The 121,896-nt window shown below is 38.8% G+C and overlaps 1 protein-coding gene across 8 annotated transcripts; it reads left to right on the forward strand.

Annotated features, from left to right (window-relative positions):
• The first annotated feature begins 13,603 nt into the window (after positions 1 to 13,603).
• Positions 13,604 to 104,209, forward strand: LOC122883488 (vitamin D3 receptor A). 8 transcript variants are annotated; one of them, XM_044212243.1, is made up of 11 exons: positions 13,604 to 13,749; positions 14,732 to 14,884; positions 35,381 to 35,487; positions 71,098 to 71,245; positions 72,258 to 72,388; positions 81,834 to 82,018; positions 83,857 to 83,956; positions 84,890 to 85,067; positions 87,867 to 88,018; positions 93,019 to 93,135; positions 95,137 to 104,209. In XM_044212243.1, the coding sequence occupies exons 4-11, from the start codon at positions 71,100 to 71,102 to the stop codon at positions 95,388 to 95,390; spliced, it is 1,263 nt and encodes a 420-aa protein (XP_044068178.1). In that variant the 5' UTR covers positions 13,604 to 13,749; positions 14,732 to 14,884; positions 35,381 to 35,487; positions 71,098 to 71,099; the 3' UTR covers positions 95,391 to 104,209. The 8 variants fall into 8 exon arrangements, with proteins under 8 accessions (XP_044068178.1, XP_044068179.1, XP_044068177.1 ...); XM_044212244.1 differs by lacking the exon at positions 35,381 to 35,487 and adding an exon at positions 50,201 to 50,249; XM_044212242.1 differs by lacking the exon at positions 35,381 to 35,487.
• The last annotated feature ends 17,687 nt before the right edge of the window (positions 104,210 to 121,896 follow it).

Here is a 121,896-nt window from a genome sequence, read left to right on the forward strand (position 1 = left end):
TCTTTGTTTTATTATCTTCTTTTTTTAGAGGGGCAACAGAGTTGAGTGTCGTTCGTAGTGAGCCTGCAGCACTATCAACAAGATGATCAATTTGGGAGTGACTGAAATTAGCATAGGAGTGATGGAATCACTTCTTTAAATTTAGCTATAGCACTATAAGATAGACATCTAGTGTAGGAGGTTTTGTCTAATGGCGTGTAGTCCAGTAATAGGAGTTCAATGCCATATACCAGAACAAGGTCAAGGGTGTGGTTAAAACAGTGAGTGGGTTTATGTACACTCTGACAGAAGCCAATCAAATCTAAAAATAGATAAACACGGTACTAAGGCTTTCATTATCAATGTCCACATGAATATTAAAATCACCTACAATAATTACTTTATCTGTTTTAAGGACTAAACTTGATAAAAACTCTGAGAATTCAGATAAATATTCAGAATAAGGACCAGGAACAAATAGAATTGGCTGTGTTTTCCAGGTTGGGTGTGAAAGACTTAGAACAAGGTTTTCAAATGAGTTATAATTTAGTTTAGGTTTAGGGTTGATTAATAGGCTTGAGACGAAGATGGCTTCAACTCCACCTCCTCGGCCGGTGCCTCGAGGAATGTGAGTATTAATATGACTGGGCGGAGTGGATTCCTTTCAGTAGACTGAGGTGGGACCATAGAAGAAGAAGAGGGGGTTTCTGGAAAGAGTGAGATTTAAACAAATGCTGGTGTAACAGTTCCTCCTGAGATTCCTCTTGTCTGATTGCCTTAGAAAGTCTTGGGCTGTAATCCATTCCAGGTTAGGGCAGGTTAAGTAGTTTGCCAACAGAAGAACAGTGTTAATGGTCTCATTTTAGCACTTTAAGAGTTGTGTGACCACACACTGGACTTCATGGTCTTGATTTGTAAGAGGTCCACCTACAAGTCTGTGGTGAATGAAAACCCCTGAGCAATGTCAGAATTTTAACCAAGATTAAAGATTTTCTATTTTTATGCCCCCAAATTACAAGAAGTCAGTGTTTCCTGCCGCGGTGGAAAAGCCTCAGGAGCAGCATGGAGACCATCATGCGACATTAACTTTTCCCTGAAACCCAGACTAATTAGGTTTCTTTGAGGTTGGGTGCTTCTTAAGACAGGGTGGGTGACCCCCTGCAACTATTCAAAGGAAGGGAAACTCTGGGAAACTAGATTACTAACTAATTACTAACTAGACTCTACGTCTTGTTTCACCATTTATAATAAAAATCACCATTGGTGGCTGCCAACACGGAATACACTTGTTATGTAAGCAAGTATATGTGTTTCAGGGTTTGGAACTCTTTTTGCTTGTGCCCCTTGCGACAGGTTCCATGTCTATGAGCTGTAAGCAGTGTAATGGTAGAGGGATTTCTTACCTTGTCAGATTGTTTAATTTAAAATGTTTTTAGAGGCCTGAAGAGGTAAAACTATACAGTATTTCACATCAAAAAACAAAGATTAGAAAAAAGAGAAAACAATTAAAAACACAGTTTGGTGTAGATGACCTGAGATTTCAACTTACAGTCAAAAGCAAACAGAAAATGTTTTGTTTTCTCAAGATTATTATTAATTACTTTATGTATATGTCTAACTGTATGTTTATGTGTCTGTGATTTATGTCTGACTGAGTGATTTCTTTCTTATTTTATTATTTTGCTATTTTTGCATTGTCTTGTACATTATTATATTCTTTGGTACATGTTACTTGTCACCTTATGCATTTCATATGTGCATATAAAGCACATTGAGTTTACTTGTAATGAAATTGCCTTGACTTGCCTTAGAGTCCAGGGAACCACTGCTGTAAATGATGTAGCTCCATGAGTAAGCATGCAAATTGGTTATTATGTCATCAAGAGGACTATTTCTGTTAAGACTTACTGTTAATCGTTAATAAGTGATTGCAGTAAGTCAGTAAATACACAAGCGACAAACTAAGAAAGCACAAAATTGATTAAGTGGGTAACTAGAGTATGTAGTTGAGTAAGTACATAATGTAAGTATAAAAATAAGTGAATGCAAACATGAGTACACAGTCACTGTAGTTAAGTGCATACTGTAAGTGATCAATACATTAAGTGCATAAGTAAGTAAATAAATACATAAAATAGTAAGTGTGTAGTGAGGTAGAGGTTAAGTACATGCAGGGGTGATTAAGAAAATAAGAAACCACATAAGTACCCCCCCCCAGTAAATAGGAGTGTATGCACAGTGTGTACAGCTATAGATGAAATAATTACACAGGAATCTGTGTAAAGTTCAGTTTAGGTTAATTCTGTGCGTGCTTGTCCCAGTGTCTGATTTCCTGGTGACATCAGTGTCTCCTCCCCCTCTCAGGCCTCCTCTGCACACTAGCGTGCAACAAATACAGCAAGCAGGGACACTCCTAGTCAAACATTTACCCAAGGCAGCTGAGGGAGCTAACAGCGCTGTCTAGGGGGCCCTTACTAGCCCTGTTTCTATTCTCTTGTGAAATGTTAAGATCATGCATTTAGAAGGTACGCTAAATTAGTCTGCATCAAACATTTACACGCAAGAGCTTATAGTTTTATTTCTTCTCAGCTCTTCGTTGCGTTTACCTAAACTTGACGATTTAAAGATGGCCATAAACATTCATTCACATTCACTGCCCTCCCTGTCACTCATGCATGCAAACACACACACACACACACACACACACACACACACACACACACACACACACACACACACACACACACATGTGAAAACAAACAAATCCCTTTTCCCCTCTTGCATGAAAGATTTTACCTGGGCATGTCAGGGAGCTTATTGCTTTGCCTGGAGAGTTCCAACAATACTACTTTTCCTCTTTAACCTCACAGCTTTTTAAAACTCAATGTTTAAAAAATTAAAAGCAAGTCGGCTTGCATTGCATAACAGTTGGGTGATTATGTAGCAGGAGCAGAACTTCATCTGCGGTGTAAATATGAAGTCAGGATGTAAAGGGCAAAGTGCTGCTCATACTGCTGCTCATCTGATTGTTTTTTGAAAAAGAAAGTCAAGGACATTGCATCAATGAGCGCTATGTTTTGGTGTGTGTGAACTATATGTTTTGTCATTTTATGTACTTGATTTTATCTAACGTATGCTTCTGTGTGGAGTATTTCTATGTTTGTGTGTATCTCTTTGTATCCTGGTATTGCAGGCTTGAGTCAGGAGGGGTTGGCACACCAGTGTGTAATTTTCTATGTATAACTCTGGCTCCGAGGCATTACGGTCAGGGTTGCCAGTTTATGTTTTTCTTCTTTTTTTCTTTGAAAATTAAATGAAAATTCTTTGAAAAAAAATCTAAACACACACCACACACAGCAGAAAAATACACAGGTTCCTGCAAACTGTAAACATATGGATACAAACATAAGTTCACGTGACCTCAGGGAACACATACATACAGTTTTCCATTTGGCTATGCAGCTAAAGAAAAACAACACTTTGAGTCTCCCATACCTCTTTTAATCCTCCATCTCTCTCCTTTTTCCTCTGGGGAAATTATGCAGGATAATGTAGAAAGCAGTTGAGCTTATACATATTTGCACCTGTTGTTTTGGAAGGACAACAACACATCTAAGAGAGCTTGTATTTTACTGGAGTATGAGCAAAAGGAGAGAGGAAATAACCTCAGCAATGAACAGCCACACACAGACACACATTCTTGTATACATACCCAAACACATGCAAACATGCATTTACGCATCCATCCATCTAAGTGTACTTATAGACATGCAGTTGCTATCTGTTTGCAGACACAGAGAGGTCAAGGACAAAAGAGGACAGTGTTTCAGAAGTCCAAAAGAAATCATAAGATACAATGAGTATTATTTATTTAGTTATTTATAGTATATATTATTGATTCATATATGGATTATTGTTTTGATTATTTGATTAATTGCATAAACATAACACCAGCAAATAGTGAAAAATACCAATTACAATTTTCCAGAGACCAAGGTGACTTCTTCAAATTGTTCATTTTTGTCCAATCAACAGTTCAATTCAATTGAACCTTAATGGCATAGAATCAAAAGCTATGTTACTTATATGCAAGACAGCCGCACTTAATATTCTTAATATTAACAGATGCTAGTAAGCAGTAAATATCAACAATATATCTTATATACACATTCAATAACAATCCATCTCATCACCCTTGTTTTCTTGTCCATATGTATGATCCTCCAGTCACATGCTCTGTGCTCTCTTTAACCCCTAGAGCTTAGCATGTGTTTCAGGATGTTGTGATCTGTGTCACATGCATCTGCTCATGAATGGACTAATGTTCATAATAGAAAACAGAGATGAACAGGGGAAAATCATGCACTGAAACATCCATGTGGTTGCAGTGAAACTGTCTCTTGTTGACAGCAAGAATAACTTGTTTGTGCACTCTTCTGAAAAGTGGCCTGTCCACAGTAAAATAGGGAAAAATTTCACAATTCTGCAGAAATCATCAAGGCTATCATTGCTTTGCATATGGGTGTTTCAGACTAGATCTTAGCAAATAGGGATCTGTAGTGTATTGTGTGTGCTTTGGGGTCCTCCAACAAAAACTAAAATGTGGAACTATGAAGTCAAGATGAGAAAAACAAATCATTGAAATATCATAAAATGCCCAATATTTCAATGTAAATTTAACATGAAGGGAGAAAAATGCTTAAATGTGGCAACTGTGAGTGATATGTGAGCATGACTGGTGATTCTTTTCAGTGCATTGCAGGCAAGAAAAATGACGAGAAAACAAGCACTATACAGAATGAATACGAAGAAAATGACACCACACAGCCTGCAGTGGAAGGAAATGCCAACCAACCTAAGCCACTATGTCAACAAAAAAATTAAATAACCAACAATGGTTGAAGATGGAATGGTTGAAGGGAGAATGGCACCGTCCTCTTTGAAACCTGCTGCCAGTTTCCAGCCGTGGGGAACAAGTGTGGGATGTGTGGCATATTTCATAAAAACAGAAATCTTAGTGGTAGGAAATTGCCAGTATGGACTGAAAGTGTATGATTTCATAGTCCACTGAAATTGAATCTAAAAGGGACAAAAAACAGCACGAAAAATCTAAAATAGGGGGCAAGAAATGCACTCAGAAAAAATGTCTTACCCTGCTGGGCAGCTGCTTGCTCTGTGTTATAAAAAGGCTATTCTCATCTTTTATACATGAAGTTTATATTATAGCAGCAGTTGTTGAGCTTGTTCTGGCTGGGGATCCTCATGAGAAAGTGTGTCGTGGACCTGGGCTTCTAACTAACACTGGCACTCCTGTCATGTGAGGATCCATTTTGAGTTCTGACGCAATGCTGGAGGAGCATTACATTACACTGTTACATGACACATGGAATTAACCCAGTGATGAGGGATGTTTTCAGAAGATTTAGGGGAAAACTGAGACTCTTAGTGCAGAAGAGTGCAGCAATTTGACTGGAATTTCAACTGCATTTTCAGAAGTCAAATAACTCTTATCTGTTTATTGTGGGAGGGGATCCTCAGTGTTTCCAAACAAAGAAGGATTCATTTGAAGCTTTCATTTGGGTTTCCTCTTCGCCACTCATGACGAATTCCACTAGGGCAGAGGTCATGAGGGACCAGAGGGAGAGGGAAGAGTGGCAGGAATGAAAACAGCAAACAATGAAAGGAGGGAGACCCTGCATTGTCATTTTTCTTTCTTCTTTCTTCTTAAGCAAATGAGAAAAAATGTGTAAAGTAAAATGTTCTGTTGCAAGATCAGACATGAGAGGACACACTGTAGACAACTGGAAACTATTTGAATATTCATGAAATGATCCATTTAATGTTTTTTCATAATTTTGTCCTTATTACCACCACATTGTAGCAGTTTCCATGTTTCTTGTTTTTGCTGCAGCAAGAATTACTTTTGCTGTGTGGATTGAGAAGAGCAAAAAAGAGAGACAACATGTGAGGCAGCAAGAAATGAAGCAAGAAAGGAAGACAAAAGGAGAGGGGGGTTTGGTGTTGTGCAACAGCTTGACATTGATCACGGTTGCCGAATGGTGACGCGGCAGCCTGTTGTCTCATTTGTCTGCAGTGTGCAGCCTCTCCCTCTCTTTTCTGTTTTTTCTCACTTTTCTTTTCCATTTGTCTATTGTCATATTTTAGATACAGAATCAATACAAATTCAAAACCATAGTGGCTGTTAAAGAAACATATGTCAGTAGTCTGTGTTATTATTGTAACAGCACAGACTTTAATTTCATTAAGACAGCTCTCAACTTACAGGAATTACACAAACTTTCTTTTCTTTCCTTCTTTACCCTTTCTTCTTTGCTCCTAATCAATTTACTATAGAGAACATTGATGCTGGTCTTGTATTTCTTTCTAGCATTTATATACTTAAGTGCATTTAACTGAGGGCATATCTCTGGTTGTACAGTATATAAAAAGTGTTCCACTGGGATGAATTAACTTGTTGATGTGTATAAACTAGTAAAAACAATTAAACACATTTCCATGCATACTCAGATCTAAATCTGTGGCATATTAAATAGGAAATGACAATTATAGACAACCTGTGCAGTATAGTAGTGTATTAGCAGTATAGTGTTTTCCACAATGAAGGAACACAATTCATTTTATTTATATAGCACCATTTCATAACAGAAGTTATCTCATTGCACTTATCCTAGAGAGCAGGTCTAGACCGTACTCTTTATTATATTATTTACAGAGACCCAACAAATCCCACCACGAGCAAGCATTTGGCGACAGTGGCAAGAAAAAACTTCCTTTAAGAGGCAGAAACCTTGGACAGAACCAGACTCAATAGTGGGCGGCCATTTGCCACTGCCATGTTAGGTTTTGAGAGCGAGAGAAAGAAAGAGAGAGGTTTTTTTGGGGGGGGGGTGCACAATGCAAATACAACCTAGAATTTTTAAAATAGTAATAATGTAATTGTAGTGGTAATATTAATAATAAATGAATAATAATAGGAATGACCGCTATAGGAAAAATAATGTCAGTATTAGTAACAGAGCCAATAATAACAAATGTAGTAGCAGTTGTCGAGCAGGAACACGGGGGCAGCAAGTGGCCCACATCCACAGATCCAGACTCTGCAGCTCCGGAGGCAGAAATACCTGCTGAAAGCGACAGAAGGAGAGAGGAGAGAAACGAGAAAGCACAAAACTGCTGGAGAGAGATGTCGAGTTAGTAACATGCAGTAATGCGTACAGATGGAGAGGGAGAGAAGGAGAGAGGAAAGAGGTACATCATGGGAAGTCTCCCGGCAGTCTAGGCCTATAGCAGCATAACTAAGGGATGGTTCAGGGCTCACCTGAGCCAGCCCTAACTATAAGCTTTATCAAAGAGGAAAGTCTTAAATGTGGAGATGGTGTCTGCCTCCACATTGGGACCTGATTCCAATATTCCTTTATTCCGAAAACTAAGAAAATCAGTCCATATTCTTCCAGTTCTTCTTTTCACAAAAAACTATTTTCGTCTTTTCAGTGCAAGGGACACTGCCACTTACTATACACAGGTGGTGTGTTATGATAGAGCTGATTTATGACTGTGTAGCTTTATGCAGTGGGCTGCATTCAGTCTGGCTGGAAGTGTCGGGAGGACATGGGTGTGTATCCTTTAGCCAAGCCACTTCACATTAAGCCCTTCCTGAAGAGCTGAAATGAGTGGAAATAATCCATCAAATATATTTCCCCCTGGACCAAGTGGATACAACACTACATGAATTGGTACTCAGATTTTATTTTGGATCAGCACAGCAGTAAAGGAAAAGTGGAATTCACTTAAATGCAAAAGCAAACATGTTTAATTGTTCAGAGGGTGCACAAATAAAATAAACTTTAGAGGCATGGAACACAAACATGGCTTAATGTGTATTCTTCCTGGCCCAAACATTCAAATCTTTGGTTTTGTGTTTATGTTCCATAAAGTGGACTGCAGAGTCAGTGGGATCTTGGTGGTCATAGGTTTTCGTTTTATTGTACCATTGGTCTTGGGATTTAGAACTTCCTTTATGTGGCTTGTAAGGATTCAAACAGAGCAGTGTCCACAAGGGAGGCAGATTGTTGAAGGTGGTTTGTGTGCAATGTGCAAGGGCAGTGATGGACTGCTGCATGCCAGTGTTTGACTGATGGAATGACAGTTTGTAGTAGGGTGCCTCTGTTTCTGTAAGGTGCTCTCTTATATGCTGTCAATGTTACATTCCTAACATATCCACATTCTTGAAGCCTGTCTAACACATTTTATCACTTTTTGATGTATTTCCTTTCTGCAGGAACACAAATAAGGCAGAAGAATGTGTACAAGGAATTTGGGATGGTGTGATGTAGACATGAGTAGTATGTTCTAGTTTTATTACAGAGCCACATAAATGTTATCCTGAATACATTTAATAAAAGATTAAATAAGAGAGAAAATGTATAATTTCATTTAGAATTTTGGCTCTATATTCTCCTAATTTTGTGAGGTCACATCCATATTGTTTTAGATATAAACTATTGTTTCCTGAATGGTTAAAGTTAAAACAACAAAAGGGATACAATCATGCAATCCACAATTTGTTATTTCATTTGGTTTTTCATAAATGTAATGTATTACAAAATGTACATGTAAACCATGGAACACTCCTCATAATATCACATCTAAACTGTCAGAGGGGACTATTTCAGCTAAAAACAGGGATTACTGTAGGTACAGCATGCAGTATTTGCTGACCCTATGTTCCAGTGTTGCTTAGCTATCAAATTCCCTCATGTCTGATCGGAAAGAATTCAGCTAATTTGTTGTGAATATGGGTTGAGTTTATTGATGTTGGAAGCTGATGATGACATTGTTGAGGAGTTGGAGAATGAGGCAGAGCTGAAGAGCATAACATTTAAAATGGGGACAGAGGAAAGGCCTGGTTGTTACTGAGACAACTCCCTCCCTGGACGGTGTGATCCTCTGTGTGGCCATAGCTGCCAAAATATCCCTATAAAACTTGTGGCAGAGAGGGTGACGCTGCTACCAATCCTCTCGCCAGACACAGCGAAGTTGATCAAAGAGTGTGTTTACCAATTGCTGCAGCATTCCTTTAAGTATGTGCAATGGCACTGCTCCTTGTGCTTTTTGACTGCAGCTGAAAAATCAGTGTGAGGACTGCATTCATCCAAGTAAAGGTCCAGTCATGTGTGAGAGCCAGGGCTCAGCCTGCCTGCGACTATTTGCTTTTCCAGCTGTTTCCTAGACTCACCCTGTGAGTGGGAGAGAAAGTGGTGTCTATGTACATGTGTGTGTTGGTTTGGAGGTGGGGAGTGGGGGCGTTGGAGTGAGATGGAGAGATTCTGAGTTCTAGGAAGGAAGATAGTGAGGAAGAGAGCTACAGAGAAAGTGCATGTCTGTGTGTACAATTTAACTGAGAGTGTCTCCTGTTCCTATTACGATAGTGTGTTTGCATAGTGGAAACATCCATAGACAACCCAGGTACCAGTATATGCTCTCTCTCTCATATTCACAAACAGAGGAAGATGAAGCCCTGTGTGCGCATGCCCCCCCACACAAACACGCCCATATGCCTGGCTGCCCCTCATATAGACTGATCCGCCTCTCAGACACAAAGCCACAAGGGATGGCCTAGATTCCAGCACATGCACACACAGGCAGGGTGCATGGAAAAATATCACGCACACATAGGCTACACATGTGAATGTCAAGTATTTAAACTGTACACATGCAGTTTCTTTTTGTATATTCAGTCTATAATAGAGTCAACACTGGTTTATGCTCAATTGTAAATTTTGAGTTTGATGTTTAACACAGGAGGCTTTGAACACAGAAAGAAGCTGTATAGAACTACACTTTTTTTTAAATGGGATTTATGCATTTATTGCCATTGCCAAGGTTTCTTGAAGCTATAACGGCTCTTATTCAAACCACATATTTACCATTGTATGACTAACATAATTGCCCATAACCATCTGGGTTTGACATTTATATTTAGGCACTTAGCGGACAGTCTTACAATATTAGCATCATAATGACTGCAGTAGTTGAATTAGCCTCAACGACGTTATGTTAGAACCAGAGAGTCCTGACAACACCCATTTAATGGAAGAACTGTAGAGGGACATAAAATAAAAAATTTTAAAAAGTAGAGAAAGGGTTGTTTCACTCAAATCACAGTCATCATTTCCCACTAGTGGTATCTAGCCCTGCAGATCATTTTAATTTTTATTTGCCAAGGGTTACCTGCCTCTTAGATTTCTGCCATCACAATACAACGGATATTTTTAGAATTGAGTGTGAGAAGGATTAAATATGTTTGATTATGATGATTTGGGCAAACTGACTAACAATCTACAACCTATCAGTAGTTATTATATTATAGTAAGTTATGTATAATATGGCATAGTAGGCTATAATAAAGGTATAGTATAGCATAAAATATAGTACTGTATAATAGTATATAGCATTGTATTGTTTTTAAACCACTGACCAGAAGCTTCGCCCCTGTGCCTTTTTCTCACGCAAACTCTACCCCACAGAAACGAACTACAACATTGGGAAACAAGAACTCCTGGTTGTCAAGCTGGCACTCGAGGAGTGGGGACACTGGTGGGGGGGTCAGGGCAGCCGTTTGTGGTATGGAAGAACCACAAGAACCTGGAGAACATCCGCGCTGCAAAACGGCTGAACTCCCAGCAGGCCAGGTGGGCTCTAACCGTTTCAACGTCTCTCCTTGTCTCACCTATTCCAAGCCTAGAACTCCCTCATTCAGCCTGAAGAGATCCTGCCTTCGTCATCGGTGTGGTATCCTGGGCCATCAAGGACAAGGTTAAACAGTCCCACTCTGAACATCCTGCTCCCAGTGCCTGTCCTACCTGCCTCTTTGTGCCATAAAGTCTGCGTTCCCAGGTCCTCCAGTGGGGTGGGGTCAGTCTTCTCGGTCGTCTCGTCACCCTGGAACAGCACACTCTGGCATGTTGTGTCAACGTTTTTGGTGGACGTCCATGGAACAGGACACCAAGGAGTTTGTCAGCACCAGCCAGACTTGCTCCATCGGATGGTAATATGATCATCCTCACTGTTGCTGTTGATCGCTTCCCCAAGCCTGCTCACTTTCAATTCCCTTGCCTAAGTTACCTACTGCCATGGAGACTGCTGAAATTATGCTTAATTATGTCTTCCGTCTGTCCCAGAATACAGGAAGCTGGTTCCTCAATTTGAGGGTCCGTTTCCAGTCTCCAAGGTCAATCCAGCAGTAGTTCGCCTTCATCTTCCCTGGGCCATGTGCATCCACCCCACCCTCCATATCTCCTGCCCTACACCGGTCAAAGAGAGTCTGCTTCACTAGTTCTCCACCAGATTCTTTAGTTTGCAGCTGCCCAAGCTTTCCAGCTGTGACCAAGTGGGTGAGAACACGCCATCTGCCCCCATTTTCACTGTCATTGCCATATTGCTTACTAATTTGACCAAGCTTGTTAATTGTTTGTTTTAGCCATAGTTCCATCATTAATCTGTAATTTGCAGACATATACTATCCTGGGTTTGTTGGTGTTTTGCATTGTGTTTGGTTACAGTTCATATACCATCAACATTTCTGGTCAAAGTAAAACAATGACCAGTATTGTTAAGTTTCGTTATTGTTTATTGGTTTAGGTCTGCATTCCATAAGTTAACCCTTTTCTTTCTTTGCTACTTACCATACCCACCATGTGTTCCAGAGACAAAAGGAGGTACCCAGCCACTTCCTGTATTTATACACTGGGTGACATCATCAGTGATGTCACTGGGTTAGACCAAGTATGGGGGAGGTAAATTAGTTTAAGTAAGTTATTTTGAAGTGAATATAAGTTGAGTTACTATGAGATGAGTTTTGTTCAGTTATACCAAGTTAACTGTTCATTTGTTAGGTTTTTTGTTTGTACATATTTTTGGTCACACATGTTGCATGGTGCCACTTTTTGTGATACCTGGACAAAGTTCGTCGCGTCTGCATCCCACCACCTTCATAGCCACTCTGGTCAGGCTTCCCCACACCAGCCTTGTTTATTTTGCCTGCCTGAACCTGCCTGCAAGAACCCCTGCCTGTTTCCCAGCTTGATGATTCTTCGCCTGCCCCCTGTCTGGTTTGCCTTTGCTGATTGCTCTCCTGATTTTGACCTTTGCCTGTCTCTGAAGTAAAGCTGATAAGAACTGTTACTCTACTGTCTGTGTGTCATGCTTTTGGGTTTGAGTCTGTTCTGTGCCACAGCCCTTACTAGTATAATTTAGCAGTATATAACAGTATAATGTATAGTATAGCACATGGTATAGTGCTGTTTAATAGTATAATGCATAGCATAGTATGGCACAGGGTATAGTGCTGTTTAACAGTATAATGCATACTACAGTATACTATAGAATAGTGTAGTACAGAATAGTATAACAGTATACCGTAATCTAGTCTAGTATAGTGAATCACAGATATTTAAAGAATGCAACATAATTAGTTTTGAACTCGTTAACACTGCCATTAGAAAGCTGAGAGTTGGACTTACATGATGACAGTTGTTTTTTAACATGTAATAACAATATGCCATATATCACATGATGACTAAGAACAATGGCTTTTTAAATGCCTCCCTTTGTACAGCTCAGAAAGCAAGCTTTGAAACATCCTAATCCTTTCACTGAGAACTCAAAGCCACCAATAAGCAGGCTTCAAGTTGCCTTGCTTCAGAAAGGGGTTAATGTTGCCTGTCTCATTTGTGTCATTGCCTGAAACGTATGGCAAGTTATGGATTAGACACTGGAATGTTGCCAACATGGATCTTCTTGATTGCCTAAAGTCCAATTGGTGTGCCCTTGATAAAAAAAGATGCCATAGTCCAACTCCTCCGGCTGGCACTGTGCACTGCATGGCCCATCCAGGGAAATGACAAGAGATGGATATAAGAAGAGAACAACTCCTAAATACAGAGTGGGTAATGTGGTGATTGAAGTGCTATAATAAAACCTCCCAGGGGTGACATATTATAACACCACAGGGCCCTATCATTCCCACTGAATTCTTCCACCAAGTAGACAAATTAGCTCTGCTGTGTCTATATATATACACTATGGACACAGATCAGTTGGTTACTCTTATGTTCTTGGTATGTGTATACTATCAATTTCCTCTAGTTTCCAGGACAGAGAGATCAGAAAGAGAGAGAAGAGTATGCTGGAACTTTCATATATTATGTATAGGTAAATCATAAGTAATTCATGTGTAAAAATGTGGAGTTACAAAGTACATTTAACACTGAAAATTCAACATTGCTAAAACACAAGTGTGCACACACAAATGTATAAAAACATGAGTCTTGTGACATTCCTCACCATCTCAGGCAAGCAAACGCCCTGAACGTGACAAGCTCCAGAATATACGTAGTTCTTGTCATTTTTTTCTGTTTAATCATATATTTTAATTTGTTTCATTTACTATTATTTTTGACCAAATTGTTTACTACCAATCAGATACGTCACGACACACCCCTATATGGTAAGAAGACAGCTGGGGATTCAGCCCGAGACTGATAAGCTTCTTGACCAATGGGTGCAGACACTACTTCAGAGTGGAGCACTGTGGTTGGACACTGGGGGGGATTATATATATGTATAGATATGCCTCACTGCTAAACCGTTGGGGCGGGACTATGGAGAAGTGCAGTCAATCTATGTTGATACAGATCTAAAAAAACTGGACTGGAGTGTATGCTTACGTTGTTCTTCGCATGGACTAATGTAAGTTATTTTGCGTTTTCCTGTACCTCTGGGAGTGTCCCGAGTAGTGAAAGGTGTTGTAACACTGTAAAAGCCTTGTAGTTTTACTCTTTCTCGTTTCGTTTTGCTGAGAAGTGCTTTCAGGCCGAGCGGCACACGCGCTTTTCAGGCCAGTAAAGTGAGCTGCTGTGAACGTAGCGTTAGCTGTTGTTATTGCTCTCTGCAATATTTTGACATGCCGCTGACAAAGAATGTAACGTTACTCAGTCAGCCTAGGCGTACTGTCATTGTAGAGAGGCCATTTCACAGCCGCTCCACTACAGTAACACAATAATATCCACGCTGCGTGAATTTTAAAGGATATTTTAGTATCATAACTGCTGGTAGGCTACTGCTGGCGTTTTTGTTAGCCAGTGTCCGAGCCCCGTCAACGTTCTGTCCGTTCATGTGCGGAGAAAGGGGGATCGGCGAAACCCCTTTAAAAAATGTGGCAATTGAATATGGCCGTGCGTGCTGGCACATATACGAACCTAGTAATATGACTTTCGACATATCATAAATGGTTAGGATCTACTCATTAATTCGATATAGAGCCTACCAGCAAGCAAGCGCTACTCTCACTAGATGTTTAAATTATTGTTCTGCTTTTAGTCCCACGTTTTCAGCAAAACACAAAATACGCATTACAATTACAAAACTTGAAAGTTTTGTTTGGATGAAGTGCTGCATCATGTGTAACTTGTGTGCCGAATGTCCCAGAAGTCCCGAAATGATTCGTTAATGGCTAACAGTCTTGTTCTCAGAGGTACCTCTGCTTGAACAAGGCAACTATTGAATTGCCAGATTTATTGAATGACGTTTGGCGTAACAGTGTGTTCATGCAAGAAATAACGGGACGTCATCGGGGCTCTAACGTTACCCAATTCCCTGCGCCCCCCCCTCCCCCCGGACTGACCGTTAGATAGCTTGTTCTCATCACTCCTCCTTTCTTCTCTGTTGACAGTTTTGTTTTATACGGAGGAAAAGTTTTTCAGCGTGGGGAAATTGTTAAAAAGCCGCCTTCAACTCAACTGGCTTGGAAAATTTGGCGACCTGGCTGCAACATTTGGGCCCCCCTCTGCTACTGCACAAAGTGAAGGTTGATATGCCACATCAGGTAAGATTGGTTTTTGTGACAAAAAGGCACCAAAGACTCGGTTAGAATGTAACGTTAATGTTATGAGCTAGCCGCTGCACATGAGCATAACAATATTTTCCCTTTGTTTTCCTCGCTATACGGCGTTTACGTGCATTGAGGCCACATGGCATTTCACATGGCGGATTAATTTCGCATTTCAGCACAACTATTACACTAGCCTTGTCCAGGTTATGTTTTGTGTAAGGTGTTATTGTTATAGGCGGGTGCTTCCCTCCACATTCCACATGTGTATGTCTGCCTGCCTGCTTGCCTGCAGCAAATCCCTGCAAATTACAACCGCCGAAAGGAAAATAAACCTAAATGGAGGTTATTATACTGCATTAAATTAACATGTATTTATGATTTCGTTTGTAAACTGACAGTCAGGTGGATGTTGTGATGTGGTGTTGCCTGCCTTCCTTCTTGGAGGTTGTCAGTCTGATGTGGATGAGGCTGCTCCTCTTTGCAGGCGGGGAAGACAAAAGGACAGATTAGCATTGAGCTGAGTGGAGTAGAATGGACCCGGATAGACTTCAGTTACTACAGTTAGAGAAAATGCTGTTGTGTGACTTGTGCTGGACAGTATGTTGAAAGTTTATTTTATTTTATTCTATATTGTATCCTACATGTGTATTACCAGATGATAGCAACTATCAAGTTATCAGAGTGCAACATCCAGTGTTAAGAAAAGGCATTCTATTCTGTTATATTGTTCATATAGCAGACTTAACTGTCCTGCTGTTGTGGAATTTGTGTTGGATATGCCATTCGTGATCTCAACTCATGTTTCTCCAAAAGTGTTACTTGTGTAGAGCTGGGTGTCGCCACTGATTCCCGAATCGATTCTGATTCACAAGGTTTCATTTCGATTTCCAATTTGATTCACTATCAATTTGGTTAGGGATATTTCAGCAACAATACCAATTTTGCTTGGATATGAAAGAGATTCTCAGAGAACTAATACTGTAAATTGTACAAGGAGCCCTCTAACCTGGTGCATTATTAAAAATATTAATGTTTACATTAAGAATTGACCTTTTAAATCACCTATAACAGAGCTGATATTTCCATTCAGACACCCCAGTGTCTATATTTATATAAATAAATATATAGATATTAAGAAAAACAACTTGACATTTAAGGTTGAAATAATGTCCCTTAATCATCAAGTATTGCATTTCTAAATGTTGTGCTGTTATTTCTGCATTAAAAGAACAAAAAAGATAGATTAGAAAGATTAGACATAGATTGTTTGACTGCTCACTCAGTCAGTCGGGTGAACCCGGGAACCTGTATACCTGAATTGCACATTTTCATTCGACTCACAAAACCTCCATGATACATGTAAGTTAGCATAATATGTTGTAGAATTTTAGTGTTTCACGCTTTAATACCGTGTGGTTATATATCAACATTTATAAGCATTGTTCGTTCGCTGCATCTATGTGCTGTTTTTAGCTCCGAGAAAGAGTTCATCAAGCTAGCAGCACAACATGTGAAAGCAGCCAAATCTGTAAAGTTTTCCCAAGTATTCCAGTATCGCTGCACTTCACGGCCAGAGAAAGCTTCTTCTGGAGAGGAGCAACTAATGGTACGTGTCCACAGGATCTGTCATTTCCACGCTTTCCATTCATTGTCTATGTAGAAAGCTCTGCAATGCATTCTGGTAGCGTAGCGTTGCCTTTCGAGGGAACGTTGGCCGTTTTTCATTTGCATAAAGTTGAATCTAGGCTACTTTATGCAAATCAGGGACGTCCAGCGTGGCTGTCTGCTGTCAATCATCTATTGTGACATCTAGTGGCACGCCTATCAAGCGTCCAATGCTGGGAAGCGGCGCGACCCCTCGCATCCAAAAACGCCCCTGTGAACACGTTCCATAACACTCGTGGCTGGGGTCCCACTGCAGCTCAGGGGAAACCTGCTACATCCCAGCCTCATACATCGAAAAAATACGGGTAGCTAGCTAATGTCAATCTGCTTGTCATAGAAACAAAACCCATGCACAGGGATTTCCTCTCTCTTGCTGCACAAGCGTTTCACTCCAGCGCTTCTCTGCCAGGAAAAAAAACCCACTAGACTACGTGGACACAAGCACTAACAGGATTAAAGCTTCACGCATCCACGGGAAAAGGCATATATTAAAAGATTGATCTCGGATTTTATGAATTAATATCGGATAATTCAAATGAAGATCAATTTGAATCAGAAAGTCAATTTTTTTTAATTTAAAAAACGTATTTTTTTAAATAAAATTCAGCTTATGCGTTTTACTTTGAGGCTCAAGTTTTAAACAAAACCATCAGTCCTGCTTTAAACGAGGATTGATAATTATTAAAATTTTATTGAAAGAGTAGTATTAATAATAATAATAATAATAATTAATTATCTTTAAGTATTGGCATAATGGATTTCTATGGATGTTTCCACTCAGACTGAGAGTAGTTCCCTTAGCTGAAGAGAAATTAAACTGCTTTTTGATTATACTTAAAATACATTTTATGTGTGATAAGATGATTTTTCTTTTTCCCACAATCTCTAGGATTTTTTATTTGGACTTTTTTAAAAAAAATTTTTTTTTTGCATAGTATGTAAAAAAAACATTATAGCTGTACTGTTGTGTTTGTAGTGCTGAGCTAGAATAACAGGGACTGTTCCAGTCTGGTTTTTTGTAGTGTTGACTCTGCTGAACATGATGAATGACAATGTACCTTTGGTAGATTTGATACACCAACAAACATGAGATTAGAAAGTTAATGTTTTATTCTTTGAAGAACATGTTGTGTTATTTTGCACAGGGTTTGCTTGTTTTCGCCTTGTTTTGACATATTGTGATTTTACTGGGTTGCTACTCTCCTACGTTGTGAGTAAACACACCACGCTACACCCTGCAATAACATGATTCACTGACCACTTACCTCCCACTGCTGTTGGACCAAAACCTTGTATCTTCAAGAGTACATAGTATTGTGTCTTTAGTAATATAGAGTTATGTCTCTCAGCATCACCCGCTCATGTAGCCAGCTAAGAGATATACATCATGCACTGAATCCATGGAGTCAATGTACAGTTTATCACAGTTGAATCTGGAAACTTTGAGGTTTTGCCATGAACGGGACAATCACTATGTCACTTTGCTGTGTTGATTCCTTCATCTAAAGGTTCCTCCCACCCACCTATTACCTCAGTGGGATACAAAGGGCCTTTTTCTGTAATGAGGTGCTTAGTGGAGCACATTGTGCTCAGGAGGTTTGTACTCTGCTGAGTTACAGGCAGGTTGTAAAATGATAACAGATGCATGGGGCCTCAAGGTGCAGCACACTATTTTGAAGCGTAAGCTAATTGTAAGCAATATGGAATGCATGTGTGCATATGTACGCTTACACACACACACACACACACACACACACACACACACACACACCGGATTTCACAAATACCTACAGGTCTACACACTCACACACTTTGGTGCTATGACTTAAATGTTTCCAAAGTCTGTGTTCAGTTCATGGAACTTAAAGTCAGTGCTGCTTCTTATTTGCTTTTAAAGTGATTTGTGCAGCGAAGTCTCATTACAACACAGATACAACAATTGTTAGACTGTTACAAGAGTTTCTAACATCTTTTGTGTTGAAAGGGATTTTAGGAGCAGACATTTAAAATAAGATGTGTTGTCATACACAAGATGAGTCTTTGTCCTCAAATGGATAGACAGTTTAGGTTTTGTAAACTGGTTCAATCAAAACCTGACTGAGCAATACGTGTAGGAGGATGCTTTGATAATGTCTGATAAGAGACTAATAAGGGTGCAACTAACAATTATTTTCAATATGGATTAATCTGGTAATTATTTTCTCAATTGATTGATTATTCGCTTAAAAAAAAGCTTGTTTTGTCCAACCAACAGTCAAAATCAGTTTACTATCACACACTAAGACAAAATGAAGCAGCAATTTGAGAGGTTTAACCAGAGAATCAAATCAATTGAGAAATTGTTAATGGGGAAAATAACCCCTCATAAATGTGTTTCTGGCTAATCTGGCAAATTAAATACCTGAAAAATCAAAGTTCTTGTTAACATTGATGCAAAAATCATACAACAATCAAATATAACCATAAAGCAATACTGCTCATTGATTTGCAACATTAACCACAATGAGCTAATATGGCAGAATTTTTGATGGCAGACCCCTAATACAGAATATGCTAGTTTTCATTGCTGGCCCTTACTACTGCTCAGCCTGTACTTTAAGCATCTGGTGCAGGATTTGGGGGTGGAGTGTTTACAGCCTTTCCATGAGATATAGAGTAAGTATTAACAAGTGCAGTGGTGGGTATTAGCTAGGTGTGGGCAGATGGATGATACTGTTGTCAGTCGACTGTTCAGCAACATTTAGTGATTGTTTGGGGGGTATAATGGTCAGTCAGTAATTTATTTAAATTTGGCAAGCTGTGATGCTGGTTTGGCTAGGTCTTGTCCTGAATCAACACTTTAGACAGGGGTTTTCAAAGTTCAGACAAATATTTGGATACTGATTCCAGTTTAATCTGCACTGCTCTCAGATTTAGATGATCCCTTGTCACAATCTCTTGTCATAGACAGAGGCTCAGGCTTAGCTGAAGGATGCTTTAAAACAGCTGGCAATGTGTAGGGATGTCAGGAGTTTTTGTCCCTGATTCTGATCAGAGTCATTTAATATTGGTCCGATCTGATACTTATTTTCACCTACATGTTGATTAAATATTTATCTGACACATTTAAATAACAACTATAGCTAGTAGATCTTCACAGTAGGTCTTTATTTTAGCCCATATGATCCATTAAAATATGTCCGGAGCGGCTCCGATACCGATCCCTAGGATCGGCACATCTCTAGTAATGTGGCTCACAGAACTCATCTCAACAGTGAGCAATATCATCATCTATCACGGATTTCTAACTTAACAGTGAAGATATGACCCATGCTTAGTACTGTGCCATACAATTACAGATACGTAGAGATACATTTGAAGTAGACTGACAGTAACGATTATCTCACTCAATTTTTTTTTTGTTTTTGTCTCCATCTTTTGTTGTAAGTGCTGATTGCTGCAGTGTTTCTGCTCTGGACTTCTGAGTTCTCCTGTCATTCAAACAGCTCAGTAGTCTGTTGTCTTTTCTCTTGAATTTTCCCTTTGTCTGTTAAACCATGGTGTTCACACTAACCCTGTTTCCCTTCTGCTTATTTCAAACAAAACACTTCACTCCCTGTGTGGTAGAGGTTTTTCCCCCAGGAAAGACCTATCAGACACCAGGTGTTTACAATGGCAAAATGTAAAAGCTTTCATGAGCTGACCAGAGGTTGAATCATTGTTGTGAAGCTAAATCAGCAACAGAGAGGAGAAAAACAGACATTTGTCTGCTTTTGTGACATTCACATGTAACGGATTACTCCTTTTTATTTTATTATTCCTTTATTCCTACAGCCACAGTTTCCTCCTCTCCTCCTCCCTCCTTAATGTGAACAGGGGCTAATGGATTCCTTATGAGGGGTAATTGTGTAGCTACACCATAAATGTAGTAGATACTCTGGTATTGTGGCTGGTGTGATTAGGTCTGGTTTGAAGCCCCTAAGGGGCTTGGCGAGATAAACGTCAATAGCGGCTCACCTCACAGTTTAAGGTCACAGGCTACCATACAAGTAGTGCTTATAGAATTGCAAGTTCTCAGGATTCCACATCTGAATGACTCTGTGTGGTAAACAATGGCATAGACCATAGAGATCACAGGGTTCGTACAGCGTGTTGTGGTCTGGGGTTGCTTAGCACAACATGAACACTGCCAGGGTTAGATGTTCAATTCCCACAGGGCGAAAATGTATTCACCATTGGAAATTTAAGGCTATTTGGATTATAGTATCTGTATCAACACTGTTGTTGTGTACACAGGCATGGTGTCTTGGGCAGTTTATTTCTTGCAGTTTATTTTCTTGAAATGTTTTTTTTAGAACAATTTTTATTAGTTTTCAAGAATGTGGGATTGGTTGAATATGGCATAAGCCTATGTGTAGTATTTATGCACTATAGCTTTGAACAATATGTTTAACACACATTAATTCTAGGATTGCATTTTATCCATGCTGTGTGCCCAGGGATAGTGAAATATATACATGGATTTCTTATTTCCCTACTCCTTCCCATAATCATTCCAGCCAAATCTATACAAACTGCCATCCCACCAGCCAGCCCTTCATGTAATGTTCATCAGCATCCATTTTACCTGTCAGGCTGACTTAAGATAAAGCACAGGCCCGCTTTTCTTTTAGCAGGGCCTTGCAGGGCTTAACGTGGCCAGAGAACAGCTTAAATACTTAACAAGAGTCTAAAATCACCATCGTCTTTGCAGAGGACAGCAGATCTGGATTGGCGTTCAAGTGACAGTAACATATGCCAAGTCCTAAAATAATAAATGGAACAGTAAAGACCTGATGCAAGAAACATCAGATGCTTCTTTACCTTTGTAAATACAGATAAGATGCCTGCTTCATAAGCTTTAGAGAACATGTTTAAAGTGGCCAAGAAAATAAGTTGTGGAATCATAAAACAGTTTCTAACCCTAACCTACAAAGTTTTTTGAAAAGATACAGTGGATCGCTGAAAGTAATTGTTATTATTATTATTATTATTTTTTTTTTCATGCAATGTTGGATTTTTTGCTGGCACAGGCCATTAGAGAATCAAGCCCCACATTGCCGGTTCCCTTGCCACCCCCAGTGCCACACAAATTACACTTTTAGATGTTAATTATTTGCATCACATTTTAAGGTTTGCATGCTGATGAGGCTGAAATATAAAGGCATGTATTTTGATTGAAATTGGAAAAACAGTCCATCAGCAATGGATTCAGCTGTCATTGATGTATTCATCCTATTGCCCAAGTGTACTCCAAGTGAAGTAAAAAAAAAAATAGATTTCTGAAAGGTTCTGTTAAAGTGAGTGTAGTTCATTCACCACCATTTTTGTCCCAACAAGAGAAGTGGAATGAAAAATTTGGCCTCAGGTTGGCAAAAACAACCCGGTCAAATTTTATTCATGAAACTTGTGCTGTATGACATGATGGAATAGTCATGGGAAAAAGCCTTGAAATTTTACTGTCAAAAACAAGCAGAAACCCCAGTGTTTCCCATGTCACACAAACTCAAGTAATCAAAGTCTGCCTGTGTTTCCTAAAATGCACAGCTCATTCATTGACTTTGATTTGGTTTAATTGGAATCAGACTACCAAACTCCATGCTCAAGATATTTCTCTAAGCTGCCAAAAGTCTATTGTAACCATCAGTGCCTTCTGTGTGGATGAATAGACTCAGTTTCCATTGATTTAAACTGAGGTCTTTTAATTAGACTGATGTGAGAGTTAACTTGAACGTGTTTTACTACCACACTAAAAGCACGACTGGCTCATTAGTGCAGTCACTCATTAAACCTGGGAGTGTGTGTGTGTGTTTGTGTGTGTGTGGATATGTATGAAGTGGTTTCCTATGGACTTGCAGCAGTGCAGGTATTTAAATGTCTCTGCTCTGTGGGCTATCTAAGAGAATAGAGAGTGAGAGTGACGGCCTGCCCTTAACTCCAAGTCTTCAGTCCAGTGAGAGAAGCACGGCCTGTGTGATACTGAGTTGCACAAAGTCCGCATTTTGCATCGTGATTATGACTTAAAGCTCCACTAATCAATATTTTTATGATAACATTGGATCAAATGATTACGTGTAACAGGAAAGGGGTTGCTTGTAGTGACAAATCCACAGAGAATTATCACCTGACTCCCTCTGGCCCACAACTGTAAGATTTTTGTTGACTTTGATATTTAAATTTGTGATGTGCTAATGGTTCATTCTTTGTCTTATCTCAAAATATTTTCGTTTTTATAAATACTAAACATTATTACTGTTTTTCCTTACCTACAATTCTGAGAAATATATTATTCACTACTCCGCCCAGTTACTGTACAGTCCAGCGCACCTGCAGAGCAACTGTCCCAGACTAAACTCCTACATAGCCTACATAGGTGTCATGCTTTTCCTGTAACGCTCACGTTTTAATACCTTTGTTCATCATCTGTGATATGAAAACATCAGATTTCCACACATATTCAGTGAAATAAAGTGCATGTCCTGGTCTTAGTTCAGTTAGAAAATCCTTGCACACCACAGAGCATCTATCCTATGTGACTGCTGACAGCACTGTCAGCCGAAGTCACTCACACTGGACGGCAGTAGAGGACGTTGTACCATCGTCCACTTTAGACGACTTTTCTGCATTCAGCACGAGAGCTGAGAGTGTCAGAGCAGCAAACTGAAATGAGTCGCGGTACTCTGCCTCACGCTGCCCTCCGTTTCCATCACCCCTCTCTGTTTTCATCACAGTTTTGTTGTTAGATACTTTTGAGACAAGACTCTGTTTGTAAAAGTTTAAAGCCTGCCATGCTGTTATCCTGCGTTACTTTATGTAAAATGACGCAGCGGAAAAAAGTGCAGTGATTTGACTGACAAGTCGACGTGGGGGCTTCTCAACTGATGATTCGAATCATAGATGTTTAGTGGGCAGCCTTATGTCTATATCTATATCTCATATGTGTCATCATTTGGAGAGCACATACATTCAATTTTAAGAATGGAACTCCTCCTAAAACTACAAAAATTGTCAAATCGTTTTTATGTTTCTGTTTATGTACGGATTAGACAAACAAGATACTTAAATTGAGAGCTTTAGAGGTGCATATGCAGGGAATTGCCCCAGAGTGAGGAGGAAACATGAAACACTCACAAATGAGATTTAGCTTCTGTCTCCTTCTTGCTCACTCTTTCTGTGTCTGTCTGTTGAGGCCCAGTGTAAGGGGCTTTCAGTGAGCCACTAACCCGCCTTCTCAACCTTTTTTCCCCCCCTCCATTCCTCATTTTCTCTTTCCTGATGTTACTGTAGCAAAGAGAGGGAGAGACAAGCCCACTGAGGGGGATTGGTTGTAACTCAACAGGCCCCCCACAGAATGCTCCGCCCATCCCATCCTGTTGTGGGACAATTAGTCATCTGAAAGTCATTCCTCACTGTCTTTTAGTCACATGTACATATACACCATGGATCCAGAGTAAATGCAGGACCAAGGCAGGCCAAAGCCAATAGAACAGGACGAAGCATGCTTTGGCTTAGAGCTATAACACTTTCACTCTCGCTCTCCCGCTTACACACACACACACACACACACACATTCACACTCACGCGTGCTCTCTTTCTCATGGTTATATTGTTAGCATGTAATATTATGATCTATACAGACTTTTTTAGAGTTGGTCTTAGTTGTTAATTAAGCAATATTTTTGTGGCTTTTTATAAAATCTGAAAGTCTTCAATACAAACATAAGTCCCATTTTCACCATGTAATCTCAGGTGTGTACTGCATATACCTTCCAGATAAGTCCAGAACAGAGTTACTTTTACATTCTGTATCCAGTCTGCTTTACTAAACACAGCAGGACTTCATGTCCCTTAACACAGGGCTCCAGACTATCAAGGCGCACCAGTACCAATGCGAGTACTTGGACTTCAGAATTGAAAAAAATAACAAAATTATATTTGACATTTACTTATTGTGCAAATGTCTCTTTTTTATCTCTTTGGCACTTTTAAACACTCAAAACTGTCTCTAAAATGGGTCAAAATATGACTAAAGGGTGGCAGTCTGGAGATCTGTTCACAACCTCTCGTCTTTTTTCTTATCCTGTTCGTTTATAGTTTCATTATGTACTGTAGACAAGCTAGATTTGACAGGTTTATGTCTGTTTCGGATTTATAATTGGTCTTAAAGTCAGGCCCCGGTAGAATTACAAATGTCTTGGAAAGTCTTAAAATTGGCTTCCTGAAACCTGGTTTCTTTATCCTCTCTGTAAATCTATTAAATAGGAGAAAGCTTGACTCAGTCTTTATGTCTCAATTTCTGATTTTATGTATTTTAGCTCTTCTGCTCTGCTGGACCTACCAGTTTGTCCATCATTACAAATAAATAACTCATTCATTAATCATAAAGACAATCAGATATTCTAAAGTTTCCAGAGATGCCAAATACTTGACGTGTGAATGAAATGATGCATCTGAAGATTTTATATTCTTGATGTCTTGGTATCATTCATTCAATGCCACGATGAAGCCATAAAAGTGGGATTTGAATTTCCACTCATTATATAGCTTAGGCTAAATGAAGTGCTAGAACAAGTGTATGATAATGTCAGATGATTGTCATAACTTGTCAAAGTCCTAATGCATTAATTGAATGTAATTTAAATTTTACACCTTTTCCTTTTTTTCCTTGAAGGTGAGGCTAAAGTTAGTAATATTGATTATATTGTAAGCCAATAAAATTGATTAGCTATACTGTTATGTCACACCAAAACAATAATTATATATATCTCGCCAAATGATGGTGACAATGACAATGGTGATTGAACCTATGGCCCACTGATGAAACTATTGCAGTATTTATATATTTGCAGTATTACAAAATGGGTGTCTGTGGTGACATTCCCGGGAAAAATGCTGTATTAAGTTACTGCTAATGCAAACCGAACATTTCCTACTACTAAAATCAGATCACGGTTGCTCACAGAATGATGGAGAAAGGCCAGTTATTGTCAGACTTCTTTATTAAAACGACAGTAGGTTGTTTTGCTGCCCCCAGAGTTCTGTGACCTGTAGTATTAAACCGTACGTGCTGTTACCACCAGTAACTAGGTGTCGCCAAATCAATCTTTAGGATTGCCACTTTAATGCAACACAGCTTTTCTAGTTTTTTTTTTGGTTAGGTTACTTAATTGGTCTTAATTTGCCTTAAAACATGCTCTGTCTTGTTCCTCCAGTATGTCTCTGGCTCATTTCCCTCTGTTGTTAGCCCTTGTTCTTCTCCTCCACAGCCAACATTTTACGCTTGTTATTGTCGTTCTTTGTTTCACTCTCTCCCCCTCTCTGTCTATTTTTTTCTTGTTATGGTTTTTCTGTGTTGCTCTATCCCATTCCCTTTTTTACTCCTGCTGTGTGCTGTATTATGGAGAGTTTAAGACTCTATTTGCTTTTGGCAGGAGCTGGAGTCTGCTTGGGTCAGATTTGTTTTAGTGCTACACTGATCATGGCTTGTAGTATATGCCCCAGAGTGCAGCAGAAGAAAAAACACTGATGCACACACATTCATACGTACTCTATCTCTCCCCAACATATGCCCACTGCAAGCTGCCTTGCCCTTCTTACTGAATAATTTGGTAAAATGACGCAACTTGAAAACCATAATTATGTAATAATTATCATTATGATAATCAAGTGCAACAATACAATGGATAACATTTTGATCAAATCATTTTAATCTTACAGAGCAATTAGCTTAAAAACATGTATTTTTTATGTCTCTTTTTCAGACATCTTATATGGACAAAAATTTATTTTAGAAATTATTCAAATTGTATACCTGTCACAGACACGCCAGGCTCCACCTCATCTCAGCCACACCGTTCCTCCTCACCAGAATACTAATCACCAGCACCTGTCATCCATCACACACCTGCACATAATCAACCACTCTACTCCCTACATAACCCAGCTCCTCACCTCAGTCAGTGTCCGGTCTCGTTCACTAAAAGAACAGAGCTACGCCTGCTACCTTCAGTGTACTACGGACTCTACTACGACGCTAGTCTACGTTTCCAGTCTCCTAAGATTCGCAAAACCTTCACTCGACTCCAGGCTCCTGTGGACAACAGTGTTCACCCGGCTCCGGAGTGTCTCCCGTCACCCGTGTGGTGAATCCAGTTCCCGTCGCCTCGTAGGCAGCTATCCAGCACCTGCACTTCACTCCAACCAGTGATCCAAGGGACGGTATCTTCTATGCTCTCATCAGTTCTCTTATTATCCCTGTAATAAATATACCTGCGAAATCACCTTACCTGTGTCTCCGGGTTGGTCTGTTCCGTAACAATACCCTGATCTTAGGTCATATAATTGGATATTTTCTTAGTTTTTTCCCCCTCATTTTCATTATGGAATCCAAAGATCAGAAATGCTCATTCCACAGGCTAGTGAATAACAAAAATAACCATACAATATATAAAAAAAAGAATTGCCAAAGGTTTGAAAAATACAAATGTTAGGCAAAAAAAATAAAATAAATAAATAAATCACTGGAATTGTTTGCTGCTCTAAACTATGGCTGCAGTGTTCACTCTGAGCATAAAGTGTGGGAGTTCCTCATTTAGGGGATTTACTGGAAGCAACTCACTTTTATTGAGGTTAACTTTGTATCCTGAGAGGTTGCCAAATTGATCCAGTATGCGCAACACGGCCAGAAGGGAGGACATTGGATTTGAAACGTAAAGAAGTACATCATCTGCATAAAACAACTATTTGTGGGTCAAGCCTAGACGGGAAATACCTTCAAACTCCTTCTCCTCGTGAAGCCAGATGGCTGAAGGCTCAAGTAGTGGTGATAGCGGGCAGCCTTGTCTGGTACCACGATGAAGGGGGAAAGGGGAAAAACGCCATAGGACCAGTGTAACGTAGCCTTATTCATGAAATATAATTAGCACTGAAGCCAAATTTGCCCAAAACATAAAGGTATGTAAGGAGTTTTCAGCATCGAGGGATACCACAACCTCCAGCATTTGTGAGGTGGTTGTGTTGAGTAAATTGAGAAGCCTTGTGGTGTTTAGATTAAGATTGTCTTCCAATCATAAATCTTGTTTGATCTGTGAAAATTATTTGGGTTACTACTGCTTAAGTCAAGAGGCTTGTCCCCCTCCTCAGAAATCGAGGGCAAGTCTAAGGTGTATAGTTTAGAATAGAATGCGGCAAACGTGTCATTGATATTAACTGGATCTAAGAGAACCTCTCCTGAAGGAGATTTAATTCTCGAGATTAATCTTGAAGCTGCAGCGGCTCTGGCTTGAAAGGCCAAGATTTTACCTGCCTTGTCACCTATTTCAAAAAAGCACTGCTTGGATTTAAGTAATTGAAGTTCTGCTTTATGTGTAGATAGGAGGTCAAGTTCAGCATGGAGTTGAAAGCATTTTTTTTTTATATCATTCAAGGTTGGGAGTAACTGCATACAGACTATCCAGGCAGTGGAGATCCCGAAGTATCTCCACTGACCTGGCCTTATCTGCTTTCTATATTTATATATGAAATAGATTGGCCCCATATATAGGCTTTAAAGGCTTCCCAGAGAGTTCCCCTTGTGACAATGGACATGTCATTGGTCTCAAAAAGGAACGCTATTTGTGTGTTAAAAATGAGTCCTCTGCCAGGAAAGAGGAAGTGAAACGCCGTCGCTTGAGGTAAGGGGTAGGATGATTAAGACTAAGTCAATATTATATTTAAAAGATTAAAAAAAAAAAAAGACTAACGTCGATAGAGGCAGGGCCGTGGTCCGAAATGGCAATGCTGTGATAGTCCTAGACATCTGGCCTACATGTCTAGTACCTTTGCTGAATTGGCTAGTACGAAAGGTTTGTCTGAGGACCTGTCGAGACTGGCATCATGGACCAAATAGAAATCTTCCCCTATGATTATAGGCTGGCTTTCAATATCAGGAATAAGTGTGTAAAACCTAGAAATGAACTGGACATCGTCCCAATTAGGCACGTACATGCTTGCTAGTACCATAGGTGTGTCCCTTTGTCTCCCAGAAAGAATAACATAGTTAACATAGCTATTATAGCAATTGGGATGTGTGATACAGACCTGGAGACACCTAGACAGCTGGGGGAGGGGAGAGAGGGAGAAAGAAAAGAAGGGGGAAAAAAAATGAACCGGGGGAAAAAAAGAGGAAATGAACCCAAAATCCACCCCTGAATCAGAGACCCACATTGCAGTATGTTAACAGTAATATTTTGTGTCTGTTATTGTAAGAAGCAGGAAATTGTAGCTGATATGTTTTTAACCATGTAAATTATTGTAACATAGTGCTACCTCCTTGCACCAAGTATTTAGACCTATGTCAGGTCATATCTCTACTGGACAGATTTGCTTGTCTCTTTGGCTCCTCACAGGAGTTTTGACACCAGTCGTTTCAATTAATTCCCTGCCTTTCCAAAATTAGACCTAAGCAGTGCAGATGGCCTGTTCTCCGGGCTGGCTGTCACAACACTCACTTTCACTCATCCACCATCCGTCCTGTGTTTATATGGCACATTCTGAATATTTAGTCAGATTTGGATGGATGGATGAATATATTGTGTCATCTGTCCATGTCTTTGCGTGATGTTTCCTCAGCTTGTGTGTGTCTGTGACATACTTTTGGAGCTGTCAAAACAAAGCTGCAGCAGTCAGATGTAAGTGTATGTGAATGACACTTATGTCAATGTTGGTGGCTGTGGGCCAGATGTGTGCAAGATGTCACAAGCTTGGATCAGGCAGCCACGCTACTGTGCGAGCATGTGTGTGTCTCTGTGTGTGTGTCAGTCACTCTACGTCCATAACTTGTGTTTCTCAGGGAATGCATATGTGTTTGACTTTGTCCATGCTGTGTGTGCGCGAGGTGTCCAGTGTGCATGCTGAAAGCTGACACAGCTGTTTCACAGTAACCACACTGTTTCTCTACACTATCTTCAGTTTCACCCCTGGCTCTCCCCCAGTCAACTTCTGCGTCTTCCCTGTATCACTGTTTTTCTCTGTCTCACTTTCTCAGATTTCACTTTCTGTCCTCCCACTGTGTTCCACAGATCGATTGTATGAGTGTGTTTGTAGCATGTTTTGGTGTGTTTGCACATGGCCATTTTTGTGTCCTTTTGGTCAGCCTGTGATGTTTATCTGTGTCTAATGTTATTACAGTACTGGAAGTTAACTTTTGTTTTTAACTCTGATCAATGGACACTGTATTGAACAGCATTTTCACAGAGTTGATTCAATTAAATTGTATTTATATAACGCTATTACATAAGAAGTTATCTCATTTCATATAGAGCAGGTCTAGACTGTAGTCTTTATAATATTATTGACAGAGACCCAACAGTTCCCACCATGGGCAAGCACTTGGGGACGGAGGTAAGGAAAAACTTCCCTTTAACAGGCAGAAACCTAGAGCATAATGGCTCAAGGTGGGTGGCCATTTGCCGCCCAGAATATACAGTAGAACAATGCAAATTCCACATTTGAGATTCAAAATTATAGTAGTGGTAGTAATATTAATAAAATAATAATAGTAGTAATACTACTACTACTACTACTACTAAAACTAATAATAATAATAATAATAATAATAATAATAATAATAATAATAATAATAATAATAATAATGAAGAAGAAGAAGAGAGATAATAATAGTAATACGACTAATACTAATAATAATTGTAATAGTGGTTGTTGAGCAGGAACATAGGGGCAGAAGGTGCCTTGCAATCATAGATGCAGACTGCAGCTCCAGAGGCAGAAATACCTGCTGAAAGCGACAGAAGGAGAGAGACGAGAAAGCACGAAACTACAGGAGAGAGAAGATGTCGAGTTAGTAACATGCATTAATGGGATAAGAATGTGTACAGATGGAGAGGGAGAGAAGGAGAGAGGAGCTCAGTGCATCATGGGAAGTCTCCTGGCATTCTAGGCCTCTAGCAGCATAACTAAGGGATGGTTCGGGACTAACCTGAGCAAGCCCTAACTATAAGCTTTATCAAAGAGGCAAGTCTTAAGGCAACTCTTAAATGTGGAGATGGTGTCTGCCTCCTGAACCCAAATGGGGATCTGATTCCACAGAAGAGGAGCTTGATAGCTGAAGGCTCCCATTCTACTTTTGGAGACTCTAGGAACCACAAGTATCCCTGCATTCTGGAAGCGCAGTGTTCTAGTCGGGTAATAAAGTATTATGAGCTCTTTACGATACGATGGTGCCTAACCATTAAGAGCTTTGTAGGGGAGTAGAAGGATTTTAAATTCTATTCTGGATTTTACAGGGAGCCAGTGCAGAGAAGCTAATATTGGAGAAATCTGATCTCTTTTCCTAGTTCTTGTCAGTACATGTACTGCAGCATTCTGGATCAACTGGAGAGTCTTAAAGGACTTATTCGGGCAGCATGATATTAAGGAATTGCAATAATCCAGTCTAGAAGTAACAAATGCATGGACTAGTTTTTCTGCATCATTTTGAGACAGGATGTGCCTGATTTTTGCATTGTTACGTATGGTGGAGGGGCATATCCTGAACAAAGATAACTCTGAGATTCGGTGGTGCCTGGAGGCCAGGACAATTTATGCATGAATCCTCTAGGGCTGGGTACCATACTTTTGTGGCACTGACGGAATTGCTTCAATACTATCGAGTATCAAAAACTTGCTTGTCTCTTGGTACCAAATTTCGAAACCTAAGGAGTAAATCAGCGTCAGCGCGCCAATAAGCATGCAGCATGCTTGTACCAAGATCTAATAATGCTGGTGATTGGCTGTCTTATGTTACACATCATAGAGGCATGCAGGAAACACACTGTTACGTCCAGAGATGGGGCTCACTGTTTTTATTATTTTTTTTTACTGCCAGCTGCTTATCTGCACAGATAACTAAATTAACTTTGTGCACACTGCTTGTTAGTTAGCCAGTGCAACTAACCTGTATCTGCTCGTCGGTGAGTCTGTCCCACGTTGTCCACTGGGATGAAGGCCCTGGTGCAATCTCTACTTGCCATTGCAGGGATGGATAACCTGGAGCTGAGGCAGAGAGCATTGCTGACGGGCAAACATGGTGTTGCTTAATGTTACAGACCAGCAGATGGTTGTCAGACCCAGGCTAGCTGCTCTTTAGCACAGAGAACGTAAGAGGTCTCACTCTGCCACTATTTCCCAGTACCACAAATGTCACCCACCCAGTCAATTCTGTTATTTCACTGCCCAGGAAGACAGTAGTCATTTCTAGCCAAACATTCTATTTTCAATTTATTTAAATGTTAGAGCTGAAGGCTACAAAAATTGTAATGAGCAATTCCACAGATTTCTAATGTCCTTCTTCAGCCATTTACAATTTGAATCTTCCTTTGAATTCCTGGACATTGTGAGGAGACTGTGGGTGTGACAATGATAGTTGTCAGTTAATCAGCTCCAGTGTGCCAGGAAACAGTGCTGTTACCCAGTGAAGCATACTGTTACAGCAAACAGCAAATCAAGGCAATACATTGTCAGCTACATTTCTGTGAATTTCTATAGCAAACATTTGAAATGTTACAAAAACAAGAATGTAAATCCATTTGTTTCAGTCAGCTGGAAACAAGGAATACATGGGTTTTTATATACAGTGTGGGTTAAGTAGTAGGATTATTATTAGGATTATTATTTTGGCGTTTTGCTCTAATATTGTGAATTGATACAATGATTGAGCTTTCAGCTTTAACAGTGTTTGAGGCAGTTCGCATCCATATTAGGTTAGCAGTGTAGTGACCTGTATCCCATTAATTATGTATAGTTCTGCATTTTATGACAATGCAGCAGGACATTTATACTCAACACACAGCAGAAACGACCAATTACTTTTTTTCTATTGTGGCCAAACAGTGGAATGTGTTTGACTGGTCAAGTTAATATTATAAAGTGTACGGTCTAGACCTGCTCTATAGGAAAAGCGCAATGAGATAACTTTTGTTGTGAATTGGCGCTATATAAATAAAATTGAATTCAATTGATTTAGGTCGCCTGACGTCAGTCCAACTGAATGATACCTGGCAGATAATCACTTGGAAGGATTAATATATTTCTGAGAGGATGTATTATACGTTACATCATTACTTATTTAAAAATGTTCTTTATCAACAAAAACACTTGAAAAATTACATGATGTCAAATAAAGTGTGTCTATTTCCATGTTCTTTCTTTATTCCTTACTTTTCTAATGTAAAGCACCAGAAATTGCACAAAGATCCTTAGAAGGAAACCCAGTGATAGTCAGGGTAAGCCCCCATCATCCAGGCCGAGAGGCCCCTCAGCTGGCTGGGAGCCAGGGGCAGCAGGGAGGTGAGGTATTTTAATTCACCTTAGCCAGGAAAGGAAATTGTTTTCACCAGAGTAAATCAAACAGTGGAAACAACTTTTGTGACAGTGCAGATGCCATCGGACAGAGCTAATCTAACAAAGGAAAACAAAAACAGTCCATATTGTCTCATAAAACCTGTGTGGCCTGAGAAGTTACAAATTAACACATACTATACATTTTGGAGACATTACAGTATTTTGAATGAACAGTCTGAAGTGACAGAAGCGAATAGCAGTGCACGGAATGAAGTGCAGCAAATAATCCTACAAAGCAGCTGACTAGGACGCTACAGACTACATCTGAATGTAAACATAACAATTAGGTGTGAGCGATATGGCCCTATCGCGAAACTTCAGGGTATTTCTGCGATAATGATATTCTTGACGATATGACAACTTTCTTCATCAGCAGTACGTTTTATAAAGTCGCCCAAAAACTAAATAACGGCATAAGTAGGAGACTGTCTCTCTCTCTTTCTCTCTCTCTCTCTCTCTCTCTCTCTCTCTCTCTCTCTCTCTGTGTGTTTCTCTGTAGAGCATGTGCGATTGTCAGTAGACCACACGGGAGGGGTAGAGCGAGAGGAGATTGCCCACTAATTAAATTGGCAGATGGCGCCGTTAATATACCTGGGTGGCCCGACCAAGTAAAGTCTATGTGTGGGAAAGACTGCTTTTGTAACCAAACCACTTCCACCACTGAAGAAGCTCCCCAGTTTTGGAACCAACTCCTCCACCGTGGAGCAATGTTGCCTTCGCTTGCAGCCATGCCTGTTGTTGCTGTGCATAACGGTACGATATTATTACATCAACAAGTCGGAAAGTTGCCATTATCATGATTTAAAAAAAATCATATTAAAAATGATTCCAGTATTATCGTGAACGATATGATATTGCACACACCTAATAACAATATTAATTTCCTTACCTGGTATCCCCATCTGTTAATGTTTGCCATTGGAGAGTACATAAATCTAGGAATTCAGAGATGCACAAAATCAACATTCCTCCATTTTTCTCTACAGTGATATTGTCGCTGTCATAACTTCCTCCTCCTGGCAATGCCATAATCCTACTGGACACCCATTGTGGAGATCAGTGTATTTGGGATCAAAGGTCAATTTATTTAAACTTTAGCTGCAAGACCTTGTGGAAATTTGGTGCATTGAGCACAGATATGTAAAACAGGTTGTGTTTTTGGTAATTTCATAATGTGCTGGAATTAGTTATATTTTTCCCTGTGATGCTGCTTTGCAACAGATGTATTGTCAAAGGCTGCACACAATATACCACGTACACTCTCCTGTACTGTATTGTGCTATATTATACTATAGAAAAGTGGGGACCCTGGTGTAGACAATTTTTTTTAATGGCAATACTTTTATTATGTATGTGAAGTGCAAGTGTAATATGTATGTGTATCATATTGATGATTGAAATGTATCTGTTTTAGTATGGATCCATGATCAGAAATAATAAGAAAGTAAAAAATTAAAACCTTTTGAAGAATCCAAATCCCGCTCGGCCTCACATTTCTTTTCTATCCTGCCTCCCTGCTGGCAGCATTGACTGGATTCAGCATCAGTTACATAATGCTGTCATTCCATGAATACCTTGTAACGTTGCTGATTCCCCCCTTCCCCGCCCTACATATTTGTCTTTGAATTGAAGGTTTAGGCCTCTTGCCATTTTGAGGAGTCACCAGGCTTTGAATATGTTGATGCTCTGATGAATTGTCTTGTTGTCTGTACTGATAAGAGCTCATTTTGGTCCTCATCTGTATGTTTTAAGATTATAAACGGTTCCATGAGATTGTTAGCCTTGCAAGCAAGTTTTTTTGCTGTGTTCAATCAGCGTTACCATCTATGAGAGTGATGTCATTCAGGGTTGTTGTCATTGTGCATTGTTTAAATTTTCATATTAATTAGAGGGAGTCAAATAGCAGTATTTATCATTTATAGTATACTGTACATTTCCTCCACAGTGATCCCAATGACCCTTTCTTGTACAGTACTAAATCTTGGTTGCATTCATCTATCAAGATTTTCAGCTACTGAAAACCCTGTTAATATTCATAAGTAGTGTGAGTCATTAACACCATTCATGGCAGTGATGCACATCTGTGGATCTAGCAGACACCTGGTGATGCATATTGTGCTCTCTGGTGTCTTTCTGTGCCTGTTACTATAGAGCCAAACGTTTCCAGCTAGTGTGAATTGTAAACAGCTTCCAAAGTCACTCAATCTTAAAGTGCTAACTTTATTTATTTATTTATAACTTTATTTGCAAGTGTTTGATCAAAATGAATCTGAATCAACCCGAGTGTCGACTAAATTTAGCTGTACAGCAGATGTCAGGAATGGTATTTTGTTTGTCTGCCTAAGACAACATGCAGTTTCATTCCAATGAACATACTTCTGTGTGTGTCTCTGTTTGCATGTTTGTGTAAATGTGTGTATGTATACACAGCCGCTGAAACCAGGAGAGAGTGGTTATGTTTTCCGAGGATGTATGCTAGTTTACCCAGAGAGGAAAAACCAAGCAACAAACAACATCCACAACAAGTCTTAACAGAGGTAATGAGTTATACTCCTTCAGCCCCCCCTCTCCCCACTCTCTCTGTTTGCTCTCCATATGGTGTTGGTTGGTTGTGTTTTTGTATTCTGCAACTCTGTTTAGTGATTTGGTGAGGATCTCATGCTTGGCTGGGAAATACAGACCACTCAGCATATTTGGTACATGCACGTACGCATGCATGTGATTACACACACGCACGCACACACACACACACACACACACACACACACACACACACACACACACACACACACAAATCCATTAATACAGGCACATTTGCAGATGAACAGACGAAAGCACGACTAAAAACACACACACTTTGCTCTGCCTGATCACTCCCTTATGCCACTTATTTACAGTTGTGCTGGTCACCGCAGAGTTGAAACTGTCACTCAGAATCAGATTCTGTTTTCACATGTGGTGATTCAGACCACCTGTTTAAAAAACAGCCATCATGTTTGACAGACGTGTACTTTATGGCTTCACCAGAGACTTGATTCACAAATCCTATTTTGACAGTTACTTGTACTTGTGATATGTGTTTGTGTTCTAACAGTGAAAATGTGAAAGTTTTAGTTGGTGAGGCTCTGTGACTTTAAGGGTGTGTCATTGTCTGTAATGCTACAATTTTTCCTCACTGGTTTTGTTTTTCTCTACTCTGTGTTTTGAAGTACAGCAGAAATGTCAAGAAAATAATCCACAAAAGTAGTGGTAACTTTAACAACTTAGACATCTTTTAAAGAGAGAGTTGTATTTTCAAGAAAGGAATTGCTTTTTCAAAACAAAGGAATGTCATTTGAAGATCAAAAGAAATTCCAATTACCAGTAATGAGACTTTTCATATACAGGAAATCATTATTTGAAACTAGACAAAGAAATTCTTTTGACAATCTTCAAAATGAATGATAAATATAGAGAACTAGAGTAAAAATTGAGGCAATCAGCATTAGGTACAAGTTTATGTAGACTCAGCTTAATTTTTTTCCCAGTTAAATGTTTTTGGGGACGATTTTTTTTCTTTCTTATGTGAATCGAGGATCTAAGGCTAGAGGTTGTTCAGATTGTGAAATCCCTTGAGGCAAATTTGGGATTTGTGATATTGGGCTATATAAATAAAACTGACTTGACTAGAAAGTTTACTCCTAATGTGTGGATGTCCAGTCTTAAGATCTTTAACCACTCTGGTTCTGTTCATATGGACAGAGAAATATGTTTTCTTGCACAGTTTATTAACATCAACAATTAACATCTCCATTCTCTAACCTGATACTGTATGCAGATTTATTAGTCACTTTATTAATCATAACCACAGCAGATGATCGATTATTACTTTGCTGGCCATTTACCAATATTGCTAAAGTTTAGAGAAACTCATTCTCAACAGTCCATTTTTACAGTCACCATCGTTTATATTATCATTTAAGAAAGCCTCCCACTGACTCACACTGACTACACAGCCCTAACCTCAGTAATAATAATTAATATTTGTGTTTTTTGACAAATTGTTTGATGTTATATGGTTAGAATTATGGCTATTAATGTATTTTAAAAAAGGTCATATTATTCAGAGAAATATTAGCTTTTTCTGGGTGAATAAATGTTAAAAAGGGAAGCTAAAGGGCAACAACAATGTTGAGCTTTTCATCAGGAGTCATAACACCATCATGTTCATCAAGCACATCATGTTTAATTAGGAAAGTAGTTTAAAAACACGCACACAAAGGGAAACCATTTACTGCATACTACCGTTAGAAACATTTAATTTTCTTAATTAATTAATCAAACAAATAAGTAACCGCAGTCAGACAATATTATCATACTTAGTTACTTACCTAAGTTACCTAGTTAGTTACATACGCAGTTACCTAGTGTTTCTGTAGTGGTAACAAAACAAACAAAAAATATAGGCTGCTAAGCTCCCTGTGCGCTCTGGGGAAAATATTTCGCCAAACTCCCTTTTAAGAAATATGATATATTAACAATTCCTTACGTGTCGAGAAACACAAGATAAAAGGCGTCCTATGTTGACAGTCTTCTTGTCAATTTGGCATCAATTGTAATCCATAAAGATAAACTGTATTTTCGCACTTAAATACTTTCCGTGCTTCACATTTTGGATTTTGTCGTCTCAACTCGCTACCAGCCTCCATTGGTCAGCTTCGCTATTTTAGTTGGAGAAGAATGAGAGGCGAATACGGTAAGATTTCTCACTTAAATACTTGCTGGTTGGTGGATCAGATACATGCTGAATTAAACACAGACTCATAACACTGTTAATTCACCTATCATCAGTGTGTGTGTGTGTGTGTGGGACGATTTGAGGAGTTTTTTCGTTACCAAAGTAACTACCTGGTTTGCTGCTTCCCGTTTGGTGCTTGAGAGATAGTGTATGTGCAGACTGTAAGAAACATTTTTTTTTACAGCAAGGTTTATTTTGTTTATTTCTATGGTTTAAACATGGATTTGTTGTTGACAATGTAGCATTATCAGGGGAAAAATATGGTGTGTCCTCTGGACGCGTCAACAGTGAGTTTACTGCATCCTTTCAGTCAGTCAACCTCTCCCTGTAGTTCTTCATCATCCGTTATTGATGTCAGAATACATCAGTAGGGCTGTCACGATTATTTAGTCGATTAATTGTCAAACAAATAATTACAATTAAAGATTTAATGGTCTTTTTTTGTTCATTTTAGGGCACTATTATCGTATATGCCTAATAGTTTAATAATAGACATACACCTTATGAAGAAGAAAAGCCATTTATTGGCTTTGAACATTGGAACATGTACATGGGGTATTTGAAAGTAAACATTACCCTATTTCTAGTAGGTTATTCATTATTATTCAGCATTTTAATTCTACTTAATTCTCCGCCTTATTTTAGTGTTTACTCAGAAACTACTTCTATCTGCTCACCTTGCTTTTCCCTTCAGTTCTCTTTTCCTCACACACACGCACACACCTACACCTGTCTCTCACCGGCTTGCCCTGCTCTGCCTCTTTCTGTTTCTCTTTCTGTTGACTTTCTTCGTCAGCAGCATGTTTTTATAAAGTCGCCCAAAAAACGCAACTTGAGTACTGGATTTTTTCACCTGCGATTCTGTTTTCACAGCAGCAGATGAGCCGCTTGTGGAGGAGGCTTGTTGCTAATGACACAGGCTATTGGAAAGATCAAAACCAATGTGGTACCGAATGACATCGGCACAAACAGGTGCACTGACAAGCTTTTACTAATACAGCATAAGTAGGTCTACATTAAACAGGAGACTCTCACTGTGTTTCTTTGCAGAGCATGTTGGATTGTCAGTAGACTGCACGGGAGGGGTAGAATGAGGGGAGATTATCTACTAGTTAATCGATCACCAATGGCGTCGTCCTCTAAAAATATAAAATTAAAAAATACTAAAATGGGTCGCCAAATGTACTTTGGTGGCCGTTTATATAACTGGACGGCCGCCCAAGTAAAGCCTATGTGTGGGAAACACTGAACAACGTTGAAATAGTGATGGAAATATGGCCTTTTGTTAGTTTCATCCAGCTGTTTTTATACAGGTAATAATTGTAACAGCCCTATAAACATCAGTTGATGGTGGAAGCAAACTATGCTCCCATAGCTACCTAGACAACCTTGGTAAGTAATCTGGACGTTATAGACATCCCACCCCTATGACTAATACATGGAAATAAGGTTGGAAATTGGTGTCCTTTATATTCTTTCTGTGCTCCTATTTTCCCCATGTTTTTGTTGTTCATGTACTATATATTATCTCATTTGGACACTGTGTATATTTCTTTAACTTTCTGTCAGTCTGCTCTATCAGTTCTTGGAATTGAGAGGTAAGCGTGTTGTGCACAGCATTGATGTCTATGTTCTCATTCGAGTTCAGCTATGTTTTATGTACAGGATGTGCTGGAGCGGTTAACTAGAAAAGAGGAAAGGAGAGAGCGAGAGATGGAGGGATAGAGCAAGTGATGAGTCACTTTCTCTGTCAGACACTGTTGTTTTCCACTAAGCCCTGTTATTTTCGCTCATAAATGGATGCCAGGTAGTGGGTGGAAAAAGAGTCTCTTTTTTGTTTTCACATTTGGTGTAATTTTATAATGGGGGCAGACTGTGGTTAAACTTGAAACATTTGCATGGACCTGTCCCTATGTAACCCTCTTCTCTGTCTTTATATAGACCAAAACACGTATTGTGAAATTACTTGGCATAAGATTAAAATATGTGGTTTGCTACACTAAAATGTTCATAGTTGTTATAATGCTTCAGTATGTTGTGAGTTCCTAAAAGTTTGTCAACTTACAATGCAAATGGAGACAAATTCCCTGTCTCTCTCCTTAAATCTGGCCACTTGGGGGCAGCGGAAGTACAACACTGACATATTATCACCTTATAAAGTTGATATGGCATACATGTTACAGAAGAGTTGCCTGTTTACACATCCACCAGATATGGAGCAATATTAGCATTTATGTGTCATGTTTCTGGCCACCTGATGAATGTAAATCCAATATTCACTCTCTTTTAGCTCTGTTTTGGTCACTCCACTAAGTCCTGAGGGAAATGTCTGGCTCTTTAATCTGCTAAATGTTCCACTATGTTCACAGCTAGTTGCTAACTTTGTTTGCTGTTTGGTGCTGGACAGGTAGTGTACAGTGGGTTTATCAGAGCTTTTTAGCTGAAAATAGCTGCCTGCTGTGGCTGAAAACAAAAACTCTGGATAAAGGCATGCTAAATATGTTAAATATCTACAATGTAAAATGTAATGAATAAAATTTAAAGACAAATTATGCACCATTTTATCACCTTCTCGCCCCTCATATTTCACTATCCACAAACATGTATTTTTTTATTTGTGTTGTGTAAAGTCATATCCACAAAAATATGGAGCGATTTGCAAATATGCACTTACTCTGTAGAAACGTATTTAAATTTCACATAAAATTAGGTTTTACAAATGTAAATAGTTTTACCACAAAAATACATGGAAAGTGATATTTACGCATTTGTGGATCCAAAATGGGTTTTGCAGATTTGTAGATTACTTCCTGTCAGCTTGTGGGCCACGTGACATTTGTGACTTCCATCCTATTTATTTGTGGAATTTTGTCCACTTTGTACCGCAGCAGATCTGTAAAAAAGAATCTGTAAATTGAGGTGCAGTTACTAGCTACATCAGTAGGTGGCGAGGTTCCCTCACATGAGCCTACAGAACTACAAGCTTCTAGAAGAAGGCTGAACAAGTCATCGTACAACAGGAGAAAACTAGCTGGCTTCTACCAGGAGGTGAAAGACAAGGTGGAGCAACTTTATTTAACCCAACGGTTGTGATTCAGCATCAGGTTCATCATTGTCATCTCCAGGTGAGTGTGCTGTGCTGTGCTGTGCTGTGCTGTGCTTACTTGCTTGCTTACTTACTGGCGTTACCTACAGTTTGCTAATGTTAGTGTTAGCTAGCTGTGCCAGTGGTGTACAAGCTAGCTCATGTGAGATCATTTAAATTTGGGGTCCTGTTTCAGAAAGCGGGTTTAGTGAAAACTCTGAGGGAAACTCTGGGTTTTCAGTTCCAGAAAGAGAGGTAACTTAAACTCTGGATCAGTTACCGTGGTAACTGACTGCGAACCTAGCCTGCTCGCTGGCAGGTTTTCCTCAACAAACCCTGAGTTTCTCTGTGTCTCCTCCCTCTTACAGAGCCAGGCACGCTGTTTCATTTCCTCACTCATTCAGTTCGTATCAAAGCACGTATCGAAGCACATTAGTTAGCGGAGGTTTACTGTCAGAATCTAAATCCTGGTTGGTTATTAGTTTGTTACTCAGGACAATCTGAAGTTACCACTTTTATGCGCAGTCACTTCTTTGAACAGAGTTTTTTGCCCTCCATTTCAATAATACACAGCATCAAGTCAGCTCAAAATAAAACCTCTGCATGTCCTTCTGTTTTTATAACACTGTGACTCTGTGCACACAAGACAGCTGTCAGTTTGTTAGAGCAGTTCCACTAAAATGTTTATTGCACATAATGTGTAATCTCAGTTTAAATGGTAAAGAAAAGTTAAATGCTTTGTAAGCCATGATGTCTCTGGTGTGTTTCTGCTACATGATTATGGGAATGATGTGACTTGTGGATTTTCACCGAGATATCGCCGACCCTTTCATCCCTTTCTTTCTCTCGTCTTCTCAGCAGCACCTTGGCCTCATCTCTCCTGTCCTGTTACCATCACCGGACTCCAAGCCACCATCAGCACTGCATTCTACTGCTGCTGGACGTCTCTGGACTCTTCTCTGATTTTCACACCATCTAAACTTTTCTGTACAAGTGTATACTTTACTTTTGAATAGTTTATCACCATGTATGGAAGCCCATTTCTACCAGTAAAAGGGAAAAAAAGAGGAAAACTTAGCCTTGATTAAAAAACTAAAATCCTCAGGTTAAGTCAAAGTTATGAGATAAAAAGTGGCGCTGTCTTCAAAGGTCCCTTCATCACCTCTCTGGCCTAACCATGCAAATGATATGCAATCCTAAATAAGGTAACTATTACAAGTGACTTTTGTAAATGTTAGATATCATTATCTTTTATTCAGTCCGTCATTGCAACTAAACAAATTACAACATTGCTGTTAACCTAGCTTTGACAATATCACGCCACTGACTAGATGGTGTCCCTAAAACGAAAACACTGTCAGTACTGCTGCAGTGAGTTGCTTGTTACTCAAAGGCGGCTACATCAGCTTTCACAGCTTTTCACAACTCTTTAATCAAGAGTTAGTAAGTGTTGCTATAATATCCTACATGTAATATAACGTTAGTGCCATGCAGACCTACAGTATGTTGAAAAATCATGCAGATATTGACTTGTACTGAGTTGTCCTCACTTTCCACTTTAGCTAACTATTCTGGGACACATGCTAATGCCATACCGATTATTCTCAGTAACAAGCACCTCGTATGCCTAGGTGGCACAGCTAGCATCGATAGCGTTGATTATTACATGGATATCTTATCTACTTGCCGAGTCTGGAACCACGTACTTAGACAGGCGCTTGATAATACGGGCAGGAGTGTGTTAGCAAAATACACCTGTGCTAGGTTCACTGGCATTCAGTTGCAGTGGTAATAACTTTTTATGTTGTCGTACTTCATTAAAATATACACTGTGACTGAAATATTTGGTTACACAGTAGTTTAAGTTTGACAGGAATTTATTTTGCAGTGCCTCAAATAACATAAATTACACATAATAGTTTATTGTTGCCATTTTATATGGTGTTTTATTGCTCTTATCACCATTGCAGTATCAAGGTTGTGATAAAACAAAATACTATACCTAAGGATGAAATGCTCTGTTTCCATCATTGAGTGTTTGTTTCAGCTACCAGGTTCAGAGGGCAGCTTTAGAAAATCAGAAAGCCAACAGACTTATTATAAAAATAAAAATAAAAATATAATAAAATGAAATAATTCTCTTTCTCCTTAGTTAAAGAATTTAGAGCATAGTAAAAGGCTTCGTCTTATTTTATCATTAAAATGACTGAAGATGCTTGAATACAATAAAATACAAACAAAATATTTTTTAAAAATCAACTGTATAGATTTTATTTATTTAATCACATTAAAGCTTTAATTTTATTCAACACTGAAGTGTCACACACTTAAGGTCATGGCATGTGCCTGAGGAAGACGTACAGTGAATGGAACAGGAGAAGGTAGTTAATACAGGAAATGCTTAATTTTGACAAATCACACAAATACATTTAAAAGCCCAAAGTTTGGAAGAGCTTTGAAAATAATATCTGGTGCTGTATGTGCGGGTTGTTCATTGTAAATAATGTAATGCACTTAAGAATACATGAAAATGTCTTCATTTTAGATTGATTCCATTGTCCTCCACATCATGACAGATGACCAGCTAAGGGAGTATCTGTCATCCTATGGTGATTGACTGGCTGTATTTGGATACTGCAGATGGAAAGAAAAAAACCCCAGCAGTCACAAGTCAAAGAACTTTGAGCGACTTAGAGGAAAGCTCTCAAGAAACAAAGGAGATCACGTGTCTGAGAGAGAGCATCACACCCCTCCAAAGAATGCCCAGAAGAATCAGAAAAATTGCGATGGGATGGATGCATTTCAGAGAAGGTGAATTTGTGCAGTTATGCACCAAAAAGGGTGGGGGAACCAGAAAAGAGTGTTCCATAAAAAACAGAACTTGATTGAAAAGGGGAGGGGAGCCTTACTGATTTTGACATTGATTTAACTGACTTTCAGCAGCATTCATTAAAGGATAGTATCACAGTCAGAGAACTGTATGAAAAGACAAAGTTACCTCTCTTACATTTCTGTTTAACCACCAAAAAGAGAAACATTGCCAATGACATAAATCTGGAGGAGGAGAATAGTGATGCAACTGCACAAGAAGGTGACAAGACACGACAGACCTGATATCTAACGCTACTCTTCACACTGCTGTAACAGACGCTGTGGAGGTAAATACTCAGATGTCATTTATGTTGGAAGCTTGCTCATTTGATGCAGAGCTACTCAGCTCACATTATTGTTTATCTCAATTATTTATCACTTCATCTCATAATGTGTCAATTACTTGTATTTTTTGAAGACTGCAAAACTTGATCAAGGACTTGTCCATGAAGTTGTCTGAGAAGTAGCCATTGTCTCTCAGTTTGTCAAATCCAAAACTGGACACACTCACTTCGCAAGATCAGCTACCATCGTTCAATCTGCTGGTTTCCAGTTCTTGGGCCAAACACTGTCTGTTTCAGCTTGGTTCTCAGAAAAATGCAAAAAATGCTTCATTTCAGCCATATGGCCATTTTTTGTTCCTAAATCAAGCATGAGTCTGGCAGGGCACCCACCAGCATTGATCACAGCATCCATAAAGTAGCCAGCGATGATCTTTGGGTCATTGTTTGTTTTGTAAGCTTCAAGCCATATCATCTTTCTAGAAAACCCATCAATGCATCCACTGATTCCAATTCCAAATGGCTTAAGGTTGTCGTAGCCATCAATGTGCCAGACAGTTTGGACCACAGCTGTGGTAAACACGCCTTTGCAGTCTGTTTCTTGACCTCAGATCAACACCTTCACCATCCGATAACTGTAACTGTTTCCCTGTCAGTCACATTTCCATGAAAACAACATTTTTGGTGCATCCATCTTTAACTATGACACTGACCAGATGTTTCCAGTTGCTGTTCAATGAAGGTTACCACCTCAGCCACATCGGTTTTGTACTTTCTACGCCAGAGCTGCTTCTTACTTAAAATCCTTTCAAGGGTGCGTTTGCTTGGTACAATCCCATGTGAATCAGCAAGCAAATGAAGTATTTCAGCTGTTGTAAAGCCACGTTTGAAGTAGTCCTCAATGTACTCAATCCATTTCCGTATCAAACTGAATAGGAGAACACGCCGAAGAGCTGCTACTTTGACTGTTGTGTAAAAGTATCTCTTAACTATGACTTTTTATCTCATAATTTGACTTAACCTCAGAATTTTTTTAAATTATCAAGGCTGTTTTCATCTTTTTTTTTCTTTTACTGGCGGAAATGGGCTTCCATAACAATGTATTTGTTTTACACTTATATTTAAATAAATAACAGCCTACTAGAATTGTGTCTTGTAGTAAACAGTCTTGTATGAACAAAGTATACATTTATTTATACACACACACACACACACACACAGGAATACTGAATTTCAGTTAACTTATACTTTTGTCATGGCTAGTGCCTTGACTCCAGTCTTTTCCTTGTATTTTCTTCCCTTCGCTTGTGTCTCCTTGTCTTCCCCTCTGTCTGTCTGTCTGTCTGTCTCTCTCTGTGTATGTGTGTCTGTGCTGTGGCTGTGGTGCTCCTCTCTCTCCCCCGGCTGCCTGAGTTAATGCCGGCCTGCCTGCCTGCACACCTGCCATCCATCGGCTCCAGTCCAGCAGCACTTAAACTCCTTCTTCCGCTTGCTTCCTTGCTTCAGCCTGTTTGGTACCAAGCACTCTTGGCCACCTTAGTATATTGAATACTAAGTTTGTCTCTTTGTGTTTTTTGCCTGAACCAACGTTTGTTTCCTTGTGCTTCAGGATCATCTCCTGTTTACCTGCTTACTCTCTGCCCAGCTCTGCATCCACCATTTACCCCTTTGCCCTCCACCATCACCAGCTGGAACCCTCATTCACCCTCTCATCATACATTCCAAAGCTTTTTGCAATAAAGTCCTTATTTGGTCATCTAGCCCACGAGTTTGTGTTAACATAACTTTGATGTAAAATGATTAAAGTGTTCTTAAAACGAATGCACTTTTTGTTCACTCTTTGGTAGTAACACAAAGTAAGTAAAAGACAACACTTATGCCATAATTTTGATTATACTTTGTTCATACAAGACTGTTTACTACAAGACACAATTCTCAAAAGTAGGCTCATATTTATTTAAATATAAATGTTAAACAAATGCATTGTGATAAACTATTCAAAAGTAAAGTATACACTTGTACAGAAAAGTTTAGATGGTGTGAAAATCAGAGAAGAGTCCAGAGACGTCTAGCAGCAGTAGAATGCAGTGCTGATGGTGGCTTGGAGTCCGGTGATGGTAACAGGACAGGAGAGATGAGGCCAAGGTGCTGCTGAGAAGACGAGAGAAAGAAAGGGATGAAAGGGTCGGCGATATCTCGGTGAAAATCCACAAGTCACATCATTCCCATAATCATGTAGCAGAAACACACCAGAGACATCATGGCTTACAAAGCATTTAACTTTTAAAGTCACTTTTTTTAACCATTTAAACTGAGATTACACATTATGTGCAATAAACATTTTAGTGGAACTGCTCTAACAAACTGACAGCTGTCTTGTGTGCACAGAGTCACAGTGTTATAAAAACAGAAGGACATGCAGAGGTTTTATTTTGAGCTGACTTGATGCTGTGTAATATTTGAATATAAGGGCAAAAAACTCTGTTCAAAGAAGTGACTGACAGCGCATAAAAGTGGTAACTTCAGATAGTCCATGAGCTAGCTTGTACACCACTGGCACAGCTAGCTAACACTAACATTAGCAAACTGTAGGTAACGCCAGTAAGTAAGCAAGCAAGCAAGCACAGCACAGCACAGCACAGCACAGCACACTCACCTGGAGATGACAATGATGAACCTGATGCTGAATCACAACCGTTGGGTTAAATAAAGTTGCTCCACCTTGTCTTTCACCTCCTGGTAGAAGCCAGCTAGTTTTCTCCTGTTGTACGATGACTTGTTCAGCCTTCTTCTAGAAGCTTGTAGTTCTGTAGGCTCATGTGAGGGAACCTCGCCACCTACTGATGTAGCTAGTAACTGCACCTCAATTTACAGATTCTTTTTTACAGATCTGCTGCGGTACAAAGTGGACAAAATTCCACAAATAAATAGGATGGAAGTCACAAATGTCACGTGGCCCACAAGCTGACAGGAAGTAATCTACAAATCTGCAAAACCCATTTTGGATCCACAAATGCGTAAATATCACTTTCCATGTATTTTTGTAGTGAAACTATTTACATTTGTAAAAACTATCAGTTTAAGTGGAATTAACATACACTTTACAGAGTAACTTATGCATATTTGCAAATCGCTCTGTTTTTTTGTGGATATGTCTTTACACATCACAAATACAAAAATCCACAAATGTGCAATACATTTTGCGTGTAAAAATTGATCAACAAATGCGGAAATATCACTTTACATGTATTATTGTAGTGAAACTATTTACATTTGTAAAATCTATAAAATGTTTATGTGAAATTAAATATGTTCTCACAGAGTAAGTTATGCATATTTGCAAATCGTTCCGTATTGTTGAGGACAATGACTTTACAGAACACAAATTTAAATACACATGCTTTCTTCCATAAAAGTGCTTCAGCGATATAAGAGTTTGACAAAGAAAATACACAAAAAAGAAATCAGCCTTGATTTGTCTGTTTGAAATTGGAATTACACAAATGTATAGGTTCAAGTCAATGTCTTATAAAGGCTACAAAGAAGATTTTTACTGTAAAGCCCCTACAAATGCACACAGGTGTTTCCTATTAAACTGGCTAATTCAACCTCTGCTTGTGTTGAAGTTGGGTGGAGCTCTAATGGGAGTTATGTAAGGCTAAGCTCCATTTGCTCATGCTGACGTGCTGCTTGTTACGTAGCGGGAATGGAGGTGAAACGGGAAACTGCTTAAATGGAGTGCAGGCGGTATATGAGGTGGCAGGTATGACACTGAATAGGTTTTAAGTGTTGGAAGAGACAGTATAGTACAGTACCTTTTCCATTTGGATTAATTCATGCCAAGCCATGTGAAATATGTGTTTGTTAGTCTATATTGTTTACAACACTGTTCGTGAGCCTATACGTGGTGTTGCTGCACAGAGCCGTTGATTCAAGTTCTTATAAGCAGCACGTGCTATTTTGTGTGCCAAATTGAAATGGAGTGGAAACCAAGCCCGTGTTGCTCAAACCGGCACTATATCGCTCGGGTTTTGGAGCACATCCTAAGGTAATCAAAATCCATGTACTAATATGATGCAAGCTGCACTGCCCCAACAGGTGCAACACAATCAACAGCACAGTGAGGGAAATATCAATCAAGCACTGTCTGTGCACACTCATACAATCCAGAGGAGAGGTGTAATAAAGCAAAAAAAGATGAAAACGCTTGTGTGGGTAAACCATGGGTGTGAAGGGACTTTAAATTTTGCATTTTATGATGGGCACCTCATTTGGAAGTTAACTTGGAAACGTAACACTAAGGCTAATGGTTGATTGTGAATATACACAAGTACAGATTAGCAGTCAGTGTTGAAAGTGTTGACAACTCTTTGAAGAGAATATCATTATCATGTCAAAATTACCAAGTGTGTTATGTTTTCGGTGCCATTTGTCTGTCAGCAGGATTACGGAAAAACTACTGGCCTGATTTTCATGAAACTTAGTGGAAGATGTGTATGTAGCATGGGCCAAGGAATAACCCATTAAATGAAAAACCCATTGGAGCAGATCCATGGCAAAAAAAATACTTTAACATATTTTATGGCTGTGCTAGCTTCTCTGTCCTCTCCTCTGTGTGTTTGACTGAGGGTGGGGCTCACCTCCTACTAACACACTAACACACAGAATATATTCTTTTTTTAAAATGATAATAAAAGCCCCCCAATTCTTTAGTAATGAAAAATGAATTATTATTATATTAAAATTATTATCCTTTATGGCACAGTACGATCACTCACAAAAATGTGAAGGATTACTTCATTACATTAGGCCTACTTCATCAGTGAGAATATTTATAAACTACCTGTGTTTTTAAAAAAATATATATTCTTATGATAATTGCCTAAAAATCATGTGAAAATGCATAGTTTTTAGTCAAATAACACCCCAAAACCCCCACGACCACATACTACTGGTTGTGCTTGTAGATTTGCATATCATAGAAGATTGGACGATTGGCCTTGGCGGAGGTCTGTGCTCTCCGAGTGCCCTTCTAGTTGTACATAGTTTAGAGTTAGAACAAGTTTCATGACCCTAGAGTCCATAAAATTCATTCATAATTTCTGACAGAAAAGGAATGCCCATCAATCTGAAAAAAGAAAAGGCTAACTCTGTTGCTTAACTGGTCACAGACATGGTGACATGTCTCCTTATAGAATACTGTAAGATTGTAATTTCACAGTGATCAGTTTAAACAGAGCTCTGGGGTAACACCAGAAAAGTTTATGATCTCATGGAAGAAGTGAATATTTAATTTGCCAGAGCCCTGCCGGTCTGTGCTTGATTGACACTCTGGTGTTGAAGATGCCAGCCTTGAAACCTCTATTGAATACTTCTCTATGACACTGGATAGGAAAGAATCGAGAAGTATTAGATTAGTGGCAGAATGTATGAAACTGAATCAAAAGACAGATGGAATGGAATTGAATTGGATAATAGGGGTTTGAATGGAAGCTTATGTCTGTGTTTGGGTCTGAAGGAGCTCTTTCAAGAGGCCATTTGCACTCCATTAAGCTGCCTGTGAGAGTTTCTCCTTTTATCACAGTGGCTAATCTCTGGCCTGGCCACTGCACTGTAACCACTTCTTTCCCGCCAACACCACCGCCTCGTCTAAGATTATGTGTGGAAGCCACTGTAGAGAATGGCATTCATCGGCATTCATTCATCTGTAGTAGTAAATATCTGGTAGCAGTATACTACTACTAGGGCTGCAAGGGTACGTGTTTTCGATTTCCTTGCTTTGGTACCCCCTGTGACCCAATTACTGTCAAAATAGTCTATTTATGTCAACTACTCACACAAGCAGAATAAAAATTCTAGAGTGCGAGTTTTACCCCGAAAGTTTTGCCAGTAGACCAGTGTCTATCAGCTGTTGCATGCTAGTCAGCTTAGCCCGGTTAGACCAGCTCATATAGTGCTGCTGCTAAAATGCTTGAGCCCTGCTACAATGTGCCTTCATGTGTGCATTTTAGTCAGTCCGTTGTGCCTGCCCTGTATAAACAAGTGCAAGTTGCATTTGTTCAGGAATTATCAACAGTTCACAGTGTTACGATGGAGCATTGCTGACATTTTTTTCTTATTCACAACGTGCCAGTCTTTGAGTGCCTTAACTGTTACAGTAAGAATTATGGCCAATGAGCCACTGTTGAATGTTTACATTTTTCAAAATAACTGACGAAAATGCTATTTTCTGTTAGTTTTCCCTGCTGTACCGAAAACGTACCGAACCGAGACCCTAAAACCAAGGTACATACCGAACCGTGAATTTTGTGTGCTGTTGCACCCTTAACTAACCCTTATTCTGGATTTCCCAAGTGAACACACATTTTAACAGATAACCATGTTCAGACTCACAGTCATCATGAATGGCATAGTGTCATGTGTTTTTTGATATACATATGTATATGACTCCACTACTCATTAAGTATTTGTTTCTACACACACTGTGTAGCTTAAATTTCCCCACAGCCTATCCTCAACATCTTATCTATTCTATGGAGCAAATTGTATTGCTTGGCAAATTACGCACCAGCAATTTCTGTATTCTTTAATGTTCATCCATCACACGACACACACACACACACATACATGCCTTAATTTGACAGGACCTCTACGAAGAAACATAAACACACTTGTCTCAAACAGCTTATATTATATAAGTCTGTTTAATATTTCTGCTCTTATCTGTTTCTTAACTGAAGATATGGAGGTTGATAAAAGGTTTTTACAGTTGGTGTCTCATTGAGGACTCAACACATTCATTTGTGTTCCCAAATCACATCTTAACTCATTCCATTTGTCTTTTCCTGGCCAACTGAGTAGTCACATCAGTCTCACTGTTACCTTCACATAGTTCTTTAAGGAAAGATCATTGTTTTATTTCTTAGACAGTTTATAGTCTTTTGATAAAGATATGGTTAGCCTACCATAAATTCCTTCTTTTATATGCTTTTTTTCATCTTCCTTTAAAGAAGGCAGATTTCATTACTGCAGCTTTTAATTTTTGTGGCATTTTAACTTGACCTTTAGTGCTGCATTTTCTGTCCTCTCCTTTCTGACTCACCAGCTTACAATGAGACACTTACATTGTAAAACATGTAAAAGGCAAAAATAGCAATGTTAAATACAGAGTTTAACTTCAGATAAATACAAACAAAAGCGGAAAATACAGTTTAAAATATTTAAACAGATCCTCAGTCCCCATATGGCCTGTATGTGCATGTGTGAATGATCAGGTATACATGTGCTTAACTGTGATACCTTGCTTTGATTACAGTCATTAAAAATTGAGGTCTGTGTGGTTACACCTCAAGGTTGTTGTGGGAAATCTGAAAGTGACACTTGACTCCAAACACAAAGCTGCTTTTATTCTGCAACATAGTGAAGAAGCATCCCTGTGTAGATTGCCATAAAATTAGTACATGCCATTATAGTATCCACCCTAGATACTTGCAGTCCACCTCTATCTGAACTACAGCATAAAACAAATACTCTGTGTCCTACGTCCCACATTCCACTGTCTTTCAGCACCCACACCCTACATTCTGTTTTAAGTTTTATTATGTCTTACACTCTTCATTATGTGATACTGTACAGTTAATTTTAGTTATTAGTTTAAATAAACCTTTTTTTTTTACCCTGCAACAAGTTCTTTGGAGCCTAAATTTTTAACAGGGACTATTATTTATCCATCCTTCATCACCCACTAGAATGAGAATTTTGTCAGTGACGATAAAACTGAAAAGAAAATGTAGCTAATCATTTTTAATACTCCCTATTATCTTGAAAAAGTCAGGCTCTTCTCCTTCAGTAAGAGGCCCTTCTGCTTCACTGAGTGTTCACTGAGTGCCAGGCCCCTCCTCCTCTCTTTAGCAGCTTGCCAAGCCACATCAGGGAATGTGAAAGACTCTGTTTTCAAGCCTCAAGACTCAAGATCCATCACTTCAGTTTATTATATCCTGCCCTGACCCTGAACCATGTCCACTATCACAATCACCTTGTTTTTATGAGGCCGTGCTCTTACATCTAATAGGTTTCTGTCTATCTGTGTTATCATGTTTATTTTGTTGTTGAAGTGAATGTTTGTTTTACTGTTGTAAAGCTTGCTGAGAGCATAAATACTCTCCAAATTCCAGTGAAGTTTAAATCTGGGGAGGGGGGTGGGGTGGGGGGTGAAATACACCTGCATACTTGCCAGTCTAGACAAGCTGGGAGGAGTCCCCCACACAATACTGCGATGGAAGATAAACTGATACTTGGCTTAAAGTTGCCATTATAACTATTATTACCTGCCCAACAAAGGTGCTGGCAACTGTACACTGGGCCATCACTGTGCCCAGTGTGTCAAGTCCCAGAATGACAGGAAACTGGATCAGAAGAGGAAAACTTAAGAAGCATGCTTTGGTAAATGTTTGGTGAAAATTTGGATGATTGTCTGTTAAGGATTGTCAATTAATTGTCATACAAATAATTGCGATTAATGATTTAATTGCCCTTTTCTATTCATTTTATGCCACCTTTATAGTATAAGCCTAAAACCGTATTTTCTCAAATAAAAGCTGGTAGTCAAATGAAAACCAGGTCTTAAATAATGGCTAATATAACAAAAAAGTGGTTTAAGACAGTTAATTAAGGACGCTTGATTTTATTTTCAAAAGTTAATATACAATGGGGAAGCACAAAGCCATGTTTCCATCCAAGCATTTTTTCTTTGTTTTTTTTTTCTCCTTTTGTTGATAAAGAGTTTATGCAACACATGGCGATGGAAACATGTTTGTTGAATAAATAATTATGTATCGAATATTACATGCCAGATCAGCTGTTTAGTCCGATTACATTGCACAACAACTGGGTTTAAACATACTGAAATTAAGCAGCAAAGGACTGTCTGTAAATGATCACCAACATAACTTTCACCAGAGCTGTCAAACGCACTGCTGCACCCATAGAGGAGACTCTATTAAATCACTATAAATCATCTTGCTTCGGAAACCAAGGAATATGGTCTTATATGAGCTGAAGCAAAAAAAATCTGTCCAATAGCAGTGAGGTCTTGATAGCAAAGCTCTTTTTTCCCCCATGTTTTTTCCCTGAAATTGGAACCTTGTGCTCAGGTAGACACCTTATTTGCTGATTGTGGAATCTAACGATTGTGCAAAATAATCGCAGCCAGCTCAAATAATCGTGATCATCATGTAATAATTGCGACAGGCCTAGTTGTGAGATAATACTGAGTAGCAGTATCTCTTTCTCTTCTCAATCCACCGCCTGCTCCCATTAACACGTGGAAATAATACTCAAAGGAATTCACCTTTCTGCCTTTAGAGAGGATGAAGGCAGCTATGAACTAGAGTTGCATACCGGGCGGGCTTATCCTGTACTTTTGGCTGTTAGTGGTTCCTACACAAATGGTCTCCCCACACACAAAGCACAACACACTAAGCTTTCAACTTAGGAAAGAACAGGGTTGGATTTCCCTCCAAAGTCCAAGTTAAAAAGGGAAAATGAAAGGATCCTTCTTGTAAGTCCTAATACAAAATGTAATCTAAAACTTGCAAATAATGTTTAATAGAGATTTTATTGTTTTGATTCCAAGAGCAGAGTTCATTTTTCTTAGACCAGGGCGACTCCTTCCTCACTGTGGTTCTTGAAGGTGATTTTACCATTCAATTAAACCTCACAAAATAAAGGTTTCCATTACATTGGAGCATCATCAGTTTTGTTTGAACATTTGGAAAAATACAACCTCAGACAGTTATAATTTTTAGCTTTTCAAGCAGTTGTTAAATGTCACCATGTAAACATTTTCACAGGGAAAATGTTAGCATGCTGACTTTAGCACTTTTTGAAAATTGTAGGGCCGTCAAGCAAATAGAATCACATTAAACAAGCCTGCATGACATCTCTCCTGTATCAGACAAGGTGAACACACTCTAGAGTATCAGTAGGCATAAGATGTTCATGATTTGTCATTATAGTTCATCAAGGTAAATGGTTCTTGCTCTTCATTGCTGCCACATCTCTGTTAACAGAGATTCTGCTTTGTGGATTTGCTGCAAGTTTGGTCACAAAATGGGGTTTGATTTTACAAAACCATAATGGCATATCCGAATAGGAAAATCCTCTTATACACGAGCACTTTGAAAGTAAAGTGTACAAAATTCAATAAATTAATAGCCATTTAGATTGAGATTTTTAGTTGTCAGCTTTTTTTTAATAAAACTTTAAATCTTGCATGCTGTCACACTCTCTCTGTCAAAAGCCACGTTAATATATAATGTATAGTACATTAGATTTCCTAAAAAAGCAACACACTTAAGTTTCTACTGACTTTCCTGTCATGTCAGTTGTCATCATGTCAGGCTTTGGAATACTTAACCCTTTCATTAAGTAATTCACTTGCTTTGTAAAAAGTGTATACTAATTTACTATACAGTAGTCAGTATACTATAATGCAGTGTTTTTAAAAATATATCTTTCTAGAATCCTTTCTTGTGAATCATAATCCACAAGAAATATCAGACTGACCATTACCTTAGTACATCACTGCATCCAGCATGAATTCATACCATAATTCACTGTGGCAGATCTTGGGCATCTGTCCAGACATTAACATTATATGGGAAACACTGCTATTATGCTGCTAATGGCCCTGTGAAATGGGATGGTTGGACTTTGAAGACAACACATTACTGATATATTATACTTTTACTGAAATGGTTGAATTTAATTCAGCCAGAGTAAATTAGGGAGTTGCTGAATAATTCAATCCTATTTCTTATCAGTATTTATATAGCGCCAATTCATAACAGAAGTTATCTCATTGCGCTTTTCCTATAGAGCAGGTCTAGACCGTACTCTTTATAATATTATAATAGAGGTATACAACCAGAGGTACATCTCTCAATTATGTCAGCCTATCTTCAGACTATTTGAGCTAGGAAATTCCCAATACCTAAAGTTCACTGCCCTATAGCATTCCAATGTCATGTGGCTTGCACCCTTAGCTTATAAGGCCAATTTTATTAACATCAAGGAGTCACCAGACCTGTCATCCACCTTATTATTTAGGTCACATGGCTCCAAATGTGACTTTCGGAAACTTCAACTTGTCAGTGTTAGGATGTCTGATAAAATTTCATCTCATGTTTATTGATATTCCTATTGTTTGCAGGTTATTGCTCAGTATCAATGAAGCCAAGCCTCAGTTCCACCTCTTTGCCCATTTTTGGATTAGCCAGTGAGCCTGATATCTAGTTCAGTAGTTGGTGGATACCAAATCAGAAGAAGAGTAAGTATTGCACTTACTGTTTATCCATCAGGAGGCCAAAGACATGACTTTAAATCAGTGCTAATGTTGCTCTGTGTCTGGTGTGTATGTAAATAGGCAATTGTTTGTTAACAATTTCACCATATCAACTCTGTATGTCAATAATATGTCAATGTTGTGTTTACAGCTTGTTCCGTTGCCTCCAGGTGTCCAGAAAGATCAGTTAATATTGCTTTAATTCATATAGTATACTAATATGGAATCCTTAAAGGTGTTATGCACTCACAGAAGAGTATTTTATTTACCCAGAGACTTGTAAAAATGGCCTTGATCAGCAAAGATGGGACAAGGCTATTCAAAATACACTCTTGAACTTTAAAGGTGGGGTATACGATTCTAATCCAGTACACTTGTTTTTGTCAAATTCAGCAAATATCCTCTCACGGTCCGGTAGTTGTACACAGGCCTGGCTCTCTAAATGGGAAACAAACAAAGTGGCTCAGACCGGGCCATTCCAGCCATGATTTGTGTGTCAGGTTACATTAAATGACTTGCCCACGGACATTCACCTTACCTTCTAGTTTTCCAAAATATGCTGTTGTTGTGATGTTAGCTACAGTAGTAGTATCGTAGTGCTGGCTCTGGGAAACCGTCTCCTACTCTTTGGCTGTTAGCTTCGCAGCAGCAACTAACCCACAACCTAGCTAACGTTAGTTACATTACTTGCTGTGTCGTTGTTCGCTCCATATCATGGTATTTGTCATGGTATTGGATTCCTCCAGAATACCCCACCTTTAATTTGTATTTGTAATATTATACCTCACGTTAGACCAAGCTATGTATCAGATTGTTTTCAAATTGGTATGATTATCTTCAGTGTAGATCAAAACAAAAGATGAGTGCTTTTCTCACTATAAACTGGTATTATGGCTTTAAGAAATGCGGTGTGGTATTGCCAAAATGCGACAGTTGTTATCTTATTAATCTCAAAAATTCTAAATGGCTGTAATAAATGCTACATCAAAGACCTCCATCTGCATCTACATCAGCATCTGAATTGAACCATTGTTTTGTCTAACATATTTTTCTAATTTTACATTGTTGGAAAATTAACCGAATTATGGGTCGTAAAACAGAGTTGCCAACAGTCTCATTGAACTTTTATAACCTTTTATCACACTCCCTTGATTTAATGACATCATACAGTGTATTGGTACATTTACCAAGGTTATTGTGCAAATCGAAGTGTAGGAATGTTTGCCCAGAGGTTATTTTTTGTCAGATTCCCTTTGAGTTTAGGTAATACTTTCTCATTTCTGTCTCCTTTCACTCTCTCCTTTCCTTGTTACCTTTCTCTGTCCTTCCCTCCTTCCTGTTTGTACCTTGTTTTGTGCTTTTTTATTTTTGAACCTTCATTTGCCTCTTTCCTCCTTGCCTCCCTTTTGCCCTGTCACTTCATAGTACATCCCTGCCTTTCAGATCTTCCCTCCTTTTTATTTCTTCTTTTATTGCATCTTATCTTTCCTTTTTTCTTGCTCTTAACCTTCTACAATATTTGTACCTCCGCCACCCCTTCTACTCTCTTCTTCTCTGCCCCCTCCTCTCATTTCCTTCCTTAAACTCTTTCCTAGTGTCAGTGATGGCTTGTGCTATATTTGTGGAGTTTGCCCTCACCCTGCTGACCCCAATTATCAGGTTGACCATTAACTTTCAGGTTTCACCTGGTTGGCCCTTTGCCCCCACTCCTCGTCATCACTGACATAGCTACAGGCTGCATTAGCTTTTGCTGCATCAAATATGCAAGCTTGTGAAAGAAAAGAGAGGAAGACAAATAAAGTTATTGGTGTGGTGGGAATAGTGGGAGGACATAGTCATGGCGTGGGAGCGTAGGGAATATTAATGAATATCCGAATCATTGAAGCAGCTTGAGAGTTAAACCGGAGGAAGGAAGGCAGAGGAAGAGCCTGAAGTAGGATTTATGCCTCTGGACCCAGGGAGATTTTGTCTGGAGGAGTGTTGACTGTAAGCTACTGTGTTTGGCTGCTGGGAGGACAATGGAGGAAGCTCTCTTATAGTAGTAAGAGGTCAGTGGTAGCTGCCAGCGTTTCTGGGTTGGTTATCTGTCATATTGTTTCCTTTATATCAGATATTGTGTATCATTTATTCCTGGCAAGTCTGTTTATTCCTCTGGGTTTCTACCAAAAGGTAGCTGAAGTTTTCATCTTAATCAATGTCAGTATTATTTTGCATTAGGCCAATGTTATGATTCATTGCTTGGTAATGTTACAAATATATGCATGCTTAAATACAACATAGTTTTCATTCTACATAGTTTAATGAAGCGCTTTGAGTAGTCAGACTAGAAAGGCGCTATAGTACAGTAAAGTACAGTCCATTTACCATTCTAGGAGGGACATTGGGATGTCACCTGCAAGATAAAAATATACAGAATAGTCAAAACAAAGAGCTAATGATATGTAAAGAGAAAGTATTATTTGTTTTGTTTTTAATAATGGAGTCATAAACCTGTGCTTCATGAGTAATGTATGACTCATGACAGGATATGCCAGCAAATGAATTTAGTATACTTTAAAGGGTATGATTACTTAGTTTTACAATTAAATCAGCATGTATTTTGAAGGAACAAAACAGAATTCCAGACAATCAAAGCAAAGAAAATAGAGGTGGGTTGAAACTAACAAACAAACAGAAAACACTTCATTGACTTTGTTTTGGACTTCATGTTGGCAGTATCAGTCAGGCCTACGCTGGTACTGTCACAATGATCCTGTTCTCTATTCTTTTCTCAATTTTTTTAAAAATAATTACAAGTTGAATAATAGCATTTTTTGGACTTTTGATAAGACTAAGTAAGCAGTTTGTAGACACCTTTCTGCTAACTTGATGGGCATTTGCCATTAGTTTTCGGCGTAATGGTACAATGGTTTTATGGAGTCGCCTATGAATTAGTTGACTGACCAATCAATTGCCTGACATGGAAAGCACCTTTCACTTGTAGACCTTTTACCTAGTACTGTATGTACTAATTTGAGAATATACATATTGGCACCTTTTGAAAAAGAACCTTTCATGAACAGTGTAACATTATCTTTGTATATTGTGTCTATAATACTCCTCATAGCAGCCTTAACCAGAGCCTAGAGGATTTCAACAGAAAATGCAGTCTTATCCAGCCAACGAGGCTCATGGCCTTATTTATATTTGCTGTGCTGGTCAGGATTACTGTACTAGACTTCCTTCAGTCACCATGTCACTAGGGCCTCTCTTAGTCCACAGGTCTGGTGGGTAGGAGACTGATCGTCACTTTGGAATTTGTTGTTCTGTAAACAGCAATGGAAATGTAAGCAATAAATAATTTTCCAATGGTAACTGTTGACAATGGTAACTGTCATTGGAATTAATAAAACAATAAAATACCTCCTTAGAAGGTGCCATTAAAATCCAAGCAAACACTTGAAAACAGTACAGTCATCTATCAAACAAACAATAATTTCAGATAAGCTGCCTTTATGAAACCAAATACAGAAGCCAAATCTGACAATGCGTGGGCTAGAATTTGCACAAAAGTCTGCCATGCCTGGCAACTGAGCTACAGTAGCACTGTATGTGAATGAGGAAAGTGAGCTACTTAACATTCTATGTTGTTGTGGTCTGTTATGCAGTGTTCGGTTGTTTCATCAGGCTTAGTAATATCCATTACTCTATTCATAATACATATATTTTTATATTTATATTATACTATTTATACTCTTTTTGGTTGTCCCTCAAGAAACGATAAATACACACATCCAGTTGCTTTTGCCGAGCTGTTGTTGTAACACACACACATACACACAGACCACACAGAAACTCTCTGTCCTGACAGCTTCACTGGATGAATGCTTAGACAGCTTCGTTTCTTGCCTGAATGAGGCTGCCACAACCCTCATCTTTTCCTTTGGTGTTGGAAATGGGAATGGAGGCTTGTACAGATCTTTAGAGAAAACAACTAATAATGTATCTTAATGTTGTCAGTACATATTTACCTTGGAGTTTGACTTATGAATTAGTTTGAATGTGTGCTTAGGCCATATTTTATGTGATGGAAATGTTTCTCTGTGGAAGTAGAGGGTGGGCTTCTCAGGAAGGACAAGGTCATATTTGATGTTGTTTTTGTTATATATTTAACTAGAAACAGAAAATTAATTAATTGAATTTGAATGCTTGTATAGTTTCTTTTATTTGGAATGGCTCAGTAACATTTTCACTTATGTGAACATATACAAATTACCACTGTGTCTCTAATCCTCGCTACCACCTCTACCTGCTGTCCACCAGATCACAGTTTACGTCATCAGAGATCTGGCCTGAATTAGAGCCTGTATTATTTTACTTGGCCCACCTCTGAGTGAAGGCAGAGGCATCTTCAAAATCAGACAGCTATTGTTTACTTTTACTAACCCCACAATTATAGGAAATTACATATTTTTACATTGCTATACAGCGTTGGATTAGTGGAACAGTGTTTAGCTGGGTGGCATTGTTTGACTATAAGCAGAAAAACTGCATTTTGTAGGCAGTATTTAATGCATTTCAGAAATGTCTCATCTTTAAATTAAGGTAACATTAAGAGCATTCATGGTAACAATGGTGAAATGGCCCTTTACGCCTAGCGAAAGCAGAAATATTTTAACTTAAACTTATTGGCTCCATGAGTGAGCCTCAGCTCATCTGTACGTGCATGTAGAGAGAGATTTGTCTCTCAGTCTTTGTCTCGATAATCTAGGACTGTAAGCTTTCTATCCTACTGTACAATATTGCGCAATCTCTCCTATGGTTGGACTTCTGCCCAAAACACATCAGTGTGTACACCTCACATGCCTCTATGTTCTTTGAACACTGACAAAACAAAACAAAATGAAACAAACTTAGAAGATGAATGGGCTCTGTGTTAGAAATATTTGTCTGTCTCTCAATGTGTATACTTTGCGCAGCCTCAGTTCTTAAGCCATCACAATTAAGCTGTCAGTAACAGTGCTGGGCAGATCTCATGACACCCTTGGGCCCACAAAGACCCATACATTCCTTACAAAGACACAGCTGTACACAATGAAGAGAATTTCCTGACTGTCACATTTGAAAACCTATAAGGTGTTTGCAAAACTTGACATTTTGGCACGAGGGTGGAACTAGAAGAAAGCTCATGTGGTGTGTAATGGAAAGAGTACATTCGCTATACCTGTATTTCTTCAACCATGTGCCCTTGCTATCTTCCTTTCTACATTTCTTGTTTCCTTCACCAGCCTTTTTTCCTTTCTGCCTCCTTTTCTTTCCTCCTTTACCCCTTCAGTCCCCCTCTCTCTCTCTCCCTCTTTCACTTCCTCCTTTCATTCCTTAGTTCCCGCCTCAATTTTTTTTCATTACTTCATTCCTTTCTTTACAAGCTCCTCTCTGTCTCTCCCTCTCTTCCTCTCACTCCTCCCGCTTCGTCTCCTTGTCAGTCTGCCAACAGCCTGACGGCCTGTTCGTTTTCATCCTCTGCCTAGAAAACAAGGTCTAAAGTTCAAAGCTGCTGTTGTGGATTAGCGGAGGAGAGGGAACACATAAGGAGGCCAGGCCTGGGTCAGAACAGATTTGAATATCGTCTTAAATAGATGGAATTTTAATCTAATCAGACACCACATTTCAGTTTCAGTACACGTAATTACTTGTGAATAATGAATAAAATAAGGATCAATTACTCATAGTTTTACCAGTTTCATGACAGAAAAAAATCAGAATTACATGTGGATTTTGCTTGTGTAAGTGTGGCAATGCACCGCAAATAGCCTTAAGGCTATCATAGGACACTGAGGATTTACAGTTATTATGATTATTGGCCAGGTATTTTGTCAAGCAGTGTATTGGTCCAATCATAAACATAACTGTGGTGTGGAACACAGTTCTTGATTATCAGCCCCAGAGTGGAGACTTGTGAGATGAGGTAATTAGGGATGTTTGTAGGTTTTTATGTGTGTGTGTATATACTGTATATGCCAGACACCTTGTTCTGTGATTGTAATGTATTCAGAAGTTATTAATATTCTACACTGACTAGGCTGGGGGAAATAGAAGGTAGAATAGGAGTAATTGGAGGTGAGCACAAATCAAGTGCGTTCTGTCTGACATGTTTTTTGCCCTAAAGCCTCAAAAGGGGACACTTGTGAAATGCCATAAATATAAGTTCTTGTGTGCGTGTGTTTGTGTACTGTTTTTCATCTGACGAGTAAGGGAAATATATTTTGATGGTCTAGTCATTTTCATATTCCCACGTCATGCCACTGCTTACTGTACACACACAGTGCTTGTGTATGTGTGTGTGATTTAATTTCGTTAACATATTCACCGTGTGCACAGCTGGGTTGTTCTGGGCTGTTCTCATGTTGGAATCTGTGTGTGTTTGAGACAGAGGCGTGTGTATGTGCGTGCATGATTGTGTGCCTCCACCATTAATAGAGAAAGTGTGAGAGAGAGAGAGAGAGAGAGAGAGAGAGAGAGAGAGAGAGTGCCAGGGTGCCCACCGGTATTTATCCCAGCTCAGCTTTTTTCAGCCCCTGTTATTATAGTGCCTGTGTAAAACATCCTCCCACTAACTTGCACATACACTGGCTCACCATACAGACAATTAGCAGCATCTTCAGCATTTTTTCTGCTGGTGAGCGGGCGTGTGTGAAGGAGATAAAAACCTGGTCTGGTTTTGCTGTGTGTGTGGTGAGTGTGGTTGTATGCTGGAGAAAAATGAAGGATCAGCACCTTAGATTAGAGCCACTTTTATCCATGTGACTTTTTTATTTTATGAAATGTGATCCAAAATATATCTTTATTTTGAGATGTGTCCTCTTATTTTTAAAATAAGATAATTGATTATTTCATTATGATATTCTTGTAACACATACCTGAATTTTGCCATTACACTGTTAGTGTGTTGACAACAGCAGCTGGATCAGCTAAGATATGTGACTTTGTTGCTGCAGCTACAATTATTTAGCGGTCAAGTCCATGCTGAGTCACAAAAGTTCACAAATTGATGATAAATTGAGGAAATTGTGTAAAATTTTAATTTCCAGCATGGACATATAGCACCTTCAGATTGTTTTCAACCATCTGGACAATTTATGGAGCATAGACTGAATCTGAAAGCTGTACAGTCAAACATCCTTCTACAAGTCAGTATATGACTTTCTGGATAACTGAAGAGATATTTTTCTGTTTTTATTTTTGAATAGATTAGAAAAAAACATGTAAAAGCATCTCTTTGGTCTGAAATATTTTGTGTTGATTGCAGAAAATCTCACTGAGATCCATTTGAAAGGGGTTTGATTTCATGTGGATAGTTGTGTGTTTGTTTGTTTGATATGATGCAGTAAGTTTGTGATTAGGACTTGAAGCGAGGGCCACTTACTTGTGAGTCTGTATGGCCTATTGACACTGATTGATATTGATACTCATGTCTTGTTTTGCTATCTTCTGGATTACAAATTATTCAGTTTACAATATGCAATTACTTTGAGAATTAAATGATTTAACAATTTTCATTTCATTATTTTGTGTACATTGTTGCATGATCCCAGTTTATTAGGTACACCTAGCTAAAAAGAATGCAGTCTAATACAACAGTCCTGCAATAAATCCTACCTTCATGAAAGTTATAATGAGAGGTGTTGATTCAATTGTATGATCATTTTAGAGACTGTAGTTTGTGGTGCTGTTAAACTGTATTGCATTATACAGAGAGGTGTTTCTGATATTTAGCCTTCCTTCATTGATATAAATGGGATGGACAAAATAATAGAAACTTGTAGATTGTTACACTAAATCCAAATTAGAGTATTATGTTCAGCCTAGATGAGATTAGAGGGATTTAAGAGCTTTGGAAGCATACACCACCCTGGTCAAACAGAATTTAACTTGTGATTTTTGACTTTCCAGCTCAGTAAACAAATCAAGTCAAACCCAAAGATGGCAAAGCCAGAAGTCTCTGTGTAATATGATCGTGAGGAAACATAGCGGACATTTGATTTTTGAGTGTTGGGATTTTGAGTGTGTGTGTGCCTGTTAAGCTCTCGCCTGGATGTCGCTTTGTTGTACTGTACTGAACTATACGCAGCAGATTCCATTTCCTATGGTACTCTGCTATACTGAGCCTTATACGGGGCCGGTCAGTACTGGCTTACTTCTGAGCTTTGAACTATGTAGAAGGAGAGTGAGAGTGAAAGTCTCACAACTTATTGTCTACCGAAAGGAAACGGTGGTTGGTAGAAAATATTGTGTTAAACTCGTTCTCATGCAGTACAGCCCACCTGAGGGATCAGAGAGGAAGAAGAGGCTTTTCTTCCTCCCATCCTCTCTGCATCTGAACTTCATTGTCTGAATTTCATCGTCTGAATTTCAACAGTAAAATCTAATACAGTTTTCAGTTGTCAAGAAAGCCACATTGCTTACAAATTTTAACAGAGGCATACAGTGTGCACTATAATGTAGGAAAATATGAATGAATAAACAGCAATTAGATCAGACTTGATTATTACAGGACTCACAGACTCAAATCAGGTCGTCCCTACGCAATAGCAGTGGGTGGTCTTTAACTTCTCTGATTCATCAACATGTTGCCTGGTTGGTCTGGCTTTGAGCCATCTATTGGTGGGATCTGATTCATACTGCAGCTGCAATGGTTGCATTTGAATCACATTTATAGACCTTAAACAGCGACATAGTTGCGATAGATGTATATTTATGCTTGGCCTCTTTTTTTGCTGGACTAAGCATCTCTACCTCTATGTTATGTATCTTCTCAGCAAAATTCCAAAATGCTAAATTTCCATAGTCAGTGTAGATGTAACTAAAGTCAACGACTTCTTGCCTGTAAGCAGGCGCTGATTTAAACAAAGAGAGTACTCTTTCAGACAATGGTGTGATACTTTATTGATCCCTGTGGGGAAATTGTTGTTCTCTTGCCATCTCCACTGGGAGGTCAGGGGTCAGGGTCAGCCACGGAGCAGCAGCCCTGCAGCTGGAAGGGGTTTGAGTGCGGTAGTTCAGGGACACTTATGCAGTGCAAATGCTTGCTGTTATGGTGGTGTGAACTCAGGTCCTTAGTTTAAGGATAATCTCTTTAACCCCTATGCTTCCCTGTCACCAAGTTCAAACCACTTCAGCTGCACGTGGCCACTCTGTAAACATGTGATATGAAAGGTCGGAAAGGCACCAGTCAAACAAGAATGCTAAACATTCTTTTAAAGCATTTATGATACAAGATTTTAAAGATATTGACAAAAAAAGTTTCAGTATGTTTAATTTATCGGCTCTGCTAAGCATGTATTTTAATTAAAAATCATATTTGAATTTTAGCAATAAAGGACCAGCCATAAGATAATAATAATAATTCCTTTTTAGATTCTAGCTGGTGTTCGTCAGGGCTTCTCCGAGTGGGCTTCCTAAGAGATTTCCAGGGGATCCATAGCAAAATAAAAGATGAAATAGTTATTTTTTCTAGTGTACTAACTAGAGTATATTATAAAAAGGGGATTTGGGACTCAGTGTTTCTGTACACAAACCTCCCTTCTACATCCATGGTCATTTTTTCTTCTATTAGAGCAGTTATTGAGACAAATGAGAAATGGTCAAAATCATTTTATCCACTGAAGTGTAACCCATGCCAGTTTGTTGTTCAGCAACTTCACCGCTTTTCTTCTAAACAAAATCCTCAATAATCAGTTTTGTCGGCCTGTGATTTCTGAAAGCATTTCTCAGATTGTGAAAACAGCACATTCTGGTAAAGGCCACCAGATCTTCATTAATTATCAAGCTCAGTTTCAGTGTTGTACTGACAAAATGCTCAAAGAACCCAAAATAACTAAAAACATGTTTTTACTGTGGGCAACAAGCACCCCTTCAGTAACCTTTACAGGTGTACCACAGCACAGCATTGGCCATTTCAGGCTGGTCCAATAATGGCTGTTATTGTGTATGAGAGCTTGAATGGCTTAACTGCTTTTAAACAGAGTTGGCCGTATTTTGATGCATTATCTGAATGAAATACTTCTGTCATTTGTGTTGAAACAGAAAAACAAACAATTCTCCTTAGTGACTCAGTAAGGAATGCCAAATATCCTTCATTGAATGTTTCTTTCGCACACTGCATGGTGATGGGGTCTTAATGGTCTGCCTCAAGGGACCTAGTGTTTACATGGTATGAGGGGGTTTATGAATTTTAACATGGCGAGATGGCACTCAGCTGCACTGCTCACCACTTCTTCAGAGAGGAAAATAACATCAGCATCAGCAAAAACAAACAGAGCGGCTCTGCTGTAATCTGGCCTGATTATCCCCCTCACTAAATGTTTCATCTGTTGACATTAAATGTCACTTGTAGCTGACTCTGCATAGCTCTCAGAGTCAACAAGGACAAATGGGTTTACAGCTGAGGATGGAGAGTGAGATTAGTCAAAACAGAGGCACATACGAACAGCAAAGTGAAACATAAAGGAGGGAAAAAAGAAAGAGGAATGAAACAAAGATGGGATGGGATGACAAGCAAGAATGCAATGGCTGTTGTTGCCATGACGACAGAAATTTGACTTGAGTACCTGTGTTTAATAGCTAAAAATGTAATACTACTGCACTGCTTTGGTTAACAAGAAAAAAATGAGGAGGACTGTTTGCTGCTTTTGTTATGTTTTCCCTTATTTGATTCCAAATGTTGTAGTACTCAGATCCAGACTTGGTGTATTTAAGCCTTTTCTGTTTTACTTACTTATACCAGTCTGCACATGTACACCCTCAGGACATGACTTTAAAGTGGGAAATAATCTCGTGGATTACACTAGTCAAAGTTGGCAAAACTCTGAAAGTTTGCAAAAGTCGGTTTTCAGTGTCCAGTCTTTCGCAACACTATTGATGTAGCATTGAATTTTATTATTGTGTCAACACCAGCAAGGACTTTAGGTGCAGTGAGTGATAGGAGTCACAAGGCTGTAAACAGGGCGTATGAGGTGAACAGCGGTGGACTAGCTTGACAAATCAACACAGTTCCACTTCTATATTGTAAACAAGCCATCCTGGCTGGCTAACCACGACCCCAAGGAGTTCTTCTTTGGTGAGTCAACAAGATACTGTACTCTTCTGAGGTACTCTTCTGTCATGGGGGGACCCACAAAGTTACACATTCTATGTCCTCACACTTAAATTATGCATTTGGATGACCTCATAGTGGTTTGGGTAGTTTTGTAAAAGATTTCCCTGTCATCATATCACATATTTATTTTCTTATCTGCATAATATCTGAATGAAGATGCCTTTAAAATAATATTCTAAAAAAGTACAGGTAATACAGGTATTTAGGCCACTTATAGTTCTTCTGAGATGAGGAACTGTGTAAAAATGCACAGCTAAGGTATAGAGTCATAGTTACATTTTCGCAATAATATAGCTTCTACTTTCCTGCATTAACTAAATAATAGATTTAGATGTTTTAGAGTATACATGACTGGAAGAAAAAAACTGATTGTGGTAATTGGTTAATTTTGCCATGGGAAAAACTGTGTACAAGTAATACTACAATCATAATCAGCTCTTTATCTGTATATGAACCTGTGTATGTGCTTATAGTATATCTTGTTGTTGTTTTCCTCATACACAGAGATTACCTGACCGTAGCCGTGTAACGCGTTTAATAAATCAGTTCTCCAGTGTCGACACACACACACACTTTTAATGAAAATGGATCCCTGAAAAATCCATTATACACAGCTGAGTTCTGTTTCGTCCAGCAACATTGCCTCTCTTGTTTCACCCAATTCAATTGCATTTGTTTTGTTGGCATGAATGTCATATTAACAGGTTTATATGAAGCATATAAGCATAAGCATCCAAAATAAACATGAAAATTTAATAAACTAATACAAATAAACAGCACAACTTGGGTTTAGTGAGATTGAATCAGTTTTAACTAGGGGTGTCCTGATCAAGTATTTTTGGACTCTGATCCTGATCTGAGTCCTTTATTATTGGGCATCTCTGGTACCTGGTACGATCCGATTCTTCATTTCACTTAAATATTGATTAAATATATATCTGACACATCTAACAGATGTAGCTACTAAATCTGACACTACTTGATCCAAATACTGAAGGTCTTGGTTCAAAACTATTTAGTTTATAAGCTTAAAATTATTGATGTGATCCAAATAAAGATTAATGGTGAGAATGTGACTTGAAGCAATCCACTAGAGAGAAGATGTATCACTCTCTGTTGGAGTTGTGGGAGCTACAAAAACACTCAATCCACTCAATCCGCTGGCACTGTTTATCATTTTTAAACGGCGAAAGCGATTTCTAAAAATGAGGAGCTGTTTTGTACACTGCTCTTTGCTAATAAAAGAGGGTGAGAGATTCGTTAGCATCCGAGTATAGCAAATCCGCGTATTTTGCCAACCTCTGTGTCTAAATCAGAATCACACACTGGTGTTGCCAAATAATTTTTCACATTAACAATCTTTAATTTTCACTTGGATGTGCAGCGAAATACTCGCACCTAAAGGAGAGCAGTGCTCCAACACTAGCAGACTGCGGTGGACAGGACAGCAAAGTACAGTAAAGACAGGATCGGCCCCAATATGGATCTTTAGGATTGGCTCTGGGCATCTCTAGTCTTATTCCACTAATTTCCTTATCTCATGTTTAGGGTTGACGGTTCTACTACAATATTGCCAAATAAGAAAAAAAAAAAACTAATCAAAATTTTGTCACATAAATAAATCATTAACCAGCACATTCGCTCCTTCTCTGTAATAATCACATACACATTCTATGTCTCTCTGCATCCTACCATATTTCCATACCTGCTACTTAAAAAGAAAAAGACGATGATGATGAAGATGCTAATTGATTTGTTCTCTTAAAGTAGATATAGGTATATTGACAGATATGTAGGAAAAGGTGTATGAATGAGAAAACAGATTGTTAAAGAGAAAGGGAGAGATGGAATTACTTGTCAGCCTGGCAGCTAAAAAGTCTGCCCCCTTTTATCTACCAACTAACCACGCTGACTATAAATAAATAAAAATGCTAATTATTAAGCAGAGCTAAGAATGAGAAACAAGTGAGAGAAAACACATAAAGGGGAAAAGGAGTGACAAAGAAGTGATTAAAGGAGAAATAACCAGAGTTGTTAATTACAGACCTGGAGCATACTAGCACTGTTGTTAATCAGCACCAGTAATGAAAGTGCAGGTTGTTTTGGTGTTGTTTTTGCAGATCTGTTGAGATGTTTGACATGCTGTCTCTCCATTTTGCCCTCTACATCTTTTTCATTATGCACCTGCTGCTGTATCAGAAAAAAAGCTGTTTTTGTGACATGATGACTAATGGTTTCTGTCTTGTTATTGTGTGCACCTCTATCCTGTCAACGCAATCTTTACCCACTAAAACACGCACTTTAACCTGAAATCACCAATATGTTTGTGAATTAGACATGCCCCTGTGCTGTGTGTGTCCTGTTTTTTCGTGTTGTGTGTTCTGGGTAATTCAATGCAATTCAATTTTATTTATACAGTGTCAGTTCAGAACAGAAGTTATCTCATTGCAGATTTTCCTATAGAGCAGGTCTAGACCATACTCTTTATAATATTATTTACAGAGACCCAACAAATCCCACCATGAACAAGCATTTGGTGACAGTGGTAAGGAAAATCTTCCTTTTTACTGGCAGAAACCTCGGGGCAGAACCAGACTCAATGGTGGGCGGCCAGCCGCCGCTACCATGTTGTAATGAGACTGATGCTTCACTGCCGGTAGCTCCTGGCTTGCATGTATCTGTGTTTGTATTTTGCTGGGAACAGGTGCTGAAGCTTCAACTAGCCAAGATGTAATGAGAGCTAATGGAGTCTGTCTTTGTTTGTCTCCATCCTGTACTTGTGCTCTCAACTGCCTCCCCTCTCCCCTCTTTCACTATTTCTCTCTCACCATCCATTACTCCTCTGCACAAATAGAGAAGCGGAGTCCCTCCCCGTCTGGTGTCCCCCATGGGACCTTATTTCGGGAAAAATATGTACAGTAGTCAAAAGCAAGTGCCATGAATTACACATGATGTTTGTCAATTCAGTTTGTAGTAGTTTTGTGTGAAACCAGTCAGTGAACTACATCTCTTGCTCGCACAATATACGTCACTAACACCGACATGGCCGTCCCTTGTAACGTTAGCTTACCTGATGTGTTTTATCCAGCAACTCCCGGTCCTTTTATCAGCCAGGAAGCAAAAGAACGAGCAAGACCCGTTGTTCGTGTGACTAAATCCAGTACTTTATACATCCATGTACGAAACACACAGGCATCGTAGCTTCAGCGGCTCTGGGTAGCTTGTGGAGAGAGAAAGTCATGACGCCCCTTTTGCGACTTTTAGGTGTGTAGTCTTTCTAATTATGTGTTTTCACAGTCGTATGCTGTGTTCAGACTACTGGCGACAAAGCTACCTATTTTCAGTTGAAGCTAGTGACATGAAGTTGCTGCGTGACAGGCGTGATGCGCTACAAATCAAAATTGAGATGGCCTCAACTTTTTTCAAGAAGCCACTTAATTTTGACTTTAAATGAATATTAAAGGTAGTAAAATGTGATATCGTGTTAGACAAATACAGACACCATTAGACAAATACAGACCTGAATTAGTTGTACAATATTAATCTAATCTGCATTGCCATAATTCACTCCAAATCTCGTAAGTAAGTACACAGTCACCTTGGTCTTATGTTCCTTCATTAGCTTTATTCAGCCAAAAATAATAAAAAGTATTAAAAAAGTGGGGAGCCCTGGTAGCCGAAATGGTTAAACTACTTAACATATTAAGGATTAACATATTTTTGTGTGTGTGTGTGTCTCTGAGTTCTTTTCTTGCAATGGGTTTATGCAGTTTGGTCAGTTCAGCTGAAACATATTCATAAGGTCACATTAAAATATGCATTAAGATATAGCCTAATTGAAGACCCAGCCAGAGTGCATTTGTCAGTCCTGTGTGACCATATTATACATATTCTCCACAGGCCAACACTTGAACCCACTGATCAAACCTATTAAATACACAGTTCCTTTCATCCTCCATAATTTCTCTCCTCTCCCTTTTGACTTCCTTAAATTACCCTCACCTCTTCAATCAGACTTTAAACAGAGGATCTTTCTGTACACATTGATATGGATTAGTTTGCACACAGTTGGCCCGTCGGTGTGTGTTACTCTACTGCTGTTTATTTCATAAGGGACGGCCAGATGGTGTAAGTGTGTGTGGAAAAATGAGCACTCTTGAAAATATTTCATCTTGGCAGTATTAAATGTATCATGTCATTTCTTAGACTTTGGCAAATGGCCCGCTTTCTGTCATTAATTGTCTTTCCAGTTAGCATTGAAATTTCGCGATTCTTAATATTTGGTGTATGTGTATGCATTTGTGTGTGTTTGTGTGTACCTGTGTCTGCTGAGTCATTCAACCATTAGATGTAGAGTGTGGCTGTCAGTGGCTTTTGCTAAATATGCTAATAGCCCGACACCTGTTTGTATAAAAAGAGGAAAACACACACCTCCCCATCAAGCTCACACTCAACACTCCCACACAACACACGAGCAGGGGAAACAAACTGATTTTTAAGCTTTGTTTGAGGTTGGTGAAATTCTTGCATGCACACAGACAGGACACATTCCTAATCTTTATATCTTTTTGTGGTTATGTGTTAAACAAGGAGCTGGCCAGCAGTGTCAGACGGGCTCTAATCCCTTCTCTCTCTTTTCCTCTTCTCGGCAGTGATGGAGCCCATGACGGTGACGACGTCGGTGGTCGGATCGGACGAGTTCGACCGCAACGCCCCGCGGATCTGCGGTGTGTGCGGTGACAAGGCCACCGGCTTCCACTTTAACGCCATGACCTGTGAAGGCTGCAAGGGATTCTTCAGGTAGGTGTTGTCCCTGATTTTTATTTTCAGGTAGCACTGACAGGCATTGAACTTGTTTGTTAGAACTTTTTGGTGGTCTTTTCAGTTTCACTTGAATTTAAATCAATAATGCATAACTTGAAACAATGAAACAATCACCAATTATTTTCCGTTCTTCCTAAAATATTTATGTATGAATGAGATAAATGTTTTTGTCGAATATCAGCAATATGAATTTATATAATTGTTTTAGTACACTGGCTGCCGTTGCTCCTCCTTAACATGTTGCCATTGCCCAATAGCAAATAAATATTCAAAGAGGAGTATGCGTGTATGACAACCTGATGTCACTGTACACTGTGTTTGATGTTATGGTACAGCATGTGTTTTTCTGTCTGGCTGCATGAAGATTCATGCAATGTTTTCAGAACGATATACGTTATTCAGTGGATAATAATAATCCTTCTATTTGTTTTCCTTTTTTCCCTCTGTCTCGCTTGCTCTTTTACATACACAAACGGACACACACATACTTTTATTCATTCATCAAGGATTCTAAATAGGATTCAGTAATGAAGTATTATGATTAATTTAAATCTCATCAGCCGAAGGGAGAAGAATAAAGATGACGTCCATTCAGACAAACTGTGATTTTTAATATAAATGGAATGAGTTTAATTTGTAATTACTAAAATGTTTTATGTAAAAAATATATGTATAATAAATAAATTAAGCAGTGCATTATGTAGGCTGTGATGCGCGTTCCTAAATCTTATGGTACTGTATATAAAATATTAATTCAAAGGAGCTATCATTTTGACTTGACTGCTTATTTCAGTATGGTTTGCAGTTAATTTTTGGTTCTGGAAGGGTAAAAAATCCATTCAGTCCTTTAGAAGAGAGTTGCATTATCATCAATAACAATTGTTGCAAAAGTTACCTTCATTTGTCCCTGCAATGGAATATTTTAACCATCACAGAGAATAAATGATTCTAAATTAGCATTTGACTAATTACTAATATAATTTTATAGGCGCAGTATGAAGCGTAAAGCCGCCTTCACCTGTCCATTCAACGGGAGCTGCACCATCACCAAGGACAACCGGCGTCACTGCCAGGCCTGTCGTCTCAAACGCTGCATTGACATCGGCATGATGAAAGAGTGTGAGTTGAGTTTTTCTGACCTTTTAGCAATGCTGCTGATTTGTTGGAGTCATAGCATGAGATGGAAATACAAGTTCAGCTGCATATTTTACTTTCAACAATTTTTCATGATTGCCTGTGAGTCGTCTTCACTGTTTTGATCTCATATTGTCATGGGTTGGTTGCTGTACATTAACAGTGTTCTGACAAACACAGAATTAGCTAGAACCTAGACTGATGAGGTGAATTGACTCACTTCTAATGCTATAACTGCATTGGAAATAAGTCAAATCATCATTTTCTTGAGAAGTGACAATACTTCAGATCCAGTACTATCTAGGTCACATCACATGATGTGAGAAAATTACTGAAACAACAACAACAAATTCACATCATACCCTATAAACAGATATTTTACAGTACATAAGATTAGAGTAGATAAGATTTCTAAAGGTTGATACTGAAGTGATATTAAGGCAGGATGTCACATCTTTGCCTCCTCTTGACATTCCTTTGATGTAATATTAATGTAGACATCTGAAGTAGAGCAGCTGCTTCTAATGCTGCTTCTGAATCAGTGCTTAACTTGAAAACCATAGCCATTGCTGCATGAAATACAGTTAACTTGTTTTTTTGGGTTTTTTTGCACTTGACCAGACGGCACTTTAGCCAGTGCCATATTTAAACACATTCCCCAGCTTACATCACATATAAAGCCAGCTAGAGGACGGGAGTCTACAGTCCAAATAGAAAACCTGAAAATCTGTAGGTGATTTTAGAGCAGCCTATTTAATGAGTGTGTTGTGTCTGGCTCACCTAATAGCTTTTCTTTTTTTCCATTTTTTGGCATGCCTGCTTCCAATTAGAACAGTAAAGTAAAAAATCTTCCACTACAATCTAGTATTTAAATCGGTGCAATATTCAAAAACCCATAAAAATCAACCCAAAATAAAACCCAGTTTTGCAAGCAATATTATTTTATTTTCAGTCATTATTTTATGCAGTTTTTGTTTTATAGATGCTGTTTATCATGCTATCATCATCATCATTATTACAATTACGTCTAAAATGTATTGATTATATTATCATTATTTGCTTTTTAATGCTTTTTGTGAGCACAGAAAAGCTTAATAAATGTCATTTTTAGATGTACCAACTGCCTGGAGAGATTAGTGTCAGGTTGGCTGGTGCAAGCAGTTAACTGGTTTCCTGCTTACATAGCATTTAATCTAAAATTTAAAGACATTCATGAAGAACATCGACCAGTAGAATCAGTGGTAGGGTGTAAATTGATCTGATTTGCAACAAGGAGACACGCACTAGTGGATATGCATAAGGCAGGCTGTACCATATGGAAAACTCAGGCTCGGGTCAAATAGTAGCTACAAATAATAATTAGTGTATTTAATCCTGCTTTTATTATACCAGATGGGGTTTCCATCATGAGTGCAATTTAGATTTGCGATTTAGTTTTAATCAAAGTAATTTATCTTAACTGGATTGAAATTGTGTTGTTTTATATGTTTGAAAGGCTGTTTGACAAAGTTCTGCTCTTAACCATGTTGGTTATGCATACAGTACAGTAATACAAGTAGATGGTAGAATGAGACATCACCTCACCCCATGTTAACACAAAATGACACCTTATCACAACTGATTCATAATGACTAACATAGAAGGGTATCTTGCATCCCACTTATTTAAATGTAAAAGAGTGAGGGAGCACCACTTTTCTTAATAACAGGGTTGCAAGTCAGTGTGCATTTGAATTTCAGCAAACTACCCCACTAATAGGAAAGAGCACCAACAGCAGTGCATCAGCATAACCATGACAAGTAGTAGATGACAAGAAGAGAATAAGGGAAGGAAGGAAGCCAGGGGGGGTTAAAGTCCTGTTCAACAAAGACACACAATGGTCTGGCCCACATTTCATTCACAAACAGACTGTGTGTCGGGGGGTTCAGACTGATGATAACCGCTGTGGTGACCACAAATTGCCACATGATGACACTGGAGTGTCTGTATTTCATTGAGAAAGGATGAGAGAAAAGCAAGTGAGAGGAGAGTGAGAGAGACCTATCAGTATATTACAGCCAATATATAGGTTCATGGGGTAGGAAGTCCACTGCACTCACCTGAGTATTGCAGCGGTTTTACTTGTCTCTATGGTGACTGTGTGTATGTGCAGCCATTATTTTTTTTGCATAGAGATCTACAAGCGGCAGCTTTGTTCATAGTCTGTACTACCTGTGCAAAACCAGCAATCTTCTGCAATAATAAACCTGTTTCAAGAATGTTGCATTAATGCCAACTGTAATTGAAAAAAAAAAAAAGGCAGAATCACTCTAGGGAAGCGCTGAAAAGAAATCAGGATGATACGCTAGCAATTAGTACTTGACATTAAAAGCATAATTCACATTGTTAACTCTTATTAATTTCCATCACAGTCTGAAAGCAGCAGGTATGTGTTTATCTGCAGTCTGTGATTGGAGTGACATGAATTGTCAAAATGTTATTATGCACTACAGATCCACTGGTTGCATTTCTTGTGTAACAAGCATCAGGCAGCTTCCACATACTTCTGCGCTCTTGTGCACATCTAAGTAATCATTAAATCCTGGCATTGCACTCAGCTTCAGTTTATGCAGTGCAAATCAGTTTTAATTTTAGTAAAAAAGAAAATGAATCTGTCTCATTTCTGTTTCAGAAATGTGCTGGCCCACTCATACACTTAATGACTTTGCCCTGATGTAAAATTGATTTACTTTCCTCCATGATAAAGATTCCCATCTGTCCAGCAATATGTGTACTTGGAAAACAAAATGAGAATGTAAAGCAAAAACAATCATTGTTCCATTATTACATCTGCATTCCTATCTGTAAAACAGACAATCTTTATGAACTGGAAAATACAGAAAAGTGACTGACACGGTGTGGATAACTGGTGCAAAAACTGTATGGACTTGTGCCTCCAGTCACAAAAATACCAAAGGTGCCCTTCCACTCCCTCTTAAAATTCATGCTGAGGCCAGGATGAAGGTGTGGCACTGAGAGTTGATTTGTGGAAAGTTGAAAGCCTCACAACCAATTATAGAGTCATTGTTTCTCAGCTGGAGATGGGTCCAAACAGAGACAGATACAGTACGCACACATGGGTGCACGTACACACATACATACCAGCACGTAGAGTTAAGAACTTACGTATGGTCATCATTGATCTCCATGTTGTTGTTGTTGTTTGTAAATGTCTTTGGTCCTGTGACCTGTAGTTGCTCATATGAAAGACTACTGACAAAGAGGAAAGCACATGAATGTATCGTGCATATCTCTACATGTTGCTCTTATGAGCATGTTCCTAACAGTTACTTAATTGTGTGTTTCATCAATCTGTCTCACTGTGAATCTTGTGACAGCATTGACAAACATGACAAGCTTGGGAAGGGACTTTCTCCTGTATCATGAAGAAATTTATATTGTGATTGGATTTCAGTACAGGCACTAAGTGTCATAAGATATGCAGGATACTGAGTACACTAATAACTGTACTCATACTAAAATTATACATCTTTCTTAGGATAACTTTTTTTTGTGGCTTCTTGAAAGATATTTTCACAAAACAAAAAAAACTCTTTATATTTATATTGGTCTTTGTCTAAGCTTTTCCACCACTATTCAGTTTAGAACTGTGTGTTGGTGTGCTCTCTGTGAGCTGTGCCAGCTGAGTTCGTAGTAAACACCCCTACACTGTCCTTGTTTGACAGAGGTTAGAGAGATGCCAGGAAAAGACCTCCCCGCTTGTGTGTGTGAGTGTATGTATTTGCATGCTTGCTGTGTTTGTCTGTTTGCGTGGGTGTATTTGTAACAGGATTAGAATCACAGGAGAGTTTGTAAAATGCTTTAGCCTTTAGATGATTGAATTCCTGCCCTCAGTGTCTCTCAGTACCAAATCTGTGGTGCTGCCCTCCATTTGTCTCCTTAATTCTTATTCTTCATCCTCTCTCTCTTTGTATTCTGTCTCTTTGACAACCTTTACAATTGCATTACCATAAGTGCCAGATGCTTAATTTATAGTTGGATAGACCAAAAACACATGAAATGGAGCTGAATATGCATGTATATATAATGCAAAAACAAAGGCTTGGTTCCCAGACTACTGTATTTAGCTTATCTTTCAAAGCATTTCCATCCATATAGATTTGCATGATAAGCAGTACAAAGGTGGTTGAGAATTAAATGTTCTGTTCCTCTTAGTTGTTATATTTGTAAAAAAAAAAAAAAAGAAAGTTAGTTGAAAATAAGCTCTCTGCATTTTCTCTTGACACATTTTGTACTCATTGCACCCTTTCAATATAGCATATTTGTTTTAGCAGTAACTCAACCAGCAAACTAATTGCAAATTAAAAGTGTTGATAAGAAACTCAGGTGCATGAGTGGTTAGACTAAAGCCCGCATCATTTAAAGACATGTTTTTAAAATTGCTGAATAGACACAATCAAATGCCACCTACTCTGTTTATACCCCTTGCCTTCCTGCCACCGTGCACACTTCCATTATGATCTATTGATAAGCTCTTTTGCATCACACACAGCATGTGTGGGTACCCTGACGCCTGGCTGACCTGAATTTACCTCTTGAACATTACAGGCCCAGGGCGGCAGAAATATTGGCCCCATACCAAATCCAGCTTGACATATATCACACCAAATCTGAGCGTTAGCAGCCTCCATTGTCGGTCGGTCGGCTGGTTAACGAGTAAGCCTGTTGTGACCCTCTGGCCTCCTCAACAGGGAGACTCTCCTTTTCCCTCTTTGTCAGTGTCTCTGGTATTACTGGTGTTGACCAAACTCTTATTTTTTATATCCCCCCCACCACACACACACACACACACACACTCACACCTCACCCCCAGCCCCTCACTATTTGCCTTTCTTTCTGTCTTTCTTTCAATGTACCTCTCTGCAATGCAGGGCACCACATCACCACATCCAATCAATCGCTTTCCAAACAGCAAACTTTCTTTTGGTATAGTGCTGTGTGTCTGCCAAGCGCTGTGGGGTGGTCAAGATGTTCCTTTGATGTTCTGTTGTTTTTTGTGGACTCCTGCCTTAATGATGCCATCCAGGGCTCTAACTCGGCTGGAGACTGAATGGTTCAATCATGTCCCAGCCTTAGAATAGCTGCTTTGACGGACTTTGCCAAACTTTGACCAAACTGTGCCTATTCATGATTGTGCTTCATGCTGCATACTTGGATGTCCTCACCACAAGGAGTGGTTATGGGCAGTCTGCTCTTGGCTTGGGACTGGATGGACATTGGAGCGTAGCCAAAGGCTAATTAATGACGGTGGGTTAAAAGAGATGAAAGCCAAGTAAATCCTTTGGTTAGCTAAGCAGTCAGATTCATTCAGTTGCCTTTTTAAGCCTGTGTAGCCAAACTGTTGTTGTTGATGTTGTCTGCATCACCACATTATGTGGTTATGTAACACCGCTTTTGTGGTTGCAATCCAGGGTGCAATCACTGAAAATCCACTTCAAATATAGCTGTTTACAGCTTCCAGGAAAACAACCAGTATGAAGTGCATGATCTAAGCACTATTTAATTCAGAGTCATCCATGCCAACTCATTGGTCTCTTAAATTAGCAGTTACTGTAAAGTATGTATTTATTTGGTGTATTTATTCCTTTGATCCAAATATATACTTACCATTGTAAAGGCTAAAAGTTGTAGCTTGCCACATGACACCATATTTTATTGACATTTTAGGAATAGGTAACAGATAAAATATTCTGAAATGTCTGTATTAACAAATGAAGACATTAAAACAGTTCAACCAGTTAAAAGCTAATTTAGAGGAGGTTACTACAGTTTATAAAGAATGAGACAAAGAAAATGTTATCCTTTGCATCTTTTAGCCTTCTTCAACAAGGTCTCTATCTCTTAAAAACAGTACATGCCATGCCTATAAACCTAAGCAAATAGCATAATTTGATGAAGCTAAATTTAATGTCAGTAATGTATCAATAGTGAGACAGTTTCTCTTTAGCTGTCAGATGGTCTGACTTTCCGTTGTATCTGCACGTGTTGTGACCTCATGCCTCTGGGCCTGTCTGTCTTTGGCAGTCGCAGTCTGTCTGGCAGTCATGCACTCTGTCTGTCTGTCTGTCTGTCTGCACAGTTGAGCGCTTCATAGGTAATCGGTCACTGAGGCAGAGAGTCAAAAGGATAATATGGGCCAAGGCATTCAGGGGTCAGTGCATTACTCCAGTAGTGACTACACTGTCCCACAGAGCCAGGCTTCGGGCCTGGATGACAAGAATACTAACTATAAAATACAATTATTGTATAGTTGTTATGTTCTGTTATTGAACAGTATTTCTAGAGATATGAAATGTTTAACAAATATTGTGTGTGTCTTTTTTTGGTTCAGTGGTAAATATTTGCTCTGAATATATAACTATCGTTCTTGTGTGTTGTTAGCTCTGTATTCTCTGTACAGTTTCCTGTGTGAGCTGGGAAGCTTGTAATGTGTTCTTGTTGTTGTCGTCAGCGGCATCAAACACTGACACACAACACTCTTCCTGCTTATCAACATAAACATCATGTTCTGAAAATATATTAGACAATATCATACCTGGATAGAGTATGTTAAAGTTTAATATATAGTAGTTATGTGCATATATACAGTATATGTGGCTGTGTTCGTTCAGTTTGTTCTTTTATAATGAGCATTTATAACACATGCATGGTTTGTATTTTTTGACATGTATATCTTATAACGCAATGAAAACAATAACAGTGATATAGTGTTAAAACATGTTTCAATTTAAGTAATAAACTGGCTGTGTTTACAAAGTAGTCTAACAAGAAATGTAACACAGAAGGATTTTTTCAGACCACCTCATTACAGATGTCACATCCACACACTGAACATTTGAGGCACATGTTTTTCATTTTATAAAATCTCTTCAGGGACAGCAGGTTTCTTGTTTCACACCGTCAGTGGCCACTCTTCAACACCCATCCAGATGATGGAATAATGTGTATAACTCATACTAAACTAAATCAAAATAGTGCACAGAACGCAATGGTGTGATGCCAGCCCAAGTGTTGATAATAGCCTCTTCACATTAAAAGTTTAAACTGGAGCAATCAGAGCAATGGCAGGTGCCTGGTTTAGGGTTAGGTAGATCTCAGAGGGCTCTGAGATACCAGCCATAGAAATACCTCCTCCAGAGACTCGGTCTGCACAGTGAGTTAAAAATGAAATTTTAGAAAGCCAATAGACGGAGGTGCTGCAGTTAATGTGAAACTCAGTTTTTCTGCTATATTCAACCCCTCATGGTGGCCAACCACAGCAGAAGTTTTGTTACTCAGTGCATAATATTGCCTTATTTATCACTGCTTGGCACAGCAGTGATGCCAATGTTTTCAGTTCTGCCCTGTTCTGTTCTGTTATTTGCTGCAATAAACTAATGTTGATGCGTAAAGCTACAGGAGGACACTAATTCAGCACCACCTGCATTCTTCCCACTAACAGTATTTCAGTGTGAAGGTAGTGATTGGGCTACACTGTGATGCCACTTCAGGAAATGTTGACATTGCCAATGAGGCTAATGTTAGTTGTTTATTTATTTATTTATTTTTTTAAGATATAGCCATTTTTTAGCATTGTTTGTCTGGAAGTTGGTTTAAAACATTGCAAGGATGAAATATATTTTATTACAGCTCTGACTTCTCTTGAAATATGTTTTATTATAGCCAAAGAGGTCGTATTTTGGCAACGGTGGCACAGCATTTGAGCAAGTTATTAAAAAATATAAAAACACTTAAATGCACAGTATTTATTCTCACTGCATTATGTTTTAAATCCAATAGAGATAGATATAAATATGCTGTAATCCATAATAAATAATGAATGTTGTGAATATAAGATTACAAAGTAATGTAATGCTCTAAGACATGTGGAAGTGGCATGCAAACCCAGGAATTCCCTAAAGATCCTCTCATCTTGTCAAACCAAAAGAGTCACTATAAACAATATCTCTAATCCATTCTGCACCATTGTGCTACTCTGCCTGCAGTCTCTACTCCTGCAGCATGAATAAGGCAAAAGGCACTTAAACATCCAACACACACTGCATCAGCCGTATAAAAAGGCAGCAGACATGGCAGGTCTTTTCTGCGTGCCAAACTGAGAAGCTGTATGGTTCATGTAACCTGGGATGGAAATATTTGGAGCTTACATTACAGCTCCCTCACCTAGTTTTAAAGCTAACTTTGTTTTACTGCTGACAAGTAGCACTTTCCTCCCCCCCACGTCTCACTCTTAAAGCCACAATCCATCCTAAAACCGAATTCATTATTCCTGTTATCGTAGCCAGTTCAGGCAGTATTTTGGGATATAAACAACCTTACAATTAGTTGTCAGTGAGCAAACACTTAATTATATCGCTTTTGAAAATGTCTAGCCTTCATCCAAGGTCTTGTTAATGTACAACATAAGAACTGCTTTCCTTTCAGTGTGGGTCATAACTTAATTTTCCCTTTTTTTCTTTAAACTCTACATATAACCCATAAGTAGGGAGAAAAAACAAACCCATTAAACCCAAACCCTTAAATTAACAAAATGTTCAAGTACCTGGATTCATTAATATAAAGACCAGTATAAATCAAAAACCCAATAACCCTAATATTTGAAAATCACCTCCTGTAAAATCCATGCCTTGTTTTCTACTTATAATTTAAATGAAACTATTACAAATGCCTTGAAGAGAGGACAACAAGCAGAAACTGAATTGTAACATGATATCAACCTGAGACACCATATTGCAAATGGACTGAAGCAAAGGGATTTGAAGCAAAAATGTTAATATTTTACTTTGATCTTAGGGAAGTATTGTTATCCACTTAAATACAAAAACCTTGTCACCTGTCTTTGATTTACTGTGGTCATAACAACTTGCTTACACACTTCAAACTCCTCCAGTGTGATCCATGTGCTAACAATTATTACCTTTAGTTTTTCCCTGTGCGTAACAACATTGTAATGCTAGTGCAAAGAGAGTGTGGTGTGTTTGCATGTGTTTACATAGATTAGACACAGTGAGAGGAGACCAGATCAGTTACAACCTAGTGATACTTGGGGTGTTAATGGAGTTACATCTTGATTAAATCCAAGACTTGTTTGCAACTTTCTTTTCTTTGGTTCTTTTTTGATGGATTCAAACAAATACAAATTTTCATTCCAAAATACAGACATGAATGCAAGCCATTAATATGAGGAATTAAATTTATGATGTGGGAAGAGTTTAAGGCATGTGGTCAGGTGTGTTCAGTGCTAATATTTACTGATTGGGCTTGTTTTTGGGCTTGTCTCTTTTTCATTTTTTCTTTGGGCAGCTTTGACATCAGTATTTGTGAATGTGTGTGTGTTTTGTCAGATATTTTAATATAGCCTCTATTGCAGTCATCCTGACAGACGAGGAGGTTCAGAGGAAGAAGGAACTGATATTGAAGAGGAAAGAGGAGGAGGCAGCCCGGGAGGCGATGAGGCCACGGCTGAATGAGGAGCAGGCCCGGATCATCTCCTCCCTGGTGGAAGCTCACCACAAGACCTACGATGCCTCCTATTCTGACTTCTCCCGCTTCAGGGTTAGTCCAGTACAAAGTTTCTTCCTTTACCGAAACCTTACTCACATATCATTGGTGCAGCCAAATTCACTTTGTTCTCCACCATGAATATGGGCGGAGATGATCATGATGTCATGCAACAGAAGGGAGGCTTCCCTGAAGCAGGACATCAGGCCATAATACAAACTTTTCCAGTAAAAAGCAAACTGATACAGAAACTAATTTTTTATCAACACATACAGCACAGTATACTTAATTGTAGTAAATTAAACTAAACACGCGTGAAACTGCCGACTGAAAAACGCGGCTAAAACGCCTCCTGTGTAGGCACACCACGAGAGAGAGTTTGTGAGTGGCAACATCTGTGTGTGTGTGACAGAGGGAGGGTGAGAGAGAGAAGCAGCCTGTGTGAGGGAGAATGAGAGCACTATGTAAAGTTATCTCCACTGGAAAGACTGTTTTAATAATATCATGAAGCAGAATGTAGTGCTACTCTCTGTTGTTGACTTGGTCAGCAATCAGTAAATTTCTCTTTCTCTCCTGATTTCAAAACTTGACGGGATTGCCTAGCAATGCAAATGACAGAAATTCTGAAGCTACATGAACAAAACTTGAAACTGCACTTTGGTCGAATTTATCTTTACTGGTCTTCATATCAGTTAAGATCACATGAGTCACATAACATGTGATGTGGTAGTGACAGCGAGAATGGTATTTCAACATATATATGGTACATACTCCACAGGAGTGTGGAATAAAATGACTTTACTGTGTATAAAAGTAATGGGATTCAGCACTGCTCCTGTGATCCTGAGATAGCTGTAAACAATGCTGTAACCGCAGTCATATTTACTTCTGATCAACATGTCACCCAACATCGCCTGTGTGTGTTTTCAATTTACTTGACACCCGTAACACGAGTCACCAAAGGCGGTTATCCGCCCGACAACATCATCGTATATTCTTCCTCCACGTCATGAACTTGATACTTTTAGAGGCGTTCTCTCTGCGGACCACAACAATTGGGTCGTCCAGAGTAAATGAGATGGAGGATATAGATTGGCTGGAACGTCTGAGAAAGTCTAAAAATATGTCTCCCTCTGACTGTGATTTATTAGTGTGATTCTAGCACACACTGTGCAGACAGCCACAACCACATTCCAATTGGGAATTAGATATATAACTGGGTTTTCCAGATATTAAGTTGTGGGTGTCACTTTGAACTTAGTGTGAACCTTACAAGATGAAGTACTCAATTAATCCTAAGAATAAAATATGCAAAAACTTGACTGCACATCAGTCTAAAAAACCTAACGTGTGCTTTGCAAATCATTAGCAATTCTTTCAAAAGTTTTCTTTAAGATAAATAAAGTGGATGCACTCTTAATAAAAACATGAAATATGGCAACAAAACACACAAAGTCATAGCTTTTTTGAGAACCTTTAACATGAATCTTTGTGTAAACATAAGAATAAGACAACACACTTTAGGATTTTTGAACTTAATTTACTTTTGGTTTTATGTTGCCCCGCAAAAATGTAAAAATGTAATGTTTCACACAGCACGATCACTGAATTAGCTGGACAACTGCGCTGAGTAAAACACAGAACCCTTTAAATGTGGAACATGGGCTAAAGTAAAAAGAACAATTCCAGATTTTATTCAGCTGAGTTATCCAGGTAACTTGGTGACCCTGCTTTGTGAAACAGGCTCCCGGTGTGTGGTGATTATTTGTGCTTGTACAGGATTTGATTCTTAACTCCATGTGGCACCCAAGAGGAGGAGCCCAGCTGTGCAAAGTTGTGAATGTATTGCAGTGAGGATATTAATACTTGTGTTTCTCTGTGTGTATTCGCAGCCCCCAGTGCGTGAAGGCCCTGTAACACGCAGTGCCAGCAGAGCCGCCTCCCTTCACTCTCTGTCTGATGCCTCCTCTGACTCATTCAACCACTCACCTGGTGAGATGCACCAAGAGTCCTTCTCCTACTGTCCTTGTTTGCTTTCATGCTTCAGGGTTAACTTTACCAAGGACACAGTTGTGAAGAGATGTATTGATAAAAATGCTAATAAAAGCACTTTCAACAACTGCAGTTGTGGCACCACTACTATTTTTCTCAGCAAGGCTCCATACTGGAAAAACAAGCGCACATGCACATGTACGCATAGTTGTTGAACTCATGACATAAAATTAATTGTGTTTCATATTGTATCTATTGCTAAGACCTTTGTGTATTTATCTATCTATAGTTCTGTTCTTGGTTGTTCCTGCTCTTAGTTACTATTAAATAGTTTGCAGTAAGAGTCAGATATCCAACTTCCTGTGTTAGTTTGCACCAAAATGCCAGGATGGGGAGTGATTAGTGCAATTTTGAAAATAGGAAATGTTTTTGTTCTTATTTTATGTTATTTAATGTGGATATAACAGCATATTCACAGGTCTTTAAAAGTCTGCAGTTACCAAAACAAAGGCATTTAAATTGCTTTTCATACAAAAATCTTTTATATTTCATCTAAGTTTTGTTTTAATGTTGATTTATTTTCTTTTTTCTTATATTGCTCATTTTAGCTTCAATAGTATAGCTTCATTACAGTTGTTAGTCAACCCAAGGAACAAAGGTCACCAATGTAGAAGCTAATAGGAATAATAATAAAGAAATAAACTAGTTATATTGACTTTGAAAAGATTGTCTTTTCCCCTTTCACGCCAATTTTAACGGCACTGTGTCCACTGTGAACTCCCCTGCTGTCTGACCTTGTTTAACCTCTCACTGGCTCTATTGTGGGCTCTATGCTATTTCTGCATGTTCATAGGGCTTCCTTTTAATCACTTTATACTCTGCCCCCTTTCTTCCTCTGTACTCATCTTGTCTCCTAATCCCCTCCTCAAACAGAGTCGGTGGAGACTAAGATGAACTTCAGCAACCTGTTAATGATGTACCAGGATGGTGCTAGCAGTCCAGACTCAAGTGAGGAGGACACAAAGCTTTCCATGCTGCCCCACCTGGCTGATCTGGTCTCCTACAGCATCCAGAAGGTCATAGGCTTTGCCAAGATGATCCCAGGCTTCAGGTACAAATTAAATGCACTGCAATGTTTGAGTTTTGTGAAGAGGGCAGACTGGATTTTCTGGTATCAGTATATGGTAGCAGAATGCATTGCTGTATGGCACAGTGGCTTCTTTTTTGCTAGGAGTCAACAAGGTCAGAATTTTCTGCTGCAAGTCATCCCCCCTCTCTCTCTCTCTCCCGCTTTTCCTGTCTCTCTCTCTCTCTCTCTGCAGGTGTCACTATCTAATAAAGGCAAAAATGCCCAAAAAACAATCAAAAAAATAATAATTAAATTACATGTAAATCATGCTGGTTTCTAAAAACTACTGTTAGTGGACCTTGATTCAGAATTTTGATTTGACAACAGCAGTATATCACATGTCACACAATGTCAGCTTTTGGGGTTCTTAATGCATCATTGCAAGTTCTTAATGCATTTAAAATCACAGATTTGATCTAATTTAATTAAAAGCTGAATAAGTTAGTCGATTAAAATAGTCGATAAATCTGCAACTATACTGATAATAGATCGTTTGAGTAATTTATCAAGCAAAAATGCTTGAAAACAAAAAACATTTGCTTGTTCCATGTTCTAAAATGTGGAAGGATTTTCTGCTTTTCTTTGTCTAACATAATGATAGTAATGATGTTGTGTAATATGATGTGTGACTTTTGGCTCTGAAAATCTTTTTTCACCATTTTCTGACATTTTATAGACAAAAGGATTAATCGCTTAATTAAGAAAATATTGATAATAAGATAATAATCAATAAAAAAAGTTGCAGCCCTAATGAAATGTATTGATCTGTTGTGAGTGTGAGTGTACTACTGAAAGTAGAAGCATAGCAGATTGCTGAAGCTGACCTGTACCTGCAGGTCAGCAGAAACACCTTTGATTGGCTCAAAAGGGCTTTGATATTGATATGCAATAAACGTAATAATTCTCCAGTGCCATAAATCATATTGTCGCCATGCTGAAAATTTTATTTTATTACACCTGCAGCTATCTGCTGGTTTAGTTCTAGTAATGATTTGTTGACTGGTAAAATTCCACTTTATCCAACTAGTAGCACGTACAGACACAAAGGCAAGCAGCCTGAACAAGCTCTCCACCCACATGCAGAGCACCTTGATTTACTGCCTACATGTATGCGGGGCATTATCGGGTAAAGTGAGGTGCTATTATCACTACCAAACAAACAAGCTCTTCCAAGAATACGCTGGAACAGGCTGTAGCTTTATAAACACATGCTGAGCTGAGAGATAAGTTTATAAATGTATGCAAATACAGAGACCACGTAATAAAAGAATAAAGAAGACATACTTTTATCGGCCACATGGGTATAGATAATGCATACGTGTTTGTTTGCATGTTGTGAAAACAAAATGGAATCAGAAGAATAATTGTTGATGTACAGATAGCTTTATATTGACATGCATTTATTCCTACTGTTGGCCTTGTTGCTGTGCATCATGGGTATACTATTCACATGTGAGTCTCTATCTAGAAGATACTGCAAACATATGACAACATGGAGCTAAGTCCACACATTGATTTGAGGTGTTCAGACATTTTCTTATACTGGACCTCCAGATTAACTTCAATTAGACCTCTGACCCCCAGAGTATCCATGGGCCCTAATTTGAGAGTCATTTTTTTGAAATTGTTCAGACACACACACACACACATACACACACACAATTACAAGTGTAGGTGGTGAAGTAGAACTTTCTGACAGATAAATACCTGTTATCTATTAAATGGATCTTGTTGTAGGATGGAATAATGTGGTGTGTTTGTGTGTGTGTGTGTGTGTGTGTGTTGAGATTGAGAATGTTGTGAGGTCATTTAGATATTTTATATGCAGTAGTTGTTTTACTGATGTGTTCAGTTTCAACAAGAAGTGAATTTTCATCCCACTTAATTTGAACCACTTTAACTACGGAGTGTTTTTGCAGTCACTGTTTATTTGCCACACTCTGCCAATGGATATAACAGTACAGACATTTGCTGTAGCTACCTTATAGCACACACCAACCCCATGTGTGTGATAGCTTACCCCAAACTACAGTTGTAATTATTTGTGCTGCAGTTGCCTATACTTAGCAAAGTTTTCATTATCCAAAAAAAGGTGTTTATTTGCCAGAAAATAGTCATTAGAGGCATTATTCTCTGGCATTTTCATTGTCATTAAGCTCGCAGACCTGATTGTCCAGGTTGCTAGTTGCTAATTTGCTACAGCCATACTGATACTGGATCTTTTAGGCTGATGTTGGTATTGAACAATATATTAGCCAATATTAACTTTTTAACTTAAACACAAAACATAAACACACATTTTTGATATGGATCCCTTAAATTATTATTGTTTTTGTTAAGATGACCAAAATATATATTGAGTAAAACATTATACAGTTGAAAAATGTTCTTGTCAGTGCTCTCTGGTGGAGAGACAGTGTAATGGTTACACTGTTGCAAAACTACTTCAAATATATCTTTGTGATAAACTAATATTCTTAGCTCTAAAACTTGTAATGACTTTGCAGTACCTATAATTTTAGTAAAATGAATATGAGAGAGTTTTTTTGAGGACTTCATACAGTACTAAGCCAATTACTGTCCCTGAAGTTGGAAAGCAAAATGAACAAAAGTTGAAGCTGAAGTAAAGACACCACCAAAGACACCTTTCTTGATTCTGTCCCTGCAGGTTAAATCAAATCTATGAACATGCTCTAATCTGACAATGCTTGTGTCTGACTATAAACATTTATATAGTAACAGTACAGTAACATACTGTGTCTGTGACACTGTGTGTTCCAGAGAGCTGACAGCAGAAGACCAGATTGCTCTGTTGAAGTCGAGTGCCATTGAGATCATCATGCTGCGTTCAAACCAGTCATTCAGTCTGGAGGACATGTCCTGGAGCTGCGGAGGACCTGACTTCAAATACTGCATCAATGATGTTACAAAGGGTTGGTCTCACTGTCATAGTACCAAAGTGAAACTAATGAACTGCAGAATCAGTACATAAACACATAAGCATCATGTTTGGAGTCTGATACATACAGTATGACTGTGGCAGCAGGTCCTTAAAAAGTCTTAAAATTTCTTTAATTCTCCAACATGTTGTTTCACCAATAAACATACAAACAGGCAAATAGAACAAACAAAACAAAATGCAAAACATATACAGCATGAGCACACATACACAAATAATGACTGTTTGGTGTCATGATAACAGTTCTGTACAGATTTTAACCAGGACTTGACTGTTGTAGAGAATGTTTCAAAATCCTGACTCTGCTTTAAACTGACAGGAATTCCAGAGGGTTGTGCCTTTAATTGAGAATGCAGTTTGTGCAAAGGATGTCTTACAGTGTTTAACCCTACAACTACCTTCTGATGTACTTTGGGTGTTAGTGGCGGTATAGTGAAATGTAGTTATGCAAGTGTTGAAAATGGGTGGAGCTAAATGGTGGATACATTTAAATGTAAGTGTGAGGTTGCAGTAATTACTGAAATTGTCAAAACTAAGAAGATTATAGTTCTTTAGAATATTGCAATGATGGAATCTTAGTGGTTTCTCGTGCAGAACTTTGATAGCTTAGTTGTGAAGGGATGTTTTATTAAGTATTTTAATGGTGGTGGCTGATGCTTGAGACCAAGAGATAAATGTTCAAGCTGTATTAAATGGTAAGCAGTCTCTGATTTGCCTAAAGGTTTGAAGATTGGCCCTAACACTTCTGCCTAACTATTTTATGTGTTTGTCAAATCTTAGTTGAGTGTTTTGAAAAGTCCAAAACAATTCCAAGGTATTTAAAATCCTGTACTGTCTCTAGTTCATTGTATTTTATCCTCACTTTGAAAATATCTGTGATTGGGAACTTTTCTTATTGCAAAACACATGGGAGGCAGGAATTGTCAAGCCAGTGTGCCACCTTGCCCAAGCAGTCTGTTAGTTTGGCTGCAGCAATAGTAGATGTTTTTGCCGCCACAAATATAACAGTATCGTCGCGGTACATTTGTAGCCCAACTCCTGTGCAACACTCAGAGATGTCATTGATATATAAGCTAAACAACAAAGGTCCAAGAACTGATCCTTGTGGTATTCCCATTTTATTTTCGCAGCATTCAGATTTAAAATGACCAATGGTGACCTGTTGACTCCTGTTTCGTAAATAAGAATTTTTCTCAAGTTTTTGCTTGGGAAGAGAAATTAAATTTAGTTAATTTGGATAGCAGGATGTCATGATTGACAGTATCAAATGCCTTATTGAGATATAAGAAGACTGTACCAACTACACTCCCCCTATCTGAAAAGCTCTTGATATTTTCAAGCCGATAGCAATTAGCTAGTTCTGTTAAATGCTTGGGTCTGTTACAAGATGTTATTATCCTCCAAGTATATAATAAATTGCTGTGCTACAACTTTTTCCTAATATCCTCACAAAGAATTAGAGACTTTATGGCTGGATATCATTTTTCCTAAGAGCAAACCAATACTGGTCAGAGTTTGTTACATTTCTATGAACTGCTTGAGGACATCGGTGCAAACAATATCATATAATCCGAGGCTATTATTTAGGCGACTTGAACACAGACATTCTAAAAAAGGACACTTCTTTATATATAGCATATGATCATTTCTGCCGAGAATCTGGGCTAACTCAGCTGATACATGAACCAACACATGTTACCTGTACCACTGAAACTATTATTGATTTGATTCTTGTTTCAGATAAAGATAACATTTCTAAAAGTGGAGTAGTGAGTTATGGCTTAAGTAACCATAATATCATCTACCTCACAAAATAGATTAGAAATCCTGTGTATAAACACCACAATTCAGTTTGAGAAGCTTACAGAGCTACAGCAAAGATACATTTGTTGAGAGTCTAAAAAATACAAATTTAAAAGTACTAGAATGTCAGGAAGTTGACAAAGCCTTCAGTCTTTTTAAAACGATGTGTCTAGATATTTTAAATAGGGTGGCTCCAAAAAAACAGTTAGAATTAAACAGACATCTGAAACATGGATAAACAATGACATACTAAATGTCATCAGATCACAAAATGCTAGTTATGTAGATTTTAAGCAGAGCAAAGAACAATCAAGTTTTCAAAAGTGGACGAGTTTCAGAAATGAGGTAAATAGAATGGTCACTACAGCTAAGAAAGATTTTTTCAGTAAGAAAATCTTAGAATGTATAAAAGTGCCAAGGAAGCTTTGGAAGTCCCTTAAGGAATTGGGGTACAGTAAAAGAAAAAAATCTAAAGCAAGCAATATCAGTCTGGATTCAATTCAATTAAATTTTATTTATATAGCGGCAATTCATAACATAAGTTATCTCATTGCATTTTTCCTATACAGCAGACCGTACTCTTTATAATATTATTTACAGAGACCCAACAAATCCTACCATGAGCAAGCATTTGGTGACAGTGGCAAGAAAAAAGTGGCAGAAACCTTGGACAGAACCAGACTCATTGGTGGGCGGCCATCCGCCGCTGCCGTGTTAGGTTGTTAGAGAGAGAAAGCAAGCGAGGTTTGGGGCTGAGAGATAAAGAAAGAGAGAGAGTTTTAGAGAGAGAGAGAGAGAGGTTTTGGGGAGGGTGGCGGGAGAGAGGGAGGCACAATGCAAATACAATCTAGAATTTTGAAAATAGTAATAATATAATTGTAGTGCTAGTAGTCATTAATATTAATAAATAAATAATAATAGGAATGACAGCTCTAGGAATAATAATGACAGTACTAGCAACAGAGCCAATAATAACAACTGTAGTAGCAGTTGTCGAGCAGGAACACGGGGGCAGCAAGTGGCCCACAACCACGGATCCAGACTCTGTAGCTCTGGAGGCAGAAATACCTGCTGAAAGCGACAGAAGGAATGGTATATGGTATTATGAGATCTTTAAGAAGGAATGGTATATGGTATTATGAGATCATTAGGATATGATGGTGCCTGACCGTTAAGAGCTTTGTAGGTGAGGAGAAGGATTTTAAATTCTATTCTGGATTTTACAGGGAGCCAGTGCAGAGAAGCTAATATTGGAGAAATGTGATGTCTTTTCCTAGTTCTTGGCAGTACATGTGCCGCAGCATTTTGGATCAACTGGAGAGACTTAAGAGACATATAATTGCTAAGTAAAATATCTAGGCTGCATTTTAGACAGGTTTTTGTCAGGTGAAAATATGGCTTTAAAAGCCCTCACCATGATAACTCAAAGAATGAAGTCTCTAGCCAGAAAAGCTGCCTGTCTGGACAACTCAATTCTTCTCACACACTAGCTGGAGCTCTAGTTCAAAGTAATTTTGATTACACTGCCATATCCTGGTACACCGGATTATCACAACATCTCAAAAACAAACTACAAAAGGCTCAAAATACATTGATACGGGTTATATTAAAAGTCCATCCACATACACATCTTGATCCTGCACATTTTAAAAAGCTTAACTGGTTGACGGTGGAAAAGAGAACCATTTATATTAAGATGCTGCTCACTTACAAAATTGTTACCAAAGTATTTAATTAATTATTTCTCACCACTAAGAGACAATCATAGCTATTTTATAAGAGGTAGCTTGTCAGACTTCATACCTTTTCGATTTAAGAGCCTAATGGGCAAAAACACTTTCCTCTAAAGTACAAAGTACCATGTAGCATATTCAACTTTAATTTAAACTTTTTATAACCATGAAAACATGAGCATGCTGTCATGCATAAAGCCTTAGGGCTTTATTGTGTTTTCATCCTCTGTGATTTTTAATGTATGTAATAGCTGCAATGCAGTGTTATATGTGTTTTTAGTCATCAAATTCATTCATTCATTCATTCCAAGACTTTAGAGAAAATTGGAAGTATGGTAATTGGCCTATAATTTGTAGCCAGGTTAGCACCTTGAAAATGGACGTGATCAGAACTGTTTTCCAGTGATCAGGGAATGTTTCTGTTGTTATAGACAAGTTTATGACTTTGGTTAATGGTTCTGCAAGAGTTGGTAAGTGTCTCTTCAAGAATGCTGTGTCTAGATTAAAATAAATCTTTAGCATGCGAATAAGGCAGATTGGTAATGATTTTGTGTACTGTATCCTGATTGGTCATTTTAATATAGAAAGAGCTGTGTGAGTCTGTTGTAGTATCATTTCCTAGTTGAACTGGCTGGAAATTTTCAGCCAGTTCAACTAGAAAATGACAGAGTTGATAAAAAGTTTAAAAAGTTTAAAAAGCATAAAAAGCATTAAAACCATTCTCTGTAAGGTCTGTAATTGTGGTATTCTCAATCTTTAGTTCCTTAACAGAGCTTTGTTTCTGAGGTTTAGGGTTGACCAAACTATATATTTGTTTCCAAGCATTAGAACCATTCCCCTTGGCGTTTTCAATCAACCTGGTAAAGTACTGTGCTTTTGCAGCCTGCAATTCTTTGATCACTTTATTTCTTAGAGTTTTAAAAGTTATTATGTCAGTGTTACTTTTTGATTTTAGGGCCTGAGCTCTCTTTTTCATTAAGACCCAGCTTTTGTTTTCCAAGTCTGTGTATAATTCTCCATAATATTTGTAACTGTACCCATATTACAGCAGTTATTCACATCATCACATTTGAATGTCTATCCAGTTAATTTGCTGAAACTCAGATTGAAATTGTGCCCAGTTGCGTTTTGGGATGCCTTTTATTGTCACTGAGTTACTGGCATGGGCTGAGAATCTTTTTTTGGTTTTTGACTTCAGGTATTTTCATGGAAGCAATAAAGCAGCCACAAACCCACACTCATGCAGGGAAGGAAGTAATGCTCTCTTTCCTCATCTTATAAACACATATAGTAATGATTCTTCTTTGAAGCCCACTGCTGTATAAAGTGTGTGTTCATTCATAAGTCAATAGAAAAGAATATATGTTTCCCTGCCTTAGTGCAAGAAGATGTAACTGATTCTGCAGTACTAATGGTATGTTTGTGTTGTCCTCGATAGCGGGTCACACTCTGGAGCTGTTGGAGCCGCTGGTGAAGTTCCAGGTTGGTCTGAAGAAACTCAACTTGCACGAGGAGGAACATGTGCTGCTCATGGCCATCTGCCTGCTCTCCCCAGGTACTGCTTGTGTTTGTGTGTTAATTTATGTGTTCATGGTGTAGGTATATTTCCAGCTGAGGCATTTTTTAAGCGAGATTGTTAGTATATTAACTGACTACTAACAACACTGTGTCAGTAAAGTATGAGCAGTGTAGCACAGGGTTTGTCTGGCTTGCTGATCTAGATTCACCCAACATTAGTGTGTTTTTGATGCTGCCAGTAACACATGAAAAAGCTTTTCCTGGAAACAAAACATTCTGTTCAAGAGACTGAAGTATGAAGTTACAACACAATGTCAGAAATGAATGTTTGTGAGCTTTCAGTGACAAGGTGAAAACAGTGAATGAACATAATCACTGAATGAGGCCATCAAGCAGCAAGGCTACTTCAAGAATCGATGAGGCAGACTCATTCACTGTCTCAAACATTTCAAAGGTTGTTTGTTTCCACTATCTAACGCTATTGTAAATGAATGAGTCAAAGAGCTTTAATTAAATGTGATATCCAAATTTCTGCTTATAGCCATCTACCTTAAGGCTTTAGGAATTATTTTGCTGTCTAATAGGGTTGGGACCATACCATAGTCCATCGGCGATGGCTGAAAGTCATCGACCACTGAGCCCTCTACCATCGTAACATTATGATTTAAAAGCCGCCACTCCCCTGTTCACACCAACACCGGGGTGCACTCTGACACACACAGAGTACCACACACAGACAAGGTCAAATTATCACCCAAAGCCCCAAATGTGGGGTTCCGCGAGTAAAATCTCGTTACTGAAAGTGCAATAAAATCTTTACGAGAAAAAGGCCAATAGGAGATATTTATCAAAACATTAAGCGCCTTGTGCAAAAATTAAGGATGGGTTTATTCTAATTATTATAATAGCTCCTTGCGCCTGATTTACTAAAGCACAGCTTATTTAATCACACCAGTGAAAGCATGTTTTAATTTAGGCGCAAATATAAAAATAATTAATAAAATAAAGTGGTACCTTTTTTAGCGACCATGTTTGTGTTGCTGCCATAATGCAAGGTACCACCGTCACTGGTCAGTTTTCGCTCACATCTGCTGGGCTGACTGCCTTTTTTAATTTTTTTATTCACTGATATATTCTGCTGTTACATCACTATGACTAGTATTTAAAATATTTTTTGTAATCAGGTGATTTGCTTAATGAGGTATCTTAAGCATAGGCTATAGGATGGAAAAGTTAGGAAATACCAGGTGACTAGGGGAGGATGGGCTGGGAATGGGCTCAAATGTGCAAAAAATAGAAATAGTAATTAATAAAAAGACTGTCCCCTTTAACCCTTTGATTGATGCAATTTGTGTCAATCTCAGTCATGACTCATCAGAATCAGAGTTTTTCCAGTAAAACACTTCAATTCCTTCAGTATCAATTGATTGTTGTCTCTACAGCAATAGTTTCGCTGATAACTAATTGGTAGTAGACAATGCCACATGACTTTCCATGGTGATTCACCACAATGTAAACAAGTATAGGCAAAAAATCTTAAAATATATCCCATGAGAGAAAGAAAAACAATAGGAGTGATAGAATTCATAAAATTGTATATATGGGTTCAAAAGATTAAGGCAGAGTAAAACACTTTCTAAAATTAAGAAGTAGAAATTAAGTAGTTGTGACGTATTTATTTTTTGTGCTGGAAGTGCACATATTTAAAAATGTTCACTGTAGCCAGTCAATATGATAACAAAGTGCATGTTGTGTGATCAGTAAACATGTCCACAGATATCTATTACAAACCACTAACTTCTTTTTTTGGCAACAGTTTGGAAGACAAAGCCACAAACTGCTCTGATGTTCTTCTTTCTCTTTCCATCCATCCATCTCCCCACCCCCACCTCAACCTCACTCTCCTCTACTTTCTCCCTGTGCCCCTCCCTGACTCTGCTCACCTGTCCACTCGCCTACCTCCTCTGCTCTGTGACCTCCCTCATAATGGACATACGCATGCTCCTTACACTGCACCCTCTCCGTTCTCTGATTACAGATCGTCCTGGTGTCCAAGACCACGGCCGCATCGAGCAGCTCCAGGACCGTCTATCGGAGACACTGCAGGCCTACATCCGGGTCAACCACGCAGGCGGACGCCTCCTCTACGCCAAGATGATCCAGAAGTTGGCTGACCTGCGCAGCCTGAACGAGGAGCACTCCAAGCAGTACCGCTCACTCTCCTTCCAGCCTGAGCACAGCACACAGCTCACCCCGCTGGTGCTGGAAGTGTTTGGCAGCGAGGTGTCATAGCAGAGGAGGAGGCACGCTCGCATACACATACACACTCATCACACACAGGATGATTAACCAACCCTTACCGCCTATTCCCTAAATAAAACCGCAGCCCTGATATACCTGGACATGTGGGAGAAAGATGGATAGTCAGTAACCTTCACCTCTTCATCATCTTCCCATCCTCCTCCTCTTCTTCCGGACCTCAAGCAGTAAGACTCAGATGCTTGGACCTCTGGATTTATGGATTTAAGACACCTGAATATGATGTGGATTTCTGCAGCACTTGGATAACCTGATTATATTTTGACCTCTGGATTCGCAAACACAGTACCGCATTAAATTTCAATACATCACGCCGATATCATGACTTATATCCTGAAGACATCCACAATCTCCAAAAATCACCTTTTCTCATCACCACCTTTCCCTGGACATCACTGCTAGATTCCTGCCTTTTTTTAATCTTTTTTTTTTTTTTTTTACAGTGGAGACAGCTTGATGGATGGGACTGTCACATCCCTTTTACCATCATCCTCATAACATTGTTCCATGTTCACATCATCACGATGACAGACAGGAATTACACAGATTTACATCTATTAACCATGCTGGCACTTGTGAGGAACAGGTACATTTCTAGCAATGTTACTACACTAGTGTTAGATAGCTATAAACTAATGTTGATTTACAGTTTGTTAACAGCAAAGACATCCAAATATATTAAACATCAACATGGCCAGCCATGGGCAACCATAAAACAATGTAATGGAAATAGTTAGTTTACTGGTTTAAAAATAGCAGCAGGTGTGATTTCCTGTTTAGCCCTGTGTACATGTGTATGTGCAAGGAGAGGTCTTGGATGGTCAGCTGAAGTGAAGAAAGGAAATTTAAATGGGAATGTTTCAGTATGGGAATGGTGGGGAGAAAGGTGAGATTTGGAGGAATGAGTAAAGGAGGTTGGATAGATGGTGGGCGATACTATGGTTGGAATTCCCTGTTCACAAGATAAAAGGGAATTTCACAAAACAAGAATGTATGTATAATGCTATATAAATATAAATGATACGTATAAGCTGAAATATATAAATATATATATTTAAGAGAGTGAAACACGGTTGCTTCCATGGAAGCAAATAGTTCTGAGTGTTGTATAATGTAGAGGATTTTGAAGCCCCTCCTCAGTTGTGTGTGTGTGTCATCTTTCAAAAGACAAATATACACACACACACACACATAAGAAAGCACTGAGAAGTGTGTGAGGAGTCCTTCTATTTTTGTGATGTGTGTACAGTATATGAGAATATTGATGGACCACAAGGGGTGTGTGTAAAGGCTCTGACTGAGGGTTTAGTGCAGGGACACACTTCTCTGTTGGATTTTGTCGTTTTTGGACCTGTGAAGTTTGTAGACTTACATTTACACAAACACAACGTCATGTTTCATGGATAGTGATTATCCAAAAATATTTGTCCGGCTGGTTAGATTGCTGCTAAGACAGTTAGAGCTAGATAGTTGGACAGAAACCAACTACCGGCTGTTGCCTCAGGGAAAAGTTTGTCTGATGATATTGTGTACTTGGTGTTTATGGTGTGTGTGGCGTAAGCTTACAATCATAAGACAGAGATTGTTTTTGAAGCTCTAGACATCACTGTGATTTCTAATCATACTAAATAACAGCATAAGTAAGCTAAAAGTGAAACTTTTTGAGAGAATTATTACTACAAGATTTTCATTCCTAAGCTTATCTGTTCAATTAAAAACTCCTCTTATGAAATGGTTTGCATGATTGTACAATCCATTAGAGATCATTGTTAAAGTTGACATACCCATTACATGGTTACATTTAAAAAATACAGTCATCAGTGTTAAAACATTGAATGATTAATATTAGCCTTAAGTTTAGGTGGGGGGGTTTTCAGGGCAAAGTGAATAATCTACAGATGGTAGCAATGTACAGTAGTTAAACAATGTATAGCCTATAGTGTTTTTGGAATGAAATCCTTCAGATGATCTTAACAGCAGGACAGAGTTATAAAAGATGAGAGAGAACGTTTTATATTAAATATAAAATCAAGCCTCATACCTTTTTGTCACATTTATATCATTTCAACACCAGCCACATAAGCGAGGTTTAGGATGTTACTTTTCAACATCACTACATATCATATCACATTTCTGTCGACATAGTGCTCACCCCTCATGCAGGCCTGGATCACCCCCTTGTGGAAAAACTTTGTAAATACCACTTCCTAAGTCTGTACATAGTTAGAGATTAATGTAGGCAAAATATTAAAATAATTAAATTTTTGATGGAGAGATGCTCTGGATATACAGCACTATATGCAATTAGGTGATGGACTCTTATATTGTATTCAACTAGAATGGACAGAGGTGGCATTCTGGTCAAGTTACAGGGTGCACTGAAGAAGACTGCTGGATTTGGGTTTGACCAGTATGGCTTCTGATATTTGATATTTTTGGCTGACACTTTTGGCAGCCAATATTCAGCAAATTCAAATTCATAACCAATTTCATAACAACAAAATACCGATTTTAGGTGTTTCCACAGACAGGAGCAGGTTTCACAGACCAACACACCTGAAATATACATATATATATATATATATATATATATATATATATATAAAAACCCATTTTGGTATATATATATGTGTGTGTATATATACATATATATATGTATACGTTTTGGATGGCTCTTGCTAGTGTAATGAAGGGACTCGGAAATCTGATGTGTTACTATAATAATAATAAACAAAGGCTTCATATGACTGAACATTCCCAGTTGTGTTGAGCATTCCAACTGGATGAGTCTCATGCACGAGCTACACCCAAAACATCAGTGGGAGCATCCTTAACTCTCCGGCAGCCTATTAAAGGCACCCAAAAACTCAGTATGTTATCACCAGGAAGTGTCCTCTCTGTCCATTCCAAGCTTATGGATGTACATCTTTTCTCTTTCTCTCTCTGTTTCTAAAGTCTATTGATAAGCTTTTGACAATTATACAGTATATCCATAATATTTTCATTTTGGTGAAAATCAGTTTTTTTTTCCCCTCTATTTTCTTTTGTTCTTTTCAAGATTGTCAAGTTTAATGTGTCAGAGTTTGCTGTCTAGCTAGTGCTTGGCTTGCTGCGCTGGGAGTCATTTAATGAAGCAGAGATAAGCATGGTGGACTCCTGGAGCCTATTCCAAGTGCAAATGAACAAGCTCCCCTTCCCTTGTTCCCTTGATTTCAAGTGAGTGAATATGGAATAGCCCTTTTTAACTAATGATGTGGCTTCACTTTCTTGTTTGGACAGGGACACTGGCATTCCCCTTTTTTTTCTAATGGAATAAAAAAAGACTTGTCAGTGCAGCCATGTTACACCTGGAGCTGTAACCTGAGGGGAAGAAACACAGTGGAGCAAAATCTTTTCATTGTCAATGGAAAGGCAGTCCCCAGCTCTGTAAAAAGGAAGCTACATCTGCTTTTCCAGAAGCAGGATGTCAAACACAATCAAGTGATCATGAATTAACACTGCCTCAACTGACAGACACAGGATTTAGCCAATGGCAAACTGTTGCAGCAACAGCATGGGCGTGCCTCTTTATTCATCACCCAACCATCTAACCGCCTCTTCTTCTGCAATAGCCAATTACAGCAGGATTACTCTTCATAGCTTTAACTCAGCAGCCAGTCAGGCTGCGCTTTCAGAAAACTGTTGTGCACCAAGGGCTGACGGGAGTCTGAGATTTGGTGGAACAGCTGCTGTGGAATTGGATGTGTCACTTTACTGTGAAAAAGACAATGCAGAAATGACTCCTTTGTCCTGTTTGACCCAGAGAACCTTTGGATTGGACCTCCAGAAGACTGTAGAATCTGTATAGAAGATCCTAGGAGAAGTATTTTTTAAATGAGAATTGCCACAGGCAGATGTAGTGATGTGCTGTACAGGCAGAGTGTGCAGTGACTGACGAGATGTTGCCTCCTAAACCCAAAGTGTGACATTATGTCTCGCATCGCAGCGCTTGAAATTCAGATTTTTAAAAAACATTGTTTAAGAATAGGTGTTGAAATACATAAAGAGTGGACTTTTACATTCAACATCATCATCCGTTTCAAAAGGAATGCAGGGCAGGGTGATGGGGTGAGAGTCTGCTCAGTTTTAAGGGTTCTGAGAGTGAAACATCAGTTATTTAACTTTGTTATGCTGCTGTTGGACACTATGTTGATTTTCCTCTGTGGATAATTTTATTTCCATTATTAATGGTTACATGTTGGGTTGTACATGGAGAACGTTCTATGCCTGCAAGACAAATCTGGTTTACAATTTTTACACTAATGGTTAACATGAGCAATGTAGCTGATGCGAGAGGCTATTAGCACTCAAATGAACCCAAACAAGGCTGCAGTCCCTCTACTCTCTACCCTGCTCCCCTCAACCCAGGTCAGCAGCTCCACCTCAGTAGCCTTACGTACAGAAACCTCACTCAGCTGGAAACATTTAACAGATACCTCAATAAGTTACAGGATGACTTTTCACAATAGCCTTTAAGGGAACCAAACACAAACTCATACCACACACATACACTCAGACAGACACACCACAACTCTCTCCTCAGCAACCTTTGCAGTGCTTTTATGTCAAAAATACACTACACAACTAGTTGCCAGTTGTATAAAGCAGAAGTTTGTCCAGTAGAATCCTCTTGCCAGTAGACCAGTCAGTATATGAGTGGATCCCAATGATTCTAAATGTTAACTGTCACTCTTTCTATTCTATTCTATTTCTGCTTTACTCACTTGATCCTCATCTCTGCCTCATACTGTATTTTCTCTTTGTCGTCTCTGTCTCTACAGATGACATGCCGCTAAGCTTTGGCGCTGCGTTTAACCAAACATACTACCTCTCCCTCCCGCGCGCACACACACACACACACACACACACACACACACACACACACACATATATATATTATTTTGTTTTTTGTCGCAGCATGATTGTGTTTATTTTATTATTAAGCATCCATTTAGAGAACTCTAACCCTTTTTTGTGTATATGTACAGTATATTACTTTTTATCTTGTTTCTCTTTTCAAATGCTGGATGATTTTTACCTCAAATCTCAATATAAGCCTACAAATCTTAAAGTCAGTAAATCAGCATTGAGGCTACGTTCACATAGCAGCCGAGTGCCCAACTTCTTTCTACTCTGTTATATGTGACACAGATTGGATTGGTTTTCTAATTATTTTGAGCAGCGAAAAGCATCTAATTTGTTCATAATTTGTACATAACACATAATTTACATAGATACATAATTTAGATGCCACAGTAGCTTGACTGGGTTAGTTTTAGCATGCAGGACAATTAGACATAACAGAAAAAGAGCCAGATAGCAAACGTGAATGGTGTTTGGAATTTTGGAATAGTTAAAACTGGAAGATGCATCCTGTAACTGAAAAGTGTAAGAACTGAGAGAAGTGTTTGTTCTATCTATACAGTACTTTTTTAAACCAAGTTTATTAACCTAGTTCATAAAGAGACAATGAATTAGACAAAACCAGACAGAAGAATGGCAAAGGACTTAAATGACTAGTTTGACATTTTGGAAACTGTTTTTACAAAACACTTGAGTTTTTGTATGAATTAAATAAACAAGATATAACATGTTTATTAGTGAGCTTTTGAGGCACCTGTAGGCAGATTTTTTTTAACCTTTGGACAGAGCCCCTGATTCCAGTTTTAATGCTAGGCTAAGCTAACCGCCTCCTGGATGTAGTTTTATATTTAGCGTACAGACATAAGAGTGGTATCGTTCTTGTTAGCTAACTCTCGGCAGGAAAACCACTAAGCATATTTCCCAAAATGACGACAAAATAAGTGAAGGTAGTAGCCTACCAGTCAATAAAAGACAAAACTAAATGACAAAGCAAAATCTTAATCATAGCAACAACAAAAAAAAAGGAACATAGAAGCAAAACAGACTCTGTTAGCTTGAGTTTATCTAATTTATAGAATCCTAGAATATAGATGAGTCACAAACTTTCGATGAGCAAATTGGAATTGAGCCTGAAAGCCTGCTATGTGAATGTAGCATAAAACCACGGAGGTGATGAGTGGATGTGCGTCTGCTCAACACCTCAGAGGCAAACTTGGACTCTGCGAAACAGAAGGCAGCTGGTCCTGCTTGAGGCCGCTTCTCCTTGAGTTTAGCAACGCCTTTAAAATACTTTGATGCTACTAAACTAACAGGTGTTATTGTAGTAAAATGCCACCTGATTTGGCCAGAAGACTTGTTTGTTGTGTTTGTCTGATGGGACTCCACAGAGTTGCCATTTGTTCTCTGGGCTTTTTTATACAGTTAAAAGTGCTGGATTGGTGCTGCACAGTCGAAAAAACCTCTTGATCAGGCTTGTGTGAAGGCTTTCAGCTTTACACAACTGTCCAGAGACAAGGGATGGAGGTATCGGAATTGATTGATACTCAGATAAGGGGAGTGGTAGACTTTGATAACCGCTCTGTCCTAACATCTAAAATGTAAAAAGTAGTGGCTGTGGCCTGGACTTAATACCCAACGCAGTGGTGTCCCTCAGTCAGCTTCGCTTTGGTATCGCAGGTTTCCTGTGTGTTTGTCTCTAGCTTTCCTCAAACAACTGATAAGGGTTTGTAACATTGGGATCCCATTTCTTGTATTCTAGATACAAATAGTGTGTATTTTTTTCTACTCTACTTTTTCACTCTGCCTTCTTCTAACTCCCTAACTCTGGTTCTGAATCCTTCGTTTATTTGCTGCTTTCACTCAGCTTTCAGAAAACCAGGCCTTCAAAGTATATGCTGTGAATGATATGCCAAGCCTTTAGTGATCACCCTTGTATTATATTGACCAATGACTCACGTTTCAGCTCACAGCATGTGGAAGTTAATGCTCTTGTAAGTTTAACGTACTACCAGCTGCTGTTGATGGAAAGCTTTGGGCAGATATAAAAATTCACAGATTGATAAAGTTTAGTCAGTTCAAGTATTTGATATTTAGTGATGCAATTGTTTTATTGCATCAACATGTTATCTGTTTCTTGGCTTTTTGGGAAAGGGATTAAATTATAATAGATTTTGAGTTTCACTTGGAAGGAGTGACACTCAATTTGTGAACTGACTAACAGCAAAAAAGCCCTTTGAAATAAATATTAGGAAGTTTATTTGTTGATTAAATGTTTACACTTGAATTAACTGTTTCCTGAAAAATTTAATGAAACTCAACAGACTGAATATTGAATTTTAGCTGTTTTTTGACTGATTTTTGAGTAGATATAGTTTGGAGTGGCCTCAGTTAGGGTCTGTGGCTCATACTGAAATATCATCACCCGTGTTTGAACCTGAGGAGAGCAGGTAGATACAAAGTTGGCTTTTCTACTGTTGTAACAGATGGTTGTCATTCAAGACAGATTGGTTGTCACCTGTTGCTCTTATTGCATTTTTCTGCTACCTCTTTAAATATGTGCTTGCTCATACACACATGCACTTAAACAGCTTTGCTCACAGGCAAACATACACTCATATTGACTGAAGAAGACAGTGAACACAGTACACACACTCAGATAGACACACACACCATGCACACTTGTGTGCACTTCTTTCTCCCTCACCAGCAGTTTTTGCCAATGATGCACTTGTGTTTTTGTCTCTAAATGCTCTGCAAAATGTCTAAAAAAGTGATTTGTCATCATCTATATTTTTCTTCTTTTAAAAAAAACTCTAATCTCTGTAGTATGACCTGGGCTAGCCAGGTGGTTAGAAATAAATTAAACATTAATTCATCTACTACATACAGAAAGTTAATGTCTTTAAAAAAAAAAAAAAAACAAATGCACATATTGCTCAGCTCAGTTGTACCTTGGTGTGCCTAGAACCCACAGCCTTATTTTGGGACAATATCAGGGGTTTTAAACCAGAATACAGGACGATCTGTCTGTCTGTATTGCTAATGTTAAGACATTCATTTAGTTTCAGTAGCTGTTTTTTGCTGTCTTCATATCGACACATTTGTTAGTTTCTGCAGTTGTTGTATCAAATTTATGAGTCAACAATAGCTTGCTCGTGGGAGGTGCATGTCCTGACTAGGATGTGCTACGTCAGTGTTTTTCTGCTGGTTGTTCTTTTGTTTCATTCAGTACTTCAATTTATTCCCCTTGGCTGAGTTTTCAGTGACAGTTGGTTATTAAAAAGCCTACCTGGTTAAAAAAATATTTAGATGAGTTTGCATTTAGATGTTTTCAAGTAAAAACCTTAGTGGTTGTGCTGATGCAACAGAGTCTTATGTAACGTTTTGATTTATTTAATTTGACTTAATTTAAGATTATTTTTTCAGATTGTCCGGCAGACTGTGACCTCCCATAGGATGAACTATTCTCATCATTAGGAGAACAAAAGAAAAAAAAAGTTTTAAATTGTAGTTTATCTCAGCAGAGTCCCAAGATAAGTAATTTTACCTTCACACATGCACACCACCATGCAGTAAAACTCACCATACCTCAGTACTTCTAGCAGAAACTTGTCTTTTCAACATATACAGTTGCCATGGCATCGCTGTTGATGGCACCATCAATAGCCCTATGTATAAAAGAAATAGTGCTATACATACAGTACCTTAACCAATGTCTCTCTTCGTGGTCAAAATCACCACCTGATTTTTGTGTTGCTCTTTTCTTTTTGCTCTTCTTGTCTTTGAAGTTGATCCATTGTACTTTGATTACATGCATTGTATGTAGTAAAATACTGATAATGTTTTGGGGAAATCACAAATAAAACCGCTGTACATAATGATGCAAAACATCCCTTGTGTTCCTGTTTCTGTTTTGTTTGTTGGAGACGCATTTCAGAGAATAAGCTTAAAGGGTTAGTTCACCCAAATTATGAAAAAACATTTTATTTCTCAATTGTATATCTCAAAACCTGGTTTTATTTCCCCGGGTTTTGAGATATAAGTCTCAGTAGCATGGAGATTAATGAGAAAGAATGTCCCTGTTTCTCTTAATAATCCACAGAACATGCTGTAAACTATTTTTGGAACTATTTCTTTGGTTTAAAGCAGTTCCAATAAAGGTCTGTGGGTTATTCAGACTAATTGGGACATTTTTTTCCAGGAAACATACATTAGTGTTCAAATATTTAAATATCATTTTTCTATGCTGTGAGCACCACACTCTTTGGTCAGTAGAGGGCACTAAGATGCTGTTGTAGTCATGAACAGCTGATAGACTTGTAGAATAGGTCAGGTGTGAGTATGCATGTACACACAAAAAACACACGTGTTTTCCTATTTTATGGTTTATTTCATGGATTATTTTAAGGTTCTTTATTTTTCATGTATTTCTGCTTTAAACAGGATTAAATTTAAGCATAAACCAATTAAATTTTAGATTTCGAGAGTCATATTTAATGATAATTCTTAGATTGAACTGCTTATAACTCAAATCCACATTAAAGCTGCCCCTGCAAACTGTTTTTTGTGTGTGTGGGGGGGGGGCACTGCAAAATTTTGTCAAGTTTAATTTTGGTAAACATTCAATGACTTCCCTGTTTTTTTCTTTGTGTTATTTCAGACCCATTTGGGAAGCCTTCTTGAGGTTAAACGGCTATAACTATGATACACAAACATTCCATTACTTCCTGATAAACGTATTATCGAGGTGTATTATTGAATCAAATACAACTACCTCTCTCTTGAAATTTAAAATTTCATTGGCAGTAACGTTTCTGTGATTGATAACAGAACCGATGCTGTCTGACTTGTCCTGTAAATCTGTCCTGCAAATAAATTTCTTTCCCCCCCTTCTACAGTAATGATAAGACAGCAGCTGCGGCATGATGAAAGGAAAAAGAAGAAGACAGTCTGTTTGACATGATGTACAGTACAAGATAAATGGGGCTTAACATAGAATAATTCAACAAGAGCTGAGCTTAGACATCTGAAAGTGCAATAATCATTTTAGACCTCTCTTTCATTGCAGACAAATGTGACACTTTCCTAATTTGCCCATGTTATGACAAACCCCACCCGACCAGCCCTTCAAGCAGGATGAAACAAACGCTTGAGTTATTTGCAACACCCTACATGACCCAGGTCTGGTCGGGAGGAGGATGACAGAGTGCATGGCCTGTCTGTGATGAGAGTCATCCAAACATCATTAGGACAATTTACTCCATGTGACCCTGCAGGAGACGCCTCGCATGCAGATCTGTGGAAAGAGAGACAAACATGGAGAGCAGAGGATGGAGAGAAAAGGAATGTTAGAGGAGGAGAAATGGCCAACAGGGTTTTAATGAGGAGAATGACCACTCTCATGACAAAAATTACAAGAAGGTTTTGACTTCTGTCAGTTTAGTGAGTATTTTCTTCCTTGGTTCGATGAATGTGTTTTCGGGCTTGAAGTAAACTACAGCGAGGCTGCCATCAACACTTCCACTATATTGCACTCATTGCGGTTTTCATAATAACCGCTTCTCCCATATTAAGTTCTCCTCCGACCGCCAACCAGATGCTAATGGTTCATGCTACAGTGTGTTGATTGACTATTATCTCACTGGCTTTCACAGCTCATATAAAGAGAGTTACAGTTATGGATGAGACAGAAAAGCCAGGCGTCTGAAGTGTTTCTACAGTCACATTCCTGCGTAATTACTGCATGCAGCGGTGTCTGGAAACAGCTCTGACAATGATGTTACAGTATGTCATAACACTGCTACGAATCAGGATTTGATGATCACTCTGGTAAACTGCAAATCCAGCTTACTCCCCTGAAATAATTTTTGAAGACACATGAGAAACATGAATGCTGTTTTCTTCAACCCCTTACTGTAGAAGTTCAGCGTTTTTGGAAAGAAGCCATCGATATATTATCGTGAGATTCAGGATCTCTAAATTTGACAACTTTTGTACCAAGCAGCAGTATTTCCTCCAGAATCTCTGTTTTTCTCAGGATTTAAAAGCCACTGGACCCCTAATGAAACGCTAAAGTTCTTAGTTAGTATAAGGCTGGAGTTATTCTGTATTTTCTTAATGTCAACAAATCCCATGAAGAGACCAAAACATAACAATGTGTTAGTCTGTCTCTTAATGCTTTCCAACTTCCCTACCATGTCTGTGGCATTCAGCCCCAATCCCATTAGTTCCTAATAAAGACATAAATCGTTAAAAACAAGTCCCATTCATTTCATTTAATTTGTTTTAAAAGGCTCAGCAATTTCCTTAAACAGCTGGCAACTGTAGTTTTTACCCAACGTCACTCAAACAGGAGTAGATAGTGAATTTGAACTATTTTCACCAGTGGATTAATACACATTTGGTGCACAAGTATTTCTGGCCCCAGGATGGTGAATGTAGAATTGGCCAACCCGAGAAGGGAGTCACCTCCAGTATTTCTTACTTGTCTCATTTTCACGTCACCATTTCCCAGTGCTGTGCATCTTTTCCCAGTGGAGGAGGAGTGTTTTAGTGAATAAGGTTCTTGTTTCTCCAGCCAAGAGTCCGACATCCACAGCTGTTGCGGCAGACAAATGGAGAAGGAGTTGAGTTTTCAATATTACTTTTATATTTGTGCCTCCTGTTTCTCACAGTTAATCAGGCTCAAACTCACATAGCCTGCCATCTTCACACAATAAATGTAACATACAGCGACCGTCCTGCTTCACACACACACAGAGCTCCGCTCAGGACTATTGCTTGCCTGCTCTTATTCCTCATGTTGCTTTGCTGGTGTAATTTCAAACAGGCCATTCAATGAAGCTGAGGCAGAGCACTGACTGTCCCTCACTTCTATACTGTATATGTTAAGATAGATAGACAAATAGAAGATAGCCTTTCTTTGTCTCTGTCAAATTATAACCATAAGTATAACCAGCTGAGCAGATGTCAATTTTTATCTGCTGCAGATGCTGCTGGTTTTTCACAGTATAAACTTAGTATATATGTTAATCTCAACACGTCCTCATCACCCCTAAACAACAGAACAGGTCGATTGCCAATGACTCCCAAAACGACATATATGACCGTTCCCCAAAACAGTAATGGTAAACACGTGGTAAATGTTGTGAAGCGGTCGCAGTTTAGTTAGGTTTAGGTAACAAAACTACTTGGTTAGAAAGTCCTGTGTTTGTTTGACCCATCCATTCACCCCAACCGCCTCCATACGTAGACTGCTCTAGTCACAATTACTACGGCCAGTTGAGGACGCAGCCTAACAATAAATGTAAATATGGTTTGTAATAAACTGCTTGCACAAACGACCTATACGGCCATTCTTCTGGTGAGTACTTGATGGTTAATCTCTATCCACAGCAGAAAAAAATTTGGTGTTAAGTATATGGTTCCAAATTGTGTTAATTTCAAGAAAAAGGGCAGCCAGTGAATACAGAAATTAGCTTCTAGGATCTGCACACTGTATTTAATTCAAGATTCATTGATACCCAGTGTGCAAAAGTACTTGCAGGCCACAACCAAGCCTCTCAGCCAGGGGAGCAGTGGTCATGTTAGCTCAATGAAGAAAGAGAGCCATTAAAAGAGTTGACATGAAAGAGTTTGCATGCAAACTCATTGCATTGTATAACTTGATTTGCTTCCATTATTTGATTATATTAGTGAAACGTACTTGAACAGTTTCCCCTTAAAGGGACAGTTCACCCTGAAAAAAAAACACATACACATACATGTGTAGGAACTATTTTCTTTCTACCGATAGTTCCTACATGAAACTGCTCACAACAAGGTCTGTGGATTATCTTGAGTAAGATTTCTAGAAAGAGACATTGCTGTTGAATTTTTCAAATGTATTTTTTTGCCGCTTTGAGCACCACAAGCCTAGTGCCATATATTTTCCCATTATATTTTAAAAAGGCAGACATCTCTACGGCCGATATCTCCAAAACTTGGCAACTCACACCAAAACAATCTAGATGGATAAATAGCACTACAGGTAAGAGGAAAAATATGTATTTTTGATTTTGGGGTGAACTATCCCTTTAAAGTTTCACTTCAAAACTGGATACATTTTTTTTTCTATTTTGGCCATTTGGATGCGGTGGAACAAGCTGTAAACACAATATAGACATATTATCACCATATAAAGTGGGTTGTGGTGAACGTATTAGCAAACAGTTGCATGTTTACACATCCAGTCATGAAGAAACATTAGCTTTCATTTGGAGTCATGTTTGTGGCCATCTGGCAAATGTAGGTCCAATATTCACTCTCTTTTAGCTCTGTTTTGGTGTTCACCATCTTCTGAGAAAAACATCTGGCTCTTTAGCCATTAAGTGCTCCACTATGTTTACCAGCTGGTCGCTAACGTTCTCTGTAAACTCTGTTTGGTGCTGGACAGGTAGTGTACAGAGGATTAATTGGTACTTTTTCTGCTGCATCTGGAAGCTGGGCTTTGAGAGCAGTGAGAATGAAACAAACAGTAAAGTAAAACCAAAACAATGAGCTGAAAGATGCTAAGATGTTCTGTACAGCTGAGGGGAATTGCAGAGTTGGATGATAATTCACTGTAGGTGACCCATTGTTAACAGAACAATATTGAATATTGCAGCTTTAAGTTGTTAGGTTAGTAAAAACATTCTTCCATAGTGAATGACAATATCACATCTTAGTAGTTCTCCATTCAACATGACAAATTTGTTGCTTTGGAAACTCAAGTTTCGGTTTGAACAATTGTTGGCTGTGCAACATGTGCTGGTTTTGATGGACTCAGTCCAAGTGATTTTTTTACATTTGTATTTTTATTGCAGCTTTAAGAAAACCCTTTCTGTCTCTGCCTCTTCCTCAAAAAGAGGCACTTTGCCTTTGCATGTTTTTTTTTCTGCTGACATGAATATAAGGGCACGGAGGCCCTCACTTTTTGTTCCTCTGTTTCTACATGCTTGTTGAGAATTACTCCTCTTCTGAGCTCATTGTAAGTCAGTCTGAATAAGAACTTCAGCTAAATGTTTTGAATATGAAACTGAAAGTGCGGGGGTGCGGGCTACAGGTTGTATTTTGACCCAACAGACTTTTTTTGGAACTGAAGAGGGAAAAAGGGGTTTTTTCTATAACAGTAGAGGAAGAAAACAAGATGGAAGGACTGACACAGTTGATAAGGAAGAGGACAGAAGGAAGGGAGGAAGAGGATTGTGGGAGAGGAAGAGGAAGATGACAGGGAAGAAAAAAAGAAGAGGTGTATGAAAGGGAAAAAAGATAGAGAGAGATTGAGGAAGAGGAGGAGGTGTCGGGTGAAAACAAGAGGGTGGGGTGTTTAAAACAAGGAGGATCATGGGGTTATAGAGAGACAGAGGGACGAGAGAGGTTGCGGTAACATTGCTGACGCACATGTGAAACATGGAGGGGAGGGAGGGATGGAAAGGAATCTCTGGCAGGGATCACCAAACCTCGAGACGAGGTCAGAAAGCCACTGGCGACATGACGAAAACGCACACACACACACACACACACACACACACACACACACATACACACACTAGAGTAATAATAACAGTAAATAGTAGTTTTATAGGTGATAATCATCGATGGGGTTATGATCATGAAAACCATGAGGAGCGAGGGAACAGAGTGGTGAACCCAACCCCCCCCCCTCTCTCTCACACACGCACACACACACCTTTCCTCTACTTTTTGAAATAATGTCTTTGAAGAGTGTTACCAATCCTCTGTTCCTTTTCTCTGTGTGTGTGTGTGAGTATGTGTTTGTGTGTGTTTATGCATTTTGAAATTAGCCAGTGTGTTGAATGGTTTATGTTTTGGCTGTTTGTGTAGCTGTGTTTGACAGTTTCACTGAGCGTTTCTATTGTGCAGCTTTTCACTGTGAATGTCACACACACACTGTTTTATATTGAATATGTTTTCTGATTTGTCCAACAGCACGTGTACACACATGCAAGTGCATGTGATTGCGCGTATGTGTGTGGGTGGGTGTGCCCCTCTCTGTCTGTGAATGCTTGCATGACCCTACAAGTGTTTTTATTTTTGCACGGGTATGTGAATCAGTGCATCTGTGCGTTTGTGTGTGCAGTATTCGTGCAATTGAGACAGATAGAAAGTCTCTTCGGTATGTATACAGGGTACGTATGTGTATGTGGTTGCATGCTTATGTGAACATGTGTGTGTGTGTTCTGGCCAGTCGGAGCGTGGGAATCTGGTGAAGGATTTCTGTGGTATTTTTAATGTTTGTTATTAAATATTACCACAAGGGATCACGACCAAACCCCAGACACTCCTCTTCTGCTCCTCCTCCCACTTTTTTTTTCTCCTCCTCCTCAAATAACAATGAAACCAAAAAGACTCACTACTTGGTTTAAATAAATCGGACACTTAAGGAAAAGGACAGACAAACTAAGTCACAGCCAAACTATGGCAGGGGTAAAAGGTCAAAATAACCAGGGTAACACAAGACGTAAAGCAAAGCTATGGAAAACAGATTGACACACAGCAGCAGTAGGTGGGGACATTAGTATAGGAATGAAGAACAACAGGTCAGTTTAGTCACAAGCTATAAAGGAGAGATGGAGAGAGACATGTCATGACAGGTGTCTTAAACGCACTAATTGAGACTGATGGTGAAGGCCCACTGGAAGCTAACAAATTGCGCAACGTAGAGTTATGAAGTTGGAGGAGCTATTTCTAGCACTGCTGGTTCTGGAAGTAAAATTCCAATTAATTATCCCCATAAATAGTGTTACATAACTCACAGTTGAATCACTTCTATGGCTTGGATGGACATGAAACTCTCCTGGTTGAATCATCAGTACAAAAGATGAACAACTGCATTAGAAAGTATCTGCTTCTTTGATTCAAAAGTAGAAAGTAAAAAACCTGTTGAAAACTTCAATGGAGAAGTTAACAATTCCAGAGGTGCATTTTAGCAAGAGACAGATTAAAATTCTGTTATGTGTGCTGGTGGGTGGAAGCTAAAGATTACAATGTTGAGAAAACTGATTTTACAATGTGCAGCTTAAGAAAATGCACTTTAGGATTCTGAGTTTGACTCCGCTAGCACTTTGAATTGCACCTCTGATTGGCTGCTTCTCCATAATGGTGGCCAATTCTCACGGATATAGTATTTAGCCGCAAGCAATGCCAAACTGATGGACAAAACATGATTTGTCAAGGAAGCTGAAATAATTAAAACATAGATGCATTGAGAGAGATGGAAACGGTGCCGCCACTCAGCCTTGCTACCAATTTGTCCCAGTGGTCACTTGTGGTATTGCAACGAAAAAAGATCCCCTGTGGCACAAAAAGCATTTCTCCTATAGACCACTATTATAAAACAGATGTAAAACTGTTAACAGGACATGGCGAACAGCAAACAAAGTCACTTATTTTATGAAACTTTCCCAGTGCCAAGAAAAGTACAAAGAAACACTAATGTGCATGTGCAGTAGGCCACACAACGCGGAATCAAACCCGGACTGGGTGCTATCTTTCTGTTCTGTTGTGTCGGTCATAACATAAACCTATATGATTGTAACATTATCCAAGACAGTCCCATGTTTCTATGTTAAGTAATATTAAGGATATTGTTAAAAGAAAAACTTCTCACTTCTTCTCACTTTGGGCGTGTCAATACTCGCAAGCTAGCAAGTAACTTCGTTTGTCAGCAAACATTGTGTAAATAAGCAACCAACTACTCTCTCCAACAATTATTTATTTTTATTTCTATAATCATGGAGGCAAGGAATATGCAAAAGAGGCATCCCAGAAAGTGCAATAATAATCTCCGCCTCCACAGACATTTATTCTCACATGGCAAAGACTGAACTTCCTGTCCAACCACCCATCACTTTTTATTTGGCAGTTTTCAGACAAATCACAATGGAGCATCTAGGTGAATTTCTCCAACTGCAGAAACTGCTCCCTTTTTTCGTGTCGCTGGTCAGCTCTGCTTCGCCTGCTATCTAACTCTGTTTTGCGTTGCACTGTGTTCAGTGGGTCTTCATCAGAAGGCTGCTGTCACATCAAAATTCTCTCCACAATAATGCATACACTGTCATGAACAGATACTTCCTCTCTGGTGTTCGGCTGTTGAGGAACAACAGATTTTTTACAGGTATCGTAAATCCTTGTTTATATGAGTGCACTAACCTGCTAACCTAGCTCCTTACTCCAGTTTAAACTGGAAATCTTAACACATTATTTCCTGTCTTGCTTTTCACCCACAGCATGGAAGTAAATTTCACCTTGCCAATTCTGGTCTGGCCACACCTTAAAGGGGCTATAATCAATGTTTTTTTGTTTTTTTACAATGATAGTGTATCAAATGACAATGTGAAAACAATGTGACAATGTGAAAGGGGTCACTCGTAGTGATGAACCTATAGAGATTTAGCACCTGAATCTGCCGCTCCCCTCGCCTTTGTGGAGCTTTATAGCGAGTTTCAGCTCATTGTTTAGCTTTCCAGCCTGCAACTTTACTGTTTTGGTTCATTCTCATTGCTCTCGGGTGCAGCAGGCAGCTGTTTTCAACAAGAAAGCTCTAAAAACCCACTGTACACCACCTGCTCAGCAGCAAACGGCAGACAGACAGTTAGCGACTAGCTGCTGAACATAGTGTACCATTTTACACTGACTCCGAGACACGCGCTGATGCCCATCACTACCGGACCCCATATGTTTTTTTACGCTCTGAGTTTATTGTTTTTATGAACTTTCCTGTTTCACTATAGGTATATTTCCCTCCGCTATGGTGGGCTGGGAAATAATATCAATTAATAAATAAATGCTCAAACAATGCTGTTTTCTTCCTCATGGAACCTCTTAAAAAATACTGTCATGGCGTCAGCTCCTAACCGGGCTGCTGCTGACAGGACAGCTGTTTCTGAGGCCAAATGAAGGTCAGAGTTTATGTGGTCAGACTGAACAGATTGATGCTTCAGTAGTGCTAATACTCTGCTGACATCTTGCTTTTGATGTGGATTCCCAGTGAACAGGACAGGGCTGCATTTATGAAAAGTTACCCATAGCGTGTTTATTGTGTTCTAATGGTTCTTTGAATGCAAACTATAAATATGCTAAGACCATTCTTTTACAGTATCTGCTATTGAGGACAGTAAGAACCTGGAATTTGAACAGATACATTTTTTATCCAAACTAGTGGCATGACTCAAAGGATGTCCAATGGTCAGCCCATGTTAGTCCAGAGCATCTTAATAACGTTTCTATTATGTTACCATAGTAACTGTTTACATGTTAAAATGCTATTGCAAGCACTCAGCTCAGCTCTCACCTGAGGCTGACAAATACAGCTAAACAGCTCGTTGCCTGGCAACCTCATGGTGGATGACAACATTCTAGGACGTCCCTGTGCCCGGCCAAGAAATACATACAGGAGGTAATTCTACTTAAAATCAAAACTTCCCCCTTTAGTTCATTTACAGATGAAATAAATTAGATACAACGTGTGAATTGTTAATTAATTATGCTCTCTTGTCAGGGTAGAGAAGTTCAAGTTTTAGGTGGGGCTGACAGATGGAGGGATTCATACCATACAGTAAACATCTTTTTTTGTTACCAAATGCAGAACTCATTGTTTTCTCTTTTTCTCAGTGGAGTGCTTCCATCCTTATACTCTCACACCATCTAAATTCAGTCTCCAAAGTTTTTTGAGTGGTTGTACCTACATTTTGAATCACTAATTCAACCCAGGTCTTCGTCTTGTCCTGTTGGTATGTGTGTCATTGTGGTAAAGCATGCCGTTGGTTTCCTTCCAAGGCATATACTGTAAACAACAGATCAGAGGTCGTTTAAAACGGGAATTCAGAAATACACTGCACGGGAGCCTATTTTTAGTTTAACATGCTGACTATAAAGACTACGGTGTAGACCTGCTCTATAGGAACAGTGCAATGAGATAAATTCTGTTATGAATGATGGAAATTACATGGGGTAACCTTTCTTGTTTTGGCATAGTTAATCTAATTGTAAGATGTGTTTCTTTAGCTTTGGTAGGCTTTCTGTGTCATTGTATAGTCCAGTAGTTTGTTTTCCTGCCACAATTTAAAAAATATATTTTTTAACTTATCTATATCAATATATTTAAAGCATATTTCATGTGATGTCCAGGACTTGTTTCAGCCTTAGCTTTGTTGACCCACAAGTGATATGGTGCATTGATCATTTTTTTATATTGTGGCCCTAAGTGTACTTTTCCAGTGCTGATCCCGTATGTGCATGTGTACAGTGTAGACTTACAAACTTTTGACAGGAGTGCTCACATTCCCCCATAAGCCCCTGTTTTCCTTTTTATGTCATCCAATTCCATCTGTTCCCAACTTTCTCCATTCCTGTGTTTGTTCCCCTCATCTCCGACTCGCTGCCTCTCAGCTATCTTTCTTCTTTTTTAAAGAAGTATGTGAGAGCGCAAGCACGGAGACTCCAAGCTTTTCCGCATAAGCAGCCAAATTTATCCTTGTGGTTTTCCGCATGTTTATTTTGGGTTTTCTTGAGGGACGACATATCTGCGGGAAAACCAAACGGCCTGGAGCGGGTGCTTTCCCGCTGGGGATCATCGCGGCGCAGGGTAAAAATAGGAGCGTCTTTTTTTGGGAAATGGAATTAAGGACTGGTGAGCGCCTCCCGAGGGTCCCGCTCTCTCACTCTCAAAGCTGAGACAGGATGGGAGAGATCATCACTCATTTATTCCCGTGTTTGTTTGTTTGTTTTTTATTCCTATCTTTCCATTCCGCAGAGCATGTGAAAACAACAATTTGGGTCTTGATTTAGACACAATAGGAAAGTGCCACAGCAGCCGTTTGGCATTTTTAATATCACTGTTATTTTTCTCAAAACATCACATAGGCCTAATTACTTCACACAAAACATTTTTTTTAACAGATTAAACAAATCACTCCCTGTCTCCTCCTCCACTCATCTCTTCTTTCCTTCTTCTGCCTCTGTATGTAAATGTACTCCGAGATGAGGATTAATCTTCCCTTTCAAAAACTCTACACTTTCCCTTTTTTCAGCTGAACTGTTACTGTTGGGAGCAATTCTGGGATAGGAAAAAACCTCCTCCGCTCTGACTTCTTGGTTTGACCTGTGTTTAACATGCTGTCTGTTAAGGCAGTCTACTACTACTGCTGCTGCTGCTGCTGCTGCTGCTGCATTCATGGAAATTATTCCTCTGCAGGGTGGGCGACCTGGTCAGATTGCATCAAGGGGGATGGTGGGCGAGTAAATAGTTTTGTTCACCCGGATTTTTACTGCAGCTAACCTGCGGAAGTCTAAAACATCTCACTTTGCTGTTCTTGGCCTTCATCCAGCATCTGTCATCGATATGATGGAGGTTCCTGCCTGCAAAACTTTTAACCTTTGGTATTTCATTCTTCACTTAAAGGCAATGATGTGAGTTTTCCAACCAGTGAATGAGTATGAAAGCTCGCCTTGCCATGAAGCTGTCAACACACCAAAAATGAATTTTAGTACTTTATTACAGTTTTACTGTAGCGTGTTGGTTTAAATCCTGCAGCTAAACACCGAATATTTGTGATTTTTCAACATCAAAATGATCAAATTACATCCCTATCTCTCATAGCTTATACCTAATCTTATCTTTACTCCTTACCTTATTGTTATTTGATGAACAGGAACAAGCATAACTCTTTATATCCATTGTGCTTAGGTGTTGTGCATACCATGACTACATAAATCTTAAAAACCATCCACTATGAATTTTGACCTTACATTATCAGGCAGCTCAAAGATAAACAAGCGTCATACAGTGTGCACATGACTTTCAGGTTCATTTTTGGAGTTTTTATTTTTAAAAACATTTTAAAAATCCAGAAATGTATGTATTCCTAGCCTAGACGGCCGGGAGACTTCCCATGATGCAGTGAGCTCCTCTCTCCTCCTCTCCCTCTCCATCTGTACGCCTTCTTTTCCCATTAATGCACGTTACTAATTCAGCATCTTTTGTTTTGTGCTTTCACGTCTCTCTCCTTTCTCCTTCTGTCGCTTTCAGCAGGTATTTCTGGCTCCGGAGCTGCAGAGTCTGGATCTATAATTGCGGGCCTCCTACTGCTCCCATGTTCCTGCACGACAACCGCTACTACAATTATTATTATTAGTCTTATTATTATTATAAATATTATTGTTGTTGCTGTCATTATTATTATTTTTTTTATTAATATTATTACCAGTACCATTACCATTATTTTACATCTTTATGTGGAACTTGTATTGTGCTACTGTATGTTCTCTTTCTCTCTCCTCTCTCCCACTCTCTCAACCCAACCGGTCGAGGCAGATGGCCACCCACCCAGAGCCTAGGTTCTGCTCGAGGTTTCTGCCTTGGTCTCTGTAAATAATATTATAAAGAGTACGGTCTAGACCTGCTCTATATGACAAGTGCCTTGAGATAACTTCTGTTATGATTTGGCACTATATAAATAAAACTGAATTGAATTGAATACCAGTATCCACACTTTGCTTTTTCCTTTCCCTGCCCATCATCATATTAAGCCCCTCCCATGCTTGCTTTGCATTGCCTGACAGAATCTTTGCTCAACCTCAAATTTTTAAAATCTGTTTTTGCTGTAAAAACTTCCTTCTCTTTCTTCTTTACTAAATCCAAGTCACCTTTGAAAAAGGCAACCCTTTTCTCATTTAAACACGCTTTAAGGTCTTTTGAGAGCCATGGTTTGTTATTGCTGGACACCCTAACTGTTCTAGTTGTGATAAGTGTCCTCACAGAACTTAATATAGCTTGTAATTGCATCTGTCAGTTTTTGTGGATCAGAACATGAGTCATAAAATTGCCAATCTGTGGTGTCGAAACCATTCTTAAGCTCCTCCTGTTGTACAGTTTTCAAGACTGGTTTTTCGTGCTTGACTTGTCTATATGTTGGGAGGAGATGGATGACGTTATGGTCCGACCTTCTGAGGGGAGGCCAACATGCTAGGGACCAGTCAGTATCTATTGCTTAACTTTTTTTTTGGAGATAACTATTTTTAAATTCTTAATTCAGCAGTGGTTATTTTTCGTTGCAACAGTTGAATCGAAATGGACAAATCATCTTTTAAGTGCAAAGGTGAAACTGCTAAATTCACCAGTATTCACTAACAATAATATTGAAGTGATCATTTCCCTCTTCCTGTCTCATCCTGCCTTATCCTGTATTTGCTGCTCCTAATTGCGTCAGGAGATGTGTGAACAGAAATTTAGCTGGAAACAAAAAGGGGATGTCTGTGGTTGGCAGCTGTTGTTCTGTTGGCATCAGCAGATATTCGCAAAGCGGAGACATGTGGTGAATTAAGAGAGAAGTGTGATGCAGTGAAAACTGGAAAACTGAAAACTGCAGTTTAGAGTGCAAATCCCAGGAACATACCATTGCTTTTAAGACAAACAACATGCAACTTAATACTTAAGCCAAGTACTGTCTAAGCACAACATTTTTGAAATATTGTATCAAGTATGATATGACTACTGCCCTTGTTCACTTTTAGTGAGTTGCTCGTAAGCAGCTTCATATCCACGTCAGCACTGACCACAGCTTTCTTCACTCAGCCGGTCACTTGGGTGTGGTTGGGAGTTTGCAGGCTGCTGTCACTGTGACTAATAAGAAAAATGTGCATGTACACAAATATAAAGAAATGTACAGACTACTTTATACTGCACAAGAACACTCATGCTAATGTTCACAGATACAAAACTCATTAAAGAAGAGGCTGCACAGTGCATTTGCGAGTGTTTGCAGGAGAAATTCATATTCAAAACATAGTTTGGATTCTGTTTGATATACAGAGTGGTTGTGTGAAGGCTGCAGAAGTGATTGGAACCAGAAACCAGGAGAACATAGAATGAAAACACCTAGAATGAAGACACAGAGTTAACAGAGTGCATTAAAGACTTATAGTGCTGCTCGCGGAGCTTTGTATTATATGATAAGAGCACAATCAGCGCACTGTGAGTAATAAATGGCTAATTTAAGGGCCAAGTGTGTTGTTAATGACATTTTATTATACTTACAGTAAGATTGTTGTCTGAGGTTTGTTTATGAATTTAAAATAAACTACATAAAATATGCTTTTTTTTAAATCACAGTGCACCTCAAGTGACTTCTTACCAAATACACAATTGTCAATTTGTCAAATTGACAATTGTGTATTGTGGAGCAAGTTAGCTTAGCATAAAGACTGGAAACAGGTTTTATAAAAATCCTTTATCTTGTTGTCACTTTCAGGTTGTCAGGCAACAGGTGGAGACTTCTACGGTGCCAAGAAATACTCCGACACATAACCCCCTGTAAAACCACATTTTCACATTTTGGTTTTTGAACAGATGAAACGAACAAGATATAATGTGTCAGTTAAGGAGCTTTAGAGGTGCTGGTAGGTGTTTTATTTTACCTTTGGACAGAGCCAGGCTCGCTGTCTCACCCAATTTTTTCACCTTAAGAAAAAGTTTAATATAATGTATGTTCACAGTTTCTCCAATTATTTGTTGAGCTGTTTTCATCATTCATAATTGACTTTACCCTTTAATCCTCGAAAAAGAGTGGAGTGCATTCTTGGAGTTCTTTTTTGGCAGGTCAGGACAAGGTCTCTGGCCTCCAACCTGGTCAGAGGATTAACGTGTTTTTAAAAGCGGCTTGTCACCTCAGATACTGAGTGTTCTGGTTAGGACTACTGCTGGACAGATTTGGGGGTTTTCATTTTTGAGGACTGATATCATACCAATTGTGATTTACCTTTAAATGTTATGCTTGCCAAAGTGGGAAAACCTCTGGATCACCTCAGGTCACACCCTTTCGACAGACGGTAGTATCAGTCAATTCTACAATTACTTTGTTAACCATTTATCAGAATCAGAAATACTTGATTGAGCCCAGAGGGGAAACTCTTTCGTTACAGCTGCTCACTATCACGTCAATTAAGTGCATCATATCCATCATTTCAGAGGTGACGACACAGACTGGACCAGATGTGATTTTGGGCTCCACCAGTCCATACAAGTCTGAAACTAACCAGAGTCCTGGTCTAGATGACTGTAATTCTGTGTGTGTGCAGCCACAGAGTCAAGGCCCCCCATCAAAGAGGAACTGACTTCATGAGACTAAGAGGCCTCTGCAGTGCCTGGGGGGAGGGCTGGTATGCGCGTGCGCACACACACACACACATACCTGAAAACTCATGCAAGCATGTGAATGTGCACAGCAGGCTGCTACATGCAAATGCACAATTGTAAGCATAAAGACACAAGGAAACACAACACTGCAGGAACACACATATAGGTACTGTAAATACACACACACACTCCGGCCTGTCATCTCCCAAGTCGGAACTGAGTGTGTTATTTATTTTAGCTAGCCTGTGTAAGAGTTAAAAATGGAATGTTTCAGCTACATAAAAACACTTCATGTTTTGACAACTCCCTCGCTGAGCTGTTCCCTCAGCTAAATAGTCCCAGAGCACCACGTAATGACACACAGGAAATATGTGTGTGTTTGTGTCTAAATAAACTGTGTACATTGACTCATGGTTATCCTCTTCATGTATGTGTTATTGCACATTTTCCCCACCAGTCTGCTTGCTTGTGTGTACAGTGGTGGATGGTCTTGTTGGTCTTGTTTGTGTTGCATGGTTGCTTGTCTGCCACAAGAACAGGAAGAAAGCACTGTGCTTCATTTGAAGTGTGCCTCAAGACATACGCTTATATGGTACTAGATTCTTTCCACTACATTTACGTTCAGCAGATGCTCTTAAAATAATAGTTTTTCCAGTATTTCTTCAGTACATTATATTTTCTCAAACCACAGGTTTGGGCTGCTGGTCCCACTCCTGCTGGGTCTCTTAGTCAATAAAACAATTCTAAGGGGGTGATCACACTGAAACACACTGTAGACGGGTTTTTTTTGTGTGAAATGTATAATTGAGAAAGAATCTAAAACCCTGCTAGCCAGACCCTGGAGGCTATGCCAAGGAGCACTGAAGATGTTAGTGTTGACTGGTGGTGGAACAACTACTCACCAAGACACTGCTTGTTGTTTTTTTCCTTTGATTTGTCACCCATTTGTATGTGGCAGTGTAATGGCAGGGAGGTTATAGAAGCAAGCTTGAACATCCGCCTGCTCCAATACAGCTGCAGAGTGGCCAGTTGTGCTGGCACCTCCCAGCTGTGAATGAATACAACTCTATGAATGTCAAGATGAGTGCTAGAGAAGACAATGATCAACTTTTCCAAAAAGAAATAGTTAAAAGAAAGTTTAGTCATGGAAAAAACATAAATTCAAAGTTCATTCTTGACCTTGGAAACTAGTTAAAAAACAATCTGACTTAGAACGATTAATCTCGATTAATCAAATAATATTAAGCAGCAACTATTTTGATAATCAATGAATAGTTTTAGTCATTTTCATACAAAAATGCCAAACGTTGCTGGTTACAGCTTCTCAAATGTGAGAATTTGATGCTTTTCTCTGTCCTATATGACAGTAAATTGAATTTCTTTTGGTTTTGGACTGTTGATTAAATAAAATAAGGAACCTGAATACATCACTTTGGACTGTGGGAAATTATAACAGGCAATTTTTCTCATTCTTTGTCTTTTATTGACAAAGCAATTAATCAAATAATTGAGAAAATACCTGGCAGATTAATCGATAATAAAATAATCATTAGTTGCAGCTCTAATCTCACCACAAGGTCCATTAAGTAGTTGTTCTGGACCAGTCGATCATATCACATGGTCTTCTTCACATCCTCATCAGTAGATGGAGTTTGTCCAGTTGTCATGGAATTCTAGATGTTTGCATTTAATTTTTTTCTGAGTAATTTAAGGACTTCTTCTCTATGTTGGCTTAAAAGATGAGGTTCAAAGTTCATTCTTGACCTTGGAAACAGCAGTTAAGAAAACAATCTCACCACAAGGTCTATTTAGTAGCTGTTCTGGAGCTTTTGGTCATATTAAATGATCTTCATCAGCAGGCGAATCTCAGTTTTTAAGCTAAGATGGATGAGAAGTCCTTAGAGTTCCATGATGACTGGGCAACTGCACCTGCTGATGAAGACCATATAATATGCTCCAGAATATCTACTAAATTGACCATGTGGTGAGATTCAACAACGTATATTATGTTTTGTTTATTGCAAGAACAAAATAAACACTCATAACAATGTTACAAAATGAGAAAGTACCAAGCAAACGGCTCTCCACCTTGCAGTTACACCAAAAGACATCATTACTCTCACCGTCAGATTTATTGACAGTGCAGTTTTCCTTTGTATAAGATTTGTAATCAATCCCTTATCTCCATTCGTTCTATAGTTATCATTAAAAACTGGTAATCATCTAATGGCTGAAATCCCAGATCCAGATGTCCAATCATGTGATTTTTGGCGAAATCCCTACTGTTCTCTGTTGAAATCAGACATTCTCCTGACAAGCCAAAGAAAACACAAACTCCTGTAGAGAGCTGAGCTGTTGCAGACGAGAGCTGATTACATCGCTACACTGTCACATTATTGACTT

The sequence above is a fragment of the Siniperca chuatsi genome, linkage group LG10, assembly GCF_020085105.1.
Source record: "Siniperca chuatsi isolate FFG_IHB_CAS linkage group LG10, ASM2008510v1, whole genome shotgun sequence".
Lineage (NCBI taxonomy): Eukaryota > Metazoa > Chordata > Actinopteri > Centrarchiformes > Sinipercidae > Siniperca > Siniperca chuatsi.

What these genes read in the sequence shown, in the direction of transcription:
- LOC122883488 (XM_044212239.1), top strand. Translation starts at nt 47,640, where the DNA reads ATGCTGACGTGCTGCTTGTTACGTAGCGGGAATGGAGGTGAAACGGGA. An exon ending in GGCGGTATATGAGGTGGCAG is followed by an intron (nt 47,728 to 71,097) that starts GTATGACACTGA and finishes TCTTCTCGGCAG; the next exon opens with TGATGGAGCCCATGACGGTG. An exon ending in CTCATTCAACCACTCACCTG is followed by an intron (nt 83,957 to 84,889) that starts GTGAGATGCACC and finishes CTCCTCAAACAG; the next exon opens with AGTCGGTGGAGACTAAGATG.